Consider the following 107,304-nt stretch of genomic DNA (forward strand, 5'->3'; position numbering starts at 1 on the left):
ATTTAAGATAAAAAGGAATTGCATATTGTGTGAAATATGTGACACTTGTGCTAAGAAAACACTCCTGCACGTGGCCACTTTTGGTATCATCATATCAACTATTGAGTGATAATAGGTAAGGGTTCAAAGGTTAAGGGAATTGGCTATCCCTTTTTTTTACAGTAGTACGTATAATGTATCCTGTTCTAGGAAACATATGTCATAGCTAGCACGTAGAGAAAGGTTAACAAATTTAATTGTGGATATTTTAAATCAAAGCACAATGTTTTATTGAAGAATGTTTCAGTACTTACAGAAAGCTGCAGCCAAAATTGCTTTTATGTGTCATGCCAACTTGACATGTTCACTGAAATCTGTTTTGTGAGTAGGAAACCAGTTGCAGGATCACTTGGGTTATGTTATCTGAAGGAGGAACGCTGCCGTTCTCTACGGCACTACATTCTTCTCCAGCCCTGCCCCCAATTCTAGCTTCTGCTGTAGACTACTCAGTAACAACACTGACAAAAAAAACCCTCATTAAGATGTCATGTTTTGTCAGGTTGTCAAACCTTGCCCTTTGTTTCTAAAGATGCAGAGTTTTGTGGGAGAACTTTAGGTGACCATACTCCCAGCTAACACGAAACGCAAGATGGACTCTAAAGGCAGGGTAAGAACTGAGAAGTTCCTTTTTCCCAAGTTTTACGGAGACCACAGCTCTCTGTGGAGACTTAAATTGCTTTTGTTTCGCACAGTTTGTGCAAATGACAAGTCTTTGCAATATAAACTTGAAACATCAGAAGCATTAATCACACCCTATCTCCAAAACCCAGTTAGAAGAGCCAAGATTTCAGTAGATTTCTAAGGTTTGTACCTGGTGCCATCCATGAGGATGTAGCTGCAAGTAGTTTGCTCAGGTATTGTCAATATTCAGTACTGAAACAGGGCTGTGAAAGTACCTTGTGGATTTTAGTTCTGTGAAATTTAGTTTCACTGCAGTCACCAACGTTCTCATAACTAAGACACTGGGGGGGAAATAGATGCTATGGGAATTCCTGAACTTAACATTATATTGAAGCTCACACCTGACTTGGTTATCTGTGAGGGTGATTAGCTGCAACGACCTGAGTATTTCTATCATTTGCTTTGCTGGACTGGGGGGTTGGGTTACCCAAGCCTCAGCAGAGTCACAGGCTTCACGAGTCTCTAGCTGCTGCTGTTTTGAAAAAGAATACAATCATATAATCAACTAGGTTGGAAAAGACCTTTAAGATCATCATGACAAAACACCTCTGAAAAAAAGAATGGCTTTGAAGTTATTTCCATATCTTATAAAAGTAGAAAAATCGCTTCAAATCAGGACATTCTATATGCTGCACTCTGATACGATTGGATACCGGATTGATTTTGATAAAGGCTTATGATTGCATTTTAACTTACCTGAGAAGGAAAAAAATAGAGGTTTATTGTGCAGTTACTGTTGAACAGAACCCTTCACAGCAGTAAGTAGGAAGTACTGGTTATATGTTGTTGGTGTGATAAGTAACAATGCCATAAATCTGAATTCTGATTCTGAGTTTCGTTTTCTTCATTGCAAATTTTTTTTGTTGACAGTGATGTAAAACTATCATAATAACAAAAAGTTTAAAATGAGAAATATATAACTATCATGTGTATAAGTTTGTTATGGCAAAAAAGGTCATGCGTTGTGATTGAACCACATTTCCCTATAAAATGTTGTTTTATTTTTTTTTAGTGCTATTTTGGAGACCTCTTCTCCATTGCACTACCTTTTCTTTAGTGTGCTGTTTAATCTCTGGAAAGCCAGGGAGATTGTATCAGCACTGATACTGAGTGCTGTGCAAACAAAAAGAGTAATAAAATATATTCTGAAATAAGCTATCAGGGTTCAGAAATTAAGAAGGGCAAGGGTTTGGTCAAATGACCTCATGTAAGCTTCAAAAGAAGATAAGACATAGGCTCTACAGGAAGAAAGAGACTCTCATTAAAAGAAATTAATACTTCTGGGCCTGATTCTTATTTACATTGATTATCAAGTTGTTTGTGTCACATATTACCTAATGTGATAGCTATTTATTTAATAAATAGAGCAATCAAAAGAATGCTCGTTAAGCAAATTGCAACAAAAAGATTTTAAAAAACTCCAAGGTCTATAATGTCTGGATTTAGTGTCAGTGATACTAACGTGATGCAAAATGGTTGTGTAAATCTCTTTATGGATTATACTTTCATTTGGTTGAAAAATGAAACAAAAGTAGCAGCTATTGAGGTAGCTGGTGTAGATTGGAAGCCGAGAGATCCAGTTCCTATTATTTTACAGCTTTTCCTTTAAAATTGTTTGAACTTTGTAGGTTCCTTTTTCTATTTCAATTTCAAGATCTCTAAGGTAGATGGGTACTCTGCAAAAATCTTGAGAGTCCTGGGCAAGATGTGTGGAGTGAATCCTTCTCTTTATACCTTCTAATCGTCCCACCTCCAGCACACTCCTTCCTGCCCTCACGCAGGAGCAGTACAGCAGTGCTGCAGGAGCCAGCTACACTCTCCACACAATGGGAATTCCCCTGTGCCAGGACACTTCCTGGTTCTTAGGGCCACCCAAGCAGCTTAAGGAAGACAATCAGCAGATCTACCCTGTTGCTGGGTGTAAATATTGTATATTTGAGACCTTCTAATTGACTGAAGGGAGAATATATCTTAGAGATGAGGTCAAGGCTGAAGGAGTCCTGGAATGCAGAGCAGCTGAAACAGATGATGTTAAGAAAAGTAAGCTCAGATTCCAGATTTTATATTTGAAAACCCTGGACTGCCATTTCAATTAGGAACATAATCTTGGTTTTGTTTAGTGCTTCTCTGCCCCTTGTAGCCCTACTTTATAAATACACTCATGTGATTGTGTAGCAGAGACCCTAGCAGTAATTCCACAGCATTTAACCTTCATCATACAGGTGACTACACAAAACAGTTATGAGTTACAAAGAAGTTCCAGATGTGTTTAAATAAGGTTGGTTACTGAGAGAAACCACTTTAAAAGCTAAACTTTCTAGGCTATATTTACACTAATAATAAAGCCTGTATTTAAAAGGTACGGTAGGATTTCAGCAGCCGTGAATGTTTTGGCACTGATACCTTCACAGCAGGCCAAGAGGAAGCCTGATCGATACACATATAATAATAAGTAAGAGCAACCAATCTATTTATTACATTTATAAATCATTCCTATCTCTTTTCCCACTCTTGCTTCCTTCTTAATCGCAGTGTTCTTTAGTGTTACTGAAAGAACAGATCATATTAAGCTGAGAACACTAATAGCACACTGCATCATTCTCACAAAGCAAGCAGCTTAATAGATGGTAGTTGGTGTTTGAAAAAATGTGCTGAAAGCAGTAGGTTCTCAAGAAAACCTTATCTTCTGATTATTATTTGTTACTTTTTGCTTGTGTTCTATAGCCAGAAAGCTGAAGTTAATCTCGTCTCCCTTCCTGTCACAGACAGCCCTATTTGAAGCCCTTTGATGTCAGGGCAAAGAATCCCATTTTTAGTGGCCTTTGAACCAGATGTAGTAAAAGGGCAACTGAGCATTTTGTAGGGGTTGCAGTTGGGTAATTTGCTTAAAGGAGGAGAGTTCTGTTACCTATTTCTGTTTTCGCATTCTTTTTATGATTTTTAATACTTGTATACCATTAAAAGTAATGTAGGCACTTGGCAAAGTGAAGAGGTTCAATGTTTCTGTCCTGACCACATTATAGTTTATTTAGATAAAAGCAAAGTAAAGAAGGAACTGAATGGCTGTTTTCCAGCCTTCATAGGAGTAGAGCAATAGCATACAAATTTAATGATTCCTCCTTGGTTCAGCTATTGTGAAATTTAGGAAGGAGTTTGCATAAGATAACATACCCTGCTGTTGTAATATACTGGAGACAGGGCTCAGATCTCTGGATAAGGAATGCTGCAAAAATCCTAAGTGTTACTATCACTACACACCACTCTCCCCAGGATCTGAACCTGACCTCACTTCCTTTATCCAAACAATCTCTGTCTTTGTGACAGGATTTTACAGGAAGAGAATTTTCTATAATTATCACGTGAAACAGTTCTTTTCCTCGACATTTATTCAGGTTTGGGCGTGTTACCGAACAAAGAGAATTTCATGTCAAAATATGATCAATCTGCACGCTTCTTGTGTTTGTAAAGAATGGACAGAGAGCTGCCAACAAATAAGAAGCTAGAGGCGAAAACCTGGTGGTGGCTGTCTTGCCAGAAGAACAGCACGTTTAAAGAGTAAGGCAGAGAGGCAGACCACTTTGTAGGGACAACTTGTTTCTGGAGGTGCACTGGCAGGAAGAAGAAAACATGAGCACCAGAGCAAAGCAGTTTGGGCAGAAGCCAGTGCGGAGCGTGATGAGAAGAGGGATAGAGTGGTGTGCGCATATGAGGGTTTGGGTTCTGGGTTGGTTTTCCTTCCTCAGCGGCCTAGTAGGGAGCTTGTGGTCAGTTATTTGTAGTGTGAGTGACTGGGGAAGTCTGTAGTCCTGAGAGGAAAGGGAGGTGTAAAGATAAGCTGAGGTAGGTGGCTAGAGACCAGGTTATGTTCTGAAGACTAGGGCTGGCCCTCAGGCTATTATACAAAAAGCAAAGTTCATGTGCTTCTCTGACAGCACTTCCTGAGAACTACCGTTCTTGGAGTGTGCCGAGCTGAAGCCTGCCTGGATACCTTTGAAGAGCACATTGTTTGCATTTGTTGGAAAGCCAAAGGGCCAGAAACCTTGAATTGGCTGTCCTGTCTGGAGCAGAATCTGCAGGGAGGGGTCCACTGGACTACTGAAGGGGTGAGTGTCTGCCATTGCTACTGCTGTGCTCTGTGGAGCTGGTTGGAGCAACACAAAGTGTACTGGGGCACTGCAGTGATGCTGCTTTTTATGGCTCATGTTGTTCAGAGATGTAGCAGCTTGGGTGAAATAGAAGCCTAAAGCTTGTGTTGCAAATCATATGTGGTTTGTAGCCCTTCTGGCTGTGAAGGGAGCTTTACAACATCTGGATTTTAATTAAGAGCATGGATTTTGCAGAAATGGTTGGCCTCTTTGTGTGATGACAATTCCTGTTTGCCTAGTTAAGCAGTTTGGGGGCTTTTTTCTTAGTGTGGCTTTGTGATGTGACGTACAGGTGATTGCGGGAGTTTAAAACCCCTCTGTTGGACCACTGTTATGCAGGAACATCTTTTTACACATCTGTAGATAAGTGTCTTCTACCAGCCCATTGTGTTACATGAGAAGGGTGGTCTGGAACAAAGCTTAATAAAATGTACAGTAGCAAAAAATGTGCACATCGAATAACAAAAACCTAATTTATTTTGTATGATGTGCCCAGGTTGACAAGACTGTTAATGTTCATGCAGCAGTCAGTATACTGTGTGCTAATAATTTATTCAGCTAAATGAAAACCAAACAGGCTGGTCATAACTACATTTATTGTGTGTCAAATCTCCTCTTCAAATTTGTGCTTAACATTAGTAAGAGCTTAGTGTTTCTGGTGCTGCCTTGTAGGATACTATAAATAAAAGTTCTGCTGCAGTTACTAGCTACTAATGAATTTAGTGTCTTCTCATTGCAACTTCTTGGTAAATCCATGTTTAAAGACAAGTACAGGTCTGACCATTTCTTTTTCTGGAGGGTCCACAGCTGAGACTCATCAGTCTAGCAACAACCGTGACACCATGTTTGAATATATAACCTTTCCTCTCCCCAAGTAACTTATCTCTCACTAAGAAAAGACTTTCAGAGAGAAATAAACAAGTGTCTGCCCATGTGAACTAGTAAAGGGAAAATAAAATGAAAAATGAACCCGTATTATTTAAACAGTGTGACATGACAAACTGCAAGTGCTGCTCACACCTAGCCCTCTGAGAGCAGCTTGCTTTGTTGATAAGCTTTGGCTGAACCTGAACCTTTACTTACTGAACCTTGCTTTGTGAATACATTACATATTGCAGTGGTGTGATATTGTAGTCCGCCAGATTTTCTCCAGACCATTTGCTGGGATGAAATCATGAAAATGAACACAAAGACAAGGCCAAGTTAGGTGTCAGTGTTGTGAGCGATCTGACTCTTCAGTCCTCTGGGAGTATTTAAGTTTGGTGCAGAAGTTGAGTAATTTAAATCATTCTAATACCTAGAAAGACTGTGTGTATGGGGGTTAGGAGGCTGTGTCATGAAATCTGGGGTAATAACTGTGGACCACCTGTGCAGGTGGTCAAGAGCTGGTGCAGTTTTAACTAAGTGAGGCTAAGGAAGCTCATGCATTGCCCAAGTGTATGTGCTGTGCTCTAACCCTTTCTGCAGTGCATATAGGGCGCACTGCTAATTTTGTGCATTCTAAAAATCCACGTAGGTATGAGTTATGGGCCCAGCACATCTTATGGCAAAGAGATAATTGCCATTCAGATCCAGATTACCAGGTCATTTTCATCTTGAGATGCTGTTGGTAAATAACGGATAGCACAGATATCCCATGTGGTCATCATTATGAAACCCATGTCTGTGGCTATGTCATGTCTAGTCTGATTTTTTGGAAGAAGAAGAGTAGGCAGTATCCTTCTTGATGGTTCAGAAGGAACAGCTCTTTCCAGAAGAGGCATAAGTCTGCAAAACAAACATACTGAGTTACAAGATGAGCATAAGACTAATGTAACCTGGGAATTCTTAATCTATTTAGCCATTCTCATTAATATGATTGTACTTATTATGGAGGGTCTTGACCTCACATTCAGTTTAAAACTTAAGTCTGGGAATTGCAGTACTTCAGACATGGCAGGAGTTCTATATATTTTATACATTTAAGCACATTAAGGTAATATATACCTTCTCTGTGGTTGAAACATCAGGATAGGAAGAGAGGGAGGAGAAGAATAAGTGCACCATAAAACCTGAATGTAAGTTTTGAATACAACTGATGTACCTTCTCCCTTTCACACATTTTCCACAACGCATTTCACCCTACCTTTTCAGGGCTGTGAAGCAAGTGCTTGTAAATAAGATTGTAAGGAAAGAGTGGGTGCCAAAAGAATGTTATCCCCTAGCTTCGAGGGAAGAATACTGGGGCATTAACCAAAATAGGACAGGGAAGGTAGCAGTGTTTTTAGAAAAATAGGAAAGATAATGGTGAAAAACAATAGGCAAAGGAAAGGGAAAAGAGAAAGTCAGTTAAATTGCTTTTTACAGAAGTATCTTTTCTATATAAAGACAACAAAAGGAAAAAGCAGGAGAAATAAAGAAAAAATTTAAAAATACAGTGGGAGACTTAATGGGGAAGTAGAGAAAAGGAATAAAGAAACAGGGTAGAGGAAGAAAACGAGATGCTAATCTCTTTCCAAGGGTCAAGTATATCCCTCTAACAGCATGGCTAGGATTTTGCTTCTGCTTTTTGCCTCTGAGTGCTTCTTTAAAGCAAATAGCTAACCAGGCACCAGGCTATTTAGATTACTTGATGTCATTTGAGCTTCCTAGCTATTACACTGTCTCCCTGATGAAAATTCTTCAGCTGCAAACATTTTCAGGCCCCAGTTGTGTTGTTAAGAGCATGGAAAAAAGAGATAATGTCAGATGATTTCTTAGTACAGTGTTACCTTTCATATACATTGTGGTAAGCATTGAAAAGATTATTGAGGCAAACTAGAACAAAAGGCAAGTTCAAAAAGCTGTTTTATTGACTGAAGGACTTGATGAGGGAGGGAATGAAGGACTGGAATTTGTACAACTCTGTTAACAGTCTGGCTGCATTCCTTTGTCAGTGTTTTTATTGAGTTTCACTTGCAAAGAAACAATGATGCTTCAAGCTGTTCTGTGAAATCTTGATATACCTTGCTGAGCTAATGAGCCAGAATGCATCACAGCTGCCAGCAAGGGTTGCATGTGTGTGCTCACATTTGTACACACATTTGTGATTGTACTTCTCTAACTCTGAAATGCAATTCTTTCCATGCCTTTTGAGTTTGGAATAAAAGCCCTCCACACATTAGAAGGGCCATAATGAAATCTGTTATCCCTGGCTCTGAAATAATTTATTGTTGTTTTGGCATTCCCTTCCCTTCCCTCCTCCCCATTTCTCTCTTGCTCTCCACCTATCCTCCAGGATATTTTATCTTTTCTCAGGCTAGGAATAGAGAACTAGGAGTCAGACTTTCTGCTTTTATATTTGTAATTTTGCAAGCAAAGATTGTCTATACCAGTTAAACTGGTATGACTGTCTGTCCTAACGATGTACAGTGGAAGAGGACACAGGACTCTCATTCATTTTGTGATGAGTCAGAATCTAGGGGCAAGGATTTTATATGTCCATCATTGTCATAATAGTGATGAGCAGAAATTCACTGCCTTACTATAAGGTAGCTGCCAAAAGGATGATGTGGATTGTTATAGGCTCCAGTTAAATAGCATAAAATATGAACTGAGTAATCACTGTCAGGTTTTCACTGAATAGTTCTTCACTGAATCTGATAGGTATCTGATCAGATAGAGATTCATTCAGATAGCTCTATTTGCGTTCAATTATTCAGTGAAAAGATGCATGAGTTACTAACAGATTGTAACTACTGCTTTAATGTATTTGCTTCAAAGAGTTTATATTTGGAGGTATCAAAATGCACTGGGACCTTAAAATTTGCAGAATATAATAAAAATGCTAAAAAGGGTTGTCATTGAGAATAAGGAGATGTGAGCAAGTAAAGATAGTTACACTGCTGGAAAGTGGCCACCCAAGAAGGTCTGGCAGAGAAAGTGAAGTACTAATAGCATTATTAATCTACAGAGTTTTACTGCTTGTAAAATAAGTAGGGAAAGCAAGATGAAGGAGAAGTAATGAGGCAGAAACACAGTCTAGTGAATTGACAGTTGTCAGAGGTATTATGTTTGTGGTTCCTGTTACCAAACTGTGAGTATACCCAGGGTCAGCAGGTGTGCCAGACGTCCAGATATTGCAGTTCACCGTGGAATAAAGAGCATAACACTGTTCAAGCTCAGTATGTAATCATAGAATCATAGAATTATAGAATAGTTAGGGTTGGAAAGGACCTTAAGATCATCTAGTTCCAACCCCCCTGCCATGGGCAGGGACACCTTGCACTAAACCATGTCGCCCAAGGCTCTGTCCAGCCTGGCCTTGAACACCGCCAGGGATGCAGCATTCACAACCTCCTTGGGCAACCCATTGCAGTGCCTCACCACCCTCACTGTAAAGAACTTCTTCCTTATATCTAACCTAAACTTCCCCTGTTTAAGTTTGAAGCCATTACCCCTTGTCCTACCACTGCAGTCCCTAATGCAGAGTCCCTCCACAGCACCCTTATAGGCCCCCCATGATTATTTATTACAACAACCAGAAGTCATTTTTCATGGGTCTGGGGGCAAGGGGGTTGGATGCTGAGTTAATTGAATGTGTTTTTCTGCTCTGTAGAGTGCTGGTACCGTGGCACTGTGCCCTTGTTACTTCTTGTGTATTTTTCCAAAAAGTAAAAGTCACTTTCCTGGTAGTCTGGATAGATTTTTTTATTTTTTTTTAACCCCAGACAAATGTTCTGTAATTTCAGAATGTCTCAACCCAATGAGATGGTCATTCATGAAAGTTTTGGGTCATGCTTCAATTGTTATAAAAATCCACTTCTTTTCCACCACTCAAGGCAATGCCACATCAGGCAGTGGAAATCTCCATTGTACTTTCTGCGTGTGTTCACATGAATGCTTTGGCAGAACATGTTAGGCTTTAATTAAGGGGTATTCTTTATGCATAAAGAAAAGTCTCCTCTAAGTCTGTGGTTCAGATTTAGTTGCCAGTTTTCAGTGAACACTTTTATTCACTGTTTTATTTTGTGGCTCTGGCCTTCCTGACACTCACCATGACTTCACAGCTAAATAATGAGTATACATTTTTCAATATATGCTTTTCAGAGTTAAAGATCACACTGTAAGAGCATTCAGCTACACAAGCCTCCCTGAAAATGACATGAAGCTATTTTATTTTTTATTTTATTTTAGTGTTTGGTTTGTAGCAACAACTTAAGGGGCTAAACCAGAAGAAGGATGTTATTGCTACATATACTGCATGTGCATCAGAAGCAGTTCCTACCTCCTCCACTGATTGTCCCTGATCATAACAGTATGTTTGCACAGTTGGAAAACTGAAGGCAGTGATAGGTCAGATGATTAGGAAAGATTGACTAGAAAAGGAAAATACTGTGAAGCACCTTTGCCTGACATAAGAGAGAATATATAACTGACAGTAACTTTTTTTTATACAGAACATGTTCAATATGAGCTGTCTCTAGCAGTCCCTCTTTATTGCACAAAGCATGATGAAGCCAAGTGCAATTAAATCCAGAAACTGATCTATCCACTAGAAAATATAGTCTTTCCAGGACATGGCCCAGGCTATTCGACATTACATGATCTAGGAGAGCAGGGAGAGAAAAACTAACACACTGGTGGTTTCGGATCCTACTATAGATACATTAGGGCTACTATAGATAGGTTAAGAAAGGATGCAGATTCCAGGCAAAAGGCCCAAGTAAATACAGTATCTGGGACAATACCTTCAACACAGAAGACTAATAAAAAATCATATCTGTGGGGAAAAAAAACATATATTTTTAAATAAACAGGTGAGACCTATCAACGAAGTCATATGTAGCTGAGATTTCCTAGAACTGTGAAAAGCAGAATAGGAAAAATTTGTTGGGAAAAAGAATAAAAACAGATCAGCAGGAAAATTGAAACTTAGTCCATTAGCTGTCAGAGAACAATCATTCACTGTTTGCTCAGAAGCAGAGGAGAACACACTGCTTCCCTCTGGTGCTTCAACTTCTTTCCTGTTAGTAAAAATCTGTTGTTTAGTTTGAAAATTCACATCTGTTTTATACTACATGAGTATTTCAAGTTTCAGCTGTAAGTGCTGTTAAGACATCATTTGCTGCTTAGGGTATGGTTTATAATGGGTATAATTACGTACTCCCTTCTTGAATTGGGAATCGAAGCCAGAATTCCCTATCTCAAGAAATAGCTCAGAAGTCAGTGACAAACTGAATGTCATCATCTGCAAGCTGGGCTGTCAAGGGTGACAGGTTGCGGATCACTACTGGCTATCTCGTTAGCTCAGAAGGAAGAGGAATGTGCTGGGAATCCAAAGATACCAGCCTCTAGAGGTTTGCTTTTGCATAACAGATTTTTATTTTTTTAATTTGTGTTTTTAACTTGTCTCTTCATAATTTGTTTGTTTTCAGAATCTTCCTTACTTCCCTTTCCCCAGAGTAAATTAAACCGAAGCAAGCATCCTGTTTAAAAGTAAATAAATAAAACCCCCTAGCTATGTAATCAAATCTCAAGTGCGTTGCTTATGTAAGTGATCTGAACTAAGGTAGCACGGAGAATCCAGAGTTCTGGGGTTTTATCTCCGTGAGATCTAGGGTTTGTTTTTTAAAAGATCTTTTGTTTGTTTGCTTGTTTGTTTTAGACACCTCTGAAAAAAATTGCTTTACGGATACAGTGCTTTTTGAGGTTTATTTTCTAATCTTCCCCCAATACTGCAGTCTCCTTCTGTCTTTGGGGTGTCAAACTAGCCGTTTGCTTTTTCTCCTTTCTTTCTGTTTCTTAGGATTACTGAGAATCTCATGAGTCTGTAAAGCATGTCCAGGTAGCTTTAGCATTCAGAAACTGAAGATACAGCAATACGTGAAACTGAACCAAACCATTTAGATTTAATTCTGATAGACATCTTCCATTATGATTTAGGAAGTCACCATCTCTTTCTGGTGGTATTTTACTAGCTGTGCAAGTGGTGTTCTTCAGGCCTGTCTACTTAGGTTATACACCATTTGAGGCAAATTCTCTTCATCTTTTGTGGGAATACTGCCTTGGTGTTGCATTTTGACTTTAAGTACAACTGAAATATAAAGTAAGTAGTGGTAAGTCCCTCTAGTAAGCTCCAGCTTTGATTCATAACTACCACTGAAGGTATGCTGATTTTATTCCCCATATTAAAGAACTGTATCTTAAGGAAGCTGAAAAGTTGAAATAAGCTGCAGCTTGGATAAGCTTTAGTGTTCTGTTTCAGTGATATTTTGAAAGCTGAATGTTTTGTCTGATACGGATGTTTAGAGTTAAAATTCAGTGGTCTTACAGAATAAAGGCTCTGTATCTGGGGCATTTGTAATGTGCAGTTGTTTTATTTTCTTCTTAATTTTTGTGTGCTGGCTGTGTTTACATTTTATGCGCAGATGGTTTTCTTTAAGGTCTTCATATAACTTAGCTGTAACATCTTGCACCAGTGTTGTTTTTTTGATTTATGCCTCTGTGTTTGAATAGTTTGAAAACTTTGTGAGGGTACCTAATGGGGAAACTGCTTTTTTAGCACTGTGGATGGCTGTTCTCTGTCAACAGAAAACTGGAAACTTGTAGTTCGTGTGGGGATTGTTGACAGTATCATAGTCATGTCATGCAGGGTTTTTTTAATTTATCCTTTAAAGAAGCCTAAAACCTTTACTCCCAGTTGAAAGAGTGGTCTTTCTTAGCACATTGTTGCTCTGGAATTAAGGATTAAGTCAGAAATTTGTATTTTTCGTATTCTTCCCATGTAATAAAATGCCATAGAAGATGCTAAGGCCTGTATGACTAAGATAAAGATGAAATTTATGAGCTGATACATGTGACATGAACTACTCAGGCAAGGAAAACCCATTGTTAGAACTAGGTAGAACTAGAAATGCTTCTTGAGTAGATAAAAAGCCTGCAAATACTGCTGGCTATAACCATTCTGTATTATCTGAAAGAAAACATTGTACAGTAAAGAAATATTTATAGACAATTTTGCAATTACTTGGCAACCAGATGTGCAAGCCAGATGTCCTGCATTGTAGCAGATAATTTTGTCCTATGAGTAAAAGTACCTGCTTTGCAACGGCAACCGAAAAAAATAGGATGTCTAGAAGTCCATAATAATGTTAAATTGAATGAGCAATTGAGGGTATTCTCAAAACAAAATAATACAGACTTCCTTCTGCCTGCACCTAGGGAGGGCTGCAGGGCTTTTGAGATTACTTGAAAGTTGAAGTATAATTGCGGATGAAATTATGCAGCTGGCACAAGGAATTGATTTCTTACCAATCTTGACTAAGCCGGTTGTAAAATGGCTTAGCTGCAATGACCAACGAGTATTTCGGTTCCACTGTTGAACAAAATGGCTCAGTAATATTCACAAACAGAGTTTACATTTTCTCTTGAAATGTGATGTTGCCGGAGTTACACTTCAGCCCTATTTAGGGGAAAGAAGAGTAGAAAATCATCTCGTATTTGCATAATATGAGTGTAATAGAAATTAAGCAGAGTACATTAAATTTGCTCTAAATGTGCCACCTAAACAGGTGAAGCCAAAGTTATATTGGTAAAGTGAAGGTACTTGCTAGTTACACCTCACCAACACACAGAGATCTTTTCAGGGAGGCAGGACTCTGCAATCCCAGAGATGAGAGCTATTAAAATAATTGTTAGTTACACAGAAAAACACCTACTTTCTGTCTGAAAATCTTTTCATATACATGTGTTTGCATCTCATACCCCCTTCAGAGGGTGCTTAGGGGAAAATATTATGCTAAATTCACTATGTCACAAGAAATGTTCAGTGTTGTAAGCCTGTACTCTACATTCAAACTCCATTTCATCTGGAACATACCAGAACATACCAACTCTACAAACAACCCGAGGCATGATCAGATCTGCAGCTTTGAGTGGAAGAACAAGTCTTAGTTTCATTGACTACAACATTTATGTTTGCCAGGGTGATACAATCCTGTAGACTTGGTAAAGTATAATTTTTTCTGAATTAATATTATGTCTTGATTGGTTTAGTGGAAGAATTTAAATCCTTTTAGTCTGATAAAGGACTATTAGGATTTCACTGCTTTTAGGATGACTTTAGATTTCAGCTTTCTTGCAGAACAGCCATTGTTCTCCACAAAAAAAAAAAAAAAAAAAAAAAGGAAAAAGAAAGGAAAAAAGAAAGATAAAGACTTGTATGGTTTAGAACCCTTGGAGCAATTTACTGCTTTCTGTAATTTGTTTTGGAGTTGAGTGTGTTTAATGCAGACTTGTGGTCTGTTTTAAGTTGTGCTATTTTATGAAGCCTTTGTCTCCCAACTGATGTAAATCCTCCCCACATTGCATAATTTTGATTTCTCACTTGGAGGAGGAAGGGAAAATACTTGTGAATACGTTTCAGTTCTGTAAGGCTTCTCTTAGGTGCTGCTAATGGCTGCTAATTCTGCCACTCAGTTCTCCAGGAAACAGAGGAAGGCCTCATGTTGGTCTGAGATTGCTGTGGTCCTCCGAGCCTCCTCCTGGCACTGCTTGTACTGCACTGAGGGAGAGGCTTCACAAACTTACACTTTTCCAGGTATATGGGCAATGTTCTTACTAATTCATGTTCACGGCTTTCCTTTATCTGCTGCTGATCTTGCTCCCATGCCCATTTTTCAAGCTGTTATCTCTGCTGGTTTCAGCACTTGCTCATCAGCCAATCCCCTGCGCCTCTGCAATCTTTCATAGAGAAGGAAAGCTCCAGAGCTCTCTTTGAGGCTCTCTGCCCTAAAAATGGAGCTTTTCAGCGTTAACTACCTAAACTATATGCATGGAAGTTTTTCTATCTGAACTCTGAAGCTACATCTAGTTCCTCCTCAGCATCCCATTGCTGTTGCATTCTTGTGCTTCATTTCCTATCCTGAATTCCTGTACCCCGGAATGACGCTTCCTCTCTTTGGTTGCTTGAGTAACACAGTTGTCTTCTGGCAGACAGCTATTGCTATCCTTCCTCTAGTATTTTTTCCACAATGCCCCACAGCCTAGCCATTTCCCTCGTCGCCCATTCAAATTTGGAAATAAAGAACCAACAAATGAATTAAAATGCTACCTGGCTGTGTCACCTTGCTGCTTTTTCTTCAGTTCTCTCAAGTATGTTAGCTTGGCAAGTGAAGATGGACTTGGTGAAGTCCAAAGAGATTTTGTGAGTGGACTAGGAACATTCTTGGGCTTGAAGTGTTGTAATTTTCAGAGATGTGTTGGAAGCAGTCTGTTGACACAGCTATTCATTAAATGCTTTGAAATTAGGGGGTTTTATTACCTGTGGAAGTTCCAAGGCTTCTTAACAGGGCTTGTTGGCTTAGGTGCAGCTCCCCATAGTCACAACTAGACTCTGAATTGATTTACTTTAAGCCAACTTGATGTGTCTGTTCTGATCTTCCATGTTTCCAGCATTATCCTGAGTGAAGAGAGTTTGGACAGAGCCAGCTTAGTTCTTCCTGAACCCAAAAGCATGTAGGAATGTCCACCTGGGTGTAAATGCAGAAAGCCATCATGTAAATGGTGCCAGGGGAAGTGAGAAATGAACATATTACTGAAAAGCTCTGCCAGCAGCTAAGTTTGATGTTTATTTTTAGTAGTAAATGTTTTGGCTATCTCCAATGAAACTACTTCATTAAGATATCAAATTGTAGATTTTAGAGTAGTAGAATGCCTATAGTGAGACAAAAGAAGAGCAAGCTGTAAACACGTTCTGCTACTGGTATCCATATATAAAAAAGACTTATTTTTAAGCAAAAGTCAGGCACTAGTTAAATGCCTTTTGCACGTAACTGCCTTTTTTGGCTTTCTTTTCAGACAACGTTTGAAACAAGGCTTGCAGCTTGCTACTGTGTTATCATTTATGTAGATTATGGGAAATAACTGAAAGATCCGTTCATGGGTAATTTAAATATATTCTTTTTTTCAGCAAAACTATCTGACACACTTAAAAGAGGGAATTGAACATCCAAGTTAACTGCCTGTTGGAATGGTAGCCCTGACTCTTCCCAGAAGAATGTAGAATGAATTTAACTTTTCAGAGGGCAAAGATATTTAAAGCAATACAAGCTATATAAAGAGCTTAGGGATAGTCAACTAAATAGTTTTCTGTTGAGTCAAGCACTCTTTTTCTTGTTGTCACGCACCATGGCATCAAGGGTGGTGGAAACATGCATGTGAGGAAGCATGAAGAAATGGCACACGCTCTTTGTGTATCTTAGTGGCTTTTTTAGACTCGGCCTTCCTGCAACATAGTTACTGTTGCTACAGTCCAATCTGGAATCTTTCCATCAGAAATGCTATTTTGAGTACTGACTCTTAAATGTTTCATATCTCATTGTTCTGAAATTTGTCACATCTACAGCTTGGGAGGCAAATTAGATCCCATTTAATTTTAGATGGATTCTTTGCTATTCTAAAGACCAGATTCGGTTTTGTTACTTTTTTGGCTTAAGATTTCTATTGATTTCTGAAGCCAGAAACACTGTAAAGTTGCAGAGGTGGGTAGCCCACTCATCTGAATGGCTCAAGTGACTTGGCATGGGATGTCTGTAGACTAAGATAGGCATTTGTTCAAAATGTTTGGTATCAATCTAACTTTGTTTCAGCTGAGCTTAATTAAAAGTTCAATGAACACAGTGCTTCTGGAATTCCTATTCATGCAATATAGATGCTCATATATAGGTAGCATCAAGCTGGCTTGATAACTTTTTTCTTTGTTCCACTTACACAATAGCAGAACTTCATCTTTCAGGTTTGTTTTCATAAGATAAGTAAAACACATCTCTTGCTCAGCATGTGAACCTCAGCCATATCCTGTAGAAATTCCTGGACACACAAAGAGAGTCATGATTGGAAATAGTCAGTATGGATTCATTTCTGTCTCTGATGAAATGACTACATCTATGGATGAGGGGGTTGCAGTAGATATTGTCTGCCTTAACTTTAGCAAGACTTTTGACATGGTCTTCCATGGCATCCTTGGGAGACCGTGTCTACACTAACTTGGGACGTTAGTGTAGACAGGGGAAATTCTAGGTGAATGCAAAGAATGGCTGGACTATTGCACTCAGAGTGTACTGGCGAATAGTTGATACTGTACCTGGAGTCCAGTTACCACTGGAGATTCTGAGAGTCTGTTCTTGAACCTATCTGTGTAATATCTCATTTAATATGTTCATTAATGACCTGTAGAAGGAAATGGAATTCAGCTTGTATAAATTTGCGTGGCAGGAAATCAGAGGGAGCGGTCAATACACATGAAGGTTGCTGTTGAGAACAGCCTAGATAGCGTGGAGGAATGGAACAACCCCAACCTCATGAAATTCGTCAAGGACAAATGCAAGTCCTGCACCAGGGATGGACTGACCTCATTCAATGGGTGACTGGCTGGATAGTAGCTCTTCTGAACAGGATCAGGAGTTCTGGTGGGCCAAACGTGAGCCAGCAGGATCCTGGGCTGTGTCAAAAGGAACATAACCAGTAGATTGAGGGAAGTGATTAGCCTCCTTTATTCAGCATTCATTAGACCCCATCTGATTACTATGTCCACTTTTAGACTCCATAAAACAACAGAGATGGCAAACTTGAGCAAGTTTAGTGTTGGGCCACCAAGATGACCTGGAGACTGCAGTCCCTGGTCAGTGAGGTGAGGCTGAGACAATGTTCACCCTGGGGAAGAGAAGATGTCTTTGGGTTTGAATACTGATATTTTTCTGCCTTCTGTCTGGATTCTCACTTGCAGAATTGTGGTGCATTTTGGGCATAAGTGCACATGCTCTGAATCTCTTTGCCTAGTAGTTAGTAAATTAAAATACTGGCAAGCATTGTTTTCAGTATTGCCAAAAGCAAAATACCAGCAAATATATGTATTTTCTTAGAAACTCTCTATTGATCGTATTATTCAGGAGGCAAGGATAAGTGGTAAGATTGCTTTCCTTCTGGCCCTACTTCTTTTTTGCAGTGTCATTGTAATTAAACCAAAATGCTGATTTTTGTTCTTTTTTTTCCCGAGGAGCTCTTCTTACACAGTGTACAGAATGGAGCATCTGTTAGACATTGTACATAAAGTACATAGAGTACATTTTAGTAATTGATCCAGCTTGGTTGTAAATTTTCATAATCAATTAGTCGTTACTCTTTCTTTCCAGAGGTGGAGAGAAATAATGGATGTAGGCACAGAAACACCTAAAGTAGACATTGTGTCTGATTCCATGAATGACAGGGACATCTAAGAGAAGAACTGCTTTTAATCTCATTCTCTGGCAACCTCCTGTGTGTAATTATTTTGTACGGTGACTGGCTGCATTCTAGCTTCTAGAACACAGAGGAGGTGTTCTAGAGGAGGTATTTAGTAGATGTAACTGCAGTGGGACATCCTCCGGCTGTATTTTCCTTCTTTTCAATTTAAATTTCATTAGGACTGTTGTTTCCCTAAAATATTTTATCAATTTCTTTCTGTCCTAAAGGGAATTACTTCCCTGAGCATTTCCAAGCAAATTCTTGTCATTCATTTCAGTCAAGCTTTTCTCCTGCTTATATTGGTACATTGTCACTGAACGTAATTGGACCACATTGGTATAGTTGAGAGCAGAAGACTGGTTCCTTTAATCTTTCTTCATAAGTAATCTATTTCCCCAGTCAGTGTTCTTTCGCTGCTTGGATTTTCTTCAAATTTGTCAACATCTTCAGGGTAGGGAGGCTTTTCCGGCACCTGAATTCTTTTTGAAGCACAGAACGTGTTTCCGCAGGCATGTTATTAATTATGGATATTTAATTCCACTTCTCTGACTATTGTCCAACAGTTCACATCTGCGTATCCGCATCTGGTACAAATAAAAAAAAGAGTTTGTTTTTCATATCAGACATGGAATAATGACCATGTTGCTTTTGGTTGTATTTCTAAATCAATGTTTGCAAACCCTTTTTATATAATCTCTTAACCTTTATAATATTGCACAGGATTAGGCAGCTTTTTTGTGCTTTACTTAGTTATATTTACTTTCTTGTTTCTGGACAACTAGTGATTTGAGGTCTGAGACCTTTGTACGATTTCCTTTTGAACGTTTGCTCCATTTGGAGCTAGCATAACCCACAACTAGAATCAACAAAGTTATGCAAAACTTCTTCATAAGAGGGCTGAGTTGAAGTAAAAACCACTTGTGGGCTGCAGGGGTTGTGATGACATGGTTTATGCCGTTATTGCCTTCCATTTGAGGAGCTGAATGCAAATCATTCTCTGTAATGGGAATACTAAGAGGCATTGCAGAGTTAAGGATCGAATTACTTTTTAGGAGGTGTAATTTTCCCTGTTCCTCCTTCCAGGCAGCACACATAACGTGTATGTGCACATAGCTATCTACATTGCTAGCTGTGCCAATCTTGTAATTGCGTTTGTACTTACAGGTGTTGAGATTCCAGCTATTATAGCCCTGGCTTAGCTTCCCAGCGAAGTATTCCTCTTCTCAGACTGTGGTTTCCTAACACAGGTAGGAACAACTGTGGCTCTCTTTCTCCTGTTAGGTTGCTAACCTGAATTGCTGCCAAAGTGTGCTATGGAAATAAATTCTGTTCTGTTCTTTTCGCATCAACCGTTTTGATGGAGAGCAGGAAGCTTCTGTAAGGGCTCCTTTTTACAGAGGAGGGAGGACAACAGCAGCTCATCTGCACCCTGTCATAGTCCCAGCTGTGTATTTGAGTCAGAATGCTTTATCTGGGAATGTACAATGAAATGAGAAGGATGTTTTCAAGAAAAATCTGAATATGCTGTGCATAATAAAGAATGATAAATTGTACAAAGGTTTTTAGAGATGAACACTGACTATAGCTCTATCAGTACAAGAAGAGTGGGAAAAGCAGTTGGTCTGACCTTAATTTTGCCCTGTGAATGCCTCTGTAATGTGTAATTATATTATATAAAAAATAATTACATAAAACATTATGTAAGAATATTTTTCTATATTTATAGAAAGTTAATTATAGAAAAATGTATTTTTAAAAAGGCTTTACTTTGCAGAGGTTAAGTGTAGTTCAGATGGATACATTGAAGCCTGACTCCATAAAAGCTGAGCTGTCTACATTTTTCTAGAGTGATTGACATCAGCAGTACTATTGAACCTAAGTAGCATTTAAAGACATCTGGAAAACAAGAGCAAGGTAGGTTATGAAACAGCTGCCACGGCTTTCCTCCAATTGCTTGTTTTCTTAGTGGTGTAAGAATCTTTGAAGAGTCAGAGTCTAATAGAGCTGAACTAGCTCACTGAAACACTTCCAGTCAATGCTGGATTAAGTAATTACTCCCACTATTATATCCAGTGTTGTACATAGAATTGTTTGGTTTGTCAGTCACTGAGACATGCTACAAATGCATATACAGAAAACTTGTGATGCTTAAAAACTGAATAATTGATTGTATTAGAATCACCCTGTTTTGTTTTGTTTTTTAAACCCTAACCTTAGGGACTGATAATGAGGTTTACACAATAGGGTTTTTAAAGCCAAAATAGCCTATACACTCATGGCACGAGAATCATAGAATGAACCAGGTTTGAAAAGGTCTTTAAGATCAAGTCCAACTGTTCCCCAGCACTGCCAAGGCCACCACTAGCCCGTGTCACTGAGGGCCTCATCTACACAGTTTGTGAACACTTCCAGGGACAGTGATTCCACCATTGCCCTGGGCAGCCTGTTCCAATGCTTGACCACCCTTTTCGGGAAGAAATTGTTCCTAATATCCAATCTAAACCTCCCCTGGCACACCTTGAGGCTGTTATCTCAATCCTTCTTGACTGCTTTGCAAAGCACCCACAAATATGTTCAAGTAAGTCCATCCCTGGTTTAACTGGCTCCTGTAGCTCTTCTAAACTCAAGTGTTACATAAATACATAACATATTTAAGCAGTTGTCACGAGTAGTCAATAGGTGCAGTGACTTTGACTGGGAGAAAGAACCCTGCTTTTTTATTTCAAGTACTGCTTAAATGTAGGAGAATGGTTTGTAACAAACTGTGGTAACATTACAGTTCCCTGGAAGACACAGCTTTTCAGTATGCGCTTCTACGTGACATTCATCTGGTTCTACTGGGACACTTTAAATGTGCTGTTAAAATCTGACAGGATTTTAAAGCCTAAAAAAAAAATTAATATTGACCTCTTCGCCCGTGGGACTTTCATGGAATGCTGATGGTAAATGAAAAATACAGGCCAGGAGTCTTAATCTGCAGCCATAGCTCTACGCAAAACCTTAAGGTGAATTTAATGGTTTAACAAAGCTACTTAACTACATGAAAATGATTCTCATGTAAGCACTCATGAATAGGAACACATTTGGTTGTGTCGATAAAACACGGGCAACATACAAAACCAGACATACATTGTGAGTAATACAAAGCAAGTGTGTTTAGGTAACACTTTCGGTGTGTATCCATGGCGCATGTACAGCCACAGGAATACTGACTGTTTTAGGCATTGTGTTTTGGGGAAGCTATTTACAAACAAGAATCTATGAATAAAAAATAGGGCTGGAAAGAAAATCTGTTCCAGCCCAAAATGATGTAATACTTTATTGGGTTTATGTGGCAAGGTTCCAGTAGCAGAGGGACTGCAGGGGTGGCTTCTGTGAGAAGCTGCTAGAAGCTTCCCCAATCCCTGATGGAGCCAATGCCAGTCGGCTCCAAGACAGACCCACTAATGGCCAAGGCTGAGCCCATCAGCGATGGTGTTAGTGCGTCTGGGATAATGTATTTAAGAAGGGGGGAAAAAACCTGCACAACTGCAGCTGGGAGAGAGGAGTTAGAATGTGTGAGAGAAACTGCCCTGCAGACCTCAAGGTCAGTGCAGAAGGAGGAGAGGAGGTGCTCCATGTGTCAGGGCACACATTCCCCTGCAGCCTATGGTGCAGCCCATGGTGAGGCAGGCAGTGCCCCTGCAGCCCATGGAGGTCCATGGTGGAGCAGATATCCACCTGCAGCCTGGGGAGGACCCCAAGGTGAGCAGGGGGATGCCCAAAGGAGGCTCTGGCGCCATGGGAAGCCTGCACTGGAGTAGGGTCCTGGCAGGACATGTGTCCCCATGGAGAGGGGAGCCCACATGAAGCAGGTTTGCTGGCAGGAGCTGTGGCACCATGGGGGACCCACGCTGGAGCAGGGGACAAGTGTAAGGAGTCCTCCCCTGAGGAGGAAAGAGTGGCAGAGAAAATGTGTGATGAACAGACCACAGCTCCCATTCCCCGTCCTCCTGAACTGCTGTGGGGGACCAGGTAGAGAATACGGGATTGAAGTTGAGCCCAGAAAGAAGGGAGAGGTGGGGAGAAGGCGTTTAGGTTTAGTTTTCTGTCTCATTATCCTACTCTGATTTGGCTGGTAGTAAATTAAACTGATTTCCCCAAGTTATGTCCGTTCTGCCCCTGACAGCAATCGGTGAGTGATCTCCCTGCCCTTATCTCAACTCACGAGCCTTCCGCTACATTTTCTCTCCCCTGTCTTGCTGAGGCGTGCAGTGATGGAGCAGCTTTGGTGGGCACCTGGCTCCTAGCCAGGGTCAACCACATACACCTGTAGTAAGAAATACTTGCCTTAACTGTTACTGAAGTTCCCAAGTGATGGAGGGTCTATAATCTCCCTGGGTTATTTGTAACATGCTTAGTTGCTTCCTTAAATAGGAAGCGTTTCTTAATATCTAGTTTATACGCTGCAAATTAAGCCCATCATTTCATATTCTCCCAGAATAGATGTGGAAGACAGATGATTGTGATAGCCTTCCCACGTTCTCCTGCTGAACTTTTTTGCGCTTATTTCCTTAATTTTCTCTTCTGATAGCTAGCCAGCTCTTGCTATCTCTTCTCATAAATTATGTATTCAAGGTATATTTTTGTATTTGTTGGTGATCTCTGGGCTTGCCCCGGTTGGTTCTCACCCCTCACAGCCCTTGTGGAGGAGTTGGGGTTTGCCAGGCAGATCAGTGAAGTGTCAGTAATTCATAAAATCCAATATAAAAGTTTGAAATAGTAAGAAATAGTTTGTTCACATCTAAAGAGGGCAAATCTGAAACACCCACTTGCTTACAGTCTGATTGAGTAGACGTAGGTGTTGAATGTAGATCTTATCAGTGATCAGCATTCCTTATTAATTTGCTTCCTTCAACAGAAGGTGGAAAAAGTTGATGAGATGCATTCGTGTGCAAAGAATTTCAAATCTGCTTATAGCAAAGCAGTGATGCATCAGGACGGCTGCTGACTTTGAAGGATAAAGAAACACAGTTTTTACTCTGTGCCTGGTGCCCTCATGTGGCTTTGATGTTCAGGTTCTTGTGAGTTAATTGAATACATCACTCCATGGCTGACACTTTGGCTGTGTAAAAGGTAGTGAATGATTTCCCCGTGTAGCCTCGTATGGTCCTCTGTGAGTACAGCATCTGTTGGAAAGCCAAAATACGCTGTCTGTCATGTGGCCAGTGTGATCTGGATACGCAAACACCAGGAGTTCCCTAACTTAAACCAAGAGACCTGCTGAAGTTTGATGTAGACTAAGAAATTTAGCATATTTGCTACTAAAAATCATTAAACATTAATATGCTTGAACTGCAGTACTAGTGCATGTACTAAAATCTTCATGTTTCATTTTTATTAAAGTAAAATAATTTAACAATATAAAGATAAAAATCTAATATAAAACCAATCTACAGCTGTATCATTCTTTCAGCTGTACGTCAGCCAACAAATACGTGCTGTGCAGTGCCCATAGCCCTCCTGATGCCATTCATGCTCCAGCTCCATGCCCATGCTGGCTGAGCTCTGAACACCAACCTTCCCAGGTCAGGTGCGCTCTTACTTCACCCCTGCCTCCACAGTGTGGTACATGAGATAAACGGAGGTTTACAGAAGTCTGCCAGGAGGTGAAGCACAAGAACAGCCCAGGTCACTGTACAGCTGAGCTGCAACTGCGGTCGCAACACAAAATATTAGTAGTAGCACTACTGTTATAAATCCCCAGCACTTGGCAAATGAGAAGTAAAGCAGAGGAATAAAAATGCAAAATTCCTTAAACTTATATTCCTAGGAATTTTCCTTGCAGCTTTGACACCAGCCATACTTTGGTGTGATTGGTGTAATACTGCAATATTTTTAGAAAGGGAAAAAGATCTTTCATGATTCATCGTCTATTCTGAATGAGTAGGGTTTTTCCTAACTTTTTATATATATACATATATATATACACACGTTAGAATTAGGAATTGGTGTAGTATTTTGATCATGATTTTTTTGTGTCAATAATAAATTAATGAACAGAATTTGAGGCTAATAGTGAAGCTCTGTATGGATGACCTCAAGTCTTGTCATGTTTGTAAGATGTGAAAAGCCAGGAACTGTGTGGGGCTCAGCACTTGTTTCATCTCTGTGAGCTGTTCTTCGTGCACAAAGGCATTTATTTTTCTCTTTTAGCATACTAGATTTCTTTGTGAGTATGACCTATATCAGCTTACCTGTGTGTGACTAAAGCAAAAGCAATCCCAAACATCCCACCTAGGTTAATCCATTAAACCCTTTGTATGATTCACTGAGTAAAAATAGTAGAAGTTTAAGTATAGAATTTGACCATAATGTACAAGCGGAAAGGTTTTCATGTTTATCAGTCTCATCAAGCAAGTGAATACACTTGGTCAAATTAAAATATCTTATTATTTATTCACATAGAAACCAGTAAATTTTAGGGTTGGTAGCACAAAACTTTTTTGTTAAAAAAAGAAAATGAGCTATGCCATATAGCTTCTGCACTTTCAATAAAGTAACATCATCGCAGTTAAGAGTACAATAGAAATGAAACATTCCATGTTATATCAGTTGGAGCACAACGTGATGAATATAATGAGAATATCCTTGTCAGAAATGTTACCACAAGGAACTACCAATAGCTAACAGCCATGTTCTCCAACTATAAATCAAGAGTACTTGAGTAGATCTTGGCATAAAAGGCACAAAACACAAAGCCAAGCATGCTTGTGTTATTTGTCACAAAGAAGCATTGACATTTGTGCAACGTGGAAAAGGATCGGCATTTTTCCGGACTCTTCCAGTATCACAGATCTGTAGGGAACAAATGTTCCCCCTAATACCAGTGTGTCAGTCGCAGTACAGATGCCAGCAACTACAAGAAAAGAGGAGTACATAGAAGAGGATACACCTATCCCTTCTAGCAGATCTTAGCTTGTGTATTGAGAAAGCCGTTGCTATTGTACTATTAGTAGTAAGTAAATCACTGCAGGCTCTCAGAAACACAACCTCTGGCAGTGAGCACTTGTGGGGATTGTGTAAGACTGCTAAGAATGTAACAATGCTGGAAACCTTTCATAAACACAGGTTTACCACTTGCATTTAAATGTGCGGTGCCAGCTCCCTCTTTGCTTCAAATAAACCTTTTTAAAAGGTTTGAGTCCTTGAAAGAAAAGACTCTTCAGAAGAGAATGCTGCCTATGCAGAGGAATGGCTTTTCTGATTTTAAGGTGCTTCAGAAATACAGATTAAACATCCGTGGTATTTCCTTCTGTAATGGGCCATCCTACATCCTGCTAACATCATCTTGTTAGCAGCCTATCTGCTATATCTCTATAACAAGCCTATCCTCATCATCACTGCTAGTGTCATCATACTCAATTCTGGTTTGCTTCCTCATCATCTCTAAACCTCTCTTTTTGTACGTCTTGGAGGGTGTTGCAGCGTAAGTCTTGAACTCAGAGGACCTGAGAGTAACTGGGGGCTTTTTAAAGGCAGTAGCAGCAGTGTCATGTGGTGTTCCATCGCTGTCTGGCTGCAGCCGGGTTCTGTTCTTGGCTGCACTCCCAGGAAGGTCAAGGATTCTTTGAGAAAAGTTTGCCTTCTCTGGGTGTCCTGTACTGGGTAATTCAGCCCTTGAGACTGCCTCAGAAAGGGACTCTGCTTTTGATCTGAAGAAACTTGAACATCCAGGCTTGGAGCTGGGAGTTGAGTTTTCTTTTGGAGATGGACATGTGTTCTCTTCAACTGGAGGTTTCTTCCTTCCCGAGGCCTGGATCACCGGGTCTAACGTACCAAATCTTTGACTCTCTGACTCTCCATGTAGTATGTTTTCTTGGCTGGCTTCTAGGTGTAAGGAAAGAGGACCAGTAGTCTCTGAGTTTGTGCTGTCACCTGTGCCTGTATTTGTAAAATCAGAAGTGCAAGACCAAAAAGAAGGTGCCATTGAGTCACCCTGCACGTTTGGCTGTGACTCCCCTGGGACTGGTCGCTGAAGCACAAGTGGTTGTGTCACTACACAGCAGATTTCCACGTCACTGCTGACCTGCTGCATGGTTGTAGTAACTGTGGACGAAAAGGAATGAGCAGTCACAGATATTTCCAGAGGAGCTGTAATGTTCTGAAAAGAGAAGTTTGTTCTTGTGTGTTCCCTGATTTGCCCAGAAATTTCCTGTAGAAACTGGGGGGGGAGGGGGAGGAAGAGAAAATACATTTTAAATTTTCAGTCCAAAGCAATTCCATCCTTCATGAAAGTGCCATAATTAAGCTGACTGTATCAATGGAACCTCTTTTCTCCCAGTGTATATGGGAGGTGTAGTAAAGGATATAGTTTTTCATTATTTTTTTTTCATGGGTAGGTGACAGATCATGCTAATAATTTAGGGATGATGGGGGTCAGGGCTTTCACCCCATGTTCTTATGTACTCTCCAGGATGACGTTCTTTTCATTAAGGTATTTTAATATACGCATTGCAGCAATGTTTGTGCAGTGTAGAGGGAAAGGTTTATGATGAATCTGTCAGAAATATTACAGTGTCTGAGGTGGCAAGATACATGTAGGAAATGAAATTACTTAGTAAAAAACGTTTTAAGGATTCGGTTCCTAAATATGATACTGCTTATGCTACATGAGGAACCAGTGCTCATGGTGTGTAACAGCATTGTGGCTCACAAGCTTTTGACTTCAAGTGGGGCCAGTGGACACCCAGGGAGGAGTGTAATTAGAGCAAGCACAGAATGGTCCAGGAGCTGTGCTGACACTGCACACTGCAGCGTCCTTGCAGCACAGCAGATGTGTCTCAGGCCCTCTCCCTTCTAATGCAGCTGTTGGTAGCATTGAAACCACAGCAGTATTGGCTTCCACACAGGCCTAAAGACATTCAGTTGGGCACACATTCTTCCATTATGGTCCTCCCCACTTCTCCAGTTCCAAGCTCACTGTCTCTGCCTCAGGATACTCCGTGCTACTTCTGCTGGTACCTCCAACATCAGTGCTAATCAAGTCTGACAGCAAGCACAAGAAATATCCTATTCAATTGATGCAAGTTGAATGGTTCTTTTAAAAAAGCTAATTCTAACATTAGTAAGTTTTTATTATATTTTAAACTCCAAAATACCTTTAAGACTTTTTTTAAAAAAATCTGTGATACAAAGTATTTTCAGCTTGAACTTTAAAGCAGCTGAATGTGATTCAGGTTTTAATTACCAATATCCTTTTCTTTTAATAAAAAGTAATATACGAAATAAGGCACAATACCTACTTTTTTATCCATTTTGTCTTTTTGTCTAACATGGTTTAGATTTTCAGTATGGGCAGATATTCCTGAGTTAATCTTTCCTTCTTTTTTCTTTCTGCAAAGCGGCTTGTCTGAGGTGGAACAAGATGTTTCTTTTTGCTGGTGTAGGTAATGTCCTGTTGAAAAGAGGTTGAAGAAACTTTTACTTTGATTTTTGTTCCCCCACATGCTAGAACTTGCTATATTTCTCATCATATCACTGAATTAAATTCTATATTCTATTTCCTGTAAATTTTTATTCTAAGTAAGTGTGATATGTTTTCTCATTTCCTTTATACATGTTTGGTTGGTTTTTTTTTTTTAATTGGCCATTACTGTCCTGCAAAATAATAGCTGTTTATATCTGCTATGAATGAACACAAGGAATTGTGTCTGCTTCCAGATGGCTGTGGCATAAACATCGTTTGCATTAATTCTGCTAATTACATGGGGGGTGGTCATTGAAATGCAGAAAGCAAGTCAACACACCAAACTCAATTCATGCTGCAAACACACAATCTTGTTTCAGAAAGTGATAAAGATGCATCTTAAAACTTTTTAGGCTTCTAGTGGAAGGTTATTTTGAGTTATTTCCTTTTAAAATGCCCTCCTAATTGTCAAATAAGCATATGTAAGTACGTGCATGAAAACCACTGTGCGTTCAGTTCTCAAAACATGCAGGATGTTTATGTTTTTACTTGCAGAACATACTGAAGGACAAAAAGTGGTTTTGCAGTTCCATGTGGTGCACATCAGAGATAGTGCAAATGTTCATGCTCTTGAAAATATATTCAATACATTAAAAAATATTCAAAATACTTACCTTGTACCTTTGACTGAGAAGAATGGTACTTCTTACACTTAAATTTACAGGGTTGGGATGAACAGCCCTTTCTGAAAGCATCCAGTGTTCTGTTTGGGAAACAATGCTGCTTGCTTTGTCGGTTCATTTTCAACTGAGCAGATCTGTGTACGTGCCTTCCTCTGTACCTGTATTGCCAATGGCATTGAAAGGGTCAACAATACATGTGATTTAAAAGCAGCCAGAGTAGAATAATGCCACATCATCAAGTAAATTTAAGTCTAACAGCAATTTACTACTGTGAAGGAGATGCTTGTTCATGTCAACTCAAAAAAACCCCAAGATTTTAGGCAAGAGACCCACAATTATTTTATTACATTTTTCCTCAGTAGGGTTCAGTAAATCCCAGGTTTGGTAACAGAAAAGGATTCAGGAGTAACAGATCCTTTTTCCTGTATGTGGGATTTTAAAACAACATACTTCATAAAGACTTGAATCACATAGGAATCACCCGAGACTGCACAGTTGTTGGCTTTTTTACCTTTCACTTATATGCTACCAATGAACAACATCAACATTTCACTTCCTTAGAAAACTCACTGAATAATCCAACTCTGCTTTGTTTTCTACTCTAGCTAGATCTTTCAGTAACTTAATGATTGAGGCTAAAGTACATTGCAAGATCCCATTCCTGTATCAGTAGAATCAGTCACTATACACAGAGTAGTAAGTAAATCTAAAAGGGGGTGCTTATTCTAGTGTTTGGTGTATTAGAAAAATATATTGCATTTCATGATTGAGAGTCTGGCCAGGTAGCTGATTGGCATGACCTGACCTTTCAGGGCCCTGTACTTAATTGAGTCTCTGAAGCTATTTGATACAGCCAAAGAAATAAATTCTGAGAAACAGCAAGGAAAAAAAAAACAGGACAAAAAACCCACCCAAAAACCAAACCAGAAGAAAGCCCTAGAAGAATGTCATTAGACTGGATAACACAGCCCTGAGTCTCCTATTTTTGTTCTTATGATCGTTCAAAATTGCAGTGCTGTTTGCCAAACTAGACCCAGTGATTAAGTTACTGACACTGATTCGTCCTCAAGGGACTCACTCTGTCTAATTTTGGTCATGCAATAAAATAAGAGGGATGTATGCACACAATATGTGTTTCTTATTGAAGCAATTCATCAGACATGCTGCTGCCCCACACTCTTGAAAGATTAGAAGCTAAATCTTCCACTGATAGGAACTCCCATTAAATACGGAGCTGCTGTGCTGATTGATACAATGTGCCTTTGATAGTTTTATGCTCAAATTCTTCCCACTTTTTATTTAAACCGAATGATCCTTTAAACTACAGATGGTTTTGTTAGAACTTGATATTTATTCTTCTGCATTCTCTTGTGAATACAAGTTCAGGATACAGATCTCATGAGGACGAAAGGGTCTCGCACACTGCTTTTAGCTGTAACAGGATTAAAACCTGAAGTATTTTGGTTCCCTTCACACAAAAGTAAATGCTGACACTTTTGACACATAAGAATAATTTCTAAAGCACAGTGAGAGTCAACTGACCACTCATAATCTTTCTTTGGTATATGTCTGGTTTGCTTAGAAAAGTCTGTTCCTAGTAGTAAACAACATACTGACATTTTTTATAGTTTACCTCTGTGGAACTGCTGCAAGGTGGGGAAATCTCTTCCAGAGAGATTTCCTCCCTCCGCACCCCCCCCCCCCCCCCCCCCAATTCTGACAAGGTTGAATTTTGGGGATTTTTTATTTTCCGTGGACTTTTTACACACCCATTTTAGCAAAATTATCTCTTTATCTAGGGAAGCAGAAAACCACATTCCTTACCATTTTGGGGTGACTTTAATCTTTTTCTGTTTGTGGCTCCTCTTGAGTTTATTTGTTGAGAGTTTTTCCTTTTTGCAAACTACTGTTTTCTTCTTTTGCTCCGAAATATTTTTGAAAGCACCACCAGGAGCTGCTGAGCTCAACTGTTGAGAATATTGGAAAAGAAATGAAGTACATGAAACTTCTGAATTCATCAACCAAGAGATGGGAAATCTGCGCTCTTTTTAAATAGCACTGAGTAGCATAGTAGTTAAATAGCACAACTCTGAGTTTCTCCTGGAATTTGTGTGTTAGTTTTTTCTAATCACTTTGTCCATCTACTTTATAAAATTAAAACAACTCACTGCTTTTGTGGATCTACACAGAATTAGTGTATGTTCTTTCGTATTCTTCCTATATAAAAAGTCAGCTTTGTCTTACAGGGCTGTTCTAGGATCTGTACAGATAAACTAGCCTACCTTCACTTACCTAAAATAGAAAAGCTTTCAAGCCTTAAACACTTCACAGGGTATTAACGTGATTCGGTTTTGTTGACATTTCAGTGTATCTAAAGAGTGAAAGATCTAGTCCACAGTCCGTCTTTGACTCCACACATCTCCAAGTATAACAAAGTCTTGACATTAATGGTCTACTTAAGTCCTACTCTAATTCAAATATTCATTTAAAATGAAAACAGTGAAACATATATGCTCTTGCAGAAGAATACAAAATATACTCATAAGGGGGAAAATCAAGGACAGAAATACCCTTTTTGCACTAAGACAGCATTCCTACTGAAATTCTCGAGTGAAACTTAAATACACAAAAGCATGTGTTTTTTTCATGCATCAAATGAATATGTAACTTATCTTATAAAAACATAAATTGTAAATCCTGTATCAACAAATGCCTGTCAATGTCCACTTTTGATAATGCTTTTATTTTTCTGAGGACTCAGCCAATTATACCCTCTTGAGAAATGAAATAGCATTCTTACCATTAGCTCCTGCATCTGTTGTCCTTTAGAAAAGGATGACACCAATGTTTTTAAACTCCTGTTTGTTAAGCCATATGCCACGGTCTTGCTAATATTTTTCATTTTGAAAATAGAAATATCATATTGTGACAGTGTGCATTCATTGCTAGACTCCTTGTCACAGCTGTGCATGGAGGAGTAAGCAGAGTCTGCACTCCCCTTCTGCTCCGCAGGCAGAGGGAGGCTTCTTGTTAAACAACACCAAGTTAATCGAGGTTCAGCATTTAGTGATGGGAAGGCGCTCTTTGTGCTTGACACTGTTAAACTTCCAGAGTAGCAAGTCAGATTATTGTGGGGTAGTGCTGCAAATTCTTTACAGTGAGTGGTGAGAGTGTGACAATAGAAAGTGCCAAAAGAATGGCAAAAATAGGAGGGATTGTCTGCTGAGCTGTGAGCACGCTGCGTAACCTGCAGCGCTGGTGAAATGTCCTTAAGAACACGTGGAGTTCCACTCCTGTCCCACCCTGTGACTGTTGGCTCTGTGCCCTTGTCAGAGGCTGACGGTATTATCAAAGAGTCACTTCCTGAGCAAAGATGATGTAAAACCTTTCTCTCTTCTTTGATGTCAGCTGATATGAAAAAACCACTTGTATACATAGAAGTAAAGCATATTTTCTTCTTTGGGGTTTGTTTAGAGGAAGTAGTTATGCTCACCCACTTCTCTTCTGTTTGCTTTTGGTAATTTAATTTATTTTTGTTTTGTTTGTTTTTCCAAGCATCTCTTACAGCACCCTGCTGCCTCAAGTTTTGGTTATAAAAGGTGTTATCTGTTGTGGTTAAGATATTTGTTGTTTCTGAATTGACGGGTGAACAGAACACTGGAGTTTTCCAGTTTGCATGTACGTTCCATCGCAGCTCTCCTCTGCTGGCTGTTTGTCTCACTTCAAATTTTAAAGGGGACCAAAAGACATCATTAGAATGAGAACTGAGTGATGGGCTGTTGGGAGAGCAGGAGGGGTAGGTTAAGGTATCTGTCACACATGTGCAAGGCGTAATCTTCTGTTCTGATCTAAGCAAAAGTGACAAATCTGAGGCTCTCTTCTCTTGTGGCAGTTTAAGGAGATATTTTGGAGAAAAGGCATTTTGCTGTGGAGCTGGAGTTAAATGACCAGACTGCAGATGATGATTTTTAGAAGACACATCAACAGCATTGTCATTGCAAAGTGGTACTTTTACTCCTGTTTTCACAAGACATGTTTTGACATCTTTATCTGTTGCATTGTGCAAAGCAAAGGAGTTGCAATCACTTCCCCTTGATTCAGGCACTAAAAAACTCACAAATGAACTCTTCGAAATACCTGCTGAATGTGAAAGGTTAACATCACTATAATTAACAGCTTTTGTGGGGAGTTTGACTGTTTTAATATACTCCACACTCTCAGTATCTCCAGTGGATTCATTAATTCCTGTGCTTAACTTTTGCTCCTCTGCTTTACTGGAGAATGTCACTGGTGCTATGGAAAGGCACTGAGTGCTACTGCAGGAGACTCTCTCTCCTTCATTTTCTGCATTGTTTTCACTACTGGGACTAGGGCAGGACTTTGAAATAATGTTTTGTGTCTTCTCCACTTCGAATTTTAGCTTTTTTCTTTCTGGTAAATTCTGGGATTTCCCTGTGGCTTCTCTGTTGTTGCAGAGGACCCACTGGGACATCAGGGCATGCTGGCCAGTTTCCTTACTCCTGCTATAGTTTCCATAATTGGTTGAAGTGGTTTTACAATCTGATTCAAATGGACTGGATTCTTTCCCAGGGCTTGGTTTTTCCCATTTGCTACTCTGTACTGGCAAGCAGTCATCATTCCTTCTGCTGGTGTCCAGCTGACACTGAGTGTTCTGAAGCTCACAACTGCTTGGAGCTAGTAATGTGCTGCTGCCCGCTGTGTGTCTGTCTGTGTCGCTGCCCCTGAGATCTCGGGAAGGTTTGCTCATTACAGCCTGGGCACCAGCACTTGCTGAATGTGATGTCTCCATTAGGTAGGTTACACTGTCTGCAGGTTCCTCGGAGGACACATTCTGTAGAATATGATTACCATTAGCAGAGGTTTCTGATTTATCACTGCTTAAACATGTTGTCGCAAGGGAGGAAAGACTGTCACATACAGAGCTCCTGTCATTGCTTTCCTCAGTAATTTCAGTGCTGCTGATTGATTCCTTTGAATCAGGAGTGAAGCTGGTAATACCTGTAATCTTATTCCCCCTTTGTTTAATTTTCTTGGCATTTTGACTGCTTTTCATTTTTTGGTAGATTTTCTTAAATGTTTCATCACCATACATTTGCCATTTTTCTTGAGAGAACATCTTTAACTTCCTTTGATTGTGTTTCTTATTTTTAGCACTGATTACTTCTCCAGCCCCAAGCTTTTTACTCCCTTGCAACTCCTCTGACGGAGGAGGGGGATGATCGACCATATTACTTAATGGCAAATCATCCACTGCTGTTTGTCTGACTAGAGCTCGGGGATGGCTATTAGGAAAATCCACTGAATTTGCACCGAGATTGTTGCTAGGCAGCAAACTCACAGGGCCTGTGTTTGCAGACTGCTTAGTAAGAGAAAGCGGTTTCGAGCAACCTGCTTTGTCATGTACCATTCTTATGCCCTCCACAAATGGCAAAGAGTTGCTTCGTGTAACAGGCACAGTGTCTATTGTTGTGGAGAACTGGGTGGGAACTGAATGAAAAAACATTGGCTTGCATTTTTCTAAGGGTGCAAAGGTAGATTTTGCTGAACAAAGGGAAAGATTCTTCTTCCTATTTGCATCACAAGTTCTGATGTCAAAATGGAAAGAGTCTTTGTATGTATAAGGCATTGGCAGATCAATGCTTCCCTGTTTAGAAAGGACAGTTTTTCTAGGCCTAACGTTGTCTAACTGGGTATCATCCACCACACTTTTGTTATGAGAAATAAGCTTTGAAATGTGTTCTTCCAGCCTCTTTTTCTCTAGCATCAAGGCTGTAGCTTTCTCAGCTGCATCCAGCTTTGCACTGCTTCTGGAGGTGCACCTCGAGCTGCTGAAGGCAGTTTCATTTTCCTGTTCTGTGCTGTGTTCATAGAGACTGTGCAATGGGCTGGATGATGACAGCTGTTGTTCTGTGCTGTCAGAGCGTGACAGATACCCTGAGTCAGTGCTCTCACACTTCTTTAGCTTGCAGTCAAATGGCTTGTAATCCCACTGTTTTTCTGAAGAGGTTGCTTGCTGCCTTTGCAACTGAATATGCTTATTGGCAGTTGGAGTTCTTTGCTCCTGTATCTTCTTTCTCTGGCACTGACCGTTTGGCAAAGCTCCTGAAGATGGTAAACTTTGAGGTTCTCTTTCAGGAACCCCCTGATTACCTTTGGAACTAAAGGACTGATTCATTGTTTCTTTATTTTCTGAAGTGAATGATGTATCACCTGTTGCTGGCAGTGGAAGGTCACTAAGAAGTTTCTTAGTGCCTGTTACAGCATCCGGCTCCGAACTCAGTTGTTGCAGCTGTATCCCTTTGTCTTCACAGGCGTTACTGAGTAGTTTGCTGCCTTCATGTGAGGTGCTGCTTTCTGTGGATTTGTCGTTCTGCTCCAACGTGCCGCTGTTGTCAGAGTCTGAGGGCAGTCTGGTATTGTTGACATGTGTTTGAGTTCTTCTGTGTTTGTACAAATTGCTTTGAGTTTTAAATGCAATACCACAAGTGGTGCATGGAAAGGGCCTCTCTCCTGTGTGAGAGCGAATATGTTTCTCAAGGACACTTGGCTTCAAACAATCTCGTCCACAGTGTTTGCAGACGTATTTCCCAGCTTTTCTTGACTTTCCTGGGCTTCCAGTAGATGCATTTACACAAGGATTTGGTGATAAAACTGGTAAAGTGCTCACTATGTTCAGTGTTAGAGTTTGCCCAAGTTGTTTCTGAAAAACTGACTGAGGCTGATCTGTGCCTTCTGAAGGAAGAAGTGGATTCAGGATTAGAGGTATGTTGCTGCTGTCTAGATTTATACAGCTCCTGCCAGTCACTAACTGACTGCTTGGCTGAAAGCATCCTGCCTGGACGGGCTGGTAGAGTGGTATGGTGAGGGCTTTTAGATACACAGGTTGGGGCAGTGCTTGTTCCTGTTGAGGAATCACACTGCCTTGGCTGAGACCTGAAGAACTCTGTGCGGGCTGAAGGGATGAGGTTGAAACTGGTTGATCTGCAAGCGCAGCTGTCAAACCCGGCTGCTTCTGTGCCTCCATCTCAAAGGTTATCTGCCATGTAGTCATGTATCTATTAGGGAGGGGAAACAAAACAAGTAGGAATCTTCAGATAGCAAAATAAACACTTTCAACTGACATGGGAAAGTCAGCCATGAAGAATATAACAGATCTTACATGCAGGTGTTATACAGACGAAGTTACATCATTTTCCAATTAACTTGATTCACCTTTCATTTCTTAGCTAGGAATTAAAGTTTGGTACTTAAAGAACATTGAATATTACACTTAAAACCTACATAAAAACCCAAAGTACCAGAAATAAATCTGAGTATTAAATTTGCAAATGGAGGCCCCCAGCCCCCCAAAATAATCCAGTGTTAACTTTCTGGAACTGTATTCCCATTACATATTTATACCATGTTCTTTAATTTAAGAATTTACATTAATATATGTTAATATAGAAATACAGAACAATTAAGGTTAGAAGGAACCTCAGAAGGTATCAAGTCCAGACACCTGCTCAAAGCAGAGTTAGCACTTGGGTCAGATGAGTTTGTACAGGTTATTACCCAGTCTGGTTTTGAAACCCTCTGGGGATAAAACCTGCACAGCTTCTGTGGGCGACCTGTTCCAAACACAGGACATGAAACATATTATCTGTGTTTACCCAAAGTAAGTGAAGTTTAGCACACTTCATAGGTGATGCAAAAAGAAAATATATGAACAAAATGAAACTTGTGTCCTGTTGTACAAGGGAGATGCACATAAATATGTATAAGGTAGAAAAGATGGTATCAGAGGAAAATAGTGAGATAAATTAAAGCCCTCTTTTGTGCAGCCCAAATTAATTTTCTCTAATTAAAGGCAATACTATGATATACTGCTTGGGTTTATATGGTTCCAACTCCAGATGAAAACATTTTGCAGACACAGTTTTTGGAAAAAGTTCTTCTGAAATCTGTCCAGGTAAAAGCAGGGTGGTGCTGGTCCAGACTACTTCTTATTTTAACAAAAATGTATCTATCTTGTCTGTTTTCTTTCTTAGAAACAAACTAGGAAACTATCAAAATAAGCTAGTTGAAAATTATCTCAGGAAAAGCTGACGGAAGCATCAGCATAACCTCTTGTAATTATAGTTTGGGTGAAAAATAGAAGGTGGTCTGTGAATGTTTATTCAAGTTCTTATTCAGCTGTACTCACAGCTCTGTATCCACTGGCTGTTAGCATTAATAGGCTGTTCTTATGCAAACAGTCATAAAACCCCCATTTCAAATAATATAATCAGTGGTGAAATGTGAAATCTGCAATTTGTTGCCTTACTGCATAATCTGTAGTGGTGTTTCTGTGCCTTCCTCAGATCATTTTAATAGGTAATCATTACACAGAAACAGTATTGCTCAAAATTGTTTGAAATTGGGACTGGTTCCATTTGACACACACACACGATGTTACCACTAGTCAAAGCAATATCTGTTGCATATAGGTACTGAGAATTTTGCAAATAATTCACATAAAGGAGAAATGGCAAACTCAATGTAATAGATTTGGAGTATTCCTTAGTTTTTATTAGAGCAGTTAATAAAGCTGGTAAGTTGATATAAAGTTGGATGGAGATCCAAAAAAGTTCTCTTACTTCACAACTGAAAATGATAGTATCTCACTCATGTCACATAAAAAAACGGGAAAATAACTTTCTGTTAATGATCAAATGGGACCGGTTAAGGTCAGTGAGTTATATGCTCATTACTAAATGTAATTAGCATCTTATTAAATCGAATAGGAATTCAGGTAGTTTTCATATGAAATGTACACCCCATTGACACTGAAAAAGAAAGCAACCCTCTTGGTTATCTTCTGCAAACGAAAAGGTTTTCCATATTAGGATATTGGCTTTAAACCAACTGATTATTTCATCCCTGTGTGTGGCTCACAATGCAACTGTAAATACGTCCCTCCTTAAGCAAACACAAAACTAAGGTACCAAGAACCTGGCAGCTATTGCTTTGTGCTCCTCACTCTGCACCACTTCTGGAAGTTCTGTCGCTGCCTGGCAACTTATGTTTCACAGCCAAGGCTTCTTCCAGTTTCTCTCTGAAACTTGCTTATTGCAAGAACTGGAAAAATGGAGGGCCTGGCCACTAGTCCTGGCCCTGGCCACTAGTGCCTCTGCAGCCATTACATGCATCAACAAAACTGCTGATGAGCCACTGCGTGCAAAATGAACTGATCTGCACACAGCAATGTGTTAGATTTTGCCTCTTCTCCAAAGTCTCCATGGACTTTTCTTGTCCACTTCAGAGATTTCTGGAGCAATCACTTAAGTGGCTTTGTAATGTAGCTATTAACTATATTGATGAACAAATGTTGAAAGAATATGGCTTGTTAAAGGAATTAATTTATTATCCATATTCTGCAGTGTGGTTAACACGATGGGATAGAAGTGGATTACTCTAATTTGCAAAGTGAGGTTATAGACATTTCAAGTCCGTTTAAGATGATTCTTAAGCTATACGGTCACCTTTATTTGTAGCAATTTAAACACAGCATACAATAAAACCAGCAGTAAGTGATAAGGCACAAGCCAATGACACTCATAAACTAAGCAGGCAGTAGTTTTTCCAAAGATGTGAAAATAAAGAAAAGTTGAGGGGAAAAAATATGCTGCAGAGACAAGACTCATAGAAGAAAAGTGAACTCTGAATACTATGTAGCTAGAACATGTAACGAGTACCACAGAGATGAAAAAAGCCATAGTATTGATGCTCCCCTCCTTCCGCCGGAGACAAGTGTGGAAATGTGGAGTTTACATTTCCATCCCAATAAGCACAGACTATGTTCTGTCTTTGAATATCCTCATGCACATGGATAGTTGAGGGGCCATCCGGTATGTTAGTAGGACTGGCAGTGGATGAAACCTGTAGTTCCAAGGTATCAGATTCTCTGTGTGATTTTGCTTATTCTGGTAAATTTCTGGGCCCCAAAATACAGAGTAATTTCAGAATCATTTCAGTGCTCTGTAATGTTCCACAAAGACAATACCTAACTGATTACAGAAAATTTAAAGGGAGGTTTTAACTAATGCTAAACAATTAAACTAAATGGTGACACACACTCTCATTACTTTCAAGAATTTAATAATACGTTTCTGCCAGCTGTGGCAGTTTGCTGCTTTTCACAGCAAACAAAAGATACTTTCTTCCTAAGTGAAGCTTCTGTGGCTTGTATCCTACTGTGGCGAATATGATCGTACTTTTCATAGTTGTCTTTTAAATACAAAAAAAGCCACTCTATTTCTTTGTACATTCACAAAAAGAGCTTATCTCAAACTAATTGTACCCCAAGGCTAATTCTCAGTAGTCCTTCCCTAAAGTAGAAAAACTTCCATTGTTGATTGTCAGGCTCTGTTACTGAGCATGTACCTGATGTTCTGAGCTCAATTTGTAACTTGTGGCATTGAACTACTGGTATAAAAGCTTGATCCTGATTAGATAAGGAAAAATTTCCAATAACAAAATTAAAAGCAGGATTTGGCCAGTCCAAAATTTTCTAAATTAGTTTCTTAAGCTATCGAAACTGTTCAGTAAAATTCCACTTACATACATTTATTTTGTTCCTAGTTTGAATTATATCTTCAGGTACACAGCACAGGTAGGTCTGTGGAATGCTGAAAAATCAAAAAGTGGAGTAGGTTTAGATGACAAATCTTATTCTGTATATAAGTGTAAAGTAAGTTAATAAGAGGGGAGCATAGTATAAAAACACATTTAAAATCCAACGTGTTCCACTCTTCTATATATTTTTTCCTAAATTACAAATATATTTTACAAAGCTTGCTTCATTTTATCAGCACTGTTATAATAATCTTGGATTATACAACCAAAAGATTTTTGTCTTCTAAATGGCACACATAAATGCACGGTCGACTGCCCATCACTGTTACTAAAATCATTAAATAAACATGTAACTACTTATTTCCTGCACTTACATATAATTTTAGGACACACCACTGAGAGGAGTGTCATGGTCTTGAAGCAGGTGCAGCACTCAATCCCCTGGCTTGGTTGACAGATATAATCTCTAGATATGATAGCATTAGTTTTGTAACCACAGAGAAGCAGCTTTTCAACATTCTAAACATACGTAATATACTATATTGGAAGTCTGCCTTTTTTAAAAGCTTTTGGTGCTCCCTACCTTAAAAAATAACACCAGAGAGCATACAGAAGTGGAGTCCCCATTAGTCTCTAAATAATTTCAGCTCACGTACCTTTTATTGAGCCAGGCATCAGCAAAAGAAGTCTCATGTCTGTCAATACTTGATGCAAGCAGAGAGAAACGAGGACAAAGACTTGAAACAGATTAGAAGTAGGAAGTTGGTTTTTTCTTTTTTTTTTTACATTGCTGTCACAGTAACAACCTTCAGAAAACAGGAAGAGATGAAACAGAAGAAAATGAAGTAGCATTTCACTCTCTTCATATCCTTTATCATTATTCATGTAGGAACCTATAAACAGAATCAACTGTCTTCAAAACACGGGCATTTTGTACACCATATGCAATTGTATCATTCAGTGAAACACACTGACACAATGCTAGATTTTTTTTCTTTATACCCTTAAATATAATTTGCTTGTAACTTTACAGTAAAGATCTCTCTTAAAATGTATTGGAAAAGAGGAAAATGGTGGAGAAAAGACACTTGCTACATTTGAAATGCTAAACTTATCCATCATGGGTATTACCCACCAGCTGCTTTGAATGGTGCCCTGCAATAGGGTAGAAAAGCAGTAGCCAGGAGGGAAAATGCTTCAAGAATGCTAAAAGTGTTTAGGTCATGTGCAACAAACTTCCCTAAAATTTGTGAAAAGCCATAGGGAAAACAGGATAAGGGACAGTCAAAAGAAGTGAAAAGATCCTTTCAAGAGTTTAGGTTTTATTTGTGGGTTTACTTCCTAAAGAGCGCTCAGGTAAAGTGGGCAGCAGAGCCAGGGTGTCCTGTTAGGGGCCAGCTGTTCTTCAGGCAAACACCATTTAAAATAGGGACTGCAAATGGCTACTTCCTCTTGCTATTAGACTGAATCCCAAACTGGAATATGCATTCCCTATAATGTTACAAAATCAGCATATCTGGCCTGTAAAAATTCCTTAGGAACACTGTATTATGGAAGATGTAGCTTTTAACCTTACTGTAATGAGCACCTGTCCAGTTCAGATGGCTGCAGCCTATATCTTGTGAATTGCATAGTGGAGAAACTGTAACGTTAAGATTGTCCAATATCCACTCTAGTGGAAGCTCTTTCTTTTAGTAATTCAGATGACAGACTAATGCCAGAGGTGTCAGTGGATCTTCACTCTATGCAGCTTTCTTGATCTTGGAGAATGTTGCTTGCTGTTTAGATTGCTTTTAGTTTGTTTCTGGACCCTATTTTAGGAGGCTTCTAATTTGGGAGGTGGAGAAATATTTTTGTCTTATTCTTCCTATCTTTCTTGCCTGTCATTTAGTTATTCAGGGGACACACACAAAAAAAAAAAAAAACCCACCTTTGACAGGGCCTAGTACTGTTGCTTAAAATCCTTCTAGTTTCTATTACACCCTTAAATGCTCCCAGTAATTGGTAATGGCACTGCAAATGCTCAAAATCAGTGAATCTAGAAAACTGCTTGACACTGTGAACTGCTTTACAATTACTCATGCTGCTTATCATGACAGACTCATTCTGTCCATATGGATGAAACTACTTGCAGCAGCTAGTTTCAGCTCTCCTGGGAGATACTTTCCTAAAGGAATGGATTCTCACATATAAGTGAGATCTTCTGGAGGAGTAGTGCATGCTACAGTCAACAAACTAACAGAGAAAAAAAGATGCACATCTTAGAATAGAATACTGGCAGGAATCAAATCATACAAACAGATGATTATGGGCATTTTACATAACCAGTCACAACTAGTTTCTCTTCAGTTTTATCACATATCTGAAGTCCATTATATTTTATTCCACTTTGAGACTATTATCATTCTAAGTTAAGGTGAACTTAATTAAAAGGAACACTTTAAACAGTTCTAATAATTACAGCAGTATGCTGGAACTAGTGACAACTCTAAAACATATATAATCTTTTTAAAATCATTATTTAGAACACTCAGTAGCATATCAAATTCTAAATGCTAAAACTGAAAACTTCTTATCCCAGGAGGCTTAAAGAAGCAATAATTAAATAAAGCAAGTTACAACTAAAACAAGTGACTGCATGGATGTTTGCCACTATCACATAAGTTTCAGGGTTTAGCAAAGTCTTTTGAAGCTTAATCTAAAATCTCTAAATCTTGAATTAAGTGACTGGAGCCCCCTGGACTCCACAGCATCCCATGATTCTTCCCATTTACATGGATGCTGTAATGGCTAGGAGTATTTGAACTCTACACTTAATACAGAGGACCAGTATTGCACTGCATTAGTTCTATTTGAAATTAAGTGATTTTTGTTTTCTCTTACCAACCTATTTTTGGGTGTCATTTCTTAAGCTGGAATCTCTATGTAAGACTACTTACATTCATTTAAGTTCAAAACATAATCCTGCTCAGATAAACCTGATTAACTTCAGTTGGCTCAATATACAGCAAAATATCTGGCTTAACTATGTAGAAAGACTGCCAGGTACTACACAGTAGGGAGTATGTGGTGCTATACTGTACTTCACTCTCAATTCAGATCTTAAACCCACACACCATTGGTGTGCATTTCTAGGGTCAAAGAACCTGTGGAAAAGGCTCTGTCAGGTGTCTAAAGCCCTGCACCCTTCAAAGACACCTACAGGGGTTTTAGTCAAAGATGTGATTGAGTGATATTAGCAATAAATATCCTATACTAATAAGGAAATAAATTTCAAAGATCCCACCAACTACCTGATTTAAAGTACTTTACAAACTTAAATTAAAAGAAAGCAACTTACAGGATTGTAAACTATTAATTTTTCTTTTGAGGACAATGATGCTAAGGACAGCATACAACTCCTTACTGTCAGCAGAAGATACAGATACTGGAATGATCACTTCCAGTTGCTAGCCTATCACTGACAGCTAGCGCAAGGTGCCGGTGTTCATGAACTCCCTTGACTGACTGAACAAAACTTCTACTTAAATATTAGTATAATAAAGTAATAGTGAACCACGGGGTACTTTAAACACTGCTGGTTTAACGAAAAAAAAAGCTTGGTAGTGCACCCTACCCTAATTCAGGCGCTTTCTAATCCTCAACTCAAAATAGCAAAATGGAACTGATACATTTCCGGATTAGCCCAAAAATGACAGTTACTCTTGCTTTACTTCAAAGCTATTTCTGCCTTTGCTCTTTTCTCAGTTTGACTTCATACCTTAAAATGTCTCATAACAGAAGTAGTGACTTCACCTTTTCACTTGCTCTTAAGGGATGTATCCGATCTTAGAAGGCTGCAAGTTCCACCAGCAGTGTGCACACTGCTAGAACCGTAGTAGCAAAGTTGAGAGCCTCAGTCCCCTGCAGAATGAGGCTGAAAATGTGTGACTGCCTAATCTCCTGAAACCCTCACAGGCTTTCAGTGATAACATTTCTCGCTCTAACTGTGACTTTGGGAAATCCTGCTACTTGTTAACAAGTCATTGTTCCTGAAGTTTTGCCCTGCTTCATGTTATAATAGTACAAAGCAATTAGGAAACATGTTGATTGAACTTTGAATTTCTTGTACCATACCCTGAGGACAACAAATATTTTTGGCACGGCACTTCCACAATCGTGTAGTATCAGCAAAATTGGTTTATTTATTTTTTTAAACACTGTACCAGAATACAGTATTAAAACCTGTAGAGTGTGATCTCTAATACCTTTCCTTCACTCTAGAATAGCACTGCTTTGATCATTAGTATATAGTTTTCTATATTTTTGATTCTCCTTTTCTTGAATATCTATAAATGAAAACATTCAAAGTCTTTAATCAATAAGAACATTTTTAGCTAAAATATATTTTAGTGTATAAGTAAACATTGTATTGGCCCTTTGATCTCTTCATGCAATTTGTATGAGAGAATATTTCCTATTCTACTTCTCATGCTGGTACTTTTCTCAGGTCCAGCCACAAGAAATACTTTCTAGTTTATTTTATGTCTTTATTTAAAATTGGCACCACTTCTTTCTAAAAAGAAACTGATCTAACACATCTGTTGGTTTTGTAACACTGTTGTTGGCTTCACAATAGACAAAAAAAAAAATAAAAATAGGACTGTTAGTGCTTACAAAATCTAAAAACCTCAAAGGATTTCCAGGCTTTTGTCCTTTGATCAAATTCTCTCCTGTGCATTTGCCTTGTTAGGAAAGAGTTAACAACCTCCAGCCAGCAGTCTGTAATCAACAGGTTGCTCTATCAGAAAAATAATATCCCTAATCCATCTTTTAAAGTTTAGGAGGTTGGACTAAATGATGAAGGAATAGTGGTTAAAGCCCTCTTAAAAACAGAAGTGGGGACAGGAAAATGCTGTGTGTTACAGGAAAAAATCTTTCTCTTGCTAAGTGAAAGAACCATCACGTTAAGAAAATTATAACTTTTAAATTTCTGTCTCACCATCTAGAATTTAATTATATCTCTGTCTGTATAGAATGATAACAAAACACTTGCTAACCTTTTGGTGGCCAATTCACAGGCAGATGGAGAGGTTCAGGTCTCTGGAATAGCGTTGGAAGAAAAGCAGCATCCTGTTTTCTTTTTTCAGTGTCTTTCTCTTCTCTTTTTTTTTAAGCATGTGAAAATTGACAGGTGGGTGGTGGGGTGTGTGCGGAGAGAGGAGGGGGTGAAGCCAGCCCACGCCTGGTGTAGGAAGAGTTTTAATGGCCGATGCTGGTAATATGGTTTGCTGCTACAGTGTCTGCACTACTGCAGCTCTGTGTGTGGGCGTAAAGAAACGACACGACTGGGTTTGAAACCATTACACTGAAGATTTGCAAACAGTTAAAAACATAAAAACAACACAACCCCATCAGGCACAAATGAAAAATTATTGCTGTCTTTGCTTTTATCTTTTCCCAAGGTTTGTTTGGTGGGTTTTATGTGTGGTTTGTTGTTTGGTTTTTTTTTAATTGAGCAGATATAATCCAGTCAAGTTTTTTCCTCAGCCTCTAAATTAAAAAAAAAAAAAAAAAAAAAAAGGTGAATTAAGTATTTAGGAAGGGGTTTGATTTTACACAGGGTGAGCATTTTGTTATGGTTTTTGCTGCTATTTTTTAATTAACCCAAAGAGCTTGTATTCCAAAAGGCATCCAGATTTCCACAGTAAAAGTCTTCAGAGGACACCTATATTTCTGTCTCTGAATATGCTAAACAGGTACCCAAATCTTGATAGCACCAAGTATTACAGTACAATAGACAGAGCAGCCACTCCACAACCAACCAGGTAGGAAATCTTAGACCATGACAGTTCCCTTGAATATTCCACGAAACACAACCAAGGAGAAATGGGACATCCTGGCAGCCCATTTGTGTTCAGCAGCCCAGCAATGTGCCAGGCTTCCTGATCCAAATCAGACAGAAAACAGACTTCAATGTTTGTTGTAACTACTGGCTATGACAGAGACCAACAGGAGTGAGACAAAGGGACTGTTCTCTACAGTATCATGGGAGTGAGAAGAAAATGCTATTTAAGCTAAAATACAATTGCTATTGCAAGAGAATGTGAATATAAATGGTTATGAATACACTGGTTTTGGGAGGGACAGGTGGAAGTCTTTTGTCAGACAAACGAGAACACTTCTCAAACATATTTTAGGCCACAAAGACTTAAACAGAGACAAAACAGTTTTGTAAAGGAGCTTAAAAACTTTAAGAAACCTTTATGACTTGGCTGCTCCATGACCGTAAGGGATGAGCCCTTGTTAAATGCCTGTATTCATGTATGTACGAGAGAAGACATCCAGCTTGAAAACAGTGTGCTTGGACACAAGGCGTATGCATTCTTGAATGTAATGGTTTAGGTGTGCATTTTCTCAAATATTCAAATGAGCCCCAAATCAACCAGGATTTCTGTTGCATTTGGTATTCTGCAGGGAGAGAACAAAAAGCAGGGCATCTGGATACACAGGCAAAGGGGAGTGGGGAGAGGAGACACTTTGTGATGCTCATATTGCTGTTTAGTGCTATATAGTATCACTGGCAGTTCTTCACCCCATATCCTGGCCACGGTGTGAAGGAATCAGCTGAGAGATCCCAGTGTCGAGGACCCAGAGCTGAATGCCAAATCATCAGAATTCAGTGTGTGAGTAAAAACAGCAAGACTGGACTTGAGACTACTAATCCCAAACTTTAACAAAGAATCTGATAAAGGTAGTTAAACAATCAATCTCACTACAGTGAATTAAAAACGATCTTCAGTTCTATATCTATCTGGTAAAACTGCCAAAGAGATACTACTACTAATACACAGAAGTACAGCCTGACTTGCTATTAAGTGGGGTCTGGCTACTAGCCGCAGTAGAAGCTTCAATTCTTCTTTCATGTATAAACTAGCTGAGGTCAGTTCCAGGAAAGTTTTGCCAGAGAAACTTTTGCCAGAGAATCTTCGGCCTCAGCTGATGCAGAAAAGTGCGTGTTTGGAAAGAAAAGAAATATGGCTCCCAGCAGGGTTACATTCATGCAGACTAAGGGCAACTGTATAACATGCTGTGGATTGCAAACTGAAATTGCTTAAATCAATTAAGTAAAACTGGTAATTTCTCTAGTATTGTAAATTTTTGGTGTGTATAGAAGTACAAAAGACAGGTTTTACCTTTCTTGTTACTTTGTCTTTCTCTATATTCTAAATTAATCTTTGTGTACTCTCTGCAAAAAGTGAAGACACTTTTTGGCCAGTTAACACAGTGCATTGTTAGTGAGTAGTATCATTTGAATCCTTTACTATAAGTCATATTAAAAAAAAAATAAAAATACTAATTACAATTTTCTTGACACAGTTTGAAAACTGTAGTAGCAAAATATACAGCCCGAGGCAGTAACTCTAAAAGGTGTATGTTGCTTAGTTTTGTCTCAGTATGTCATGGACAACTACCTATAGTGACTCTAGTAGTTGTACTTTCAAGCCACTGCAGCATTCACCATTTCTGCCATGGTACTGGCCACTTTGCTGCAGATAAAGTAACATCTGGAATGTCTAAATTTACCTAATCCTCCTCTGAGGAATCATTGCATGATATTGCTACCAGTTATCACAAAGAGCAATATTTCTTTTATAGATGTGAACTCCTAAGTTTGAGTGTACAGAAGTCGTGGTTACCTGCACAACTTCCATTTGACCAAAGGCACATTTCCTCCGTGGTACTTAACATGATTTTTCTCCCACAAAGATCAAGTTCTGTAAATTGACAGAATCTTTTAAAGCAAGTATTAAAAATCTGAGAAAAAATGAAAACAAGTAATATTTAAAGCAGGAGGAATGAAAGCATTCTAGTAAAGTGACAGCCAACTATTGACTTCATTTCGATACTGCATGACAACTATTTAAGATTCATATGGCACTTTGGTCTGTTTGTTGAGATAGCAAGAACCACCACCCTAAAGAGAAATGTAACCCCTCATGTATTGGTCAGGCCCTACTGAAAAAAGTCCAAGAGAAAAGAACTTTAAGACAAAAATGTGCTTGAACAGCAAAAGGGAGAGACACAGCTTCATGAGAAGCAAACATGGGTCTACTTGCCAAAGAAAAGCCAGTAGAAGGAAAAAAAACAAAACACAAGGCAAAAGTAATAGATCCCATAGGGAATAGACTCAAGGGCTGCTGCAAAAATGCTAAGGCAATCACAAAAATTAAAAGATTCAGCTGGTTGTGCTTACAACCTAAATGTTTCGCTAAGAATTTTATTTCTTCTTTAAAGTGCTCGCATTATTTTCACATCCATGCAGACATGGGAGGGAAGGCTAGCCTCAAACCATCTCCCATTAAAATCCCACAGAGCTTTTTCGCAAATTGAGATTTAATATATTTTAGGTAAGGCTCTAAATGCTGAATCATCATCATCATACAGGCTTGATTTAGGGGTTTATTTGGTTTGGGGTTTTAGTATTAATTCAGCATAAGCACGTCTGGTGAAGGACTGTTTTATGGATTAATTCACAAGGATAGGCTACAACCCAAGAAAAGACTTAGACATCTTAGAGAAAAAGCAGATGTGTGAGTCTAGTCTTTGCTTCTAGAGTACCAGGTGGCGGGGTGGAAATGAGGAGAGCTCCCATTACTCCTCCTTGGTCAAGTCATTCTTTTGCTGACAGTTAAAAGGTTAAAAAGTGAGGTGTGCTATTGTGCCTTCTCTACAAAATAGATGTTTTGCAGAAGGAATATGAAAGGTCTTCCCAGGTCTTTTACACTGCTGGAATAATGAGCTATAGTATTTTCAGGCTTATCACTCACAAATATGAGTAATTACAATTATGATGCACTTAAAAGCAATGTAGCTTTCAGAATAACAGTTGCTGCAACTCAAAAAGTCACCAAGGCTAGCTGCTTTTTACACATGCACAAACTAGAGTATAGTCATCCTAATTATTCCATCTGTTTCTTGTTTGTCATAGAAAAACATAAATTCAGGGTTTCTGACAGTATTCAGAAACGCTCTAAAAGCCACCAGCTACACCAGCTTAAATGTCCTTTATGGAAAATGAGACTAGAATTTGACAGGGTCATTGATCATTTGAACCAACTTTCAGATCAATGTCAAAACTCATTAAGGCATCAACTAGGACTGTAGAAACAGCAGTCCTGTCACCATGACCCCAGGGCAGTACCAGTCACCGAGGTAAGCCCATGTTCCACACCATGCAGCCAACTGAACTATTTTTTTTTGTTGTTGTCGTTCTCCCCATAAGTTTATATGTAGGTTTATGTAGTTTATGTAGTTCTGTGTAGCTGGGCTTTTTTCTCAACATGTTGTCAAGGAAACCTTACTTTCTTGTAGCTTAGTATCCAGCTCTTGATTGCTACAGACACAAAACAATTTAGGGTTTTGAACTGATTGATACACTTTCCTACCCGCTGTGAATGCTCTTAATACCATAGGCTGGATAGAGTGGAAGGAAGACCTGGTTCTTGAAGATTCAGTCCTTCCAAAATGCCTGTGGGAAATCTGCCAATTAACACTTCTATGTATTAATTTAATTATTTTACATCTTTTATATTTTTTACATATGTAAATATTTTACACTCTATTATGCTGTATGCTATCCACTGAAAAATAGCCCTGTAATCTTACTGTTGTCCTCTTAATTTACTTCTATCACAATTCCTTTCATGTTATTGTCTTTGAACAATGTTGAGTTCCTCTTCTTTTGGATTATGTGAGAGCTGCCTGCTAAATTTCAATAATTAAGTTCAAGTTGCACATTTCTTGTATCCCTTTCTTTCTTGATCTTACCTAATATTTACACAGTTTTTCACTGGGAATAAAGGTACTCTATGTATAATGTACACAGAATTTATGATGCACTCCAGGGAACAACTGCTCTTCAGTGCCCAGGTGTGCACACAGTAGTGCCCACTCTGCCCACGGTTAGCTTCCTGTGGAGCACACTACTCACACCCACATGGCAAAGCACTAGGTCGGTCTCAGGGTTGGCACCTATTGATTATGTCTCATGCCTGCTGCCTGACAAGCTCTTTAGGCATGCTGTATAAAACACTTACCTGCTCCACGCATGCCACATAAGTATTCCAGTTCTTATCACAGGCTTGAACATGCCATTTGAATTTTCACCCCCATGAAGATGATCAGTGAAACATTCCGAATGCCTCACACTACTGGATAACTTCAATATAAAGATGGGAAGTGGTCATGTGAAAAGAGTACTTGTAGCTTCCTGTCAGAATGAAGTATATTATTGCACTGGACTTGTATTTCAGTTGTATATCATGGTAAAAGGTATTTCTGTCATTCTCTCCTTTGGGTTTCATGGAGCTATGCTTCTATCTGTTGTCAAGGAAACACCAATTTTTCCCCCCCCCTTGCTCATTAATGTCTGCATTTTTGTTTCCATAGCTACAAAGCAACCTGTGTTTTAAAATAGCAGTAATTGGATTACTGTGATTTTTTGTATTTTATTGACACCACTAATGGCCCTCTTTTCAAAAGCAGACACCAAAACTGTATCAGCAGTTTTTCAGCTATTAACATTTGTTATCTCCTTGTCCTGAAATACTGGGTACATGCTAAGAAAAGTCTTCAGCATCCAAACACTCACTGCACCCAGACTTAGACTCTATAAATGGGACTCTAACTTAAAGTCATTGAGTTCTTGACAGGAATGGGCAAGCTGTTGTTGTATTTAAATGCAATTTTCTGTCCATGCTAATAAGTTATATGCAAACCCGTGGAGATTTAACCTGTTTGCTCTGCTGTTACAAGCTACTAAAGATTCCTTAAATAACCGCAAAGAAATGTGACAGTTAACTTTTAATTGTAGGTTTCCCCAACCATGCTTTGCTTGTGAAGTATCAGGTGATATGGCGGTAATGAAGAGAGCTCCAATTACTCTGTACTGAATGAGCATCTCATTGGCACAAGCTGAATTTCCAAGCACCTGTTCCATAATGCCTTCATCTTGGCACAAAATATGAGCTGAAATTACTGAAAATAGTCCACTTTTCAGTTGTATTAGATTTAATTTCTGATGGGCACCTGCAAATAAGTGCAGAAGTTCTATTGTGAATCTGGGAGGTGTTAACCCCGACATCTAACATGTTATTGAGCCTTTCTGAATAATCTGGGAGAATTTTTACAGCCAGCTATCTAGCCAACTCAGGATACAGGAACATGGAAAAAGCACAAAGAATTGAGAGCACCAGTGTTGCTAAGAACTGGTATTACTTAGCAGGGGCATAGCTCATGTTTTCTTAAGACAAAAACTGAAACTCCTAGACAGGCTGTTTCACGTGTCTGTCTGTGTCTGTATGCACACTCCTACCATGCTGAAATTGTTACTATGCTGTCTTTTAACACTTCTAATTTATTTGTTACAATGTACTTGCCTATTTGAAGTATCTACAAAGCACCATAAATGCATATTCTATACTCTTAGCCTTCCTTTTTGGTATCTCCCTTTCCTCCTGTCCTCAGCACGGCTTGTCCCACACCCCCTCATTGGGAGGCACCGCTGTTGTGGCTGCCTGGCCAAGCAGCAGGGCACACAAAAAGCAGCAGAACTCACCATATGGGCTTCCCAGCAGGGGTGCCACCACTCTGGGTTTCTGCACTCTGTCTACTGAGTCCCAATCAGCAGACACACACCAGTCCCACAGTCTAACTGCATTAAAATTAACCCACAGTTTAAAAAGTTGTAAGAGGACAGACAGAATGACTGGATATCACCTATTTCTTTAGAAATACAAGCTAAAGAGAGTCACCAGCCTAAAAAGTTTCCAATCTAGGTATAAGAAAATGGTGACAAGTGGTTAGACACACATAAGTATAAATAAGGAAGTCCCTTTAATTTAAATATTAGTTCCTACTTTTCCTAAGGGCTTTCTGTGCATCCTTGAGGCTTAAACATTCTATTACCATAGAAACAGTATCCTGTGTCATTGTGGACCTTACTGTAGCTTGTGCTGTTATGGAAACAGTCATCTGAACAGCTGTCCTCATGTTATATATTTCAGATATTGTGTTTGTAAAGATCCATTTCTAAACTATCCTTTCAGGATTAATTTTAATAAAAACTAATTCTCTGAAGTATTTAACAATTTTAGAAACACCTCAAGGCTGCTCTAAATTAAAAATACAACATCCCATGCATGAGTGGAAATGAAAGAGAAACCATAAGAAGGCACAGTGTGAAATTGGGGCTTAGCTGACTGAACTGGGAACTGGGAATTCTTAAATTTTAATTCAAAATGAACCACTCTTCTGTCTTGGAAAAACCATCTAAGATCTTGAAAAAAGATACATGTGAGTTGGAAGCTCTACTCCCACTAATTTTTAACTGGGAATTGAGTCCTTAGCTGGTCCTAGAGCTCTGAGAAAATCTCAATATTTCATATTTGTAACATCTGAGATACTACTACTTACTTATTTCACAAGAGTTCTGTGGGCATAAGTATTTCTTTATTTTCTTGAGTAAAGCCATTGCAGAATCTGTGACAGAATAATAAGGTTTTATTTGAGTTAGTGGTCATTCATCACTTAACTTGTCAGACGTAAATAGCTTCCTGGCTGATTATATTGATTATACCCTATAGTTACTACAAATTAAGACCGTAAATGTACACTTTCTATCTTTATCTCTTTATCTTTTTTTTTTTTTTAATCAAAATCATCTATACCAAGAAGGTTATATCCCACCTCTATATTCCTACACAAAATAATGGTTATTATGGCTTGTAATGGGAGCATTTCCTAACACTGAAAAGATAGAGAGAGCATTTTAACATCTATAAAGAAAACATCCAAACATCATGAATTCATTGATAGAATTCAAGTACTTCCACTGAGCTTCAGGGAAGCAGGAAAACAAAAACTGCCCAGAAACATGTCAGTTTTGAAACCCACCTAATTTCCCCTCATAAAGCCAGTGATGCAGTGATACCTCAGCTCTTACCATCATTTAAATGGAGTAATGTTTTTGTCATGTCCTCCTAATTTAGCCTTGAGTTTGACTCCTTAGGCACTTTTTCTTTCCTAAACTGAACTACTGTGTTCTTGAATTCAGCTTAAAAAACATTAAAAATTAGCCCACTGAATCTCCACCCCCAAAAACGGGGGCCACAAACATGACTGTGCAGTCTGAGAGCACAGCCACAGGAATGAGGAGCTGTTGGCGCTGGTGCAGCTTGTAGCCCAGCACTAAACTCTCAGGAAAACTGTCCATGCAAAACTTGTTAGCATTCTACTTTTGGGATATGTAATGGGACAATTAAGATATCAACACAGACTTATTTATTTTTTTCCCTTCAAAATATTTACAGGGTGTGTATATTATGTGTCATAATTTATTTTGTTCTTCTATTTGCAACTGCCACAGAGTTTGGCAGAGTGTGTTATCTATAGATTGTTACCTGTGAAAGATTCCATCTTTGCAGCTCTGGTATTCCCCCTTGGCTTAGTCAGTAATCTCTATCAGCTGTCAGAGCTCTTGGTGCTTTCTCACGTTATTTCTGAAAAGACAGAATAAATTGATTTGCTGAATTTAACAAAGCTGACAGGTATCATTCCATTTTGTTCATCTCCCTAAATGGTGATTGTTCTAGTGAGGCTAATATTGTTCTCCTTCTCTTCATTTATAGCCATGTTTTTCAGAAAACAGATTTTCTGATCTTTATTTTTTAGTATTTCAGGTTTTCGGAATGTACGCCCATTTCTTAGATTCCCTAACAGGCTACAGCAAAATACAGTAATTAAAAAACAGGTGACATGCCATACTCTCGATATAGGCCTTAAAAAAACCCCAAGCCTACAAGCAGATGAGGTAGCAATTACTTTTTGAAGGAAGTATTTTCTAAGTGAGCACAGAAAAGATTCAACATTTGAGGTTTGCCTAAGTCCTAATTCTGCAAACATTTTTTCTCATGCTTTTGATCCTCACAATTATTGAAATAATCAGATGAATACTGAACTAAAAAGAATGTTCACCATCACTTTTCGAAAGAATGGTCTTTCTTACAGGTAGTTGCAGTTAACTTTTGTTTAAATCCATGCAGATTCCTTGTATGAGTATCCAGATGGTTTTGAAAGTACTCCTCTAATTTTAAGTATGTCAGCAAGGATTAAGATATGTATGACACACTGAAATACGCATTTATAAAAGGAAGAAAGACTGATTTTGGAGTAACTAAATTAAATAAGTTTTAGTTGCTTCTGATCCTGGGTTGTCTCCAAGTTCTGTGTTTAATGAAGCTTTGTGCAGGTTTTTTATTAATATCATATTTTTACTTAGAACTTGCCTTGCCTGCTGCTTTCATTGCTAATGTATCTGGCAGCATCAGTCCCTGTTGGAGTCCATATGCTCAGGGGAGTATTCAGCTGTTCAGACAGTATTTGTTTTTTCTGTTCCTATGATACTCATACCACTGTACATTTGGGAGCCCTTTACTTGGAAGACACATAGTATGCATATCTTGATTTAACAGAAAAGTTGCTGTAGCTCGTATACTTTTTATCTTTTTTATAGAGCTTGATTTCTAACTGGTTTACAGTATTTTATGTATTTGAGAGAGCTGCTGTATGCTTGGAGTTTGTCACCTGTAGAAAGTGTATATAAAAACAATTCTTATGTCTGAGCTTGGAAGCCATACATTGACACTAGCCAAGAAGGTCAAAATCCAATTTTGCCATCTTATTAATCACTAACCTGCTGGAAAAACAATGCGTATCCTACTGAATTAGTGCAGCAGAACTGATAGAAATATTATTTACTTGTGCAGCAACTTGAAGTAGTTCTTAAATGACTCAAGTTTAGAGAAAAAAATAAACTGAGGCTGCTACTAAGAAAGTGCTTTAATGTACACAGTGCAATAACTAGATATGAAAAATTACATTTTAGATGGTTGTTTTCTGAGAAGACAAGTCATTTTTAAAACTACTTTGTGCAAATATTTATTCCTTTTTTAAATATTTCTAACTTCAGTTTGTGGCTGTTAATGTTTTAGACTCTATACACATAGAACAAAGAATATATCAGTGGATGCAACAGTGTGTATATCCTGAAGAGATCGATGGCATTAATCCAAGTTGGCTTAATCATCCTATGGAAAGTGCTTTAAATTTAACATTTTGTTCATTTATACATATTGCTTATTCCTTTAATTATTGCTTTTGCTGAAACACAAAGTTGCAGACAGCTTAGTATACAGCTTAGTTTCAGCACTGCATTAAGTGCAGGTATCATGATGATGAAAAAGCTTTTGTCTCCCAAAGTGCTCTCTAACTAATCATTACCAATTAATTAGTGATGCACAAATTAATAACAACAATGTGGGTGGGGAAGGCCTAGAAGAGTCAAAGTTTCTGTGCCTAAATTCTGTATCTAAGAACCGTCATGTGCACTGAACACTTTCCATCCTTGGTACAGAGTACTAGTAATAGTATGGACAAAACCGCGTGTACGATTTTGCAGGTATACTGCATGCACAGGTAGGAGTTAGGGCTGTGCTGACATTAACTTGATATTCTTGATGAAGTGCAACACTTCCAAGTACTGTTCTGAGAATGTATTTTCAACAGCTCAGATGTTCTTGTAATACTTACTAAATTATTAGATCCTCTTTAAGTTGTTGCATAATTTTTACTTTAATTTTTGTACTCTGTGTGTACCAGACTTGTACAAGCCTGTTGAATGTGTCTGACTTTGGATCAGGACAGTTCTAGAGAATGTAGTGGAGTTCTTTTGCAGGACTCCCAAGATTGTAAGTTTTCCCACATATTCCTTTCGTTTTGTTTAAGCGCTATATAATATTTCACAGTTAAGTATTTTACAAAAATCCACAGCCTGTAGTAAGTGTCAAACAGCGACTACAGTACAGAGCAGATTCACACGTTTTATCTAGCTGGTCTCTGCCCCTTGACTTAGATCACACCATCTCAATGTCTTTGATTTTGATTTTTCCTAAATGAAAATCAATGATTTTTACAGTAATGAAGATTTTATGGAATCTGTTTATTAGTTTAAAATGTTTATTAGAGATTACCATGAAAAAAAATACTTTTGTCCCAACTGTACATGAAGAGTATTCTATTACTTTATTTATGTAGAAGATATTTGCATTATGCTTCCATCTTAAACTCTCCTATTTAATTAGTATTTTTTAATTTGTTTTTCTTTTATAGTTTATCCCGTAGGTTGGATGAAATACTCATGAAAACCTTCAGAAGACTGCTTGGAAAAGGTATCTATTTTCAGTGAAGCTACAAGCAGGAAACTACCACTGGCCTGGTAAGATATCAAAACTTTTAAACCCTTGGAGTGCCTTGTGCTTCACCCCTAGAAGGGAAAGGGCCACTCTCTGGTGTGACTTTTCACTTTCGAGCTGGCTATTTCTCTCTGGATTGTCAGTTCTACCCAAACACCAGAATGTCTTCTCAGCTTGGAGCTGGGAATTCCTGCTGTCAAGCCCAGCTGAGAAGGTCAGGACTGAGCCTTAACTGCTGCTACTATTAAAGATCCAAAGCCTGCAGTCCCAGAGATGAGAGGTCCTGTGCTCTTGATTGCTGAGACTGCGTCCTCTCCCTTCCAAAGAGGTGTCAAATACAATCCCAGTACTAAAGACAGCATAAATAGACTTAAATCCAGGATCTACCTGTTCTCTGGCCCACAAAATTTTGAACAAAATTGATTTAATGGCTTGCTTTCAGCATAGCTCTGTAGTCAGCCATTGACAGAGGTAAGCTAAAGGTGTCTCAAGAGTATTTGCTTATAATTGATCTGATAATTGTCTCTGTGATAGTTAAGATGTCAGCACTGATGACTAAGTAGCCACTTTCATGCACTAGTCTGTGTATGAAGAATTCTCAACTTTTGTTTCCAGGTTGCGATTTCTCTAAACCATGTCAAAAGATAGTTTTATATAGATTTTGAATAAAAGAGCAATACTCGAACACCATGGGTTATGTTGGTGATTTAACATGTAATATGTTACAACCATGACCTGTCATCATTGGTTGTTCAAGAGTTGTGTTATAAATTTGCATTCAACGAATGTTGACAGCATTTGTGTTTTATAAGAAAAGTTGTTGTCTTCAGAATTAAGCAACGATCAGATGTAGTGAAGAAGCATGATTATTTCCAAACAACACAAATACATTAGCAATTTCAAAGTACTTCAAAATACATGGTTTTGTCTTTAATTGTGCTGTTACTGTGCTTGCTCATGAGTTGTGGGTGATAACATGTGATTATCATCTGCCTACTTGATCACATGCACATTTGTGATGCTTGCAAGAGAAAACATTATCTGGCTGGTAACTGTCATATTATGCAGAGTTTAAGAGACTGTTTCCCAGACAACAGAATAGTCATATTGCATCCATGAACTGTACACCATTGTGCATCCGCACTGAACTCAAACACCCCGTGGCAGCTGCTGCTCCCACTAATGACACAGACAAGATGGAACTGTTTGTATATAGACTCCCTGAACTATGGAAATCAAGAAAATTGCACAATTTAATAAAAAATTGTTAAAAAAAAAAATTAAAAATTCATGGCTCTAATGAGTCATACAGCACATATATTGTTACAAATTTTGAGTCAGTTTTTAAATTGAAAACAAATCATTCACTCACCAAAAGCCATTTAAGGACCCTGTACCTACCTGTTCAAGAGCTCTGCTGCAAACCATAAATAAAAGTGCACTCATGTAATGCGGTATAACATTTCACTGTGGCAATTTGAGTATGTTAAACAAACCACCACAGACAGCAGGAGGAAGACCTTACCTTGGAGTAGCCAATATGCTAATGATGAGGCAATGAGAGGGCCAGCTGGGTGTGATTGTGCGCACACTGAGTTTTTACATTTTGTCTGTAGTCAGGTGGAAGAGAAAGCTGATAAGAAAAACAATTATTTGCATTCATCTTATATAAACAGTATTAGAGCCTGGTCAGTGTAGACAGTATGTTTCACAACTGCAGTAGGTGTATCACATGCTTGATAAGGAAGGTACTTGGCCAGTTTTGCATATGAGGCAACAGTATTCTAAAGGTGTGCAGCTTTAGGTCTCTTAAGATATTTTCTGGCAGTAGAATAAAATAAAAGGGATTCGAATATCAAATGTTGGTTCCAGGGCTAGTTCCAGGTCATTCTATTAAACGCATTTTTTTTAATATACCCTAACTTAAACTAAATCTTCTAAAGCAAAGATAATGTCTGGGTTTGAATTTTCCTTTGTTTTTTTTTTTTCTTTGGTGGGGGGGATGTTGTGGGGTTTTCGGGTTTTTTTGTTTTGTTTTCTAGGGTTTGGTGGTTATTTGGGGAAGGGACAGACGTTAAATGCTAGGTAACAAAAACTCAATCTCTCCTTGATATTCTCAGCTTCAACTAGCTCTAATTTTTATCTCTGCTAGGTTTCTTGATGCAAACTTACAGGCATAGACAGCAAAGGCCTGTGATTTGTGTATGCAACTCTTTGTGTAGATAGTAAGCAAAGCAAATGTGTTAGTGTGTAAGAACTGACAAAGGAAGTGCGTGTGACTTACTTCTAAGCTTGGCCTTTTCTGTAGGGCAGGTACCTATCCAAAGTTCAGCCAGTCATTGTAGGCAATAAAAAGTTGACAGAGAGATCTGCAGCCTTGAGAGAAAGACATGCTGTTGTTCTATCCATTTGCTGTTGCTGCCATGGAGGGATCCATTGACTCTCAGCAAAACATGACCAAACCACAGTCGCTAAAATTGTCCAGTGTTGAAGTAATTTATGCACCCTGGTAAGTCAAGTTGATGGGTAATTTGACTGCTTTATTGAGTAAGTGGAAACACTAGTACGAAGAGAGACAAATCTCAGCTGGCTTTCAAAAGATCATATCTTACTTTAGAGCCTAGAAATTATCTGGGGAGCCAGACTGTTTTAAATGTGTCTGAGAAGGAAATGAGCAGCATTTTGAAACAGGAAATAGATTTGTAATAGCATTGTTAAGAAATTACATCCTTTTTTTTTTTCCACCTCCCCGTATCAGCACGCTAGAGAACAGCAGCACTTTTTGACTATGGCCTTCGTACAACAGCTATGCACACATACATATATATTAAAGATTTAAGAGGTAGAAAAATAATATATATTAAGAAATTGCAGGAAGAATCCTTTTATGCAATCAATATTGGGAAACAAATTCTGGATCTGCATATAAGTCTGTGGGAAAGAGTTAGTACCTTACTGGTTTTAGTCATAAGAAGGAAGGAAGTATATGCCTCCTTTTTATGATACAGGAAATAGAATATGGCATCTGAGGATGAATAATTCTGGCTACACACTCTGCCTTTTGTGTCATCTTTCTCCCCCCAAAAGACAAGAAAAGCTGCCTGAGACAAACTTCTATGTTGTGGTTTGCACTCACTGCATTTCATTGCTGCAATAAGACATGTACGTGAGCAATACTACATAGATCAAATTGTACAAGTCTGGGTTCAGTATTGCCCCGTGATCAACTGATTTCTCCGTCCTTTATTTCCATTCCATAGGCTTACATGTGATTTAATTTTCTGGCATAAAAAAACTTTCTGGCCAGGCAAACAGATGTTCTGAATCAGAGTGTCACAGGATTCCTGCTGCCTGTATTTCACTTGTGATGAAGACAAACGTGGAAGGTGATCATACAACAATGCTGCAAGATTGTTGTTTATATACAGGTTATCTGAAAACTCCTGGGTTTTTTCAGTCCTTTAGGAAGGTGCTGGCAGAAGCAATGTATTTTGGGATGCATGTGTTTATTATTCATTGCAGGCTACCTATGTCAGAGATCAGATTGCCAATGACAGTTCTTTTTATCCTTCCCCTAGCAGGGGATCAGTACAGATCACTGGCATGCTGGATGGGTAGCATGTGGTGTAAAATACTGTGGTGAGTATGTGCAGGGCCACTTAGGTGATAATTTTAGAAATTATTTAAACTAGTCTAAGATCATACTGTCGTCAAACTATATGTGGCCATGTGTTCCTGTCTCGCTGTTTTGCTGCTGCTGCAGTCCTGCAGCTGAGCAGCCAGAAACAGCAGTAAACTGGCCCAGCAGTAAGTCAGGTTTTTTGTAGGTTTATGTTTTTGCCAAACTAACCAGGCTTAACTAGAGGACATAGAAGGGAACTTTTTATTATTATTGGGGGATGTTTCATTGCTTTTATGTTGATTTTTCATTAATATTTTTGAAATATTAAAAAAAGAAAAAAAGGACCAAATCTATCTTTCTGATTTGTTCCCAGCAAGGAATTTCTGTCTGGAGCATGTTTTAGGTTGGAAGCAGTGGAATGATTTATTTCTGCAGAAAAATATGCTCTGGATTTAGGGGTGGGCAGCCCTTTGAGAGTGGTTGCCCCTGAGGCGCAGAATCAGAGTAGGGATCTTGTCCTTTCTCACATGGCAAAGCTCAGAGGTGTGGAAAACTGGCGATCGGTTTGCTTATGAGACGGTAAGTCCGTGTCCTTTCTCTCTGATGGAATAGCAAGCAACAGGTCTTCGCGTGGAGAACGTTACGGAAATCTAGCCCCCTCTTGTGGTTTTTCCAAACAGAAGGTATGAATCGATTCGAACTTAGCTCTGAATAAAAACAGATATACGGGCATCTTTTCTCTGAAAGTTGATATGGTTACTGGTATTAGTCTCGGGATATAAAATTATAATCTTTAAAAGTTTTTATTTGCTTTTCACATGCAACTTCACAGCCATTTTCACCAGAACATGGGGGATTAGGGGAAAGGGATTTGTTGGCTATTTCTATAATCTGACTTTTCTTCAAATTGAGGGAGGAAGAGTCCTAAATACTAAAGGATAGCGAAAAAGACTCTCCTGATTGACTGAGAAAGTACAGAAACAAATACAGGCATTTGGTTGTCTTACACTGATCTGTAGTTTATTTTGGGTTGAACCAAAATGGATGATGCTAACAAATACCACGTCAGTGTTTGTTAGTGGATGAAGAGCAAATGCACTGATCTCCTAAAACTGTGGAATGTGTGAACCCAAGCTGGGATTCCAGTAGGCATTCCAGGGGGTCCACAGCATTGGCTTACCCAGCCCTGATGACTTGTTTTTCAACCTCAGGCCTCGTTTGCAATACCAGCATGGTCACTGGGTGATTTTTCAGTTCCATTTATGGTTCACTGTGCAGAAAACAGAAATTCAGCTGCACTGTTCCCTTATAGCACTTCTCCTGGCCATATGAACAGCTGTTTCAGAGCAACATGAGCAGCAGCTCGAGAACAGGAGCCACTGACCTCAGATGGCACCTGCTCCAGCCAGCTTAACCAGCACCGGCAGTTGAGAAATCAGCTGCATGGAGCCTAGTCTGACACTGCAGATACCTTGATTGAGGCAGGTAGCTTTAAGATAGTATAGAGCTCACTGATCTTAAATGCTGTTTGCTGCATTTCTGTCCCTTCCCTCTGCCCTGGGCCAAATGATGAGTCCAGACCTCAGCTGCGACAAGGAATGTGAGACTTTATCGGTTATGAAGAAGGAAGGTGAAAGGTTGTGGAGTGGGAGACCAGCTTGCTGAAGCAGCGAGAAGCATCTGTAAGGACTCAACATCAGCAGTGGAACTGCTAATGCCATGCAGGGGAGAAAAACTGGTAAAGAATGCTGGTTATTTTGATAAAACCACATTTTCAGTACAGAAGAGGAAATATTTTCATTCCATCTATGTTTCTCTGAAGAGAGAAATGGGTGCACTGAAGCATCTGAATGCTAGTCCATGATACAGTTTGAGCTCTGTCCTGACCTCATAAATGTATCATCATGTAAACCCATTTGCAACACCATGTTTTCAGGATGCGATACTTGTGTAGTAGTGGCGTTTCCTCATTACTGTCTGTTTTGGATACTAATTAGGAATCTCAAAGGATCACAATTACTTGAACAAAACTCCTATTAAAGTATGAAAAAGAGCTAGAGGAGTTGGTACTATCCTACACTGATATATTCTGTGCTTGCTTTCTGCAAAGAAGGGTATTTGCTTATTAAAAGTAAAATTTGAGGTGACCTTTTCATACAGAGGGGTATGACTTGCAAGGCATTAAAGAACTGATTCTGGAAGCACTGGAAAGAGCTTTGCTGTCCAACAAAGCTTTCTGAAGTGCATACAGGAAAATACAGGCAGGCACTGTTAGCCTTATATACTGACTTGACTGCTGATGGTGAAAGAATGTTTATAGATGGGGTAGTCACTAAGAATTGTATAACGAAAGTCACTGAAGCACTATGTCTGGAAAAGAAAGCATCAACAATGTCACTTTTTGCCAATACAACTGCCAGATTGACAAAGAGAGTGGGAACTTGTTTTTCCAGTTCAAGAACAGGGCAAGACTTTTGAATGGTTTTCATTAATACTGCATGAAAATACCAGTATTTCACACACATCAAAACTTTGCATGTCAGATCAACGAACTGGTGCAGGTGTTAGCTATATTTCAGAATATGACAGGGAAAAATACACTACCAAATACATTGTTCTTAAGTTATGAAATAGTAAACTTGCCTCAGTGTCATTTGAAAACTGTGTTGTGATATACGAAGGAGGGTCACCAACCAGAGCTCATATCCTGCCTGTTGCAAAGAAGTGCAGCAGTTAAGCACTGAACTTTCCCCATTTACTCTTCACTGTATCAGTCATCTGCAACCTTACCACTGTAAAATTTGGTTGTAGTGATCCATCATGAATGTTGCTTCTGGCTTGCAGTCGTTTCATTCGGAAGTGCAGCTTGAATCACTGCCATCGTCATCAAGCCCTTTCCAGTTTAGAACATGGTGACATTTTGTACTGCAGAGTGCTCTAGTTGATCTCTGGGATTAGAGCTTTGAACCAGGATGGTTTATTTTTCTAAGTGTGACACAATACCTGTTTTTTTCTTAGAGAAAGTTAAAACCATAGTTTTCTAAGCCTGAGTGGGTTTGATAATCTGGGATTTTGGTAGCCATTATAGAGTACATGAATGATCTGGACCTAATGTTAGAGATAAAGTGACTTCTGGTTTGTGAGCTATGTCCTGACATTTATGCTTTTCAGACAAAATGATAGGTATTTTATGAAGCTGCTTAAAGGGAACAAAGGAGGGAAGTTCAGGTTAGATATAAGGAAGAAGTTCTTTACTGTGAGGGTGGTGAGGCACTGGAACAGGTTGCCCAAAGAAGTGGTAAATGCTCCACCCTGGCAGTGTTCAGGGCCAGGTTGCACAGAGCCTTGGGCAACATGGCCTAGGTTGGAACATAGTTCCAACCTCCTGCCCTGGGCAGGGACACCTTGCACATGGAGCATTCACCACTTTTTTGGGCAACCTGTTCCTGTACCTCACCACCCTCACAGTAAAGAACTTCTCCCTTATATCTCATCTCCTCTGGACTTGCTCCAACAGCTCCATGTCCTTCTCATGTTGAGGATACCAGAACTGCACACAGTGCTCCAAGTGGGGTCTCACAAGAGCAGAGTAGAGGGGAAGAGATAATAGAATCTTATAGTATTTAATTCTTGGTCATAAAAATGGACACAGTATTCTCTAGATGCAACATGACCAATGTAAAGAATTCCAATATTTAGGATGTGCAATTTTTTTTTTTCCTCTGCAGTTACAAATGAGAATTTAATTTTCCTAAATTCTGGGTTATTTTAAAAGTCAGGTTTATAAGTAGTTTGTCCATTGGTATCACTCAAATACAGAAACTCATTTGAATAAAACTTCTGTTAAAATAAACTGAATTTTATCTGAGTAAGAACTGTTGAGATCTAGCTCTTAATCTGCACCACATGTTGGCATGTTTCCTTCTTGGAGACACCATTTTGCTTTGCTTCCAGCAGTTAACATTTCTTTTACAGATGAAAAACCAACCCTGATGAGAGACTACAGATAGCCTAAGGGATAGGAGATGGGTATCTGCTGAATTACCAATGTCTATTTGAGGGTCACCATCTTCTACAACTATGTATTGCATTCTGAGACCTAGCAAAATGCCTGGCATTTTTAACATCCTTTGCAAAATTCTCCAGTTGCAAATATTACTCAGTGGGGTATTAAGACTAAAATGGATTTAGAACTGTCTTGCAATCTTCCAGAAATAACTTTGTACAAGATGATGGATGACTAGCATGTTCACAATGTTTAGGGATAGTGCCATGAGGTGGAAGAGTCAGGAAAAATAAGATAGGTCTCTCCGGCAAACACTCTCTTAGTCCTCGCTTAAATACCTGCTGCTGACTGCATCTGGTAGTTTATCATTAAATAGTAGCTTCTCTGTATAATGGCTTCTGTATTTGATGTTCGGTGCAAACAGGAATGCACAGGAATATTCACTGAATCTGAGTCTTTCCACAGACTGGGCAGGATTTCTGCCATGGCAGAAAGATGATAGAAATTTCACTGTGTGAAATAACCTGTTTCTGGGAAATTTCCCTTTCTACCTTTTCCAGTGAGGTTATTATTGTGTAGTTGTGAGTACATACCGCTCACTCACTGTTTGAGACTGGTGGGCATGAAATGCTGTCCTGCTATCTCTCTGTTTGAAAAACGTACAACTTCTGCACTACTCAAGGCACTTTCAATAGTGTTATCTTGAGAATTTTAGAAGAAAATGCTTGATGATGTGCCACGAATGCATATGGGTTGGTTTGTAGATAGAGCTGGTTTCCTACTACTTTATTAATCTTGTAAATCATTTTTGTTTTATTCAAAGAATGAGTAAAAGAGCTCATGAGAGTTAATTGAAACCCTTCCATTCTGGAATAGCCTGCCTGTTACAGAATGTGCTTCTTAACATGGAAAAGAGTGAAGAGACTGTTTTGTAAGTGTTGGTTATAAAATAACTTCCAGGCAGCGCACTTATAAAACAAGCTGGCTAAGGACACCACTAAGCTGCCCCGGGCGGGGCACTGCTGACTGCTCTCGGTCCGTGTCCTTCCTCTCCGTCCAGCACATCCCGGTACACCACCGATACTCGGACGATCCCTGCGCCCTCTGGTAACCGGCCCTCCGCCTAACGGTTCACCCTGAAAACAGCCCATGGTAGCGCTGGCCCGTTGCACCCGCGGCTCCTGACAGTCCGAGTTAGCATAAAATGTGCCTTAATGCCAACTTTAACCAACTAAACCCTACAAGAGCTAACGGGCTGTGTTTATGAAACCTGCGTCGTACAAAGCACTTGCATAATTTGCATAATCTCAGCTGTGCCTAAAACTCGGTTGGCGGAAGCCACGCTGCTGCGCTCCCTCCACACCTCAGCTCAGCTCAGGGCGGGGCGGGGACAGCTCCAGAAACCCGGCAGCTGCTCCCCGAGCTTTACCCCATCGTGCCGGGCCCCGACAGGCCACCAACGCCGGCAGCCGAACGCCAGGACCCCAGCGCCGCCCAGCGCCGCCCAGCGCCGCCCAGCGCCGCCCAGCGCCGCCCAGCGCCGCCCAGCGCCGCCCAGCGCCGCCCAGCGCCGCCCAGCGCCGCCCAGCGCCGCCCAGCGCCGCCCAGCGCCGCCCAGCGCCGCCCAGCGCCGCCCAGCGCCGCCCAGCGCCGCCCAGCGCCGCCCAGCGCCGCCCAGCGCCGCCCAGCGCCGCCCAGCGCCGCCCAGCGCCGCCCAGCGCCGCCCAGCGCCGCCCAGCGCCGGCGCGGTCAGTGCGGCCGGGCCCCCCGGCGGGCGCCTGACACCTGCGACCGAGAGCCCTCTGCGTGACTTTCACTGGCTACGTGACTCCTGACGTCAACGCGGCGCCGCGCGACGATTGGACGCCAGCGTTCCGCGCCCAAAGGCGGTGCTGTGGCTCGTTGCTGACTGCGCAGGCGCAGCCGCTGCCGGCGGCAGTGCCGGCCCTGCGGGTACCGGAGCGGCGGGGTGTGGGAAGAGCGCAGTAGCGGCGCCTCCCGATCCTCGCTCCCATTCTCGCCGCCGCCATGAAGATCTGGACCTCAGAGCACGTTTTCGAGTGAGTGCGGCGCGGGGAAGGCGTGAGGGGAGCAATGGGGCTGGTCTCGGGGATCGCGGCCGCTCCTCGGGTGGGCCGGGGGCTGAGGGGGCTTCACCGGCTGCAGGCTGTCTGCCCTGGCCCGGCGGTCCTGCTCCGGCGGTCGTGCTCGCTCGCCTCCCTTGACCTTCCCCCTGCGCGTCCTTACGCCCCGGGGTCACTCGCCGCGGGGGGGTCGCTCGCCGGTGGCGGGGCACAACTCCGAGGCGTGGGGCCGCGGTGGGCAGAGCACCGAGCCGGCTGCCAGCTCGGGGGCCGCTCTGCGAGGGGCGCCCCCCGGGTGGCCGGGGCGCAGTTAGGCTGCCAGAACGGGGACGCCGCTGCCGCCTCGGCGGGGGCCTGCCGTTAGCCAGGGGCTTCTGAGGAGGCGCAGCCGGTGAGGCTGTGGAAGCCGCTTCCCACCGAACCGGGAGGGGTACCTACGTGGCGGGCATCCAGCCGCCGTGTCGGCAGTGGTGAGGGTCAGTTTTGTGCTGCCCTTGGGTAAGACTGACCAAAGCGTTAGGAGTCCATTCATGTTGTTGGGCTCAAGTGCTCCAAAACACCTTTGCTGAAAAATAATTTGAAGAAATTACTTGTTAGAGGAAAGTAACAGCTTAATAAATTGCTCCAGTGTTCCTGAAGCCTCATAAAAGTTGCACTCTTTCAGCATTATGTCACAGGGAAAACATTCATATCGAATTAGAAGCTACAAGATAGTTGAGCTCAGGAGTCCTGATGAATCAGATGTGTTGTATGTGACCTTCTGTGTACCTCTGCCCAACCTGCAGAACAGGTGTTTTCCTTTAGGGAAGGGTATTTGTGGGGTTGAGAAGTGGAAATTGGACTGCTTTAAAAATACCATTTGATTGATGTGCTCAGTTTTACTAGAAATCCCATTTCAAAAAAGGTGTACAACTCTTTGTCTTGGTTCTGGTTTGGCAGCCACCCCTGGGAAACTGTGACAACGGCCGCCATGCAAAAGTACCCAAATCCCATGAACCCCAGCGTGGTTGGCGTCGACGTGCTGGACAGACATGTAGATCCTAGCGGGAAGCTGCACAGCCACCGGCTCCTCAGTACGGAATGGGGAATACCTTCCATTGTGAAATCGGTATGTGTCCTGTCACAGAGCTTGGAAAGGATGCCGGAGGGCGGGGGAAGCTTGTGAGTCAGGTGGTGTAATAGATGTGTATCATTTCATAACTGTAATGGTTTGAGAAGATAAGCGTTTATGTACCTGCTGAGGAAAGCTCAGCAGCAGTACACACAGGGACTTCCTCACAGCAAAAAATTGCATAAGTATTAGATTGCTCCCATCTTGAAAATGATATCTACCTCAGCTGAATAGTTTTGTTTTAAGCTAAACCCTGTTTCTGTTGTCTCAGTGTCTGTTCAATACTTCTGTCTTTAAAGGCCCTAAAAAATTGCAGCTGGTTTGGGTGATTAATGCTGTATATGTTTGCCTGCCTTCTAGCTCATCGGCACGTGCAGAACAAAGACCTATGTTCAGGAGCACTCTGTTGTTGACCCAGTGAAAAAAACAATGGAGCTTAAATCCAGCAATGTAAGTAGCTGTGTTTGTGCAACTGAAAGAGGCTGCGGATTATAAGTCCTTGTAAATTGGAAAAGGAAATTAATCTTGAAAATTACCTGAAAATTGTATTAGAACAATACAAGTTAAAGGTTTAAGTAACGTGTTCATAGTGGACCAGTTCTGTTTTGCAGAAAGATGCTACTAGCTTTTTGGAACTTGTCAGGATGGAAGCATCTGAACATGCTGATGAGCAGGACAGGAGTAGTTCTGGGGGAGGGAGGCATTAAGAAAAGAAACTTCTAAAAGCCATTTGGTATACACTGTCACTGGTTCCTGATTTTGCTCTTTTACTGCTCAATTTGCCCAATCCCACTGTTGAAATGTTGTTATAAATGTGGTAGTTATAATGGTAAATGATAGAGAAACTTAAGGAAAGGGAACCAGATCAGCAACTGCTGAACTCGGAGGTTTCTCTATGTTGAGAAATCTCAACCCTAATATTTGCAGGGAAAGTACAATGTTTCAATCTGACATATAAGCATTAGTTTTGAATCTGCAGGTTTGTTTATTACATTTGTTTAATATTTCTATCAAGGGGTAATCTTGTTTTGTATTCTACAGATTTCATTTACAAATCTAGTGTCAGTAGATGAGAGGCTTGTCTATAAACCACACCCGCATGACCCACACAAGTAAGTACCTCTGTGTTCTAACGTTGCCCAGAAGTAGTACAGAGTCTGACTTTGAAAATTTCCATGGTTTCTGTTGAGCAGGAGATGAGGTTTACATCTTGTCTCAAAAAGAATTAAACGGACTGCCATTCTCTCTGGTGACACTGTTTCTGCAGAACGCTGCTGGGACACACATTGTCACACTATGACAGAGCCCGGTTCAGATCAGCTCTTCGGGTGTTGTCTTGTGTCCTGTCTGTAACTGAGTTTGTATGCTGCTACAGTTACAGTGCCCTATTCCTGATCTCCTCATCTGCCTGAGCACAGAACCTGCACGAGAAGGCACATTTATCACCCTGTAGTCTATAATTTTTGAGGTTTGGGTTTTCGTGTTTAGTTTGTTGTTTGTTTGGGGTTTTTTTTAAGGTAAAATTAGAGCTTTCTGAGTCTGTATTGCTGGAATTGCTGATAATTCTGAAGGATCTTTCCAGAGATTCTAACATAAGAGGTTTTTCTTCTTTCTTGATGGTCAGAAATGTTAAATCCCTATTGTTGAAGGGGATGTTTTAATGCTGTTTTCCCAATACACCTTCACTCCAGATCTGCTGTTTTCACTCTTCCTGCTGCTAAAGATGCATAAAAGGACGCTTCCACTTAGTGGAGACTCATGGTTTTTATTTTGTGAATAGCAGCATAAATCACAGAATGGGTTGGAAGGGACCTTAAAGCTCATGTAGTTCCAACCCCCTGCCACGGGCAGGGACACCTTCCACTAGAGCAGGTTGCTCCAAGCCCCTGTGTCCAACCTGGCCTTGAACACTGCCAGGGATGGGGCAGCCACAGCTTCTCTGGGAAAAGTCTGTGCCAGCGCCTCAGTACCCTCACAGGGAAGAACTTCTTCCTAATATCTAATCTAAATCTACCCTCTAATAAAGCACTTGTACACGGTGGAAGTGGGTTGTGTTTCTGGGGCAAGAAGTTCTATGTTACACAGCAAAGCTGGTAAGAGAATATGCTTATTGGGGAGGAGTGAGTTTCTTTCAACAATGCATTCTTTTTTAAACTACTCAGAATAATTCTGTTTCCTCCTCTGTTTCAGAACCGTTTTGACACAAGAAGCAATAATATCAGTAAAAGGTGTCAGTCTCAGCAGTTACCTAGAAGGGCTAATGGCAAACACAATTTCTTCCAATGCTAATAAAGTAAGTATGACCCTTGTGTAAACTGTGTGACTACTGGCTAAAGGGCAAAGGGGAAAAAAATTTCTCTTTTACTTTTTGACTTTGACAGCAGCCTTGGGAAGGGTCCACATAGTTCTCCTGTCTTTACTGTAGAGACTGAACGCTCAGCTTGCTGAACTTCCTCTGTCGGGTTTGTTTTTTTTCCTCTTGTGAATGAAGATAATAAATTATTATTGGCAAAGCTCCCTGAATCTTCACTGGAAAAAAAAATCTCCACTCAACAGTCTGGCACTGTCATGCTTTTGCTGCCCTCCTGATGCCATCCATTAGTTTTCCTTTGTTGAAACAGACACATCTGAAGTAGTTGTGTGGGAGTAATGAAGTGGTGTTTTAGTTGAGGGTTCTCTAGGAATCCAAAGATGTCTTGAGTTCAGCCTCAAGAATGATAAACCAATCTAGATAAAAACTTTTGTGGCTCATAATGTGAGCACTGCTGACATAAGGAATTTTTTTCATGGAATGTAAGGCAGGACATGTTCCTGCAGTACTCCAATTATTGAAGTAATAAGTACCACAGAGGCCTGTATTTCTGTACCTTTCCTTTGATTTTCAACTATTGTCTAGTCATTTTCAGCAAGACAGGGTTTAACCTATTCATTTATTTATTAATAAATTACACACTGATAAATTTTTCTTTAACTGTAGGGCCGTGAAGCATTGGAATGGGTAATTAATAGGCTGAATGCAGAAATTGAAGAGCTTGCAGCTTCAGCAAGAGGAACCATGAGGAGTTCAATGGCAGCAGCGGCATTTGTAGAGAAATGACAGTAAATGTACCTGTATTACTAATGAGGTTTAACAATCTGAAGCTTCTCTCCAAGCCTAAATACATGTACCCTTTGTTATTTAAAGGCAGGTTTTACATTTAATTTGGAGAAAAGCTGCGTTCTTACTAAGGAGGCTGATGGCAAAGCCCAGTTAATATATTGGTTCAGCTGAACCAGGTTTCGGTTACAGATGAAGAAATAATTTTTGAGTATAGTTCCTGTATTTACATGAACACTAACTTATAATGTTCTCAGATATGAGATAGCCTCGTTTAGTGATGAGGCTGCATATGGTGGAGGAGACTGGCATGTTAGGTTAACTTCTGTGGAATTTTTATGTGTGTGTGACTTATGGACTACCTCTTTTGGGACCAAGCCCAAAATTAAGCAGAATGGTTTGTTCCATCATTGTTCTCTTTGTTAATTTTCTATAGTTGTGTAATACAACTTGATTGAATAGAAAGTTTATTACTTAATGCTTGAAATATGAAAGAATGTACAAAATATCTTTTGATAAGCTTTTTAACTTGACTGGTTGAGCTAACATGGTACTCAAATTGTTTTTCAGTCAATATAGGTAAAATATACAAAGTGTCTCTTATCTATTAAGACCTAAATTCTATTCTGAAGTGTGACATTAGTGAGCTGGGTGTGCCATAACTGAAAATTAAAATCCAATTTTAAACTCCTGTAGTAAATATCTCCATTTCTAAAAGCCCACTAACTACAGAGGTACAATAAGCATAAAATCTTGCAGGCTGTTAGGGCGTCCAAGAATAGTAGGTGCTCACTTCAGAATTTCAGGAACCACTTAAAGGACTAAAAAATCTTTGTAAATTTGGCTAAAAAGATACATAAACATAAAAGGAAGTAATATTAAAGAATTTTAACAGTATACTGGGTAACTTGGTCATGCTCCAAAAATAACCTTACATCAACTGAATATTGTATTGTCCTTTAAAGTGTTCTAAGTTCCAGAAGTTCCTTTACCTTCTGAACTAATTTGCTCACAATACAAGGCTCTTTAAATTAAAACCTTGAGAATATAGTGTTCTACAGTTTGTTTGTTTCTTGGTACTCGTTGTAGATTCTTGGTACTGTCACCAGTCATGAGCTGTGGGAATGTAAAGGTCACACCCTGACATCCTCACATAGCACACTAGCCTGCTGGTAGTCCTGTTGACTCCAGCAGGAGCCATCTGTCCTGTGAGGCTCCTTCAGGGCGAGGGGAAAATGGAAGGACACAGCCCTGAACAAGTTGATGCTTGTAGTTTGGTGCCAGAGGCTCTTCGTGGAATTTTGATTCTAAGCTTACAAATGATTTCAAGACTTTCATAGCCCTTAAGAACTGTAATGTCACCTGTCCAGTATATTTTATGTTGCATGCCATTTCTGTTATCAGAATTGTCTATTGAATAGTGTCTGCTCTATAGAGAACCAGAGATTATTTTAAGTTGTAAACACAGGAACATTCTTCTGTAAGATTTGTGTAGGGGGAAGAAAACATGCGTGTGTGTGTGTGTATAACTTTTTAAAATATAACTATTCTAAATATTTTTCTAAAAAGAAATGGTTTGAGACTCTCTTACTAAACTGAAATCACTAAGCTTTGCCATGCTTTTACAGGAGATTATTACAACTGAAATAGTATTTCAATTTAAAAGGTGTACATGAAACTTCTGTAAAACTGTACCATCATTTCTGATAAAAATGCAGTGCTTGAAACTCATCTGACATGTTTGTTTAGCCATTAGCATTACTTGGTATTCTTCTTTTCCTGATTTTTTTCTGCACTAAGGACCGCATAGTATGAACTCACAGTTTGCCTTTTTGCACTGAACAAAAAACCAACTTGCTGTTTAATCCTTGCAAGCATTCAACATCTTGAAAAATCATTCTTTTATTCTATTTTATTTATATGCCTGCATTCTCACTCTGTCAGAGTATGGCTTTCTGTATGTGGTGCTTTTTAAATAAAACTTTATCTAAATTCTGGCTAGTTCTGAAACATTCTGTTTGGTTTTTATAACTACTAGGTGAGTACTCTTAAGATGAGGGGGGTGAAGGTGAATAAATACTCTGGAATTAGTAGCTGCTTTTTGAAATTCATATCCTAAAATGCACATTTACAGCTGCTGTGCTCTTTTTTACTTCTTAGTAACTCTGCTTTTCTGCAAGTCTGACACATTAACCAGTGACCAGATTGCAGTTTGCTAGATCCCGTGGAACCACTGTCAGTCTACTTGGACTGAGACTGGTATGCTACAGTGTACCTGTTAAGGGATGCATGTAGAATCTAATGCTCGCTATTGTTAAAAGCAGAAGAGAACAAAATGTTTCAAAAGTATAGTCATGTAAGGGCTTGTATGTTCACCTCCAAGTCTCACAATAAGAGACTTCACCTGAAGTAGCTTTGCTTGATGGGGAGCGGAGGACTCTGTGGAGCAGTTACAATGTATATGGAAATGGAAGTAGATACCTGCCCTGGGCTCAGCATGTGTGTGTATGTACATAGATACACAGGTGGTTTCTTTGCTGGCCACTTCAGCAAGTCATATGTTACCTGTGGATCAATGTCACAGTGCTCTGCAGGGCTGTGTCATGGCTGACAATGCTCTGACAAATATAGGATGCCACACATGAATGCACTGGCATTGCAAAAAGTGTGACCTGAGGTAGTGCGGAGAAGCTGTGGGTTCTTGTGGTTAGAAGGAACGGAGGAGGTGGGTAAGAGAAAGGAGCTATGGCTGGAGGGACAAAACTAAAAGGACTAGGAAGAACAAAAGAAAACGGGAGGTAGGGGCAGAGGTGGAACAATGTGAAGAGATTGGTGGTGGGGTCTCTGGTGGATTTCCTACCCGCTGCAGCTTGACTAAATGGATTAATGTTTCACCTTATCTGCTTTTAAATCACTTCTTCAATTTTGAACTTGCCCAAATAACTTTGCTGAGAAATAGAACAGAAGTGAGAAAGCTTTAGAGCCAAAGCTAAATGGCCTGGAGAATATTTAAGACAGCACCATTAAATCTTTTGTTCTCACTGCTCGCCTTCTGAAGTTTTCAGTAACCATTTGGGTAACTTTCTCATGTTCCTGTGACCCTTAAGTATTCCCAGCACAGGTACTAAGGATTCCTGCCAGGAGGAGGAACATACTACAAGTTTCCAAAGCATTATTCTAAAGCAAGTTGTATCTAGAAATGCTATTACAATTGATTTAAAATCAGAAGTTTAGATTGCAGTAGCTGGAAGTTTGAGGTCTTGGCAAGCTTAATGCCCTGGTTTTTTTGTGAGTGAACACTGGCATCAACTGCTGGTTCTGCTGGAAATACTGTGCTCTCCGATTCTCAAATGCTTGTATGGACATTGCCATATGCCTATGGAAAGGTTCTTAAATCTTTATCTAAAAGTTGAAAAAAGAAATGCAAAAATGACTTTTCCTCAGGTTTGATATAAGAATTGGCCATACCAGTGGTGGGATACCAGTGTTAGTAAATTACACTTCTTGATTTAAACAGGCTCAAGATGGCTCAAGCAGCAGTATAATGTTTAACTTGTTTTACATTAACTGCAAGGCATTCTAAGAACATGTCTATGGTTTAAAATTGTTTCAATCTGTGTAGGTGTCTAGTTTCCATGTACGCATCTGCACTAAAACTTGTTGAAGACTTGTGTTTGTGCACCTTACTAATTGCTTACTACTTGTGTTCTGCAAGGTACTGCTTTTGACAGTCTGAAATGATGAAAGCTGCTACCATGGAAGAAAGAAAAATCCTGAATTTACTGTGGCACTGAAACAACTTGTATCTGTATGAAGACTAAAATAATACCACTGTCTTCAGTCAGCAATAGAAATTAAGTACTTTTAAAAAGGCTTAATTTACCCAAGAAGTATTTCTTCTTGCTGACAATGGCTGTCAGCACCTGCCCAGTGACAGCAGTTAACTATAAATGTAAACCAGTTATTTGTTTTGGAAAACAGAGAAAATAACCACATTTCCTATGACTGCTGATCTGTTGCGGTCTATACTTGCAGTTAAACTGTACAGTCTAGTGTATTTACAATAAATGTTACATACAGTGAACCTCAGCACCCAGTGTCTTGTAACTACAACCTTCCAAAGCCCTGTGGCACAGACAGTTCAAAGGAAAGATCAGCATCCTGCTAAGGTTCATGTTTATAGAAAAACTGAAGAGTTCTGATAAAGAGAGCTTGTGTGAAAGCACCGAGTGGTTTTAGAATCCTGCTGTTTCTCAAAAGATGTTCTTTCATTTGCACAAGACATGCCAGTTTCTTTCTCAAGTAATTTGATAGCTTTGCTTTATATGTTGCCATAGAATTGACTTATTCTAAAAGTGAGGGTACATGTTACAACTAAGCTTAACTAATTGCTTACCGTCAACGAAAGGGAACAGTCCTGTGCCTGCCTGCCTGCATCCTTGGTCCTGGCTGTGCCGTTCTACTTCTTCCCCTGCACTGAAGGTAGTGGTCTTCACACCCCTTGTTGAGCCAAAAAATGAACAGGAGAAGTGATATCATCTTTAGGCAGCCAGGAGCGAGGTGAGATGCACTGAAAGAGGAGAAATGGAGAATCTCCTTATCTATAAGAAGCTATCAGGTGGGCTGAAATTATGTTTTCACTGCAGTGTGTATTACAGTAATTTCATATTGCATCTACCAGAACGAGTGTTTACAGCATCGAATAATGTATGCTATTAAACAGTAAAAATTACAGTTCTGTAAAACAGTAACACTGGTAAGTTAAAGTCTTTCTTCTCAGACACATATATATCAAGGTCAGCACAAGGTGGCTTTTTTTTACATTTCCTTGTTCTCTAGAAAAGTTTGACAGTCCTTTAATCAAAAAGTTTAAAAACTGAACTAGATTATATATTATCAAACTGAATATATCAGCCAGAATATAATTAACAACATATGTAGTAAATATTTTCTTAAATCATGTACCCAATCCTTTTGACATCAAATTAAATTAAATCAAACAATTGCCCCTGCTGTGAATTTTAATATTCCTAGAGCCTGTTCAACTTTGTGGGCACCCTGGTAAGGAATCTGTTTTATATTATGACATGTAGCATTGTTTGGATGAGTTCTTCTTAATAGTGTTTTGGGGACTAAGTAGATACTATTTACCTGTGAGATAACTGCGCTGGTTTATCTAGATTTAAACTCATTTACATATAGCAGCTGCAGCACAATCTAGTAGGCATGTTGTGAAATTGGGAGTAAGGAAGTGTGTATCAGAACCCATGCTTGGAATTTCTTTATATTTTATAGTTGTGTCATACTCTGAATGGTCTCACTGAAGTACTAGGAGCATGTAGCCTGATGCTCTGTACAGTTTTATTTTCTCTATAATCGCCAGGTTTGAGAGACATTTCAGCAAGCTGTGCCATTTCCTTGCTTTTCCTGTGAAAGAACAAAGCAGGGTGCTACTGCACAGGTGATATTTTTCCCTATCTGCAGACTGAGATGCAATAATGGCACTTATTTACCAAGGTTCCTAAGTCTCCCTTGTCTTTCAAAGAAGCATAAGCACCTGTGAGACTTAAAGATTTCTGAAAACAGGCTCCAGCTGTAGGTGTCACTTTGGGGGGGGGGGGGGAGGTGGTGTGTTAAAACCTTTATTTAATATTATCATCAGCTGTGGACAATGTTTTACATTATTATGCTATTTTGTCAGAACAACATTCATAAAGTAACATAGCTAACAAAAGTTACTAAACACATTAAAACAGGACATAATGCACAAGATTCTTGAAACTTGAGCCTACCTGAATTCTGCTCTGCAGATCCTGGGTCCCTCTGGGGAGTGTTTTATGCCAGGTTTTGTAGAATGGACAGCTGGGAACTTGGATGACACTGCGAAATTATTTTTACTTTGAATCCAGATGTCCAAAAGTTAGAAATTAATGTCTTCATCTGCTTCATCAATGAACCTTCGAAATGTTGTCCTGTAATAAGAAACATCACAGAACTGCAACTTTATCTTAAGATGAGAGCTAATTTCAGAGTATGTTTTCTGCTTGTGGTCTGTGCAGAGTGCTGTACTTAGACAAGAGGAGATTTAATAGGAGATGACCCGTATTGTCATCAGCATGGCATGATTTCCAGTAGCTGTGGAACAGATTAGGGTCATCAGCAGAAAGAACCGCAGAGCTTTACCAGCACAGCCCAATATGGCTTACACAGGCAGAGAAAGGAGATAAATCCACAGCTACCAAAGGTAGGAAGCATTACTACTGACCTGTATATTTTATACAATAGTGACTGTAATTCCATATTTCTTGACAATGTTGTTTCATAGGAAAATGGGCAATAACTTTGCACATTTTAAATTAAGGCAGAAGAAACACAGGGAAGAGATGATGGAATTTACAGTCTGTTGGAAATCATGTTGATGCTGGCTTTTTATTCTATTGTAATATACCTTTTGTATACTTAGTTGTTCTCTGTACAATGCACTTGAGAAACTTAAGACTGAAGTCAGTAACAAAATTATAGTGTTAGCAAGGGATTTTTTTAAGGGGTTCATTACTTATTTTCATTGTTTAAAGAATACAGGGCAGTAAGCAAACTTGTTCCATCACAAATTATACATGTTAAGAAAAATTAATTTCTTTCAACTTTTGATCTATAAACTTGATAGAATTACAATCATGTTGCATGAGCTCTAAAATTACAGATGCATTATGAACCAATATTAAGTGTATTCAGGAATTTGGGGTCCCATCATTGGTACATAAGCAGCTTTTTTTTTCAGCCTGGTAATTTTTGCGTTATGCTAAATCCCCATAGTTTTAATACGTGCATACGAAGACATCATTTCTGTCAACTTCAGTCTATGTTCAGCAGACACCTGCTTCGGTTAAGAGGTGACCTCAGTGGGAGTTCCACCCATGGTGATTATGTTAAATCCATTATATATGCATCTGGACATCAGTTGTGTAATAACATGGGCAAAGCCTGGGTGCATTCACCTAAGAAGCTGCAGCCTCCTGTATCTTTCAAGTGTATCTTTCACTTTCTTGGTCCATAAAATACTGTTGTAATGACTCTCTGAAAAACTTTTATGTGCATTGCTGTGCCTGCGTCTGGAAAGGCCACAGCAGGTTTCAACTACTCTGCTCCACAGCACAGTCTCGAGACGAGAGAAGGCAGCTGTAGGATGAGCCTCTTGATCTACTCATACTATAATTAGATGCACCTTTATGAGGTGAAATATAAGCTGTTCTGTTCCCTTTTTATTTAGATGTCTGCCTTCTATCAGAACCTCTCTTGAGGATATTTTTATTAAATCATTCAAACCACAAATAAAAAAAATCTGTTATTACAGTACAGGTTTTATGTCCAGAGGTACAAAATACAAGTAATAACATAAGACCTCTTCTTCTCTGAAAAACAAGTAGAATTGATATTGCTGAAATGTATATTTTGTAGTCAGAGAATCAGTTTAGCACACTGCTAGCTTCCCAAAAGACATCTTGCACATGCTGCAGAGAAAAATAGTTTTGTTTGCAATTTTTGTTAGAATCATCAGGAAGAGCCACGTTTTTAGTTAGATGTTACGAATCAGAAGGAAATCATCTCTCATACCTTTACAGCTAGAGGCCCAGTTTGACTTGTTGCCATTTAAAACTGCATATTTTTTTTAAATCTCTCCCCGTAACCAGGAAGCAGCCTGGTAGCTGAATATCCTACAGGATCTGGAAAAAACCCAATGCTGGTTTAATTTCCATTCTATTACATAACTATTATTTTATTCCAGACCTTCAGGACAGGGAGATGACATGTGACAGAAAGGTATTCTTTGTCAGGCTATCATAGATGCTAAACTCTGGTTGCTCAAAGAGAGACATGCCAGGACAGAATGTCTGCTACTGTATGTATGATTCTGTACTTGTACTTCTGTACTGATCCTCTGAGAAGGAGCAGTATTCTAAATAAGTCTGGGAGCTCTTATTACTAGAGAGTTTCTGCACCAAAAGAGAAACCACAAAGAGACCTAAAGATGAAGACTGTATGCTTAGTTATTTTCAAAAGTAGTATTATTTAGATTCATTATGTCTTTTTGGCTTGTTTTGGCATGTTCTTAGAGATCTTTAGTTTAAAATACTTCTGATTTAACACCAGTCATTTTATGGATTTATTTGGCTTTTCAGTGTCATCTCTTCAATCTACCCGGACCTACTTGGTCTCAATTTTTTGGCCTCCCTGGACCCCTCCAGTGTCAAGACTTCAGCCTCCTTGGAACTCTTTAAAATCCCCTTTTCAGATTCTTTGGATTTATCCAGTCTGAGCTCTTCATCCTCTGCAGACTTCTCCAGTATCACTTCTTCATCTTCTCTGGACCTTTCAAGTCTCACATCTTCAGCCTCTTCAGACTTCTCCAGTACCTCCTCTTCAGTCTCCTTAGAGCTCTCTAGTCTCACCTCTTCAGATTCCTGGGAACACTCCAGTTTCACCTCTTCGATTTCACCGGACCTATCAAGTCTCACTTCATCAGGCTCTCTGGATCTCTCTGGTGACAGTTCTTTAGCCTCCTTAGACCTCTCAAGTCTCACCTCTTCACCCTCCCTCGACTTCTCCAGTCCTGCTTCTTCACCCTCTCTAGACCTTTCCAGTGCCACTTCTTCATCCTCCCCAGATATTTCCAGTCACAACTCCTCAGCTTCCTTGGACTCCTGTACAATCCCTCCACCCTCACTAGGTGTCTCAGAGCACACCTCTTCAAGCTCTTCAGACTCACTAGATCTCACCAATTTTAACTATTTCATGTTTCAAGGCTCCTCTGAATTATCTTCATCAACCTCTGAGGATGTTTCTAATCTCATTCCTACATCCTTTCTGGATGTCTCCAATCTCACCTTTCAGGATGCTTCTTCCCTCACTTCGTCGGTTTCTTTGGACATTTCTAATCTCACATCTTTAGTTCCCCCAGACCTATCCACTCTCACGTTTCTGGATGTTGCTAATTGCACCGCTTCAGCTTCTCTTGATCTCTGCATCTAACCCTCTTGACATGTCCCTTCTCACTGCAACCTCCCTGTGTCTTTCTGAACTTCCCTCCATTACGCGCTCTTTCCTAAATTCTGTCTCTCAAAGTTCTTACCTGGGGAAAGTTTAGGGCTTTACAAATATATCCTAGCATCTAAACAGAACTGGGCATGAAAACAGGTCAAACAACTCTATAATGGTGCCTTGTTCACAGCTGCATAAACATCAAAATGTATTCTGGAATTTTTGTACAGCACAATTTCTGTCACTAATTTCACTTCCATTCTGCCTCAGCATGGTACCTCTCCCAGAGGTTTAATGTTTTTAATTCATGCTGAATTTTCATCTGTCGAGACCAAGAAATAGTGAATAGAGCTACATGTGCAAACAATTGTATCCAAGTTGTATGTCTCCCATTACAGATTTAAATCTGAGTGCATTGCAGAGAATTGCAGGCAGAGGCATTTCACATGGAGGTACTGAGAAAGATGTGGTGGGAAAAGAAAATGGGGGGAAAAGAGCAGGTGAGACAAGGAGTAGGGAGAGGAACCAGAGAACGGGCAGGAACAGAGGGATGCATAGCTGGAAGAAAGGTGTCCAACTCTGCTAGCATAACTTTTTTCTGTCAAGGTATATTTGTGGCCTGGGCTGCCCATGAGGCTTAAAATAATCTTACTGATAACCTCAGAGCAGCCTTCCAGTATCTGAAGAGGGCCTACAAGGATGCTGGGGAGGGACTCTTCATTAGGGACTGTAGTGGTAGGACAAGGGGTAATGGCTTCAAACTTAAACAGGGGAAGTTTAGACTGGATATAAGGAAGTTCTTTACTGTGAGGGTGGTGAGGCACTGGAATGGGTTGCCCAAGGACATTGTGAATGCTGCATCCCTGGCAGTGTTCAAGGCCAGGTTGGACAGAGCCTTGGGTGACATGGTTTAGTGTGAGGTGTCCCTGCCCATGGCAGGGAGGTTGGAACGAGATGATCTTAAGGTCCTTTCCAACCCTAACTATTCTGTGATTCTATGATTCTATTCTACCTATCAAAACATCAGACATAAACATTAAAACAGCATGTGTCTCTAACATGCCCTTTAGCAATAAATGTAAGTAGTGCAGTTACTTGTGTTGTATCAAATGTGGAGCACTGTGATGAGTGGTGTTCCTTAGGAGTTGGTATTGGGACTGGTGCTCTGCCACCCAGAGGGACCTTGACAAGCTTGTGAGGTGGGAACCTCATGAAGTTCAACAAGGTTGAGTGCAAGGTCCTGCACCAGGGTCAGGGCAATCCCAAGCACAAATCCAGGCTGGGTGAAGAATGGATCGAGAGCAGCCCTGAGGAGAAGGACTTGGGGTGTAGGTTGATGAGAAGCCCAGCATGACCCATCAGTGTGCACTTGAGCCCAGAACCCCCCCGTGTGCTGGGCTGCACCCCCAGAGCATGAGCAGCGGGTCAGGGAGGGGATCCTGCCCCTCTGCTGCGTGAAGTGGAGACCCCCCCTGCAGTCCTGATCCGGCTCTGGGGCAACAGCACAAGAAGGACGTGGAGCTGCTGGAGCGAGCCCAGAGGAGGCCCCGGAGCTGCTGCGAGGGCTGGAGCATTTCAGGTGTATGCACAAATGACCTTAAATCCCAAGAAATCCCCTACAAAGGCATCATGTCTGACAGGACACACCTCTGAACACAGCACGGCTTAGCCACACACCGATCAGAACACCAAACTGAGGAAAGTCTGTTTATAACTTGTCTGCACATGCTTGCAAAACATTTTCTTCTTTAATCTTATCTAGAAAAAGCTAAGCCCTTCTGGCATAGAGGGGTAATCACTTTTCTAGCTGCAAAATTACTCACGTTTAACCACCTGCTTGGATTCTTAGCTTACAACTGTAATTCCAATTACTTAGGAATGAATTAATATGTAAGTAACATATAACTAGCCATTAGCCTCATAGAGGAGCCAGGCTTTAATTGCCGCTCTCCACTTAATTAACGTGCACTGTGTTTCTGGCGGATTACCTGCTCTGAACCACGCAGACCTCACACACCCGCACGCCTATGGACGGCCGCGGCAGGTCCCAGCTGGCCACGTCTGGAAGCGAAGCTGAGACCTTCCCCAACGGGGAAGAGCCCAGACCCTTCCTCACCAGCTCCGCACCCCGCCGGTGCGGTGCAGCGCGGCGCTGACCACGCACCCGTGCGGCCGGAGCACCGCCCGGCGGGGGGGCGGGCCGGGCCGGGGCGCTTCAGGACGGAGGGCGGGGAGTCCTGTGCCTTGTTCAGCCTTCTGATTGGCCGCTGCCGAGGAGGGGGCTTCTGATTGGAGAAGCGACTGAGTAGATGAGTAGTGCAGAAGCAATCTGACCATTGGTCAGATTCCCTGAGGTGCCTCGGATTCCGATTGGGGGAAGGATCATTCCTAGTTGTTGATTGGCTAGAGAGCGGCGCGGCGGCCTCTCCCTTTCCGGCGGACGCTGACCTTGCCCGGGAGCGCTGCCGCGGAGCCGCAGCCATGGTGGCGTACTGGCGGCAGGCCGGGCTCAGGTATCCGCCCCGCGGCCGCCGGGCTCCTTCCTGGCGGGGAGGGCTGGAGGGGCCGCGGCGGGGCGCTGGAGGTGGTGCGGGGGCTTCGGGGCGGGTTTGGTTCTCACCGTCGTTTTCTTTTACCTTTCTTTAGCTACATCCGGTTTTCCCAGATCTGCGCCCAGGTGGTCAGGGCGGCGATGAAGCCCCAGTACAAGGCGGAGGCAGAGAGGGCGGCAATGGCCACGGTGAAAACCGTGAAGCCCAAGAAGGAGTAAGATGTAAGGCGGTTGAGCTGGGTGCTGCAGCGCAGCTCCTGCGCAGCGGTGCGGGTGTGCCAGCGTGGGCTGCGGTAGCGGCGTGGGTCGTCTCATGCTGTACGTGGAAGATCAGCTCTGATCTTCCTGCATGGGCTGGCTGGCTTAGCGCTAACGTGTGCGGGTGTCTGCAGCCGGATTATGTGTGGGAGAGGAAACTATTTCGTCTCGTTAGCTCAGTAAAGCGAGATGTTCTGTTTACCAGCCCCTGCTGTGAACGGTTTTGGTTTGGTCAAAGTCATTAGAGAATTGACACAACTGCTGGGTTTCTGTAGTGACACTCAGAGGTTTCCTGTCGCTTCACTAAGCCAACAGCAGCCTCTGAACTGCTGCTTCCCCTAACCAGCAGACTTATTTGTATAAGGGTTATCTGCTACATGTGAAAGATAGATGCTTTGTGACACTGCATACATCATGAGCAGCTGAAATCTCTTTTAAGTAGAACAGCTTCCATTATTCTTGGTCTGAGATTAAACGTTACTACCTTTTGTAAATTTGTAAATTTTGTAAATATTACATCTTCTTGAATGTAATAACTTGTATTTTAAATCTCTCGTAGGAACTGATCTGTGGTGAATACTCCAGCACCAAACGGCAAAGCTGTGGGCAAGCTCATGATTCTGCACTATGATGTCATTACATTAACTGTAAAACTTGCCTCTGTATACACATCAGCATGCTAATAAATGTAATGTCTGTTAAAAAAAATGCATGTGTGGGAAGTGGTGTTGCTCTTGAAACAAAGTGCTCCATTTTGCAGAGACATTCATCTTTCACTTGTGTTAAAATAGAAGGATGTTCTTATCACAGTCTGCTATTCACTAGCAACATATGTTTAAGGCACATCTCTTGTTGGGTTTCAGGGTAATATTTCAAGTACATAAATAAGAGATTTAATCCTTGTTTAAAACTTTTCTGCCTACTTCAATGATTAATCATAACTTCAGAAAACCTGTTCTTTGCTAAAACCTATGTCAACAGGGAATATAGGCATATAATTTCAATAATTAAAAACACCTCTGTTGGTTCCCTGCTGGAAGTGGTATGTTGTTGGCTTTAAAATTCTCTGTCATCATCTTCCACTTGTGTGGTGTTTATCTTCCACTTGTGCTTAGAACAAAACAAACTTGGTGAAAATCAGTTTGCAGCCAAGAGTTATGGCTAAATCCTCAGCATGAGAAGGATGTGGAGCTGTTAGAGTGAGTCCAGAGGAGGTCATGGAGATGCTTCAAGGGCTGGAGCAGCTCTGCTCTGGAGCCAGGCTGAGAGAGCTGGGCTGGGGCAGCCTGGAGAAGAGAAGGCTCCTGAAGGGGAGACCTTAGAGCAGCTCCAGTGCCTAAAGGGGCTCCAGGAAACCTGGAGAGGGGCTTTGGACAAGGGCCTGTAGGGACAGGACAAGGGGGAATGGCTTTAACCTGCCAGAGGGGAGACTGAGATGAGCTCTGAGGAAGCAATTCTTCCCTGTAAGGGTGGTGAGGCCCTTGCACCTGTGACACTGCCCAGAGAAGCTGTGGCTGCCCCATCCCTGGCAGTGTTCAAGGCCAGGTTGGACACAGGGGCTTGGAGCAACCCGCTCTAGTGGAAGGTGTCCCTGCCCGTGGGACTGCTGTTGTGCCAAACATGAGGAATTACTTTTTTCACAGTATAATAAACTCTCTCTTCTAAGGGTATATAAAAACAAAAAGCTCAATTTCCTCCTGTTACAAGAATAAACTGATTTTTGTCTCTCAAATATTTCAAGTATTAATGTATTTTATGGAATTATATATAATTTTTATTTTAAAGAATATTATAAATACATGGTAAAGTAGATGGCTGTGAATGGCAAGAATCTTTTTTCCCTGAAGTCAAGATATGCTTTTGATTCAGTGATTGCTGTTAAACTTACTTAGACTTAACTAACTGAAAACCATTCTTTCCACTTTGTTGTACTGAACGATAGGGAGAAAATTTACAGTAGATTAGCACATGAGAAAAAAAAAACAAACTAAAGACACTTACATGGTGTCCATAACACTGTATGCTAATAAGTCAATCTATAATTTGAAATAGAAACAAACCACACAACGATAATGAATACAAGCTCTGCAATAATATAAGCCAGCAATGTGATAGAACTATTAAAGTACTTTTAAAAAAGTAAGAATGTGCATATTCACTCTTTTGCCCTGTGTTGTTTCCTCTCTTGTCCTCCTGCAACTTAAGGAACTGCACTTGCCTGCAGAGCTACATCAGTCTGTGGAGTGTGTAATAAGAGAGACAAAGCTGCCTTTGCAGGCCTTAGAGGTGTGTGCGTGGTCCTGAAAGAGTGACAAGGTTACAAACAAAACAGGGACTGTTTACCTGAGAATAAATACGTTTGATGAGTTGGTAGCATATTTTGCTGTTGCTTAGGATCCTGGTATATATTTATACACAGGCACAGAGGCTGTATATTACATTCAGTATGAGGCAATAATCTTCAAAAGGTGAATACATTTACAAGAAAGGCTGTCATGAGACAACTTGTCTTCACAGTGGGCCTTTTTTGAGAGCGAGTCAGTGTCAACAGTTGTTTAGAAGAGTAAAGCACAGCTGCCCTTAGTTTCAAAAGCACTGTATTGTAATATTGGATATATTTTGGCCAGATGCAGAGAATTCTTCAGAAAGGTGTTATTTTCGGTCTGCAGGGGATAGTTACTGCTTTTTCTTTATTGAGTGTTAACAGGCTTATTTGGAGAATGTTTTGATATTGCCATTGTTTTTACTGTGCTTCCTTTTCAGGGCTGGCTTCTGCTTCTACCTCTACATATTCCTCAACATCTGCAGTGGCATCCTGGTACTGTTGGTACTCAGACACAAGGTCATTGGTATTACCTTCTGCTTCTGAAAACTCCATCTCATCCATGCCTTCACCTGTGTACCAATGGAGAAATGCTTTTCTTCTGAACATGGCCGAGAACTGTCCCGAAACCCTGATGAAGAGCTCCTGAATGGCTGTGTTATTGCCAATAAAGGTAGCTGCCATCTTCAGGCCTCGTGGTGGTATGTCACACACAGCCACTTTGACATTATTAGGGATCCACTCCACAAAGTAGGAACTATTCTTGGTCTGGATAGCCAACAACTGCTCATCCACTTCTCTGGTAGACATTCGGCCTCTGAAAATGCATGCCACTGTCAGGTAACGTCCACGACGAGGGTCGCAGGCTGCCATCATGTTGCGTGCATCAAACATTTGTTGAGTAAGCTCTGGCACCGAGAGGGCTCGGTACTGTTGGCTACCTCGAGCTGTCAGTGGAGCAAAGCCTGGCATAAAGAAATGCAGGCGAGGAAAGGGCACCATGTTAACAGCCAGCTTCCTCAGATCTGCATTCAGCTGACCAGGAAAACGGAGTGAAGTTGTGACACCGCTCATCGTTAGGGACACTAAGTGGTTGAGGTCACCGTAGGTGGGATTGGTGAGCTTTAAAGTTCTAAAACATATATCATATAGAGCTTCATTGTCAATGCAAAAGGTTTCATCTGTATTCTCTATTAGTTGGTGGATGGACAGGATGGCATTATATGGCTCTACGACTGTGTCGGATACTTTGGGTGAAGGAACAACACTGAAAGTGTTCATAATCCTGTCAGGATATTCTTCTCTGATTTTGTTGATGAGGAGTGTGCCCATACCTGAGCCTGTGCCACCACCAAGCGAATGGATGAGCTGGAATCCCTGAAGGCAGTCACAGCTCTCACACTCATTCCTGACCACATCCATGACGTTTTCAATCAGTTCAGCACCTTCTGTGTAGTGGCCCTTAGCCCAGTTGTTCCCAGCACCTGAATTACCTGTAAACAGAAAGAACAGCCACAAAGTTGGGAGTTAAAAGGCCATTTGGGGACAGCTGACTCCAGTTAGTTTGCTGACAGCAGGCTGTACGTACCATGAATAAAATTGTCAGGTCGAAAGAGTGGGCCTATTTTGCTAGACCGTACACTGTCCATCGTACCAGGTTCCAGGTCCACCAAGATAGAGCGGGGCACATATTTATGGGCTAGGACAAAAGAAAATGAACGTGAACAATTACTGTTAGAAGCCAAAGAGGCAAGCTTATAACCTGCTTTGAAAAATCCAACCCCCATACAGTGATTTGGGGATATATCTTTTAATTACTTATTTTAACCTCCATGTGGGCTCTGCAGATTGCTCTGCCAACACCCTAACAGTGCTGAGCACTTACAGTAAGCCTCATTGAAGTAGACGTTAATTCGCTCAAGCTGCAGTGATGCACCCCCATAGTAGTTTCCAGCGATGTCAATCCCATGTTCATCACTTATCACCTCCCAGAACTGAAAAAGGAAACAGGTTCAACACATTTACAAAGATTTACTCTTTCTTCAGCATAATGTGTTCAGCACCAAATCTACTGGGCTCATGCCTGACTGCACACAAAGCGAGAACTTTGCCTGAAATGGGGGATGTTTTGCCATTTACTTATTAGATCCTCCTCTTCCCCCTCCCCAAAGGCAACAGTTTAGTATGCTACTTAGCTATTACCCATGTATTAATAGGTGGAGGCCCTCAATTTTGTCCCTTTATAGAAAAATTGATATTAGTTTAAATAACACAGGTACTAGTTCGTATAAGTGTAACAAAAAAGCTGGGACGGTGGATTGGGGAGGTGCACAAGTGTCATGGCAAAGCTGGCTCGGCCAAATTTGTATGCTAGCAATGCTTTCCACAAACAGATGTTGGTCCTAAGTGTCCTATCTTGACATTCACATGGATGTCTTGTACTTGGGCTCTTATCTAGGCAGCAGCTGCAGCAGTGTTAATGTGACACACCCACCCACTATAATGACCAGGCTGTTTTAATGTTAAAGGTCTCCTGGGTTAGCATCCAGTCTTGTTTTGAGTGTACAAATACACTACTGCCAGCACATGCATGGTGTAGTGGTGTGTGCATGTGTGCTTTTCTTACAGGTGTTATTAGGCACAAGTGATTTCCAGGTCAAAGCCAACAGAAAAAATACAAACCTTTCAACTACCATGCTGGCTGCATTTGAACTGTCTGGGTCTAACATGATGTTCCCTGGCCATCCACAGCTTCATGTTCCAATAAAAGGAATTAAGGTGAGATTTGTGGGAGAAAAAAATGGAGGAAGAACACAACGGAACAATCCTTCAGCTAACATGTATCTTCAAAGACCTCCTGGCCCCAAATTAACACAGATACCCTTTGTTTTTTGACAACTTCCTACTTGTCAATTAAAAAAGAGATATCACGCAGCCAAAAGCAGTGAGGTTTGGTTGGGTTTTTTCTCCGAGCACACAAAGTCAGCAATGAGTGACTTCTAAGTAACAAGCATGCCAGCGTTTGAACTACACAAAAGTACTCCAAATGACATGAGATCCTCTCACAGGTGGCCAGTTAGGCAGGAATCCTTCACTGCACTTTCTGCCGCTCTCAGGAAAACTTAATTGGTCACTGTTAGCACAGGTCATTCTGCTGGTTAATACATCAGTGATCACAGTGTGGCAGAGTTACTGCTGTATGGCTGAACTAAAGCGCTGTCATCACAACTTTGCAGGCCTGAAATTACTTGTTCCCTCACTTGTCCCAGTATTTTGCAGGCTAGATTAGTGCCCCTGGGAATACGAGTCTCAGCAGGAATGCTCTGGAGCACTTATAATCACCGTGACAGTTACTGCAGATGTTTCATTCTTTGACAGTCTTAACATTAACCTTTGCATGAGGAGCAAGTCCATCTTAGGACTTTCATACCAAAATATTCATATTCACTGCTAATATGCCATGCATCTTACCACTGAGTTAGCAAATTGTTCCCCCTGAAAGTCTCCATCCATTAACAACATTTGACCTGCTACCACTGGGAGCCCTTACCGCTAATGACCAATATTGAAAAGAGACCTTACCTTAGATCCAATTTGGTTCCCACACTGGCCGATCTGAAGATGCACAATTTCACGCATTTTGTGTAGCTTAGACCCGTTGGTGGCTACAACCCAACAGGTTTTGTGGTTGCAGTCCCCAGCACAAGCCCTCTCTGCTGCTGTATCAGCTACACGCAGCGCAGTCCGCCCCAAGGGGCCTTTTTATACTAGTGGGACTGTCACGCAGCCAGTGAGGGGAGTAGCCAGCGCTTCAGGCTGCTACCAGGAGGCAAAGTGCCTATTTACTGCCTGTGTACAGGGTACAAGAGCACAAGTACACCACTGAGTGGCTTGGAAAATTGTCACATGCACCCACCCCTTACAGTTAATTCTAGTTCTCTGGGCAGCAAACAGTGTGGTTCATTAATATCTGTGTACGCTGTATTTGTGTTTAATTATTTTATATGTAATATATATACAAATACATATGCATATAGAGAGATTGTAGCCAAAAATGAGTGACCTTAATTTGTTAAGTACATGTGCTTCTGCCACATAATTGAAGTTTTAACATCGTATGAGTCATACAGGACAAGATCCATAACAAAACCAGTAACAACTTCTGAGCAGTAGACCCCTATAATCACCACATTCAGCACATTGCCAGGCAAGCTTACACTTCACTAATAAGCATCATTCCCAGTGCCTAACTGCATAAAGGATGGGGGCAGGATCAGTAAAAAAAAAAAACCCCATTGTATAACATAACACTGTACTCTCAAAGATATACATTCCTTAAACATTTAATAAGAACCCATCAACTTCAGACAATCTAAAATCTGAATCGACTTCTCACTAACTTGCACAGATGGTCTCTCTCTCCCCCCTCTTTTTCTCTCTTCCTTTCCTGCCATTAAGGAATACAGCATTTCTTATATTTCTTATTTTCTTATATCTGAGATGTAGTATTTCAGAACTTGCCAGGAAAATGCTAGAGGTGAAAACACAGTTTCACTGAAGTGAACTATTATGTTCACTGCATTAAAGGAAATTATGTGAGGCTGAGCAAAACACGACAGTCATGTTGCCTGCTGATAAACAGGACTAATATCACTGAGCAACAGAAACCCAGAATGGACTGTCCTCTGGAAGCTTGTAGTAGTTTTATTACACATTAGACAGCTGTCAGTGCTTTCCTTTTAAGGACAGGAAAAGGAACTATAATTAGGAAAACACCTTAAGTTATTTTGCATTAAAAGATGACAGTGGAAGGACTTGACTCACTGAGAGTAACTACCACTGTATGGGTTGTTAGAGATAAGGAACCTCTGAGCTTCCATATCGTTCCAAAAGAAAAATCAGCTTATTCCAGACTTCCCCACCACAGCTGACTTCCACTTCCTTCACCAGCCAACAGAGGAACAGGCAACTGCTCCTAAGACAAAGTTTAGCGTGTTGCACAGAAGTAGCTAGCAAACATTCTGCCATCCTCTGCCAATAGCTTGGGAGCCATCTTCAGCAGGGAGCAAGAAAAGCAAGACCTTAAATTCAGATAAAATTAGTTTGTTTCCTTAAAACACAATAGTGTTACCATTTTTCAAAAAATAAGAATTCTCTAAACAGTTTAATTTACTCAGGAAAACAACCAATGATGTTCCATTGCCACACTGTAGGTATTTTCTACAATGGCAACAGGTATCTTCTGCGGTTTCATAAGACAAAATTCTGGAAAGGTTATTTGGACGTTTATTTTCAAAGCAAATTTCATCTCACTCATGCACATTCACATTTGTTTTCTTCACCTATGCTTAGCTAAAAGTAATAGTGCAATTCTGAGTTGTGCATTCAATCGCTGCATTCTGACACAATGTGTCAGAGAGCTACTGACACTAAATAAATATTACATAAAATACGCAATGCATCAATTTACAGTAGCCACAACTTATGAAGGAGACGAAGATGCTAATTCACAAAACAATTTCAGCAATAACTATTCTCACTGAGAGCACGTCGCAAGCAAAACAAACAAAAAAGGGGAAGTAAAAGAAATGTGCAATCACGTAACACTGGTTTTTCTCTTGCTAAAAATAGCTCCCTGGAATCATGTGCCTCCTCTGCAGCACTTCCTTATAGAGTCTTAAAAATGATGGCACATGACAAAGCACCTGAGGGGCTCTGTGAAGCAGAAGTAGGTTTGTGCCTCTTCCCTCTCCTCCCCAGGTGTGTTTCTGTGGACCCCCAGTCTCTCTTTACACCAAACCTGGAACACGAGATGCCTGTTTCTCAGAAAATTTGGTTTCGGGCCTGTCCTCAGCTCTGAGAAACCTCAAGCCTCTTAACTGCCCAGCGCGGTCCCCAGGCAGGGCCATGGGACATGTGCTGGTGCAGATTAGCTGTGTGAGCGTCACCAGAGAGAGGGGACGCTGCGGCAGGGTTGGCTTCGGGGCACTTTTGGCATTGGGGTGATTAGGAGCAGCCGGGCACTGGGCACAGCTATTACCAGCCTGGCCTGCAGGGTCTGTTATCAGCTGCCCACTGCTTCCATTGCCTTCAGAGAGAGCCCTAGATACTAAAGCTCTGACTATTGGCGTAAGTCAAGACCACAAAAAGCCAGTTGGGGTTTGGTTTTTTTTTTTGTTATTGGTGTTTTTTTGTTTCTCTTGTTCTTGTTTGTTTTTTTTTTCTTAATGCCATCACAGTCCCCACTAGCAACAAATACACACATGCAGGAAGGATTCTGGGATGCTTTATTTTTAATATGGCTTGCTTGGGAGAATCTGGCTTTTCACAGCAGTGGAGAAGACTGTTGAGAAGAAAGCCTATTCAGTTTGAGATTAGCCTGGCTCCAGCCCACCAGATAATTTGAGAGAGATCTATAGATGGCTACCAGATGAGCTGATGTTAGTCTCAGCTAATCTGGGCTAGCTGTATCATCCTTAAGGATGCTACCAAAAAAGGTTGCATTCAACAGGGAATACAGACTACCTGCTTCACCTTTTCATTTCAGTTAGAAAGAAGAACTGTTTAAAAAGAAGACTGCCTTCTGGTGGCAGGTGGTCCAAAGTAAGGCAGGACTGCCCACTGTAAGTTATCATCAGTGTAATGACCCCATATATTTAAACACATCGGTTTTGGTACAGTTGGAGCAGACAACAAAAGGAGTTCATTACCTTCCTCATGCTGTAGACCTATGACCCAGCAAAAACCTGGGGCTTGTGGCATGTGAATTCATCTGCTGGGTAATAAATACCTTTACTTGGGCCCTATTGCGCCAGCCGCAGTTACTGGTGAGTTTGGATCATTTGATGAATTGCCAGAAAGGTCAACTGCACAGCAGCAGGCTCAGCTCTTGCTCTGCTGTTCCTTTTGTTGTGTTGGTTCTCAGTTTCTCTATTCATAATGGGGAACTAATAAGCCTCATGTCTTTTACAAAAAGTGCTGAAAAGGAAGAAAAGCTATGAGGGAAGAAGTGGCTCTGGTTTACTAAACCTGTTCTACCAAACGTGAAAGCTCTAGCCCATAGATGGGAAAGAAACTGGTAGTCCACTCACACTAATTAAACCTTCTGCAGGAAAATTAAAGTATTTTTACTAATGACCAAATCTTGAGGTAGATAACAAGGAATCTTCAAATGTCCTGAAGCTTAAATAATAGTAAAAAAAATGGACACAATTCCTTTGTAAACTGCACCATAAAAGGGCTTGAGAAATTCAAACTTAGGACTAGCAAAAAACCCCTATCCAAACAAGAAAGCTGGGTGCAGCTTTACACAGTGCTGATGTGTGAGGCCAAAGGTAAAGACACCCATAAACCAGCCTCACTGGGTCTGCAGCTGTCCCCAGATACACGGCTCCTTGTCAGATACCCAGATACCCGTGTGCTCACAGCAGCACAATATTTCAACAGCTTCCCCCCCTTCTCTTTTTCTGGAGGAGGGGGATGGGATGTGTGTGATCAAAATTGTTTTTCTGAGCGAACACAGTGGTCTGACGTCCCTCACTATGTTCATTCCCTGTCCCCTAAGAAACTACTTATATACCATTAGGAAGGACTTGGGGACGTACAGCTTCCCCCAGACACACTGAGATAGGAACAGGCTGCCCAGGGCAGTGATGGAACCAGCGTCCCTGCAAGTGTTCACAAAGCATGTGGACGAGGCCCGCAGTGACACGGGTTAGGGGTGGCCTTGGCAGTGCTGGGGAGCGGTCGGACTGGATGAGCTTAAAGAGCTTTTCCAACCCAGTTGATTCCGTGATAACCCCGAGATAAGGACTCGTGGGAGCCCCGCCCGCAGCCCCGCCCGCCGGGACCTCCCCTCCTTTAAACCCGGCGCCGGGCCACGCCGCGGAGGAAGGCGGTGCCGGACCCAGCATGGCTGTGCCGTGCCAGTGCCTCGCGTCCCTCCTCTTGCTGCTGCTCTGGGGCTGCCTCTGCCCCCTCGCCCACGCCGGCCTCTACTTCAGGGAAGGGCAGCACTGCTACAAGCCGGCCCCGCGCAGGGCGCCTGGCCTGAGGTGAGGTTCGGCTCCGCCGCCCCGACTCGCAGGGGCTGCGGGCACCCCCAGCTCCGTGCGAGAGGCGCCACGGTGTGGAGCCGGGGAAGGCGCTGGGCAGCCGCAGCGCCCGCGGGCTCGGCGGCTTCGCAAGCCCGGCACCGCCCGGGCTCGGGGTTCGGGGCGGGGAGGGGGGGGGAGGATCTGCCCGCTCCCCGCCGCCCGGGAGGGGCTCGGGGGGGTTCTCCGGGGCTCGGTGGGGCGATGTGGCGGTCATGGGACCGGTCACGCCGCCCGCTGTCACGTGAGCGCGCCGGACAGCGGCGGCCCCGTTACGAAACTCCCCCAAATTATCCCATTGGAATCCCGGGCACGGCGCGAGCTCCTCTCCCCGCTCCCCGCCCCGCAGGACCTACGCCCGGCCGCACGAGTACCTGGACATCTCCGCGCTCCCCGAGAGCTGGGACTGGAGGAACGTGAACGGCGTCAACTACGCCAGCACCACTCGGAACCAGCACATCCCGCAGTACTGCGGGTCCTGCTGGGCACACGGCAGCACCAGCGCCTTGGCAGGTACGCAGCGAAGAGCACGGCCGAGACCTCGGAATACACCGCAACAGCGGGAATTCCCAAGCGGAAGGTCAGGAGGCTTGGTTTGGATAGAGAAAAAAGGTTAAAACTCTGCACAAGGAATGCGCTTGTGGCTCCTGCCGTGTCGCTGTTCAGGGCGAGGAGCAGAAGTGGGTTTTCTGCCCATCACCCAGTGATGGTAGCAGCAGATGCAAAAGCATTTATCACGTCTCCTTCCCTTTTTTGGTTCCCATACCCAGAGCAGCAAGGGGCTACTCCAGACGTGCCCGGGTATGAGGAAATAAATGAAGCTGCCTCTCCTGGGAAGGGCCCACAGGGCATTTGCTTCATGAGCTACATCATTCAAATGAACTGACTCCCATAGTGTGCAGGAACATCTGTTTCAGCAGATTCTATGAATCAGCCTTTTCTTGGGGAAAGGGAAGTAGAGGTTTGTTTCAGTTTGATAAATATTTTCTCTAGAGAGAATACATAAGGATTTGCATGCAGAAGTACTGTCTGCACGGGGGGGTTGTAAAAGGATAAACTGTGAAGGAGAAATAGAGGAAATTGTGCAGAACTGGGAAGACAACGCAGGTATGACCAGACAGCAGGAATATGAAGGATCTGTTCTTAAGCACTACAAGAATAGACATGTATGAAACCTTGAAGTACTAGGACAGATAAAATACAGCACCTTAATTATATAACTTCAGTTAAAACCTTATTGTATAGGTAGGCATGCCAATATGTGCATTTTTCTAAGTATAAAAGGTTGATTAAAAAAAAATCAGGGTATTTCTTTTTCTTAACTGCTGTGAACACTTAAAGCATTTGTTCCTTTTCTTGTTGCTGGAAGACTAGGCTGCCATAACACCTCCCAGTCCTGTCAAGTAGAGTTGAATGTTGTTAGTACTAATAGTATTAAAAGTACTACAGTGCCATCAGTTAAGACTGCTAATGCACTGTGAGAAGCAGTTTATAAATACTCATGGAGAAGCTTCTCTGCCAAGTAAGCTAGTTGTATCTGCTAGTAAGCTAGGTGTTTCTGATGAAATAAGACAGCCAGGTGGCACTGCTTGCCTGGGGTGGCAGGGTAACAGTGGGATGTTGATGTAACAGTGAAGAAAGACTTGTCTCTCAGATCCAGAAACCTGGGCTGCATGGGCTCAGGTCTCTCTGCATGAGTTCATCTACGAGAGGCTAGCGAGACGATGTGCTTGTCAAAGCCAGGAAATGGATCTGGAAGGTTTCAGAAGCTGTGACTTGAATTAAAAGAGGTTTAGGGCACTTCAGGGCTTTAAACAGATCTTGCTCATCTGCATATTTTCTGCTGAGTTTTAATGGAAAATACTTCCCATGGAAACCCACAGTAACAGCTCAGCCTGCTGATGTGAGCTGGATCATACTATGTGCCTCACTGTTGACAGTAGAGGCTTTTCCAACCACAAGTACTGCTGCCTGCAAACAGTTACAGGTTCAATGAAGTAGACAGTTTTAACACTAGTTCCAATGTGCAGCCACTCACGTATTTTGCTAACAAAATACAATTTCTTATCCTTACAGACCGAATCAACATAAAGAGAAAAGGAGCATGGCCTTCTGCCTATCTCTCCGTTCAGAACGTGATTGACTGTGCCGATGCAGGATCCTGCGAAGGTGGAGACCACTCAGGTGTTTGGAAGTATGCCCATGACCATGGCATTCCAGATGAGACCTGCAACAACTACCAAGCTAAGGATCAAAGTATGAATGATGCCTATTTGCTTTGCTGTAAGGCTTCATTCCAGGCTTAGCAGACCTTAACATTAAAAAAAAAAAATAGTTTCTTGGGTTTTCAGCATACTGGTTCCTGCCTTTTGGTGTAGTACTTGCTGTTTGACTGACAGAACAGGTTTTCCTTACAAGCCTCTCTGCGTGTCTCTTTAGCCAGACAGCATAGCATTAAATCATGCCCTGACAAGTTAGCACAGCTAAATTGTTTTAACTTAATCTCTCAAATCAGTGATACACAATCTCTAATGTATTGAAATATTTACAAGTGTCACCTCAAGCTAAACAAAGGAAAAAATGTAACCTGTCTGGTCATGTGTGACTGGAATAGTTTCTGTATCTATAGAGATGCATGTCTAAAACATTTCCTCCTCAAAGCACTTACGCCTAAGTAGTAAAGCAGTTGTAACTAGTAATTGTAGAGACTTTAAATGTGGTTTCCAGAAAGAAATTATTTTCACCAGAGTATGTATTAGTAATTACTCTTATTAATCTCTCTCTTATTAATTACTTATTAATATGAAGCCTCAAATAAGTTCAAAAAGAAAAAGGTTAGTGTCATATCATAATTAATTCACTTGAAGAAAAGTATTCTCTTGCAGTGATGATCTTGCTTTTGTTTTGTAGAGTGTAAGAAGTTTAACCAGTGTGGCACTTGTGTGACTTTTGGAGAGTGCCACGTCATAAAGAACTACACTCTCTGGAAAGTTGCTGACTACGGGTCTGTCAGCGGAAGAGAAAAGATGAAGGCAGAAATCTATACTAATGGACCAATTAGGTAAAATACATCTTGAATGGTAAAAATATTTATCTACTAGTAATATTGGGATTGAAATACTTGAAACTCAGTCCAATGACTGAAGTGTACTTCTCCACTCTGGTGTATGTTAGTGGCTCTGCACTAACATGCAGGCTTTAGTTTGTTTGTAGATAAATTGAGCCCTAAAATGAAAATGTAAGAAAACCAATAGGTTTTAGCCAGGCCCCTGTCATGATCACCTTGTATAAAGAACTGCTTCCTCTGTTTTATTACAGCTGTGGCATAATGGCTACTGAGAAGCTGGATGCTTACAGTGGAGGGCTTTATACAGAGTACAACCGCTCACCTGTGGTGAATCACATTGTATCTGTGGCTGGCTGGGGTGTAGAAAATGGAACAGAATACTGGATTGTTCGTAACTCCTGGGGTGAACCCTGGGTAAGGAAACATGGGAACAAACATGCTCACAAGTGACTTTAGGGGAAAGGTGGGGTTGCAAATAGGAAGCTGCAAAGCTAGCCTGTGGATAGGAAAAGTAAAAGTTTCTTTGAAGTAGACTAGCAATTAAAATATGAAGCGTAACTAATCTGAAGACAAGGCTATTCAGCCAAAGTTACTTGAGTAATGTCAGCTCAATCCCAAACGCTACCCTTTTCCGTGGACATGCAGCTCCTGTTATGGGCAACTCTAAGTTACTGTTAGTTGTAAGCAAAAATTAAGTTACACCTGGAATAGATGAGGGAGTGTAAATTCACCTAAGCAGATTGCCCCTGTGAACCCAGTGTTATACTTCATCTTGAGTGGATTTCTAGATTCACTTATAAATCATTCATATCTGGAAGACAGAACAGACACTGTCTAATTAACAACGTGAATTAATTCTTTACAGGGTGAAAGAGGGTGGCTGAGAATTGTGACAAGCGCATATAAAGGTGGAAGAGGAGCAGAATACAATCTTGCTATTGAAGAGGACTGTGCATATGGAGATGCTGTACTTCCTTGATTCTATAGCGTACATCCTTCTGTTTAGGAACTACTTTGTAAGCTTCCCAGCACGACCTTTTTCTGTTTAAAGGATAGTAGCCTAAAACTCCTTCACAGTTCAATACCATCGGGCAGTTCTGCAAAATTAGCCCAGACAGCAACACACAATGTCTTCAAAGTAAAATAAATACAGAGCTGCCTTCAGGTATTTCCAACTTAAAAGCATTTAACCCATGAGAAAATTGTCTGCGTTGATGCCCTGTGTCATACTGACTTCAGTGCAGAAACTGTATATGTAAATACCTATTTTTTTTAATTACAAATTATGTAGGCATACTGGGAAGGAAAAAGTATACTCAATATTTGGGTCTAGAGCTTATATTAAATTCTCTGACAGTAATGAGCAAATATCTTACAATGATGCTGCTCACAAAGCTAAGTCTGGCCATGATATATTAAAAATCTAAATCCCCTGTTCTTTCCTTGGCCTCCTGGTGAAACAGTGGTGGTGGAAGTCTCATGTAATGCAGTTACTTTTATGCAACCAAAATAATATATCAGGAATTACTTTGATCAGAAGACACTACTTAATTACTTAGTAGTGTCTTTTTGCTCAAATTCTTTGCTTTAATATGTGATTGGTGTCAAACAGCACAGCTTTTAGTATTATGACAGTGAACATGTTTTAGACCACATGTTTTAGGCCATATTCCAGTAGGCTGATATTTCTGTTTGGAAAACTGGAAGATGCACTCCTTTTTGTAAGAACTTAATCTATACAACTGGCTGCTGTCTCAAGAAGTATCATGGTAGCTTAAGTGGTTCCCATTCATGAATCACAACACAGAACAAGGTCATTTCCTTCTTTCATCCATCCAGCTGGACTTAAAGTGTCCATGTCTTTTTAGAAAGCAGGTTCTTCAGAAGATAGATGTGCTGGGAAAAAAGCACAATGGGCTTTTCTACACCCTGCACTTCTAAACAAACACTATTTGCCTGTAGAAAGAAAAATCCAGCCCAATGAACAAAAAGAAAGAGTGTCCGTAGTAAAACTTTGAAATAAATCTCTAGAAAAGAAAAAACCCTTTATTTAAAGGTAAAGTATAATCTTGGGTGTATCCCTGCACTGTCTGGAATCTACCAGAACAGATGAGAGACAAGTATAAAAAACAAGCCACAAGAAGCAGTAATAACATTTGTGCACACATTCACATTGCTGGACAGCAGTAGAATTCTGACATGGTAATGAAACTTACCAGTAACACTTGAAGCATCTATTTAACAAAAAATAGATTCTGGAAGATAACACACTCACATAGCGTTCATCTGTTAATAAAAAACTAACCTTGACTGTTACAACTCTATAGCAGTAAATATGTAGAATTATTTAGAATTCTAAACAATGCAAAGGTGAGACAGAGCTAATCACACAAATTCCTTCTATACAACTTACAACATCAAAGCCTAAAGCATTCAAGATCCAGTCTTCAGGAAACCCTGCAAAGCTTTTTTAGTAGGAGCTTCCTTCCCCATTCTTCAGGTTTTGTATATTACACAAAGAATCAGTGACAAGTTCTCCAAGTAACCAAAATAACATTCTTTGAAATAAATGTTTTTCTCCTGCTATTCATTTCAGAATATTCAGATTTATACTAATTTGTGTTATAACAGAAAAGCCTTCAGTATTACTCCATTTGCCAAAGTACATTAACAGTCCTCTGATATGAAGCTCAAGGTCACCATGCAAGTCAATCGAATGCCCTTCAGCCCCTTCTTCCTTGGTTTGGGGTTTTTTGCTGCTCTGTTGGCCAGTTATATAGCCTTTCTGATGGAGAGTAGGGCAAAGCAGTGATTGTGTGCTCTGTGTTCTTCAGATTTTCCACTGCTTAGTTCATCATAATAAAGTTAGATTTGCAATGAGCTTAACAGAGAAAAAGAAAAAAGAAAAAAGCGTTCAGTACACTGATTTGTTTGCATGCATGTAAATAATTAGGATTTTAGGGTCTGGACAGATGTTTTTGTTTTAGGATTGGAGTGTATTATATGTATGTCAGACTACTTCCCTTCCCATCCTTTCCTTAGTACAGTTCTAGTTCTCAAAAAGCAGTATTTGTCTCAATGTTCCTCACTACTACCCAGAGATTCTTGATTAAAGGAAAACCACTAAACACAGGCCACTAAAAAGGAAGTTATCTGTGAAAATATCTGGCAGGCATTCCTATTTTTAGCAATCCTCCTCCTAAACATTATTTGCAAGTTAGTTATAACGAACACAAAAGGAAGCAAGTATGCAAGGAATAAATATTACTCACCTATAAATTCAGTCACAGGGTCATGTTCACCTTCTGTTTTAATAGTCCCTGCAATACTTTCATTCTCCAAGATTGGAAGAAAAAGCTGTACAAAGTCTGAGGTATATGGAGGAGCAATCACATCAAGTACCTGAAGCAGCAGACAAAAATGGATTATCCTTACAGCTAGAGGGGTAGTAGGGACAATATTTAATTTACAATACTAGCCTTGGAAGCATATGTAGCTGCACGTAAAACTTCTTGTTCTCCATACAAGTAATTAATTATGTATTCTTGTGGTACTCTATCCACTACCTTAAGACTTTCAGAAGTCAGCAATCAGTAGGACTCAGCCACATCCCAGTGAATACTGATATTGCATATATCACTCAGAATCCAATCTCGTATCTTGCTGATACTGAAGTTTACTTCTATATGTTAGTAAATACAATTTTTGCTACTGACCTCTGTAACGAAGTATCTGATGAGAGAGATATCTGTATCTAGCTTCTCTAGGCATTTGCGGATATAGCTGACAACAGGTAGGACATATCCTCGGCTGAGTAAGTGCACCATTCTATCCAAGAGAGTCTTCTTCAATTCCAGCTGGGGAGGGAAGAACCAACAGATTAGAACTTCCTCTCAAAACAGTGCAATTTTTATTGCTCATTCTTACTGATTCCCTGTCTGCTATGTTACGTTTTAACCATGACCATATTCCTAAATTAAACTCTTAAGACTGCTTGACAGCAAAAGCTATTATCTTGAATAAGCGTAACTAATATGATAATCACCTGCTCCATTACATCAAGCTGCGAATGTTCTGTTTCAAAGAGCTTGACAAGAAGTTGTAGAACTTGGGGATGAAGTAGCTGATGGCATGTACTGATCTGCAAACAAGACAGGGAAGTTAGATCCTCAGAACTTCAGTTTTTAAAACCAATGCAGCGGTCTTTATTAGAAAGGTTTACACCGATGTTCACTTTTAGAAAAGTACTCTCTCATTTCTTTCTTTGATGCCCAAGTTTTCCTATCTTAAATAATGCTGAGCTGACAAAACCAAATAATCGAACCGAAAGAAAGAGATTAATCTCTGTATGTTTACTGACTTACTGCGAATGTTACACATTCAGTGAACTGGATGTACTTCCAGTTGCAAAAGTCAAAACCATTCTCACTCTTCAACAAGGTTTATGTGCACTTTTACCTCATCCAATAATGCCAGATGAACTGGAGTGTGATCAGTCTGCAGCTGGAAGTATCGTGGTTCTGACACTGTCCAATCCACCCACTTTAATACACCCATTGCCACGACTGGGAACCTGCAAAAAAAGAGATCACGTTAGCACAGGAGCATAAAACAAAACAAACAACCCAACTACAGAAAGACCCCAAAACAAAACAAAACTCCCTGTAAATTAAAAATCATAGAATCATCTTTCAGTATATTCTAATGGTTGCCAGAATTTCAGTTTAACTTACAGCAGAACTCATAAAACTCAAAAAGTTTTGCTTGAAAAGTTGCCAGCACATCAAGTAGTTTTTCACAAAGAAAAGGGGGGAAAAATTACATAACCTGGAGGAAAATTCTTTCTACAAAGACACTCCCTGCTAAGCACAAAATGCAAAACATAGGCAACAAAATTTATGTACACTCCTAGTTTGTTCCAATTTATTCAGTAGGTGCTATTTCATACTTATAAGAGGAGGGAAAAAAAACCCAAAGACATCTATTGCTAGGAAAGCTTTACTGGGAAGACAAAGTAATCTATCATCTTTATCCAGTGGCAGAGAAAAGCACATTCTGTGACACAAGGATGACAAGCTGTCAGTGAAAGCCAGAACTTGTGTCCTCATGAGACACTCGAAAGATGCACAGTTTTGAGAGCTGCTTTCAGACCACATCTTCACATATTCTGCAATGAGGATGTTCTCAGAGTAGCCCACAAAGGCATTTCCCTTCAGCAGTAGGCTAACCCTAACCTCTCCTAAGAATACTTTCCTTCCAACAACTAAAACTTGGGACCTGTATTTCTGCTCACCTGATGCACTGATAGAGAGTGCTCAGTTCTGCAACCAACTCTGATGCTCCTTTGTTCTCATTGCAACACAGGTTGTGAACGGTTTCAATGGCTTTTGAAGTTGACTTGAGTTCATCCTTGTTTATACTGACTCTCTTATTCTGAAAAATTGCAAAGTTTGAATGCAAGAGTTGTGAATATCCCGGATAACTCTGGTTATTTAAAGAGAGGAACTGTGATAAGCCTGAGATTACATCCTGTTTCTCAAAAGACAGACTCAAATCTAAGTTTCAGAAGAACTAATTATCAGTGAGCTGAAGCACAAGGATGGTTGCTTTATTTAATTCCCTATAGATTACTTTATCCACTTCATAGAATTAAATTCCACTTCCTCTGAAAAAGCACATACAGTGCAGTAACACAAAACTGCTACGGATAACCTTTAGGGGGAGGTGAGGGAAAAGAGCACAAATGCTCAGTGCACTCAGACTTTTACAGTACTATTTGGTCATCGGGATCTACCTTTTATAGTTATTTCAGTTGAAGCCGGAAACATTTCCTATTAAAATAAGTAAACCAAGCTGAATACAGTATCTTAAATTTAGCAACTTCACAATCATACATGTTCTTCAGCACGGTCAGGCCACTGCAGGTAGAAATAGTATTATTCACAGAACTGAACATTACCTTCTTCCACATCTCTACTACACTAGCTGCATATGCCAGTATGTGAATATATTTATGTTTGTGGTCTTGGTTGATCTTGGCACCTGGTTTAAACAATGACTGCATGAAGAGGTCCAGAAAAGCAGGCACTCGAATCTGTGAAGAAAATGAATGGTTTATTAGAGCCTGAGAATTACAAGAGGTGTCTAAAAATAGAGTTTCTGCATCTGATATACCTTGCACAGAAAGAGATATAACACACTCTCCTTTGAGAGCAGGTCAGAGAGTTTTATGAAGAGAACCAAACTTTTGACAGAAAGAAAGGGGGAAGGGGGGGGGGGGGGGCAGAAAAAGCAGGGTAGGAATAGAAAGAAAAACCAGAGTTACAAACCATATTGCTAAAGTATCTAAATGCCACCGTTTGTTACCAGAACCTACATCAGAACGAGCCAGTGACAAGTGTGAAATGTGCCATTTAAGTGTTTACAACAAACTGCAAAACTGGGTGGGTTTTTTCATTATTTTTTTATTTTTTGTTAGCAGTAGCTAATTTATTCCTTGCCATCTTTATCTCCTAATTGAAAAGCTCTTTAATTAATCTAATTATATGCAAAAAGACAACTTGGAATGATCAAAAAAAAAAGCCAAACCCCAAGCTATCAAGAAGCTAATGCAAAACGGAATACAAGCAGTGGTTTCACATTTAGACATTGAAGTTATAGAGGGATGAGCCTGAATACTAACTTCTATTTTCTGTTGATACAACACTTAGCACAAACAGACCTCATATTTCTGAGTGCTACTGTACTAGAAGAACATTTCTGAGGTTATAAGAAGATAGCTACTGACCAGTTCCACTGGAGGTGGGTCCATGCTTGTAAACATTTTGAACAAGACAGTGATGTCTGCTGGATTCAGAGCTCCTTTGGACAACATAGCACCAAGAGCCTGACATGCTCGAGGATAGGAGGCTGCAGTACCCAATGCTAAAGTGATCTGACTGGCATCATGGCCTCTAGATGAAGAGCAAACATACATAGCAACTTATTTTCTTAATTCATATATTTTCATTTTAGCCTCACTGAATCAACAGGGCACATCTTACGGAATGTAATGCCTTAGGGCAGAACCCCTTATCCTGGGTAATCATAGAAACAGGCCTATGTTTCCCTTGCTTGTTTCTAAAATGTTCATAGAATAAAGATACGGGGTTTTTTTAATAGACAGAATCTTCAATTCTTTGCTCTTCTGATTTCAGGTCTCCCAGTACAGGACATTGAACTTTTCTGTTGTTTCACAAATTAAAGCTTGGTACAGGTTCTGTTGCAGCTAAGAACTCCCCTTTTGCTGGTAAAAGGTGTCCTGGGTTCAGCTGTAAGAGTTTCTTTTCTCATTCTTAGTAGCTGGTGCAGTGCTGCATTTTAGCTTTAGTCTGAGAGCAATGCTGATAACACACCAATGTTTTAGTTGTTGCTAAGTAATGCTTACCCTGATCAAGGACTTTTCAGTCTCTCATGTTCTGCCAGTGAGGAGGGGCACAAGAAGCTGGGAGGGAGCAGAGACAGGACACCTGACCCAAACTGGCCAAAGGGGTATTCTGTACCACAGCACGTCATGCCCAGTATATAAACTGGGGGGAATTACCCAGAAGGCCCAGATCACTGCTCGGGTCGGGCTGGGTATCGGTCGGCGGGTGGTGAGCAATTGTATTGTGCATCACTTGTGTGTATTGTTGTTTTGGTTTTTTTCCCCTTCCCTTTTTAGTTTTATATTCTCTCCTCTGGTTATTTCCCTTATCATTATCATCACTGGTGGTAGCAGTAGTGGTTTTGTATTATACTTTAGTTACTGGACTGTTCTTATCTCAACCCATGGGATTTACATTCTTTCAATCCTCCTCCCCACCCCTCCAGAAGCAGGGGAGGAAAAGGTGCAGGGGTGAGCGAGCAGCTGCATGGTTCTGAGTTACCAGCTGGGCTTAAACCACGACAAAAGGTAATCAAGAATGAGCAAAACACAACAGTTTACAAATCCTGGTGACTTACATTTCACTTACATATATAACATAACTCCCACTTACTTCTCATGAGCATACCGCTGAACCTCCTGAGCAATCCGTCTGACAGCTGACCCTCCTTGTTCTTCTTGAGCCAATATGGACATCATAGATTGAGCAAAAAGGTAAGTGTGTTCTCCATGGCACACCATCTTCTGTTAAAGCACACACCAAAAATCTTATCACTCAACAAGAAACATGCAAGTACGCTTCTGAGATTACAGTGCCATAATAGCAAAGATTTCACTGAAATCTACTAATCTAAAGGAAAAAAACCACAAAACCCATAACAAAAAACCAAACCCAAACCCACCAACACAAACAACTAAATGAGAAAACCCAAAACCCAACAGCCAAGAAAGAAGTACAGAAAAGCACAGTATCACTATGCGCTGATGCCATGCGAGAAGAAATGGCTAAATTAAGAACTTCGTGTCTTAAATACCAAGATTGAGCGGAACTTCTATCCTAGTTACACTCAGTACTTTCTCTACAATATTTAAAAGGAGAAGTACAAAGCCATCCAAAAGTCATTATGCAATTTCATAAGCTGGACTGATTCACATGGCAACTTTCACACTGACATGCATCATAAAAGAATTCTTTTTATTTGCCAGAGGACTGACTAGACTGATCTTTAGATCTTGTGTTAAATGTGGAAGACCATAGCTCTACCTTCACCTTTTACAAACCATTTTATAAGCATGAGAAATGTCACATAAGCAACTTAAGTAATGCTTGGTCACAAAATGAGCAAAAAATACAGATAGATTTCTTTTTTTAAACTCAGATATACCTTCCCTTCGTAAGATTTTCGAAGACTTGATATTAAGATTCTCTACAATCCCACAATGATCTGTATATCCTAACGAGAAAACACTATTTTCTTCCCACATAAAAGGGGTAAAAAAACCCCAACCAAATCCCAAAACACTTACAGCAAACTCAGGAAGGTTTTTTTCAAGGTTTTCTTCTCCTCCATCTAAAATTGTTGCCAGAGATGTACGCAGAACTCTGGAAAATACTTCTAGTTGCTGACACGCTGTTGAAACACTGGTTATTTCCCCTTGATATCCAGCATCAGATATAAGCTATAAAACCAAAAACATCACAGAAAACTTGTATTATTTGCATTTATATTTCAGATACCCTAACAAGTCTAGAAGAACACACAGAATTGTAAGATTTGCCTCTGCATACACTCAGTGGAATTCATGTTCATCCGTCACACTACACAAAAGGAAACCAATAAAGATGTAGCAAAAAATGTAAATCATAATGATACAAAAATATTTCAGAGCACAGCCCGATATAACATTCTTCCCTGTCACAGAAACATATCAAGCTGACTGAAATGTCATACTGCACCAGAAATCCAGAATTCTCAGATACAGATCACAGGGAAAAACAAACAACAAACTGGGAAACTACATTTACTACTTGCAACCTGTAACACAATTCCTTCTACCAATTTGTACTTGCACTGTTCTGACATTTGAGTAAGTAGTATTAGGAGGAATACATAAAAGATACATGTAAGACCACAACAATATTTGATGCCAGAACAATCAGCCATTTACAGATATTCCCATTTATCAGACTTGAGTATACTACCTTCACAGTAAAATTAAGCATTAAACAGTCAGGATGGGCTTCTGCCAACTTGTAGAAGAGGTCTCTCCACGTAGTATGTGCTATCATTTGCTCAAGCCAGGCTGGAGTCTGAAAGGTTAGAGCAATAAAGAGAAATATAAGGATTTCTAGTTGTCAAGGTCATTAAAAGTAAACCTTTTACCTTTCAGGAGTTCTGCACGTTGTTGTACAGAACTTTCTTACAAAGGAGGACGCCTTCGAAGTTTCTAAGTTCTCTAAGCCTCTAAGGACTCCAGTGAGATACATCTGGTTTTCTGAAACCAGCTGTTTCTTAACCAAAGAGCTTTGAAGATATGATTTCCCTTCCCCCACCATCCACTACTCCATCAGACAAAGGCACGTATGTAGGATTCACTCATGTAGAGATAGCAACATGGATTCCATGCACACCTCTCCCTCCTCTGTAAAGATGGAATCTGCTTTCCGAGGGTCAAAATGCTTGATAAGTAAGCTCTTTAAATGGTTTTCTACAGTCTCCTGAACTTGCAGTGGCTCAACACCTGTATAGAAGGAAGAAAAAAACCTTAGCAGATGCAATCCAATCAAACATAGCAGCAACACTTAAGTTTTTCAATGAGAACAGAAACTAATCAGAAATTTATCAACACAGAGATGAAAGGAGAGCCATCAGTTCTACTGTCCAGCCACACTGATAAAGATTCACAGGTCCTCAATCTTTTTTCCTGAATGCAGACTGTTTAGGATCACAGGCAGGTCACACTAGTCCTTTCCTCTTGCTCTCTTCATCAGTAACGCTAACAGCTATGTCAGTCATCTCACAAGACTGTTACTGGGCATGATACCAAAATGCGCATATCTTAAACACAAAAGGGATTACTAGGACGGTACTTACTACACCTTACTACAGAATAAAGTCCACCCTTTTAGAATATTCGCTACCAGTACCTTTGATAGTACACAACAAAAGAATACACAAAGTTGTAATAAATAGTTCTACAATTCCAAGATCAGGGTGTAGTAATTCTGCTAATTTGTAAACAAAAGTTTATACTAAGGGCAAAGATACCGGAAGATAATGCCAAACATGTCTTTCAAGAGGCTGCTGAAGAATTCAAAAAGCAGACCGGTACATGGAATTCTTAAGAAAACACAGGTATCTGTATGACGGCCTTCCATCTAACCACTGATCTACTGAAAGGTATAGTAACTAGCAACAGGGTAGTTGTTCAGTTATTTATATAGTGCTCTTACAAACAATGAAATATTGATAAGACCACCTACATAACAGTACCTTTGACTATAAAAACAAAATACAGTTTATGCAGCTGCTTCAACTGTATTGATCATACAGTTTGTGAGCATTTCAAAGTGTTCCTCAATAGATTACTTATTCTCTGTGTAGAATAAACATATTATTATAAAGAATTTAGTCATACACGCATACAGGATGTCAACTTCACAAAAATCCACTTCCTGAGTATGATCAAATTTGCCACCAATTCAAATATTTCTGACAAAATAAAGACTACAGACCCAAATTATAGTGTATCAATCACTTATCATACCTGTCTGAATGAGCCACTCTGCCAGCAAATTTACAGTCTGTGCCACTGCAGTGTAGTTTTCCGAGAGGAGCTGGATAACATTCTCTGGAGAGCCTCCTGCTTGGAAATACCTGATGAAAGGATTACAAAAGAACTAGTTGAGTGTCATAATAAAAACCAAAACCAACTGAACTCTAAATAAAGGAAAACCAATAGCATCATTTATGAGTTTTCACACAAACTTCCATACAAAGTGACCACACTGCACCTATAACACACATAACATGCATTATAACACATATAAGGTTACACTCACCTCTTTAATGTGTTAAATATAGACGGCTCCATTATATAGTCAGGGGTTGAAAATTTCTTCAGGCATTCTTGCTGGACTTCGGCATCATCTTCCCCCTCCCCATCCTCATCGTCTTGCTGTTCACAAGCACAGTCAAGTCAGCCCCCTCTCTTGTACCGTTTCCCCCTATACTCCCATATTTAGGCTATTTTTGCCCACAGAAACTCACAGCAACCTCGGCTCTCCACAGCAAGCGACCTCCTCCCCACAAAACCACGACTTTTTAACAGAGAAGGCGCAAAACCATCCAGTTGTTTCCCTCCTTTTTAACGCCCTCAAGCCCCAGGCCCCACCACAGAGACTCCCCCGCCAGCCTCTACACTCCGCGCTTACCGCCTCAGCTCTGACCCCCACACGCAGCTCTCCAAGCCCGCAGAGCGACAGGACCCTGGAGCTCCTCCGGAACCCACTCGACGCCCCCAAGAGCCCTCCGCTCTCCAGAGCGGCCCCGGATGGGAGCGCTCCCCCTCAGGGGCCGCTCCAGGCCCGACGCCGAGCCTGCCGGCTCCCGCAGCGCGGGCAGCCCCGCACCGCGCCACCACAAAGACACCCGCAAGCGCTCACCGTCCCCCCGTCCGCCTCGTTCCCCCACTCCGCCGCGCTGCCTTCGAAGTAATCAGTGTCCTCCATGGCTCCTCCCGCCCCGCCTCGGGCCCACAAAGCCGCGCCGACTGCCGGAACCAGGCCGCGACCGCCCCCCGGGAGGAGCGTTGCGGAATGGCGGGCGCCGGGAGGGCGGAGCCGCCGCTGGCGCCGGGCTGGGGAACAGGGAGGGATTCGCCGCAGCGGCAGCACCGGGAGGGGGATGGCGGGGAACGTCCTGCCCCGGCCCGCGCCCCGGCCCGGCGGCTCTGAGAGGAGGCGGCGGCGCGGCCGTTGCGTGATGAATGATGGCTGGAAGCAGCCGAGAGCGGCAGCGGATAACCATGGAACACGGACTCGTGAAAGCCGGGCTGGTGGCGGTGGTTCCGGGGAGGTGGAGGTTCGCTCTGCCCCGGTAGAAGCCGTTCATGCCCGGTTAGTCACTGCCGGGGAGCCAAGGCAGAAGACAGCATACAATAAAAGGGGAAAAAAACTCAAAGCCAAGGGAAATTTAAAAGCAAACTTCCCTGTGCTGCGAAACCTCCCGCGCAGCAGCGATTAGGCGGTGACGGCAAGGGAAGACGAAAAGATTGGATGTGTTGCTTTTCCGGCTGCAGTTGAGTAGCGGTGGTTTCCTTGTGCTTTCTGAAGCATTAAGAGGATATTATTGAACAACAGCAACAAGTTGATAGTAGTGATCAAATGTTATGGTGGAATTAAAAAAGCTATCAAGTAGGAAAAAAAGAATAGGAAAGATAACTGGTAGAATGGAAGTGGTAAGATTAGGACTGGATTCTAGTGGTAAAGTTTTATGACC

General features: G+C 40.7%; 6 protein-coding genes and 1 long non-coding RNA gene across 15 annotated transcripts; 3 read left to right on the plus strand and 4 right to left on the minus strand.

The window, feature by feature from the left end:
• Positions 1–24,525: 24,525 nt before the first annotated feature.
• ZNF831 (zinc finger protein 831) lies at positions 24,526–57,152 on the minus strand. Of its 6 annotated transcripts, XM_030502766.1 has the most exons (12): positions 56,673–57,152; positions 52,298–52,396; positions 51,312–51,377; positions 45,097–45,305; positions 43,895–44,387; positions 39,512–39,661; positions 38,845–38,908; positions 31,039–35,314; positions 30,063–30,205; positions 28,230–28,396; positions 27,392–27,543; positions 24,526–26,310 (listed from the first exon to the last, which is right to left on the minus strand). In XM_030502766.1, exons 8-12 carry the CDS (start codon positions 35,308–35,310, stop codon positions 25,456–25,458), a joined length of 5,589 nt encoding a protein of 1,862 aa, XP_030358626.1. In that variant the 5' UTR covers positions 35,311–35,314; positions 38,845–38,908; positions 39,512–39,661; positions 43,895–44,387; positions 45,097–45,305; positions 51,312–51,377; positions 52,298–52,396; positions 56,673–57,152; the 3' UTR covers positions 24,526–25,455. The 6 variants fall into 6 exon arrangements, with proteins under 6 accessions (XP_030358626.1, XP_030358630.1, XP_030358625.1 ...); XM_030502770.1 differs by lacking the exon at positions 56,673–57,152 and having other exon boundaries at positions 24,526–26,195; positions 52,298–52,771; XM_030502765.1 differs by lacking the exon at positions 56,673–57,152 and having other exon boundaries at positions 52,298–52,771.
• A 7,312-nt stretch (positions 57,153–64,464) lies between these two features.
• On the plus strand, positions 64,465–73,118 carry PRELID3B (PRELI domain containing 3B). 2 transcript variants are annotated; one of them, XM_030502775.1, is made up of 6 exons: positions 64,465–64,835; positions 65,799–65,967; positions 66,331–66,420; positions 67,012–67,082; positions 68,161–68,263; positions 68,948–71,064. In XM_030502775.1, exons 1-6 carry the CDS (start codon positions 64,804–64,806, stop codon positions 69,065–69,067), a joined length of 585 nt encoding a protein of 194 aa, XP_030358635.1. In that variant the 5' UTR covers positions 64,465–64,803; the 3' UTR covers positions 69,068–71,064. The 2 variants fall into 2 exon arrangements, with proteins under 2 accessions (XP_030358635.1, XP_030358637.1); XM_030502777.1 differs by lacking the exon at positions 68,948–71,064 and adding an exon at positions 72,783–73,118 and having other exon boundaries at positions 64,683–64,835.
• Positions 64,768–76,629, minus strand: LOC115615080. The gene is made up of 3 exons (XR_003993941.1): positions 74,860–76,629; positions 73,464–73,637; positions 64,768–65,424 (listed from the first exon to the last, which is right to left on the minus strand). It is a non-coding gene; the product is annotated as an uncharacterized LOC115615080 (long non-coding RNA).
• A 3,814-nt stretch (positions 76,630–80,443) lies between these two features.
• ATP5F1E (ATP synthase F1 subunit epsilon) lies at positions 80,444–81,623 on the plus strand. Of its 2 annotated transcripts, none has more exons than XM_030502778.1 (3): positions 80,444–80,619; positions 80,753–80,879; positions 81,475–81,623. In XM_030502778.1, exons 1-2 carry the CDS (start codon positions 80,588–80,590, stop codon positions 80,874–80,876), a joined length of 156 nt encoding a protein of 51 aa, XP_030358638.1. In that variant the 5' UTR covers positions 80,444–80,587; the 3' UTR covers positions 80,877–80,879; positions 81,475–81,623. The 2 variants fall into 2 exon arrangements, with proteins under 2 accessions (XP_030358638.1, XP_030358639.1); XM_030502779.1 differs by having other exon boundaries at positions 80,508–80,619; positions 80,753–80,886; positions 81,473–81,623.
• A 1,362-nt stretch (positions 81,624–82,985) lies between these two features.
• On the minus strand, positions 82,986–89,181 carry TUBB1 (tubulin beta 1 class VI). 2 transcript variants are annotated; one of them, XM_030502773.1, is made up of 4 exons: positions 89,039–89,181; positions 85,124–85,232; positions 84,827–84,937; positions 82,986–84,731 (listed from the first exon to the last, which is right to left on the minus strand). In XM_030502773.1, exons 3-4 carry the CDS (start codon positions 84,885–84,887, stop codon positions 83,659–83,661), a joined length of 1,134 nt encoding a protein of 377 aa, XP_030358633.1. In that variant the 5' UTR covers positions 84,888–84,937; positions 85,124–85,232; positions 89,039–89,181; the 3' UTR covers positions 82,986–83,658. The 2 variants fall into 2 exon arrangements, with proteins under 2 accessions (XP_030358633.1, XP_030358632.1); XM_030502772.1 differs by lacking the exon at positions 89,039–89,181 and adding an exon at positions 86,821–87,515.
• Positions 89,182–91,089: 1,908 nt separating this feature from the next.
• CTSZ (cathepsin Z) lies at positions 91,090–96,968 on the plus strand. Its single transcript, XM_030502774.1, has 6 exons — positions 91,090–91,292; positions 91,681–91,844; positions 93,408–93,587; positions 94,242–94,392; positions 94,650–94,812; positions 95,264–96,968. Exons 1-6 carry the CDS (start codon positions 91,150–91,152, stop codon positions 95,375–95,377), a joined length of 915 nt encoding a protein of 304 aa, XP_030358634.1. The 5' UTR covers positions 91,090–91,149; the 3' UTR covers positions 95,378–96,968.
• Positions 96,425–106,593, minus strand: NELFCD (negative elongation factor complex member C/D). The gene is made up of 15 exons (XM_030502771.1): positions 106,470–106,593; positions 105,867–105,982; positions 105,572–105,681; positions 104,436–104,545; positions 104,007–104,114; positions 103,331–103,483; positions 102,417–102,547; positions 101,186–101,351; positions 100,358–100,492; positions 99,692–99,831; positions 98,857–98,971; positions 98,444–98,539; positions 98,115–98,255; positions 97,671–97,800; positions 96,425–97,279 (listed from the first exon to the last, which is right to left on the minus strand). Exons 1-15 carry the CDS (start codon positions 106,533–106,535, stop codon positions 97,245–97,247), a joined length of 1,752 nt encoding a protein of 583 aa, XP_030358631.1. The 5' UTR covers positions 106,536–106,593; the 3' UTR covers positions 96,425–97,244.
• Between the last annotated feature and the right edge of the window lie 711 nt (positions 106,594–107,304).

Source organism: Strigops habroptila, chromosome 13 (genome assembly GCF_004027225.2).
Source record: "Strigops habroptila isolate Jane chromosome 13, bStrHab1.2.pri, whole genome shotgun sequence".
In the NCBI taxonomy this organism is placed as follows: Eukaryota; Metazoa; Chordata; class Aves; order Psittaciformes; family Psittacidae; genus Strigops; species Strigops habroptila.

What these genes read in the sequence shown, in the direction of transcription:
- NELFCD (XM_030502771.1), bottom strand. Translation starts at nt 106,535, where the DNA reads ATGGAGGACACTGATTACTTCGAAGGCAGCGCGGCGGAGTGGGGGAAC. An exon ending in ATATTTAACACATTAAAGAG is followed by an intron (nt 105,682 to 105,866) that starts GTGAGTGTAACC and finishes TCCTTTCATCAG; the next exon opens with GTATTTCCAAGCAGGAGGCT. An exon ending in AGCTTGATGTAATGGAGCAG is followed by an intron (nt 98,256 to 98,443) that starts GTGATTATCATA and finishes TTCCCTCCCCAG; the next exon opens with CTGGAATTGAAGAAGACTCT.
- TUBB1 (XM_030502772.1), bottom strand. Translation starts at nt 86,877, where the DNA reads ATGCGTGAAATTGTGCATCTTCAGATCGGCCAGTGTGGGAACCAAATT. An exon ending in GGAACCAAATTGGATCTAAG is followed by an intron (nt 85,233 to 86,820) that starts GTAAGGTCTCTT and finishes TTCCTTTTTCAG; the next exon opens with TTCTGGGAGGTGATAAGTGA. An exon ending in ACCTGACAATTTTATTCATG is followed by an intron (nt 84,732 to 84,826) that starts GTACGTACAGCC and finishes TTCTGTTTACAG; the next exon opens with GTAATTCAGGTGCTGGGAAC.
- PRELID3B (XM_030502775.1), top strand. Translation starts at nt 64,804, where the DNA reads ATGAAGATCTGGACCTCAGAGCACGTTTTCGA. An exon ending in ACCTCAGAGCACGTTTTCGA is followed by an intron (nt 64,836 to 65,798) that starts GTGAGTGCGGCG and finishes CTGGTTTGGCAG; the next exon opens with CCACCCCTGGGAAACTGTGA. An exon ending in TACCTTCCATTGTGAAATCG is followed by an intron (nt 65,968 to 66,330) that starts GTATGTGTCCTG and finishes CCTGCCTTCTAG; the next exon opens with CTCATCGGCACGTGCAGAAC.
- ZNF831 (XM_030502766.1), bottom strand. Translation starts at nt 35,310, where the DNA reads ATGACTACATGGCAGATAACCTTTGAGATGGAGGCACAGAAGCAGCCG. An exon ending in AACAGATGCAGGAGCTAATG is followed by an intron (nt 30,206 to 31,038) that starts GTAAGAATGCTA and finishes TATTCTCAACAG; the next exon opens with TTGAGCTCAGCAGCTCCTGG. An exon ending in AAGACAAAATGGATAAAAAA is followed by an intron (nt 26,311 to 27,391) that starts GTAGGTATTGTG and finishes CTCCCCCCCCAG; the next exon opens with TTTCTACAGGAAATTTCTGG.
- CTSZ (XM_030502774.1), top strand. Translation starts at nt 91,150, where the DNA reads ATGGCTGTGCCGTGCCAGTGCCTCGCGTCCCTCCTCTTGCTGCTGCTC. An exon ending in CGCAGGGCGCCTGGCCTGAG is followed by an intron (nt 91,293 to 91,680) that starts GTGAGGTTCGGC and finishes CCCGCCCCGCAG; the next exon opens with GACCTACGCCCGGCCGCACG. An exon ending in ACTCCTGGGGTGAACCCTGG is followed by an intron (nt 94,813 to 95,263) that starts GTAAGGAAACAT and finishes AATTCTTTACAG; the next exon opens with GGTGAAAGAGGGTGGCTGAG.
- ATP5F1E (XM_030502778.1), top strand. Translation starts at nt 80,588, where the DNA reads ATGGTGGCGTACTGGCGGCAGGCCGGGCTCAG. An exon ending in TGGCGGCAGGCCGGGCTCAG is followed by an intron (nt 80,620 to 80,752) that starts GTATCCGCCCCG and finishes ACCTTTCTTTAG; the next exon opens with CTACATCCGGTTTTCCCAGA.